Source organism: Trematomus bernacchii, unplaced genomic scaffold (genome assembly GCF_902827165.1).
Source record: "Trematomus bernacchii unplaced genomic scaffold, fTreBer1.1, whole genome shotgun sequence".
In the NCBI taxonomy this organism is placed as follows: domain Eukaryota; kingdom Metazoa; phylum Chordata; class Actinopteri; order Perciformes; family Nototheniidae; genus Trematomus; species Trematomus bernacchii.
In genome coordinates this window covers 7,743,485-7,865,380 of record NW_022987608.1, presented here as the reverse complement: position 1 = coordinate 7,865,380, position 121,896 = coordinate 7,743,485, and the positions used below count along the sequence as shown (strand labels likewise).

General features: G+C 40.6%; 2 protein-coding genes across 5 annotated transcripts; one reads left to right on the top strand and one right to left on the bottom strand.

Moving 5' to 3' along the window:
• Positions 1-16,226: 16,226 nt before the first annotated feature.
• On the top strand, positions 16,227-22,236 carry rergla (RERG/RAS-like a). Its single transcript, XM_034131468.1, has 5 exons — positions 16,227-16,419; positions 19,361-19,417; positions 20,834-20,907; positions 21,373-21,521; positions 21,611-22,236. Exons 1-5 carry the CDS (start codon positions 16,368-16,370, stop codon positions 21,888-21,890), a joined length of 612 nt encoding a protein of 203 aa, XP_033987359.1. The 5' UTR covers positions 16,227-16,367; the 3' UTR covers positions 21,891-22,236.
• A 6,773-nt stretch (positions 22,237-29,009) lies between these two features.
• arhgef39 (Rho guanine nucleotide exchange factor (GEF) 39) lies at positions 29,010-74,406 on the bottom strand. 4 transcript variants are annotated; one of them, XR_004555950.1, is made up of 13 exons: positions 74,298-74,406; positions 72,021-72,192; positions 70,080-70,174; positions 64,928-65,048; positions 62,500-62,618; positions 53,123-53,193; positions 48,103-48,231; positions 40,392-40,621; positions 35,112-35,200; positions 31,597-31,724; positions 31,111-31,158; positions 30,611-30,708; positions 29,010-30,432 (listed from the first exon to the last, which is right to left on the bottom strand). XR_004555950.1 is itself a non-coding variant. In XM_034131211.1 (12 exons), exons 2-12 carry the CDS (start codon positions 72,168-72,170, stop codon positions 30,396-30,398), a joined length of 1,269 nt encoding a protein of 422 aa, XP_033987102.1. In that variant the 5' UTR covers positions 72,171-72,192; positions 74,298-74,406; the 3' UTR covers positions 29,010-30,395. The 4 variants fall into 4 exon arrangements, 1 of the variants encoding a protein (XP_033987102.1); XR_004555948.1 differs by lacking the exon at positions 31,111-31,158 and having other exon boundaries at positions 29,010-30,435; XR_004555949.1 differs by lacking the exon at positions 31,111-31,158.
• Between the last annotated feature and the right edge of the window lie 47,490 nt (positions 74,407-121,896).

The following is a 121,896-nucleotide window of genomic DNA, read 5'->3' as shown; positions in this document are numbered from 1 at the left end:
ATTAGTCCGTACTTTGGGGGTCTGTGAGCGGGCAGAGGGAGGTGATTTTCACGGTCTCCGCCCTGGAGGTCTGAAATACACAGAGTCCCACTGTTAGGGGAACATGCTGGAGGTAATTAGTCCGTACTTTGGGGGTCTGTGAGCGGGCAGAGGGAGGTGATTTTCACGGTCTCCGCCCTGGAGGTCTGAAATACACAGAGTCCCACTGTTAGGGGAACATGCTGGAGGTAATTAGTCCGTACTTTGGGGGTCTGTGAGCGGGCAGAGAGAGGTGATTTCCCCCTGGTCTCTCCTGGAGGTGCAGAGTCCCACTGTTGGGGACTGCTGCTGGAGGTCTCTAGTCCGTCCTTGGGGGCTCTGTGAGCGGGCTAGAAAGGTGACCTCTCTGGGTGATTTAGTCAGTTTATGGAGCTTAGCCCACAAATCCTGGATGATCCAGGCCGAATTTGGGTGCTCATATGCGGACATATAAGCACCATAAAAACCACCCCCCTTGTAGAGTCACCAGGGGCACGAGAATACCCTCCACAGAAGGGGTGGTGGTGCCGTGAAGAAGGCCGAATATGGATGCTGATGGGCGGACATATAAGCACCATAAAAACCACCCCCCTTGTAGAGTCACCAGGGGCACGAGAATACCCTCCACAGAAGGGGTGGTGGTGCCGTGAAGAAGGCCGAATTTGGGTGCTCATAGGCGGCCTGCTGCAGAGTCATTTTCAGGCTCCTCTCCACAATTGTCCCCCTAAAATGATTTTAAATCAATATTTTTGCATTTAAATGCATTTATTCTATCATTTATATGGTTCCCCAACACAATGCACATAGTCTGGAGCTCACTGGGGTCCTGCATATAATTTAATCAGGCGTTTTAACACTTTTTCCCACGAAAATGATTTTTAATCACTATCATGGGGCTATGAAAATAAAATTCCGGGTAATGCAGAGCACAAGTGCACCTTTTACTATTTAAATGTATTTGTATTATATATTTTTGGGCTAGAAAGGTGACCTCTCTGGGTGATTTAGTCAGTTTATGGAGCTTAGCCCAAATATCCTGGATGATCCAGGCCGAATTTGGGTGCTCATAGGCGGCCTGCCAGGCGCCCCCACCCGTGGAAAGCAAAAAAAAGTGAAGAAAACGGATAATTATATCTTAAAATAATCAAAAATGAAGTTTTGAAAAATTGTCAAAAAATGACTGAGTGCCAACAGGAGAAGGGGCCAACGGTCTGGCGGTTTTCCCCTTCTCCGATGGTTGGTGCAACGGAGAAGGGGAAAAGGTCCCTGGGCTTCATCTCCCCTTCCCTGTCAAAAAGATCCGTTCATACTTTTCAAACTACCGTCTGCACGAAATCAGAAACCCAGTTTTTGGGTGCACTCAGAAAAAAACGGCTGTTGCAAATCTTGGAAGAATGTATCCGCTCACCAAGCACTCTGAGTGGGCCTAATTTTGTGGCACAAGGACCCCCCAGCCTGGTTCTCCAAATACTTTAAGTTCGACATGGAGGAATGTAGGTCACTTGGCAGGTGACTCTACCCGATTTTGAGACACTATTTTGGGGCCTAATTTTTACATTTTCCTGGTTCTCCAAATACTTTAAGTTGGTCATTTTTGAGCCATGGAGGAATGGAGGGCACTCTCCAGGTGACTGTATCCGATTTTGAGACACTATTTTGGGGCCTAATTTTTACATTTTCCTGGTTCTCCAAATACTTTAAGTTGGTCATTTTTGAGCCATGGAGGAATGGAGGGCACTCTCCAGGTGACTCTACCCGATTTTGAGACACTATTTTGGGGCCTAATTTTTACATTTTCCTGGTTCTCCAAATACTTTAAGTTGGTCATTTTTGAGCCATGGAGGAATGTAGGTCACTTGGCAGGTGACTCTACCCGATTTTGAGGCACAATTTTGGGGCATAATTTTTACATTTTCCTGGTTCTCAAAATAGTTTAAGTACGACATTTTGAGCCATGGAGGAATGCAAGGGCAGTCGACAGGGGACTCTACCCGATTTTGAGGCACTATTTTGGGGTATAATTTTTACATTTTCCTGGTTCTCAAAATAGTTTAAATACGACATTTTGAGCCATGGAGGAATGCAAGGGCAGTCGACAGGGGACTCTACCCGATTTTGAGGCACTATTTTGGGGTATAATTTTTACATTTTCCTGGTTCTCAAAATAGTTTAACCTGTTCCATTCTGAGCCTGTTTTTCAGGTCTCAGGCTCGAAAATGACATTCCCAGAACAAATGACCATATCTTCCCTTCTAAAAGGGTTAAATTAATAATTTTTTCTCAAAGTAATGATAAACCTGTGAGTTGGATGTAGAAGTGTCAGAATCAATATAAATGTTTTTTATTTTAAAGAAAATTCAGATTTTACATAGTAAAAAACTGTAAATTATAGTGTCCGTCCAAAAATTATTTTTTACAGATAGTGAAAACTACCCTTGGATGATGGGTTAGTAGACTAAAAGCTTTAGGAATCCAAAGTACAACATATAATAAGTACCCTGTATCAAGATTGATGCAAAACAAGTGAAATTTGACCTTTTTAGAGAGATTTAGCCAAAAACCTGGGCCATCTGGGGTCATTTGGGTGGATTTTGACCTATCTCTGGCCCCCCTTGCTCGATCTGGTTGGTTGACATACCCTTGTGACCGTTAGAGCCAATAGAATCGAAGGAGGATACTTACATAGACACACATTGTAAAGAAAAAATGTTGCCGCTTCGCGTGTGGAAAGCGAAACTAAACTGGAGGAATGTCTCCTTCTGGAGTTTGGAAACTAAAACGCAGTTGTATTGCTTATGGATTATCAGAAATAATTTCAAAGAAGGCACAGACACATAGGATGAACCTATGGATTAACTGCAGCATCGTTTTTTTATCGTTTTAATGCCATTGAAGACCACTTTTGACCAAGGTAAGATATATTTACGTGTTTAGCTTCTTAGCTCCACATGTGATGATGTACGCTTTCGTTGATAGCGTCGCGAATGTTTATCACTGAGTGTTGAGGTGGGCACCGTTAGATTCAGTGTCTCCAGGACACCAACAAATAGTGTTTGGTTGTGCATCTAGGATAAGTAATAAGGGAGTTCTGAGTGAGTTTATGTGTCTTTGTCGGTCCCGTTTTTTCGATCGAGGCTAATTCAGAGGCTGAGTGCTAGCATTGTGGGTTTTTTTTGAAAAAAAAAAATTAAAAAGATCAGTTAGCTGAGTTTCTTCCGTTACATGGATATAACACATTCATAGTTTTATTCAATATTAAGATTCCTTAGACGTTGTTTCCTGCAAATGACGCGTTTATCCGCCCGGTACCGGGGGGAAGGCGTGAAACAGGTTAAGTACGACATTTTGAGCCATGGAGGAATGCAAGGGCAGTCGACAGGGGACTCTACCCGATTTTGAGGCACTATTTTGGGGTATAATTTTTACATTTTCCTGGTTCTCAAAATAGTTTAAGTACGACATTTTGAGCCATGGAGGAATGCAAGGGCAGTCGACAGGGGACTCTACCCGATTTTGAGGCACTATTTTGGGGTATAATTTTTACATTTTGACCCCTTTGCCCGGTTCTCACCAAAGTTGAGTTGGATGATTTCGACCATGTCAGAATGTCAGGGGAGTCCGCGGGGGACTCCTGCGGGGTCATAAGGCACTATTTTGGGGTACAATTTTTCCATTTTGACCCCTTTTGCCCGCTTCTCACCAAAGTTGAGTTGGATGATTTCGACCATGTCAGAATGTCAGGGGAGTCCGCGGGGGACTCCTGCGGGGTCATGAGGCACTATTTCCGGGTACTTTTTTTTCATTTTCACCCAAATTTCCCTGGATGAAATATTTTTTTAGTTTTTTTTGTTTTTAGCCCAGTTTTGGCCACAGCGTTGCCTGGAGGATAGGACCGAGATATGACAGACTCTCTGGCCGCCTCACAAGTCACTATTGTCGGACACTTTCTTTGCTTTACCCCGGTTCTATCACTCTTTTCCTCCTTTGACCATACAACCCGTTTCCTGCTGGGGTGGTGCCTGGTTCCGGGGTACCCCAAACCCTCTCATGGTCGGGGCACCATGTATTGATGCATCGGACCCAATGTTGCCATCACCAGCCCCCGCGTTGGTGCGGAGGTGGGACCATCTGACCCGGTGGTAACCCAATACCTCCCTTGGTCCATGCACCATGAATTGATGCATCGGACCCAGTGTCGCAACCACCGATCACGCTAACGCATATAAACGGAGAACTATAACATCATTTTGATCAAATTCATTATGTGTGTTTCAGTAAGGAGGTCATCTGAATGCCCGGTGTGCAGACTCTTCTATCTGGCATTGAACAAACACCTTAAGCACAAGCATGCAGTGCGGAACTTGGAGGAGAGGGGAATCCTCCTGAAAATAGCCAGTGGAAGGATAAATGTTCGGACCAAACCCTGTCCCATCGCTGGGTGTTCGTACGCTGGGAAGAGACTGGACCGTCATGTAAAACATGACCACCCTGAGTTGTCCCGACATGAGGCACAGCAGGTCATGGCAAGGCTGAAGCATAGTGTGGCACTGCAGTTGCTCCATGACCTCCGTGAGACTAACCCCATCATTGGAATGGCTACATCATTGGATATAGACAATGAGGAGGAATACCCCGGGCACCCTCCACCCTTCTCCCCACATACCGAGTGTGACAACGAGGACTGCAGGCAGGTGATGCTGGAAAATGTGGCATTGAGGGCTCAGAAGGATGCCCTCAATGATGAGGTGAAGACCCTGCGCTCCAGGCTGAAAAAGGAGCTAAAACCCAGGAAGCAGAGTGCTGCTGTTCTTGAGGAAGAGGACGAATGTATACGATTTAAGGGCCTGGCAATCCCAAGTACCTCCGGCAACATCATAACATTAAGCTCGGTGGCGTTGAGGTCACGAATACCACCTGAGGAGAAACACAGCAGAGGTCACTTCCTGTCTTCAAAACATCACATCAGGAGAAGCTTCATCTGGCTTATCATTGAATCTTCATTCCACCGCTGCTTATTGCATCATTTCTGTATAAAAAACCATAGTTACCATCATCCTTCAACTTCCAGCTGGCCTCCAGTACAGGCTGCAGGTGTCCTGACTCGTCCCCCCTGGTGTCCACAGAGACCTGCAGGTCCTCTGGATGGCTGGGAGTGTACTCATACACTTTCAGCCAGCCCTTGTCCAGACAGTCAACTGCTGAACACACACGCTGAATGTCAGAGAGCTGAGAAGTCTAACAACACATCTGATTTTTCATGCATGATCCATCATTTTCTTTAACAGCGAGAAGTATCCCGAACAAAGTTAGTTTGGGGTAAAATTTAGAAAATTCCAATGTTTACATTTTAAGATTTTGAGAAATTGAGGTGCTTGTAATTTCTTTTCATTGCAAATTGTACTTCTATTGCACTACAATTCAATGAGAAATATTGTACTTTTTGTTTGACTATATTTATTTTACAGCTCAAATAACAAGTTACTTATATATACTTTATATAGGTTTCGTCATAAATTAAACAAGCCAACTAATTAATTATCGTTAAAATTATTTCCAATAAAAAAAAATGTGGGGTGTTATTTTATTTCTTTACAATTATCTGAATTCTGTACTTCTACATTTTATACTTTAAGTACATATTGCTGATTCTACTTAATTTTACTTACATTTTCAATGGAGGGATTTTACTTACGTATGTTTACAGTGTAGTATTAGTACTTTTACAGATGTGAATACTTCTACAACTTGCTGACAACATATGTCTGAACATTAGGTTACAGAATAGAAAAGAGCAATCAGCTTTCTCCCTTTGTGATAGTAAAATGAAAGTAACAAGAATAATACAATGATGGAATATAGAAGAATTGAATATACTCACAAATGGTGACTTTACACTCCAAACCCTGCGTCAGGAAAAAAAGAGTAAAGTATATTGAAATCAGTTTTTATCAATCTTGTAAATAGAAACTCTTTACAGATAAGGCCCTTAACAAAATTAAACATCAACATAGACCAGGTTAATATGTAATGATTTATTAATAATTAAACAGGCTATGCAGTTGTTGTTCTAACTATGTGTCGCTGTGAACGTTTCTGTGAAAGGAACAGAGCTGATTTTTAGTTTTTTTCAATCTTGGCATCAATATGCTGTCATATAGCCATGGCCATTGCTTTTTCAAAATGTGTTTTTGTCACCACAGTTTTACAATATATGCAATGACTCAATAGGTTGACAGTTGAACTTTAAGTGGTGTAATTTCCAGATGTTGTTACTTCATGTTACCATAACAATATATATATGAAATCTGACATTATTATCCAAGCATGCAATGTCTTTTAAGTAACACGAAATAGTCATAATACTGGGAACCAACAGTGATGATACAAAAAGGAAAATGGTTCAAAAACACATTAAAATAACTTCTTATTGCACATTTAACTTTAACTTCTTATGTTTGTAGGCCTATACATATTTCATTCAATGTATTGTATTGGGCTTTTTTCTTAACCTTTTTATGTTTATATATATTTTGTTATTTTATCTTTTAATTACACATTTCACTTTTACTTCTTATGTTTGTATAAATATTGTATTACATTTTTGTATCTTGTATTTAATTTGAACATGGAGGAACTATCACCTAACCCACGTTTTCTTTTAAATAAATAAATACATACTTTTGATTCTGATTAATTAATTCTGCTTATGGGAAATTGTTGTTTATTTATTTAAACCCTTTAAGTCTGCTGGTGGTCAGGATATCACCTGTGTAACTGAAGCTAACCTTGCTAGCTGCTAACAGTGAGCCGTGCTATCTTACCTGTTGAGAGCAGATGAAAGGCCCTGCTACACTCCACGCAGCGACACACAGAGACATACACCCTAACACCAGAACTAGTCGAATAATCATTTTGAAGAAGGAATATCATCAGTCCATGTCCCTGTCATTAGAAACATTTGAGACAAAGTTTGAAAACGTCTAAACAAAGGCGAGAACTCAACGTCACTGACGACGCTGAGGAAATGAATGAGAAACTTCCTGCTCTCTATGTAAATCACTTGTTCCGTTTACAGTAAGTTACAGTATGCTGCCTTCATGTCGCATGGGAATTTAGTGTACTGTTCAATTGATATTGCCTGCTTTTATATTTATTAGATAATTACATTACATCGCAGACAGAAGTCAAATTCAGCAAATATGCGTGTAATGTAATGCCATTCGGACTTCAGAGTTCACTTTATAAAATATTAAAATTATAAATGTGTTCGTATTTATCAACAGAGTTTTACATTACTTAAAAACAGGTGCACCATGAAAGTGTGTAGGGAGTTACATTTCCCTTCCTTTTCAGGGCTGCACATAGACACCATAAATAGTATCCATTAAAAATAACATCGGCATATATTCTATGTATATTCTGGCAGGAAGAAGATCAACAAAGAAGGTAGCATCTGCCAGGAAGTTTTTAACAACATGATTTTCCTGTGGAGTTTGAATGCAACATGAATAATAACACAGATCTCTTCCTTGGCCCTTTCTCATGTCTTCAAATGTTCCTCCTCGACTCCCCTCCTCAACTCCTATCCTCGAGACTTACGGGCCGTCTCCACGGCAGCGTTAAAAAATCTTGAAACGCTTCTGCCCATTCACTTTGAATGGGGTGACGTCACTTTTTTTCGCTTTCGCCGAAATGCATTGTGGGCAGGCGAGCGGAGATTCTCAGGATTTTCAAGATCCAAAGTTGAACAATGTTCAACTTTTGAGGCTGAGGTGGAAGCGTCAGCCAATCAAATCCCGTGTACGCAAATCTGACAGTTCAAGCTCTAGCCAATCAAACGACGTGTATGCTGGGAGAGAAATACCGCAGGTCATTTCCTCATATTCCAAAAAATGGAGGAGAAATTAGTGGTAGCGAATCAATCACCCGGTGCTTTATGACCAGACCTATCGGGATATAAACCGGAGGAGCCAGGCATGGAGGGAGGTGGCAGAGACAGTGGTAGGTTTTCGCCTGTTTTGGGGAGTTTATATCCAGTTTACTTCGGGCTTTTTTGCTTCGTATGTCGCGGGCGGGAGATTCATGTGATTGGTTGCTCGCAAAAAATCCTCAAGCTTCAGATACGCCCACCTCCAAGATTTTTTTAACGCTGCCGTGGAGACGGCCCGTTAGTCCCGCCCACAGGAGATGCGAGCGGAGGAGCCGAGGAGGGGAACCGAGGAGAGAGGAGGGGAAGCAGCAGGCGGTTAGAGAAATGAGAACTCCTCTCCTCTGAGCGGTCATTTTAAAGAGACGTCCATTAATGATGACAGGAGGCACAGCAGCACTATGTCTGATGGACAGATGTGTTCATGACGACTTATATATTTACTTTTAATTCATTCACAGTGCGGTATAATGAGACAATAACAGGCTACAGATGCGGACATACACACAGACACACAGACACACACACACACATATATGTATATATTTATATAAATATATACAATTTCAGAATCAAACAGAGCACTCTCATAATAACGTAACACTATCAGAGACTGGATATATCCCCCCCCCCTCTCTGGTCGCTACAATGAGGGAAATAAATGACGGGCCAAAAGTTGTATTTACAAGTATTACAAGTAAGCAGAGGACACCAAACCAACTGAGACCTGTCTGTCCGCTGCATCTACGCACACACTGTACCACACGCACCTACAGCTCTAATACCCCTTTCACACCAACGGTGTTTCAGGGCCGGTTCGGTGCTGGTGCTTGAAAAGCACCGGGTTTTCCTGTTCACACCGCAGCGGAGCAGCGTCATAGCTCCGGAATCCGGTTCGTTTCGAGCACCAAAAAGTTGTCCGTCTAGAAGCAAGAACCGCATACGTCACGCTTACGTCGGAGGGGGGCGAGATTAACCTGAGCTAACACTTAAGGCGAGTACGGCAAATAAAAGTTGTAACAAGCAGTAGTGCTGAGCAAAGTGACTAGAACGCAACCACACACTTGTTAAAAAAAACACACTTTATAAAGTCAGGCAACACTAACCAGGCTTCGTGTGATTCTGTTTATTTGTTCGCTGTTATTGATCATTGTGGAGAGCAGGCAGACGTTTTGTTTGTTATTATAGCAGCTATCGGATGGAATCAATACATGGGCTGCACAGGTTGTCATGTCCGACTATCACAAGTAGAATCATAATGAAAAATACGTCGGTAAAAAGTGCCTGTAGAAAACTGCTTAGCAAGTAGTCAGTTTAGCTTCGGTTGCTATGCTAACATCACCCATGTTATACCAGAGAAACTTTCATAACAGCGTTGTGATGCCAAACAGCGTCAATTCAGACTGACACCAAACAGCGTCAATTCAGACTGACACACATTCACTTAAGGGGAACTGGGGATATGTATCAGCTGCTTGTGTGACAGTCAGACAGTGAATACTTTAGAGCCGTGTGAGCTAACCCGGAGCTAACGGGAGAATACACTCCCGTTGAAGAGCCGCCGGCCAGCACTGCAGCGGTCGGTAAATGCCGCTGAAACACATTAATAAACAATGAACCACGGCACTCTGGAGAAAAGTATAAGGTTGGAGAAGTCGTTATTTAATTTAATCTGGCTTCGTATGATTAAAAGCAACGCAGTCCCCGGCCCGTTGTTGTTGTGAGGTGAGCTCCGGCGTTGGGGAGAAAACTCAGCGACGTAAACTGTGACGTCATGACGCAGCAGCGGCAGCACCAGTCGGGCTCTGAGCGGTGTGAAAAGAGCCGGCGCTAAACCGAAGAACCGGTTCTGAACCAGAAAAGCTCTAGCACGGAGCTTGAACCGGAGTTGCGTTGGTGTGAAAGGGGCATAATACCCCTTTCACACCAACGGTGTTTCAGGACCGGTTCGGTGCTGGTGCTTGAAAAGCACCGGGTTTTCCTGTTCACACCGCAGCGGAGCAGCGTCATAGCTCCGGAATCCGGTTCGTTTCGAGCACCAAAAAGTTGTCCGTCTAGAAGCAAGAACCGCATACGTCACGCTTACGTCGGAGGGGGGCGAGATTAACCTGAGCTAACACTTAAGGCGAGTACGGCAAATAAAAGTTGTAACAAGCAGTAGTGCTGAGCAAAGTGACTAGAACGCAACCACACACTTGTTAAAAAAAACACACTTTATAAAGTCAGGCAACACTAACCAGGCTTCGTGTGATTCTGTTTATTTGTTCGCTGTTATTGATCATTGTGGAGAGCAGGCAGACGTTTTGTTTGTTATTATAGCAGCTATCGAATGGAATCAATACATGGGCTGCACAGGTTGTCATGTCCGACTATCACAAGTAGAATCATAATGAAAAATACGTCGGTAAAACTAAAGCACTAAAGCATATAATCAGGCTACAGCCGTTGTGTATTTTTTATGTGAAACACTAAATGGTTTTAGAAAAATATCGACTTTGTTTGTAGATATCTACTAAACTAAAGCAAATAAAGAGAGTAGGCCTGTTATACTGAGTGATATGATATATATTATACACACTGCTCTGCTTTCTGCACGGACCTCACAGCTGTTCTCACTGTAAACATCGCGTCGCGATGAAAGCAGTTAATAAAATAATATCCAGGGGATGCATGCAGAGCTGTCATTGGCTGAGATAAGTCCGGCCGTGCGTCTCGACTCTTTGAAACATCACTGTTGCCGGAAATGCATCCACGAAGGAGCCGTGGAGGACTGTGGAGGACCCATCAGTGTATCCTCGGTTATAGCTCCTCCAGAGAGCCTCCTCGATGCTCGGTCCTCGATGTGCATTTCGAGAAATGAGATGTCCTTCAACATGGCGCGCTAAAATTCATTTCCGGGTCACTACCGGAGGACCGAGGAGTCGAGGAGTCGAGGATGGGACATTTGATGACATGAGAAAGGGCCCTTGTGTCGGCTCAGGCAGCTTCAACATGACACATAACAGCAGATTGAGTTTTTCTCAAGAAATGAGGCCATCATATATTTCACCACCTACACCATGAACAGCATCTCCCACACTATTTGTTTTTTTAATTTCCACTTTCTGAATAAAACACAAACAAATAAAGTCAGGCAGTAGGCAGTGGTGTAAAGTAACTAAGTATACGTACTGAAGTACTGTACTTAGCTCAATTTTGAGGTAGCCTATACTTGTACTGTACTTGAGTATTTTAATTGGTAGCTACTTTGTACTTCTACTCCAATACATTCAGAGGTGAATTGTGTACTTTTTTTGATTTGTGTAATGTCTGCATAATGAGTTCTTTAATTTACTTTAAGTATACTTGTAGGCTATGCTAATACTTTTGTACTTTTACTTCAGTAACTTTTGGATTGCATGACTTTTACTTGTAAGCGAGTAGTCCTACACTCTAGTACTTCTACTTTTACTTAAGTACAAGATCTGAGTACTTCTCCCACCTCTGCCTAGTTGTGTAGATGTCAACTTAAAGTGTGGGCCTATACAACAGTGTATTGTTATTATATGGCACATTATAAACATTTTGACTTCCACACATTCACTACCAGACGGCACCACACGACTGCAGCATCAGAACACTGTGTGTGTGTACAGCTGCAGTCTGTGCATAGGACTCACTGAACAGTGGGATCATGTGCACTTATCTATCATTATTTCATTTAAATCAACAAGGTGAATTCTTAATGCAGAGTCAAAGGAGTATCTTACATTTCTTGTCTGGTGCTATGTAGGAACGGTCTGTGACTGAAAAGGCAGTTCACCCCATGAACAAACAAAAACAAACATGTTCCTCTAACCGACATTTATCAATTTAGATTTATTATATTTGTGTTAGTTGCAGAGGTTAAGAATATCCGCTGTATAGATGTCTGACTTCTCTCAAATATGATGGAGATATATGGTGCCTGGCCTGTGGTGCTCAAACCTCCAAAAATACATTTGAAAAGGTCAACATGAGTTCCAGAAATCATGTTTAAATTATTCAAAACTATCCACAAATTAGCATTTTCATGTTGGAGCCATTAACACTTACACTTGACTGCTCGAACTTATCCCACGTTATTTTCCCTTGAATCCATTTAAGACGTGGAAAAACATCTTAACATCAAAAGTAAAGTTACAATTACAATCTTTAGAGTGGTTTGCAAGGGCCCACAGGTATGAAATAAGATTGATAATAAAACTATAAAAATGTCAGTTCTTCAAAAAGAGCTTATGGCAGTGTTGTTTTTAAAATATGCCGGAGTTAAAATATACTTAACTTAAATTGTCATACACTGAAATGCAATTAATTTGAACCATTATTCTTTCTTTGTTGTATATTTAACATATCTTACCTTTTATTTATTTTAAATGCTCAGACGTATTAAACAAATGTTGTGGGATCATTTAGTTAGGGTAGATTAGTTTAAGATTTAAGGTATTCTGTAAGTGTTTTTTCATCTTATAATCACGATCTCCAATTCTAGATGTGTTAGTAACATATATTTTTCTGTCTAGTGTCTTGTACCTTATTCTCAAGCTTTGGATATTTTGTTGGGGTGTCCCATTATGTCTTATTATTGTACTTAATTGAAATGAGATTCTCAAAGACTTAGAATAAGCAACCATTTGGGCACAATCACTTTCATTTTAACTACTAAATAAAGTGGATTTTACAATCTGAAGTAATGATTTGGTTCCAACTTGTCTCATCATCTTACTTCTCGGGTGTCTTGACCTTTTAGACAAAACTATGTAAATAAGCCCCATCTTTTCATCTTCTGGAACAAACCTTAAGTATCCTCTTTGAAATATTCTGTCAGCTTCACTAAATCAATGAAGCAGCAGTCCCTCATTTCTCATCCCTGGCAGTTTAATGTGCCCCCCCCCCCCAGCATTCAGAGACAGTGTGGTTGGATCAGCGGGGCCCCTCCATGGGGCCGGGCTGCCTTCAGTGAGTCCAGGTGTGTGTAAGGCAGAGATTAGACCTGCCACAGATAAGATAAAGCTTTATACTGGGCTGACTGACAGGATCCTTCAGCACAAGTCATTGGACTGGAAATGCTGGATAATGAATTGCCACACTACCACTATACCCTGGTGTCCACATGGGATCAAAACATTTCGAAATAAATCTGTGTGTATTTGTATGTGGGTGTCTTTGCTCTGATCGGATCAAATTAGGGTGTCCTTATGTAAGGACACCCTAATCCTGTTTTACCCTTACATAAAAACATATACAGTACATTTGTACATAATGTACTAAAACATATGATTAGATCCAGTTTGAAAACTCTCATACTGTCTTTCCAAATGTTACTCCACCTCCCGATGGCCAACTGTATTTGAAGAAGCAGTGAAAAAGTGAGTTTTCCATAATGCTTCCCCCTTTAAATAAGCCAGAATTCAACAAAAACGCCTATTATTAAATAGACTATGAAGGAGGGTCCATTTGACAAGAGATCAATTAGCTACATTTTTCTGTTTTAGCCGAATAAAATAAGAGATTTTATTGTAGAGCATAAAATACTTGTGTCTGGGGGTCAGAAATAAACAACTCACAGTTATCAATCTAAATATAGTTTGTAACAAACCGTTAGAGTGAAAGCTGTCCCCAAGGTGGATCATTCACATCAACATGGACACTGTTTTCTGAAAGAAATGTTTCTATTTAAAATCGAATTTTCAATGTTTTAAGCACAACAGACTTTCTTCTATTTACTTACATTGTATTCTTTGGAAAACCTTGACACATGAAACCAAAAATAGCCTATCTGAATGGAAAGATACAGCTAGCGGTGTGAGAAAATGTTTTTTTTTGGGGGGGAATTTGAGTAAACTAACACTATAAAAGTGAGGAAGAGAGGGATTAAGATACTTCGGAGGTATTTGCTTTATGTTTAGTTAACAGAGCAAATCTGTCTTCATTCCCCTCTCGACCTTTTGATTCCTCACACAGAGGGCTAATGTCACCGTAATTATGTGCTTTCTCCTGGTGCATAATCAGCCGCTTTTCATCATTATTTACTCTCACTCTGTGACTACTGTTTTTAAGATATCTACAGGATTTCCAGACCTTTCCTTTAATAGCATAGAAGTCAGCTGCCATCCATCAGGGTTGACCCACATCTGCAGCCCTGGGCCTCCGTCTGTCCTCCCTGCAGTCAGCTAATGGAGAGGAATGGACCGCTGCCACAGTCTTCACGTTACCTTAAACACTAAACTAGAGCATGGCTATCACATTGATAACAAACAGTGTAAGGGGTGAACAAACTAAACAAGACTTTGGTGATGCTGTCCAGCCCTAAAACCACCATACAACTGCACATGAGACTTTGTATACACGAAGAAAGTGGATTCAACTTAAACGTCTGTGTATTTCAATGTTTCTGTGGCTGCACTGTATACAAGCAATCTACAAATCATGCACATGCAACATTTTGGGAAACCAATCATGCTAAATGCTACAGGCCAACCCTTCAATATTACATCACCCGCCTCCACGATAAACAATGATCTTCATAATCTGATAGTGTCAAGGGAAACAGGGAGGACAATAGATAGAAATAACCTCATATCTCACTGCTTATGTGCTCCCTTTAAACTAAAAATGTCATAGCAAAATCCTGCCATAAATGTTACAAACAAAGTTATTAATGGAAAAACTGACCAAGTGCAGAGGGTTTGGCCCCTTACATGGCCCTTAGGAGCAGCGAGCATATCTTTTACATTGACCAGAACACATTATTTTGACAGACTGTGTCATATCTCTTTTAGCCAGATGTAAATTCGACTTATTTATGTCACGATACTGATGCTTTACATTCCGTGATAAGGTGTGTAATAGTCAGTACACATGGCAGTGATAATGTCATCATTCGTCCTCCGTATCAGCCCACCTCAGAGTCATCATCACACTTGCTTTTATTAGCAATAACCTGCGAAATGTGTTTGTGTGGGAGCTGCTGGCTGAAGTCTTCCTTCGTTTTATACCACTGATTCATCATTTCTCTTGCATTTTCAAACCTCCAAATAGAGAGTGATTGTTGTTTTGTTTTTAATAGTGTAAAATTGCAGATATACAATATATTCGGAAACATTCTCCATTCACGTGTTGAAGAAGTGAAGTGATCTGTAAAGCCTCACACTGCAAATGGAAATGGTATTCTTTTCATAGCATGCACTATGAATGGTATGCTCTATTCCCTGCTGTGGTTATTTCTAAAGGGAACCAAATGCTTCTGGAAATCCTTTCCTCTTTAAGAAGTAGAGGGATCCTGGCAGCTCAGCCTGTGTTTACAGTTCAAACATGTTGCCTTTATCAGCATATTATATAAGATCAGGATTTACAGATTTCTAAAATAGGGCTACCAGAGGAGCCTCAGAAATAAGCAATTATGAAGCTGGTTTATATTTAATCCAGAGTCACTAAATCACACCTGGACAGGAAAATGATCAACTTGACATTTTGTAAATGTAACACTTCAGGAAAGATCGAGGAGATTTGTTTTTGCAGGGGAACGAACAAGATTGTTTGCTAATTGAAATGTATTAAATGACTTTGAATAGTTAACCAGTGATGAGCACACATTTGAATGTCAGTCATGTGCAACTTGAGAGACATGCTGCCAAGAAAAAAGGTGACCCACCAAACTAAACTTCTATACAAATTTACATTGTATAGGCGATACCCTTATCAAAAAAGTTACTTTTTATATAAGGGGGGACCCTTATCAATTTTTTTTTTATAAAAAGGGGTAGTATAGTTTGACAGTACAATGTACATGTCATTTTCAAACACTATTGCTCATGAGTCATCTTCGTGGCAGACTAAAAACCCAATTTGTCACGTTAAAACTGACACACACACACATACATAGAACACAAAAGATTCATCTCAATTCAAACTAATGCGCAAGCACTTACAATGGCATAGCTTTAATAAGGGGAATGTGGATTTCTGCTGTTCCTTTTTGGTATCTTCATAGTTCTTAAAACTTATTTTAGGTCTCTTTGGATAAAATAATCAGTTGAGTGAAATGGGTTTTAGGGTAATTTGTTAAAAATAATCCCTGGATCTTTTGGAGGCTTGACTACCACAAGGTACATTGAAAAAAAGAGAAATATGCTGTAAATTAAAAAATGAAATGAGGCTATGACAATTAATTCTAGATGGAGGACACGCCCCCCGCTCTCCTCCGGTGTCACGCCGCTGTGGGAGGGCCGCCTCCCGGCCAGCCTGTAGCGGATGACGCGGGGCAGCACCGGGGCTCCAGGCAGCCCATCAGCTCTGCGGACCCCGGCTCTGACACACAGGTTCCCCTCCTCAGCTCTCCAAAGCATGCCATCTGAGCGATAGGCTGCTTCTGTACGGGAGAAGTCTTGTTTCTACCGCCGACATGAGTGAGATCAAGGTTGCTGTGCTGGGCAGTGAAGGGGTCGGGAAATCAGGTAGGAGAGCCGGGCAGCAGGTCACTGTGTTACCGTTTAACTGGTGACGCGGGGGAACTCGTGACGTTCTATAAAATACATATACACATTTCGATCGCTTCTTCTGTCGTTTACATTAATCTTTTGGTATATTTGGCTGGATAGGAACACTTTGATGCACATTCAGTACCAGTGTGTGAGGTTGTGTTTGCGATGCCGATATCCGGACGCGTACAGCGAGGACTACAAAATGACAATGAGGTGACTGGGGATGTCTGTTCAAACCATTGCACGTTTGAATAAATCATTTAAACCAGTTATTTTTGCCAGACTTATTACTGAATATCGTTCTTACTGTGATACCAAGTCCATCTGAGACCCGTGTACACCTTCAGACAGCCTCCAAGTGAAGCACACGTTGTTTACTCACAGTTTGAAAGCAGCGTGGAGAAGTCTTCAGCTGTGGAGCTGTGATCTAGTGATGGGAATTCCGGCTCTTCTTGGTGAGCCGGATCATTTGGCTCGGCTCACCAAGAAGAGCCGGCTCTTTCGGCTCCCAAACGGCTCTTCAGTTTACCACATATTATACCTTTTATAATTCAATCAAATGTAGCCCTGTTTTGACTAATGATTTATATGTGTACACATATCACTTAAATTATTCAATACATCCTTTGTACTGAAGTATTCAAAAGTAAAAATTACATGTTTAATATCAATTATTTGCTGTGGCCAATTGTTTTCATTGCATTTACAGACCCTTGTATCTATCTGATACCACCCAATGAATGCACAGACTTGCTTGTAGAACCACGCTACACAAAGCAGATAGCAACACCTATAAAAACTTAAGCATAGACATTTTAAAAAAGGGGCTACTGTATCGACATTTTAAAATTATATTTAAAGAAAAGGCCCTGACAAAACAGCAGGGCTCTATTTCAGTATTAACTATAGAAAAAAAGACAGCAACAGCTGACATCAAATCTTTGCTGAGCCCAAGGATAATCATAAATAAATAACATAGTGAAAATAAATATATTGCAATGCTCAGTACAGCAGCATCCAACCGTCTCTAATCATAAAAAAACATAATACAAATAAATGTATTGCAATGCTCAAAACAGCAGCATCCAACAGTCTCTAATCCTTGGATATTACATGCCACTGCATGCATGCACAGAGCAGCTGTAGCGCGGAGATCATCATATCATTCTGTCTTGTATTACTTAACAAAAAATAACAAAAACAAAAAAACGGCTCGTTCGCGGGCGCGAGCCGGCTCCCGTCGTTCACTTAAAAGAGCCGGCTCTTTGAGCCGGCTCGTTCGCGACCGACACATCACTACTGTGATCCGCCCAGTTTAACTTGTGACACGACTTCTGTTCTGTGGCTATCAACCAGCAATCATGTTTAATATTAAAGACTACACACATGTATCCCTTATCAAAACGGTATTCTGCACTTTGCAGCACTTATCCAGATAAGATGTGACTGTTTACTCGTTTTGCAAAGATAGCAGCAGAAATGTCATTGCTGCATGTGTAGGGATATTTAGACTGTAAAATGCTGCTTGGTCATTCATTTTGGTCTCCGCAAACAATATTATGAATCCTCTATTCAAACATATAATTCAGTGTCCATCGACATGAAAATAACTAAAAAGTTCATGCTGGACTCAAACCCGAGTCCCAACAGCTAAAATCACTCTAGTACTGCGCGTTGTGAGTGAGCCACGAATCATTACGAGATATACGTTCATCACAGCTACATTTTTACACATTAACATTGTTAAAAGATTCAGAAAAATGCAAGCCAACCATCATTTATAATGCGAGCGAATTTATGTACACTTAAGCCATATAATATACATATTATAGTAGGCATTTGCTTTTAAATAGTATAGCCTGCTGACTGAGGTCTGTATCAAGTCTCATTAAGACCCACCGAGATCAGATATCCTAGTTGATCAGCCTGCGAGCCCACATTATGTTGTGATAAGTGGTCATTTTACATATAAATGTATTCCAGTGCACACATTAAGTTATATATAAATATAAAATATGCTAATCATGCCATGTGTTTCGTTATGTAGTATAATCATCACCGACAGATGGAAAGACAACAATAACAAGGAATTCATATTAATATTACCAAGTTACACAGAAATAGATACATCATATAAGACAAAATAACACAAAGATAAAAGCAAAAACGTTAAGATAGAAACGAAAACATGTTCACAGCAGAGTAAAAATTATGAATATATGTGTTTGTAGTTCTCAACGTATGTGAGTATCCTCGTCATTCGGTTTGTGTCGCTGTATCGATGCATAACGAAAGTTAACCAAGTAAACAGTCACATCTTATCTGGATAAGTGCTGCAAAGTGCAGAATACCGTTTTGATAAGGGAGACATGTGTGTAGTCTTTAATATTAAACATGATTGCTGGTTGATAGCCACAGAACAGAAGTCGTATCACAAGTTAAACTGGGCGGATCACAGCTCAGCTGAAGACTTCTCCACGCTGCTTTCAAACTGTGAGTAAACAACGTGTGCTTCACTTGGAGGCTGTCTGAAGGACATTAAGAACGATATTCAGTAATAAGTCTGGCAAAAATAACTGGTTTAAATGATTTATTCAAGCGTGCAATGTTTTGAACACACACATCCCCAGTCACCTCATTGTCATTTTGTAGTCCTCGCTGTACGCGTCCGGATATCGGCATCGCAAACACAACCTCACACACTGGTACTGAATGTGCATCAAAGTGTTCCTATCCAGCCAAATATACCAAAAGATTAATGTAAACGACAGAAGAAGCGATCGAAATGTGTATATGTATTTTATAGAACGTCACGAGTTCCCCCGCGTCACCAGTTAAACGGTAACAACTGCACCTCGGAGGTAAACAAGGGCTCGCTTCTGACTCACCTGTCTGTCTGTCTGTCTGTCTGCAGCTCTCATCGTCCGGTTCCTCACCAGACGATTTATTGGGGAGTACGCCTCATCTTCAGGTAATGAGACTGTCGTGCGAACACTAATGGGAAACTGACTTTCACTGTTACATCGTTACTCTATTAAACATGATTCAAATCTCTGTACACTTTCTACTCATTACACCTGTAAAACCCCCAACAATTATATATCTGACACATGGCATATGAGTGAGACATACAGTAGGATACTTTTTTATACATGATACACTAAGTATTTGACACTAAAAGATGTTTCATCTTTGCGATCTCCAGTATGTCAAATGCAGTTCTGTGCATGGGTTTCAACAAAGTTTGGCTGTGCACAGACTAATGTAGTTAAATGGAAGCAGATTGCTGTGTGTTCAGCCTCTTTTTAACAATTCTGCAGAGCTACAACGATCAGTAGTCAGACAAATAGTATTTTGTAGTATCATGCAAAACAATTGGTTCGTTGCAGCCCAATCAACCAGTCATTTAACTTCCATACATTCTACGTCATATTGCTGTTTCAATTACCACACCTCAAACACCATTTTTTTGACAAAAATAAAAATGAATATTACGGAGAGGGATGGGGCAAAAACTGGACATCAGTGGCCTGTCAATGTCACTATAGGTCAGATACAAATTGCCTCTATGTCTGAAGCAAAACTTTGATTATATTCTGAAACTATCACGCTTTAGTCAAAGTGCACAATTGGATCAGCCCTACTATAACTAAACCTTTACCAAACATTGGCATCAAATGTTAAGATTCATAATATTGTCTCCAATTCATTGATCAGATATTTCAAGGTTTAAATCCTGTTTATTTCACTAAATGTATTCTGTAACTTTCTTCTATTGTCATATGCCAACATTCAGTATGGCTGTTTATATCCCTATCAGAAGCCCTATTCATTTGGAATGTCTGTTATCAGTTTGCTGGTTTCTAGTTTCTATAAACTGTTTATCTTTCTATCCAAGTCCTCTTATCTCATATACTTGTATCGTCTTGTAATGTATGGTGAAGCCAGCTGACAAGCCTTTACCTACAGATGGCACATATTCTGTCAAATTTAAGAGCATGGCTGAATATTTGACAGATTCTTATTGTTAGTCAGAATGTGGTCTGAACAGCCATTCTGTTTGATACAATTCTGCAAAAGGCCACCTGACAGCAGGGAGAATGACTCACATTAGTCTCTGATAGTGGCTCAATAGCCTATTGTTTCCCTGAGAATAATCGAGTTTCATATGAGCTTGTTTACTTCTGCACTCTCAATGAGTGAAGCAAGGACACTGCCTGAGGTGTGAAAGGAACACGTGCACACACAGAGAGAGAAATGTGTCCCAGTATTGGTGACAAATACAGTTTTAGAAGTATGAATCCACTGTTTTCAGATACAATTTGAACTCATAATTATTCTCTTTTTGATGATTTTCGTCTTGTTTTCCTGCTGCTGTCTTCCACAGAGTGCATATACAGAAAGCGTCTATCAGTGGATGGGAAACAGATCAATCTCCAGCTCTATGACCCCTGCTCTCAGGTGAAGTTACAGATGGAGCACATATAACAAAATGCACTATTATTGTATTTTTTCACCAACAAATAGGTGGCACAGGGGCAGGGTCCTAGTCGGCATATCAACCAGTCGCACTTATCATCTTGTAAACCAATTGATCGCTACTGTTCATTTGCAAAATCAGAATCACAAACATGGACTCCACACAACACAATGGAGATAAACACAGTAGGGAATATGCAAAACAAAGCAACCCATACCAAAGTAACAAGGCTAAATCTATATTATTATATTACTATTATATTATATTACGTGCAAAATTAGCAAACATTAAATATAACTCAAACAGCTTAAACCAAAGCAACCCAAAATATAACTGTAATAAATCAAAAAGAGGGTGACACGCTGCAGCCTTACACTTGCACATATCATTTTTAACTACAAAATGTATATATTTTATGTGATGTCTTTAAACAATCTGTTTTTCAGGCATATGAGGGAAGGTCTACTGTAAACGAGCAGATCCAATGGGCTCATGGTTTCATCGTGGTCTACGATATCAGCGACCGCTCCTCCTTCCTCACCGCCAAAGCCATAGTACACCTCATCAGAGAGCTACGCCTGGGAACTGGCAAAAGGTATGGCTAAGATCACTGTACGATAATAATGGCCACCATGCAAAACAACCCGGTGAAAGTCAATTATTGTTGTGCTTTCTGACCCACAGGAACGTGGACTCGCTCATATTTCTGGTGGGCAACAAGCAGGACCTGTGCCACATGAGAGAGGTGCGGCGTGAGGAAGCTCAGTGTCTCGCTGCCGAGTGTCGCTGCCAGTTCTACGAGCTGTCAGCCGCTGAGCACCACCAGGAAGTGGCGCTCATATTCTTCAAGATGGTGCAAAATGCTAACGTGGGCAGCAAGGCTAAGGAGCGCAGGAGACGCCCCAGCGGCTCCATGGCCAAACTCATCAACAACGTCTTCGGAAAGAGGAGGAAATCAGTGTGACGGGGCAAATACATGGACAGCTGTCAGTCAAGGCTGGATCAGTTTCTTGGCTTGGCTTTGTGTTTCCAATTGTGTTGGGTGAGATGTTAATTAAACTGATGTCTATACGTGTTATTGTGAGTAGAAGACATCATGCTCAGTGAGTCTGCTTGCTGTTAAACTCAACTGATTCATGATTTTGTGTTTTCCTTTCCTGTAGTATGTTATATAGGTTTCTGTGCATGTAAATGGTCCACAAAGGCTGATATCCCAACGTTTCTCACCCACAAAATCCCCCCTCCCCCTGCCGGAAACGCTCCATTGGACTCCTTTGTTTACTTCCATAACATAGTGACACTACTACGTAACACTAGCGCTTCTATTGGCTATCGCTCCAATACATTGTACGTGAAAGCGCGGGACATTTCTAAGCAGTTGATCACAACAGAGCCGGCAAGCTAACCAATCAAAGCAGACTGGATCTGACCTTAGGAAATGTTTGAAAAGTTGTTGACTTTTAATCAATGATAAACAAATTACTTAAAAACTGTTCTGTCCTACTTCACAGCCAGCACTCCAAAATATGATGTTCCAATACAACAGTGGTCATTTGTCCATTAGAGCCTTTTCTGCTTTTTTGACAGACCTTTAGAACAACCTGCGATTTGCAACCAAAAGCAGCCGTAAACTCACGTAATCTGGGTTTACTTAATCTGGTTAACTTTGCTGAGAAAAACATCCAGGTCAGATAAATGTATGTTCCAGATTTGAGGTTGCGCTGGGTTTCATTCACCAGATAACTTGGTGAACCTGATAGCTGGAACAGGCCCCAGGTCATGAAGGACCCTCAATGAAAATGTGTTAAAGTGCCTGAGAGAGAGAAGGCAAGCCACTCCTGCTGCAGCCTCCAGAGTTACAGAGAGGCAGGTACCAGTCAATACAAGAACTACAGAAAACTGATGTCTATATGGCACTCCATTCATGCAACCACTTCTATTGTGTTTTTGGAAAAGACAATTGAATGCTATTTTCTTTCCTAAGCAGGACAATTCTACACAGCCAATGGTTGAGGCTCATTTCAACCAAATAATAAAAGCAAACAAACATATGTTTTCATTTATCTCCAGTGTTATTTTTGGGTTTTATATGTCCAGATTTTCATATATGCCTTTAGGGATTACTAAACACCTTTTTTGGAACACAATGGAGGTCAATGTAGCTCACTGTGAACATTTTTTTGTAAGAAATAGCACATTTTGCAGGTTTACTAAACGGCAGGACCGTCAGTATTATTATTTCCCGCTGGAGATGAAAACAAACTGATTTACTCCTTTTTAAAGAGTCCTGAAATCCACATTGGTATTCTTCTCCAAATAGTTTAAGGGTGAATAAATAAACTAAAAGAAAATCATTTGCAGGAGTTAATTATAAGATGTACTTTATCAGTAATCCAGTGACTTAATATACATTTCAATTTCTGCACATAATGTACACTAATCGTTTGCATTTATTCTCATGGGTCTGTGCTTCAAGGTGAAACGTTTGTCGAATTGATAAAATCGTCAGAGAAAAAAAACATTGACTATGAGCCATAAATGAATGAATGTGTAAATCCTCTGTTGAACTTAAGAAGTATTAAATGTTATTTATCCATTTACAATAACTAGGTTTTAGAAGCTGCAGTTCTCGGTTGCTTCTTTGGTCAACATCAATGACTGAATTGTATTGCAGGTCTTTACATGCTGAACATATCTAAATCCTGGCTGGATCTATCAGAAGGTCAGAGGGCTCGGATCTGTTTGATGTAGCTCGCAGCATGATGGCTAACATGTGGCTCTGGTTGGGGCTTGTTGAGCGGTGAAACAGTAGAGACCACCAGTGGGCCGCCTCAGGCTGATCCCTCTGTAATATGACATGGGAGTTATCATCAGCGCAGTGCATGGAGGCTCCTAATCCGTTCCATCCATTACAAATCCCTCCAACTTGATCTCACATTACTCTGCAGATCAGCCTGACTGGCAGCTCAATGAAAAGCACCTTTATCGCACATGGATTCATTGTTCACCTCTGTGGCTGAACATGAAATCCTCGGTGTGATTGAAATAGTATGACAACATGAGGGTGTCTGCAAAGTCTTAACACATCTCAATGTGTGGTTTCTAAAAATATGTAATATACGTGTGGGAAGAGAGAAAAAAGTAGTAGTTTTAGTAGAACTGACAAACTAAATATAATTCTGAATTAATTTAGTTGCTGTTATTTGTCATTAATCTTCAATTGGGTCAGTGAAAACAATACAGGTGTTTCCATCCCCCTTCGAAACAAAGAAGTGAAATCTATGGATGTATTAGGTACGGTGGCCGACAGGTGCCAACGCGCTACAACAGCCCAAAACATTTCTGTTAGAGGAAACCCGCTGCAGTTTCAAAAACAAAGCAAATAAAAAACACAAAAGCAAATGAAAAAACATCTTCACCAACTTGACAACACATGCGCAGCGTTCACTATTAGCGCTGCATAAACGAAACTTTGCAAATACAAAACGCTGCAAGGACCAACAGTGACAGTTAGCCAACTTTATATATTTTTATATATATTATTCCAACATCAAAGGCGCTCTGGTCCTAGCTGTGTGCATCACTTTTAAGTAACCCATTGTTCCATTGTGTTTTGATCTATAAAACATAATATATACAAGTGAAATGTTAAATGTCATTCAATTGTCCCTCCAGGCTCCCTTACAGTCAAGATGGTGGCGAATAATACCAATCGGTGAATTAACATGCATGTTTTGAATATTAAACAACAGACAAAACGCAACATGACAAAAGGAGGACAGTCGGCTAGGGTAACAGTAATTCTAGTAATCAACGAATTCTATTTATTTAATTTTCCAATATCTACAGTCAAAAACAAGATTTCATTGATCGATATGTACAGCGCAAGAACATAGACCTACAGCTGAAGATCCAACTTCAGAAGTCTAAAAAGGTGCAGATATAAAAGCTTGTCTTTATCCAGACAGGTAAATATATAACCAGCCTTCTCCTCATCACCTACAGTCCAGATATCTCAGTATTTCTTAAAACACCTGAACCCTGTGACCTCTGCCCAGCTGCCCCTCAGAGCCTCCACACAGTCGCTCTCTGACAGCAGAGATAAGAGCTCCATTCAGAGCGGTATGGGGGGGGGGCACACTGCCAGCATTCCTGCAGACACCTGCGAGGGGCCGGCATGTCAAGAATGTACCAGAGGACATGGGATGGAGAGACCTGCAGGAGGGCGGGGGGGCAGACTTAAGTTTATAATTGATACGCTAATAAAGCCAAGGAGAGGAGCATGTAGACCAGGGGTGTCAAACTCAAATATACAGTGGGCCAAAATTAAAAAATGGGTACTAGTCGAGGGCCGGACTGGTTCAATGTTTATTGCAAAACTTATTGAAATGAACTTATTAAACCTGGAACTAACAAAGCTTAAATGATTGCCTATAAAAACAACATTAAACATTAAATAATCAGTTGCATTCATTTCTTATGGCTCTATCTGCAGCTTCTCCGGAGTCATTTCTTATGATTACATTTTTCCACAGGCCAACAACAGCTTCAAAAAAACAATTTCCCTCAAAGAAAAAAACAAACATGCCCTGCTGTCGCAAGAAAGAAAGTGCAGAAGGAAACATCCATTGAAACTCAGTGTGCTGCTCTGTGATGCTAGTTCATTCCAGATACTTGGCATCTCATCTTGGATGCAAGTTCATCAATGTTTGGGTCAGGCTCTGAGCGGAGGAAACCCTCAGGATTGAGTGAAGGTGTGCGTGCAATTTTCCCGGCGGGCCAGATCTAATAGTAATTTAAAATTACCCTGTGGGCCGAAAATAAATCCACTAAGGGCCTGATTTGGCCCCCGGGCCTTGAGTTTGACACATGTGATGTAGACCCAAATATCATGTTCTGTTAAAGGTTCATATTTGTATTTTGTGCATGTGACAGGTCTCCATGCTTTAATGTTTAAAAAGCTCTTTATTGTTCTCAAACTGCCTGTGCTGCAGCACCTCTTTTCACCCTCTGTCTGAAAAGTATTTGGACTTTTATTTTGCCATTTATCCTCATTTATCTTTCAGGAAAATGTGTCTAACCTAAAGGTTTGCTCCTACCCGTTTCTTCCTCTCACTGCTTGTGATGTCAAGGGTTCCAACAGCTGTTAACATTTTAAGAACATTGTTATTTGTTAGAGAGTTCTCCTTTGAAGCTTATGCATTTCTCTCATCTGTAATGTTTGTAACCATGTTGTAAAGACTAAATAATATTAATGACGAGGAGAAGAAGTTAATAATGATATGCAACATTGTTCTAAGCATGGTGGGGTTATGAAAGCAGATCACATGTCTACACTGAGAAATAATCCTGTGTGCATTCGGATGCTTTGAACTCACACACACATGGAGCCGCTTTATGATTTGCTCATCTGAAGCCTTTGAAGTCAGGAAGTGCAGCTTCATTACTTGTATTCAATTAGGCATCATTAGAATTCAAAAGGCTCCTGTGATACCCGGCTCTGATGATGAGGAAGAGAGCATCCCCTGATCCTCTCTGTGGAGTCAGTACGCACATCAAACAACCTGTGTGTAATCGCAGGAAACTGAATCAACTTCTGCCTTATTTTTTTTCAACCTCCCAGTGTTCAGAGTTCCTCCAGCACCACAGACTCCGAGGGCCACAGATTGTAAAGGGCCCCCTGCTCTGGGATCAGACTGTCAAAAGTCAGGACGTCATCATTTTCTAAAGTCTGGCACCCATCAGACTGACAGAGATCAGTCTCAGATCCAGAATAGCTTTTTTAACCCCCCGGGAAAATGTGGTTTTGTACTCCCCTTCTGAATAAAATAAAATAAAAGATAAATTAATATAAAATTGAATAAAAAAAGTTTATAAAATTCAAGTAGGCATACGCAATAAAAATATAAAATAATAATATTTATATAAACATAAAATATAACGCCCAATTTAAGATACATTGAAATGAAGAAAAAATATTAAATTAAATATTAAATTAAAACAACAAATTGTTTCGTGACAGACGCTTCATTTTAGATTAAAATAGAAGATAAATGAATAGAAAAATATTTGTATGAAAATAAGAATTTCAAGCAGAAATGTGCAATAAAAAGATTTTAAAAATAGTTTTGTATAACAGGAAGTTCAAGTAAAGTAAAAATATATATATATTAAATATAATTATTCACATAATACGTTATTATATTGTTGTTGTTGGAGGTGGTGGTGCTAACTTCAAGTTCTTTAAATACTAGTGGGCTATTTTTTATAAATAACATGTTATATATTTAAAAGGCTCAGACAAGACACACGGATACAGATAAAGACTGCAAACAAAACTCGCCCCCCACAGCGTCACGAGGCGGTGTGTTCAGGGACCCTATTGCAGAGATAAAAAAAGGGTATTAATCATATTGAGAATAAATAGAAGCTGCAATCACCTCCCACACCCCCCACCTGTTTATGTAATACCTTACATAATAATGGTCATTTAAAGTCGACAGGAGGGCTATTTTGGGTCTTTCAAAGGACTGGCATGCATCACTAAGTGCGTCCAATAGATGTAAAAACACAAGGGCGTCTAATCTGTGATGATGAAACTAAAGAGAGCCAGGTCTGTAGCTAATGACATGAATAACACGTCACAGGCAGGACTGCAAACACATTTTAGTAATAAAAGAGGATATATTTTTGAAATAGGTCAGTAGAGAAACAAATATGATGCTATTACAGACACGTTTGAAGATGCTATTTAGTCACGCTGCTTGTAGAAAATGACGCAGTAACACATTTACGTTATTACTTTAAAACCTATTTCTAGCAGATTTTGCCAGCCAGAAAATAAGACATGCGTGCTTCTTTAAAAAACAAAATGTCAGACATGGTTGACTTCTCGGTTCTGAGCAGGCGGTCTTCACCTTGTACCCAGAGAGATGTATTCCAGACATGTCTGGTCTCAGCAGGGCTCACAGGCTCCACATGATGCAGTGGCACTGAATAATGTGCCTGCTTTAACACAGAGAGGAAGCACTGAGGATACACCTGAATATCTGAGCAAGCAGGACCAAGAATGTACGAACACACACGATGTAATGATGAAAATGTCAGACACACACCTGTTGAAGGAAAGTCAGATGTCACAGGGACAGCAGCTTTGTCTCCATCTAGTGTTATAAAGCGGTACTGCAGTATGAAGACACCCATCAGTGTGAACAGTTTTACAGAATATGGGTCATCCAGGAATCTTTCTTTAAACGTTATTCTTCTCTATTCTCTGCAGTCGGCACTCTCTAAGTCTTAAAATAAAAATAAGTCTTGTATATAGCATGTGATAATGATATACTTTTCGATTTGTGAATCCCTTTTAAAACATGTTGACCTTATCTTCTGTCATCACGTTTCCTTGTTCCCTCTGGATTGTTACTCAGGGTCGGTCTCCCTTATTTTTCGAGTACATTTGATCAAATATTATCTTTCTTTCTTCTATATTTGAGTGCACTTGTTTCCTAATTTGTTATATTTATCCTGTGTTTCCCCCCCCAAGTTTTAAAAATAGTTGTATGTCTTGGTTTTACTTGGAGGGTACACATTTTGTCACTACCCTTCAGCTCAGCATGGAAACAGTATTGGGACAAACAAAAGAAGGGAATTTAGTGTTAATAAACCATTGATTTGATTAATTCAACCTGAAGAACACTGATAGTTATCTTGGCCCAGGTATTGACTGCTTCACTTTTGTTGTTGGATATAAACAGAGGAATTATTACAGCGGATAGAAAACTGTATTAGTTGTTATTGGTATCTATTGTTTAGGGATTGACTCAAAAAGTGTACAAATACCTTTTAAGACTTAATTTCTGATGAAGTTCTAAGAACCAAGTTGTCATACTTGGCAGGAAAAGATGACTTGCAGTGTTGGTTGTCCTTTGGGTCTGTCAATAAGACGTGCAAGTTGGAAAAACGTGTAGCAAAATGTAAAATAAAACACCCTTAAGAACCAGTCAAATGAATAATGTTGCTAAACCGCTGTTCTGTGTCGCCATCTAGTGGTTATTTGGTCAATCCAAGAGACAAAAACAATATGACTTGTTTTAGAGTTTTATTGGGAAGTTCAAAGGATTTCTTCATTCATGATCTGTAACCAGTGTAACAGCTTTCAAAAGTGTCAAAGAAATAGTGTGAACAAAATATATGAAGAGCTTTGCAGTAGAGATGCAAATATATGTTGATTCGTTTATAAAGGATATGATAAAATAAAATATATAAAAGGATAAATGTAAATAAAGGACATCATGATAATAGCATATAGAATCTGTTAGCCAGGTTTTCTCGCCTGCACACAGACACATAAATCAGTCATCTTTAGAAAACAGTGGAGCTGATTAAAAGGCACTGATTCCATTTGAAAATAATTATAATAATCCCCGCATGCAAACAAACAATCAAAAAAGACACCAGTGATTCTACATTTGAACAAGGTCATTAATCAATAGTGTGATCATTAATCATTTAGGATCTGTATTAAGATGGACAAAAACATTCCCAGTCTTAATCATGGATGTTAAAATGGCCACTATTAAATAAAAGAGAATAAGATATTATAAAATAATCATGTACACTAAATTAAAAATAATGAATCACATGTTATTGTGAGTTTTTATATTATCAGAATCTTTGGTATCTTATTTTTACAGTTTTACCTTTTCCAAATATCTAATTTTTCAAATGTTCTCACCAACACTTTCTGGCTCAAAAGTGAGAGGGCATTGAATATATAATATTAAAACTGTCCTGACAAGAGACATGATATGTAAGAGTAACAATAAAAAGGAAAAGAAAAAATTATATGTGAGAAATAAAAATGGATTGATTGTTTATCTTAAAAAGTTGGTCATCCATTTTACTTGATTGATTTTATAATGTTTATATTAATTTTTTTATATTGTCAGTTTCCCACGTATGAACTGTTTATTTTTTCCTCGATCTAAATCAAATAAAAATAATAAATACACATTTTCATCCTAAAGTCTGTATCTAGTGTAAAATGCCGACAGACTGAGATAATGGGGGAGTGGTGCATTCAGGGACTGCCCGGAAACATGTCATCCAGAAGAGAAATCATGACTAGTTATCTGCAGTGTGGGGGTTTTGACATTGTACTTTTAGACAAGCAGCAGCAACACAACGCTCCCAGTTAAACATTCATGATATTTGGTCTTTAAAGCAGCTTAGGATTGATATGATAAGTATATAATAAAAAGTGTATATTGCACAGGATGAGCAGAAGCGGACGCTGCTGTTAGTAATAATCAGAATCTCCTGACCTGCACAGTAAAAGCACAGTTTGAACGTAATGTTAACAACACAGACATATAGCTTTGTGTGCGTTATGTTTGGCATTAAATCAGTCTGCAGTGAAACTCTCAGACAGCCTGAGTGGGACCCACCCTCATCTGAGACTGAAGACCCCTCAGAGGATCACACAGCTGGAAGGGGACGCCTCTTCACTGCTGGAGTGGACACAGAATAACATGTTTCAAATCCTATTTACTCAAACCATTTCAATGCCAGACAGTCACCATTTTGAAATGTAATAGTTCAATATCTGCTCATATGTCTCATGTAAGTCTTAAAAGTCTCATTTAGCAGGAACCATGGACCAAAAGACAACTGAAAACCCCCCACCTGTGCTCTGGAGCGTCAGCCGGCTTCAGCCTCTTGGGGGCACTGCCCTCCGACTCAGACGGGGGTCTCTGACTCTGCTCACTGGTCTCAGAGCCCACCTGAGGAGAGGGACAGAGGTAAACCTCAATATGATGGAAACTGCTTGAGAATTAAAGTCTCAGAGAAAACTTGGTTTTAAATCTAAATATTTCTCTGGAAAATTAAAATATTTATGAATGAATAAGAAGACACAAAAAGTTGAAAATAACTCTGTTTAGTTATTGGTTAAGAGTCAAACACACAAAAAACGAATCTATATCAAGACTATAAAAGCCCAAATAGGCAAATGTTTGCTGTTGTAATACATGTTTGGACCACAAGAGGCTGAAATGCACAACTACCCCCAATGCTCTAAATGTGGCATTCATGTTTTACATTCTCCATGTACTCTGATAACAGAAACATATATTCAGTTTTTTAATATGTGGTAGTACTGTGATGTTTTTATTATACTTACGTACTCTTATATACCTACAGGGGCCATTTTTGGACGAGGTATCTGTGTCATTCTGTGTGTAGGTGACAACATTTAAGGTTGAGTTAGAAACATGGATGTTGTCAGAGCAAGTGCTGGAACTAAGGGTGTAGGAACTGGGAAGGGGCCATTGTGTGTGTGTGTGTGTGTGTGTGTGTGTGTGTGTGTGTGTGTGTGTGTGTGTGTGTGTGTGTGTGTGTGTGTGGAGACACTGTATATATATATATATATATATATATAATATATATATATATATATATATATATATATATTGCAACCAATTCCATTTAACTTCAAATTCCCCTCGCCGGCAGCCACAGTGCGCCTGGCTAAAATGCTGGTCACATCCATATGTAAACAAACACGCATGTAAACGGCAATTTATCGAGGTCAGAAAAGTTATCGAGTTCATTTTTATTTATTGCACAATAAATCAATTAATTGCTTATGTGTGTGTGTGTGTGACTCCCACCATGTTTTCTCTTCCTGCCGGGGGTGCTGCTGCTGCTGGGCGTGTTGTGGCTGTCGGCGGCTGATCGGAGGGGTCTCCGGCACAATTCATCCCTCTGATGGACCACTGTCTCCTTAGACTGCAGCTTCCTGTACAGAGAATACACTCAATTTATCAGTTTCGACAAAACTAGTAATGAAACATACATTTCAAGGGAAAAACATATTTATACGTGTGCAGTAAGGCTTCTAAATTACCTCAAATATACAGTAACATATCACATTTCTCTCCTGACAGGCCTTGTTGCAACTACTCTTTTTTGCCATCTATCTATCTATTTACTTATCTGTCTATCTGTCTGTCTGTCTGTCTGTCTGTCTGTCTGTCTGTCTGTCTGTCTGTCTGTCTGTCTGTCTGTCTGTCTGTCTGTCTGTCTGTCTGTCTGTCTGTCTGTCTGTCTGTCTGTCTGTCTGTCTGTCTGTCTGTCTGTCTGTCTGTCTGTCTGTCTGTCTGTCTGTCTGTCTGTCTATCTATCTATCTATTTACTTATCTGTCTTAGACCTGCATTCTTCCTAATGGCTAGCAGGGGTCGGCTCAACTGCTTGTAAAAAGAAGTCACAATGTATAGAAGTCTGAGAAAATTACCCAACTTCTCACTTAATCTATTTCCTCAGTAAACATTTCCCTAGTGATTGTATGTTCTTATTTGCTAGATTCTTCAATACAACATGACGTTCACTTAGTAAACAATGGAGAATTTAGGGTAAAATAGACGATAAAGCAGGGTAGAGTTAGGGGTGTGGCTACCCTGTGATTGACAAATTGCTACAGTAGCAACCTTTCAGAGGCGTATCAATCTGTATCCATTGAAATGGGTACAAGCTTGTTTTTGGGTGCTTTGGTTTTTTATCTTTGAACTTAACCCGTTCACACCTTTTTCAGTTCATAAAATACTTTTTGGTTGGACTGAGAGACAGAAGGAGTTGGTGTTTTTTTTTGGCAACTTTGCTTATTTGCAAGCCAAAGTAAGCATGCCAACAAATATCCCCCAAAAAATGCTCATCCTAACAACAGAGGAACAAATATAGACGTCCTATTGCTGTTATGATTATATCAATATAATCCATGATGCTGTTAGTTATTAGCTGTTATCACCCTGTGACACAAATACCAATAATATACTTAGTTTGAGATTGTGTTAAAGGTTTCCTCGCTTGATCTGTGATTCACAATAGCCCATAACATAAACTCCAAAACTCCAAAATAAAGAAAGTTCTTCAACACAATTTGCAGAATCAATTCACATACATGTGAACATGTTCCACATCTGACCAGAGGACACATTTGTTACCAGAACTTTTCAAGAAACAATACCTTTAGAATCAGAATACCTAATGAACGATACTGGCTTCAACATGAACCATGGAACTTTTTAAAACTCTAACGTGATTTTGATGCATTTCCACTTAGTTAATAATGATAATATGTAAATTATTTCCAGCCATACTGCATATATCATAAATGTATCTCGTGATGTCAGCTTGAGAAGGGGGAGGGGGTCAGAGTTGTGCAGATAAAAAGGCAAAGCAGTTCAACTGAGTCTTTAGCCTCCATGCATCCCTCGTGGACAGCCCCCAGCCTCACCTACTATCACCGAGCATCGATCTGCACGCTAATTAAGTCCCTTGGCTATGACCTTTTCTTAGTGTGTGTCAATAACATTTTATTAACAAAAGGAAAAACTCTGCACTAACTACAATCAGTCAAACTTTCTTTGGGTAACTGCAGTTTTGTGAAGAAGAGAAAACAATGTCTACCAATGTGATATGACTCCAGCCCAGATGATGATAAATGTTTTATAATCATTGAGAGCAACATTCGATAGATACAGAGATGTCAGTCCAGGCAGTGTGTAGTTAAATCAATAATTTAGCGACGTGTAGACCCCCCCCTCTCAACCCTGCTCCCCTCCCCAGTGGTGTGAGCGCTGCTGACCCCCGGTCCTCTCGGCCTGTCCTCTCCTCAGTCCTAATTACGCTCCCTGGAGTTTAGAGCCGTCAGCCTGCAGCCCCGGCCCCCCCCCCCGTCTGCTGGGTGGTCCGAGCTCTTTGACAGCCCCCTCTGACAAAGTGATAAACTAATTAGCCTGGCCGGGCATGCTGGGGTCGGGGCCTTCAGCATAGCTGCCCCCCCCCCCTACACAACGCAGGGGCTGACCCGGACCCTCCTTAGGGAAACCTGGGGCCAGGCGGGCTGAGGAGGGGAGGGGGGGGGGAGACACTGAAGTCGGGCTGATCAATGATGAGAGGCTGCCTGAGAGACAGGCCCGAGGTGCAGCTCCAGCCTGCGTCAAAGTTTTACTGAGAGACAACCACTGTCCACACACTGCATACTGAGACCCCCACCATTATTTATGGAACTTCTGAGCTGCATGCTCTTCATCAGGGAACAGCATATCTACAACCACGAACACACAACCTGCACTTTATTTGATTCAAAATACTCATAAGGGCAACAAAGTGGATTCATCCGCAACTGAAAATAGTCCCTAACAGATGCACCTTTCCTACTGTTTGACCTACTTTTGCTAAAAACTACAATGCCTGAATCAGGGGTGTCCAGACTTTTTTCACCGAGGGCAGCATACAGAAAAATATACAAAGGTCTTGGCCACTAGAGGTGAGGTATATTGCCTCATAAGTTAAGTTATAAGTTATCAAAATCAATCAAATGTAGGTAAATTATGCTTGATACTTGAATATGCTTTAAGAAAACAAAGTGCCTACATCACAGCTCTCCATAGGGTTTCATTCTTTTAGTTACTAAAAGTGTTCCTTAAACACTCATTCCTTAAAACAGAAGCCTCAGATTGCTTATAATAAGGGGAAATATAAAGGGTTAATTACTTTTATAATTTGCTGCTCCATTTCAAAATGGACAATGGGCTGCAGTTGGCCCTTTCATTTGGAAACCCCCTTGCCATAACAAAATACAGGTTTGTGTGCATGTAAATTGTCTGCAAAGGCTAACATCCTAAAGTTCCCTCCAGAAGGAGTTTCTCTCCCACCCACTCCCATTGTTTAGGGGGGATGTAGGCATTTCAATTATTTTTCTATACTTTGGGGAAATCACTGATACAAAAAAAAGAGGGCATGACTGAAAGGTATATCTGTCATATGGTATATATCTTTGTTGCACTGAATTGAGGTTTTAAACTTAATTTGTTTGTTTTATTTTGATTTTTTATTCATGTGCAATGTCTTTTTTACATGCTGCTGTAACAACACAAGTGCCCAATTCATTCAAGAATATCTAATCTAATCTAATTATGACATTTGACAGGCTCAGAGTCACAATGAGGGTGACTTTTAGACCATAGGAGTGAGGTTTAGGGTCGGGGTTATAGTTCAATTATAGGTGTGTGTGTGTGTGTGTGTGTGTGTGTGTGTGTGTGTGTGTGTGTGTGTGTGTGTGTGTGTGTGTGTGCGTGTGCGTGTGCATGTGCATGTGTGTGTGTGTGTGTAGTAGGAACATACCTGATGGCTGAGCTCAGGCTCTGGTACCAGTCATTGAGATCCTCCTGGTTGCAGGACATCAGCAGAAGACTGGCTTTGGGGAAGGTTAACTGGAAGAAGAGGAGGAACAGGAGGGTAGTTAGGATGTTTGTTGGCAGTACAGGTGTGAATGATGAGGTGTTATGGTTTTATGGTGGGTGTTCGGATATAGTGTAATGTCAGCTTTTGGTTGTATTTGAGTAGAAACACCATCTATAAGTCATCCAAGGCCTCTCTACTGGAGTGCTTAAAACTGCAGTAACATAGTAAAAACAGAAGAGGGCAGGACAAATCAAGCAAAAACCTTCTCCCTGCCAACAAAGTGCTGCTTTAATCACCTTTAAACACTGAAATCTGTAGGTAAAGAAAAAAGGGACAAAGTCTAGTACAGTAACAGAATCTGCCACATTTATAATGTCTACTCCATTGTGTCCTGCAGGCAGCTGGACAGAGACATACTCTCAGGTTTACAGAGAGACAGCTTCTTCCTTTGAGTCAACAGTAATTACCAACTTGCCTCAGATTGTACAAGTCAAACAAACCAAAAGGAGTTGTCTGAAGCCCAGACAAAAGGGGCTTTTAGCCACGCGTAATTACACTGGGAAAGCTATTAAATACAGGGGATCAAAATCAGGCCTTCACCATATTAAATGACCTTTCACATTTACCTGCAGCTGCCGCCTGTACACAGGAAGCTAGCTTGTTGAGAAGTGACATATCGATCATATGCGTTTGTATTTGGACAGAACTCGGTATAGATCATCAAACATAATGATGATTTCTATACAGGGAGGGGGGAGGGGAGCTTCTCATTATACATTAAATAGATTAAGATTTCAAATGTAATATCATCAAAAGTATTATCTAATTACAGAGTTCAGTGAATGGGGCCGAAATGAGTGCCGCATGACATTAGGCACTCGCCACTTGGGGGGACTGCGGTTTGATTTATGCACAAATAGATTCCACTTCTATTGCGATGCGGTAATTAGGGATTTGTCAGGAAATCTGACCCTGTTAGGTAGAAATTACTTTGTATAATAAGAACGGCGGAGCCTCGTCGGCGCACATAATTTAGCTTGATTATTTATACATCAAAGAGAATCTGTCAGGGATGTGGGAAAAATACTCAAGCGGCAAGGGGATATTAGCGGGAGGAAGACGGCAGACGGGGAGAGAGGCGAGGAAGGTCCACAGATGGAGGGAGAGGAGAACATAAAGAGGGAAACGTGGGGCGAGACAAATAAAAAGGTAGCTCTCTACAAACAATGTGTGACCAAGAGAAATACAAAAAAACCCACTGGAAATTTTAATAAAAGCTATTTTTTCCACCCAAACTTTGCATATAGATTGCCATGGCATTTACAGCTGTCAAATGTAATTTGGCTTTAATTCTTCATGGCCCTGGATGAGGAGGGCCCTGGAGTGCTGACAGCCCTTTTCTTTGAGCTCAGGTAGGGGCCCGGGATCAATAATGTGTCCTTATGAGAAATTACGTGTAATGCTATTGAGTATGCATTTGGGCCTCGGTGGGATAAGGGGCTAATGAAATGCCATTTCTGCCATTAGATAACGTGTAGCGGGGGGCCGGCGGAGAGCGGCGACAGGCTTGAGGAAGATGTATTTACTGGAGGGCCGGAAGAGATGGATCTGCAGCCTAATCTGATCCAGCAACTGAGAGATTCTGTTACAGCAAGCAGCCATCACACACACACACACACACACACACACACACACACACACACACACACACACACACACACACACACACACACACACACACACACACACACACACACACACACACACACACACACACACACACACACACACACACACACACACACACACACACACACACACACACACACACACACACACACACACACACACACACGACTAATCTCCCCCATCTGCAGCCTTTTCATTAGTCCCTTAAAGGATGCTTTTAATTCACACTGCCTTCATCAAATGAAGTCACACAAGCTGGATGGACACTCTTATGGGGATAACTGGAATTCACCCTCTCATGTGTGTTTTATGCAACACATTATCAAATAAATTCTGTACTTAAACTCATTTCTTTCCTCTGAAACATCTTTTAAATCAAAGCCTTTTTCGCTGCTTCGTTTAATGAAACAAATAACTCTTAATATCTTACATTCTGCTTTATTCTAGGATTTAATACCTGTGTTATTCCTTATTAGCTTGTTTTTGTTTTGAATCTTTTTGAATCAAATGTTATAATGTGTTTCTTTTGCTTGTCTTAGTGTTTTTGAATTGCCTCGTGGTGGAGACGTGCTATATAAATATAACTAGCCTGACCTTACTGTATGGTTGTCGATCCCAACCATTGATTGATCTGGCAGGTGAACCGGCTAAAGTGGCGCTAACTAGCTCAGAGCTGTAGCACTGAACGCTGTCAATCATCAGAAACTGGCCTTTAATGTCTGATCAGATGTTAAAACTGTATTTTATCAAGAGCTTAAACTGTGTGTTGATTAAGTGATTAGTCATTTAAAAAAAAAAACTTCTCAATCCAAAATGTAATGCTTGCATAAACCTAGGCAAATTATGAATGAAGACATTAAACTGTAAAATAAATAATGGATATGTTATGTATTATACACTTAACTGTTGATGGTGGTGGTCGAATCAAACAGATGAATCAATAAATAATCGTTTACACCTGAAATTAATTACACCTCAATTCTACTACTGGGTGATTCTATACAGTATTTACAATAAGACAAATGTGGGGTCTTGTGTTAAATGCATTTCTTTACATATTTCTCAAATTATTGTACATTTCATTCAGACTGACATTACCTGATGATCTCCATATTAAGTGAAATTCAGAAGGTGAATTGTGATGCCATCAATTCTTAAGGGATTGAGATAACAAACCAGTGCCAAAAAACAATTTATGGATGTAACAATAGTTTGTTGACGTTATCTGATTATTATTATTTTAAAACCACTTAGATTCACAACTTATCACATCTGTATTTAATTAATTATTTGGATGATTGCCAGAAAATGAATGGGGTTTAATTTGTTAATTAATACAGTTGTCAAGCTAATTTGTCAAATATCTAGTCTTATCTCAAACGTGAGGATTTGCAGCTTTTCTCAGTTTTAAACTGAATAAATGTAGGTTAGACAAAACACGAAATGGTGTAGATGTCAGCTGAGGTTGTCAGAATTTGACATGGATATTTTCAATTTTTTCCATTTGATAGACTTAATGATTTTCAAGTTATTGAATTTATTAATAAGCAAATAATCATTTAGTGCAGTCATATTTGAAATGACTGACAAACAGCTTAAACAACCAGACAATTGTTAAAAATATGAAACATTTTCTGGTTACAGGTTCTTTAAATGTGCTACAATTCATTATTTGGTATCCCCTAATGTCCATGTCTTCTTGCTTAATACATGAACAAATCAGCTATTGGCTTATTGGATGATTTATTAGGTCATTTCAGACCTCTTGTATACTACTTGTGCTATGTGAATCAAGCTTTAATGTCAAAAAGCATCAACATGCTGCCATTATTTTGGGCAGACAGCAGTGTGAACAGACAGTAGAGTAATGAAACCTCTGCATAGCCACTGTGCATCACAGGAAAACACATTAGCAGCACAACATAAAGAGCTCTTTGAGAGAGAGTGTATCTGCCGAAATGAATATTGATACCACGCAGCATTGGCACTAAACACTCGACTGCATAAACACTTTCGTTACTCACTCGATGACGCGTGACTCGTTCCTTTGAATGTTTCATGACAGCAACTACATCATTTAGACACAATTTGTCAGCCGGCAGCTGTACTGAGACCTGGTACGCTGATCAGACTGAGAGGAGAGGCGCCTTAAAAGTTCAGATTCTGGGATACTTTAACAACAACCGTTTGAGGTGATTAGGAAGAAGAGGAGGCGAGGGAACACAAGTCTTCTCTGACATGCACAACTAAATGACATTTTCATTCAATAAGGCTGGAAAACACTCCTCTGTTTGGCAGATTGTAGAACAGCTACTGTCATGGCCATAACTAAGACAAATCAGAGCATCACAAGTGGAAATTAAATAATGCTTCTGTTAAGGACTCACTCATGTGTATATTCATATCAATGAACAGATGGCTTCCCACCTGCTGCCCAACACTCACTCTGAGAATATTCAACTTTTCAACACTTTTATGTTTACACAGGAAATCCAAAATCCTGCATCAACTATTGTTAATGGTCTTAGTGCGGGAAACATTCGAAGAGTAGGATCTGTACAAATCACTTTGGGATATATATTGGGAACATGTACAAAAGGCTCAGTGATAGCCAATGATTTTGTAACTGTGGCATGGTAATCTGAATCTAAATAAAACATGCATTTTGAGAATAAAGGGAAATACCTGATGAACTAACGACACTAACATATCCTTGTAGATTTAACTACTGATTTTCTTTTATATTGGATAGTCTTTATTGTTCGGAGACTTAGTTCTTAGGTTGAGGTTTTATTTTAATAGAATAAGTACTGAAAGATGTACATTGAAAGAGTTATTGGTGACTTAAGTAGCAATACATGCAGGACAAATGACATGGTCCTCATTTCGTTTGTACAATATATTCTACCTTTAAAGGACACCTATTATGCAAAATCTACTTGTTCATGTCTCTTCTACATCAACATGTGTCCCCTCTGTGTAAAGAGACTCTGAAAGTTTCAGGAGAAAAGATTCGCTCACTTTTTGTCCTGATCCATTTCTATAAAAACCTGTCTGAAAATGAGCTGATCAGATTTTGGCCACTTTATGATGTCATAGCGATTTTTTGGCTTGTGTAACCATTAGCCAATCACCAACCAAGGTAACCCCCCCCCCCCCCCCACACCTTATCACCTGTATCTCCTCCTAGAGCACCATTGTGTTCTTTAACCAAATATCTCTCAGAGGGGCGTGGGGAGGGGCTCCTTATTTTCATCTAAAGTAACAGACAGAGAATCAGCACTTTTGAAACAGGGCTGAAACAGAGGGGTTTATGGGATGCTGCAATGATCTGTTTGGTGTCAAACACTTCAGAGACATGTTTTGTATATATCTGAGACCCATAATATATTGATGAAAAACAGTATAATAGGAGACCTTTAAGTTAGAAATTGCTTCCTGTTGTGTACAGTTTTAGGTTCTTCAGTCTCAACAAAATCTGCTACAATGCTCTAGAAACCCCCCGATATGTCTGGAAACATGAATACTCACGCTGAGCAGGCCTCCCTGGCTTCTGGTGTGGCCGAACACCTTCTCCACGGTGCACTCCTGCAGGGGGAAGGCGTGCCTGCCGGCGAACTTGTCCCTGTTGGCGAGTTGCATCGGGCCGCAGCGCGTGGCCTGGAGCAGCATGTCGGAGAACAGGAAGAACATCTTGGGCTTGGCGACCGCACCTTTCTGAGGAACCACCTTCAGCCAGCCCTCACGGATGAACCACCTCCCTGTGAGAGAGGAGGAAACGGAAAGAGTCTGAGACACTGTGGTTTATGTCCATTGGCCTAAGAGTTTCCAAACCACCTTCTAGGGTTAGGATTCATTGTGTCAAACCAATCACGGAAGCTGTTGTTGCCTTGCTAACTTCCTTCTTACTACACTTCCTTAGTAGATAGTGCAAGCAAGAAACATTGAAAAAGGCAAGGGAAAATTGTTGAATATGTTGGCTTGTTTTACATTTAGTCAATCCCTTCATTTTTCTTTTACCTTAGCACAATTGTTTTTGTTTTGCCAATCATAACGTTGTGTAGAAATCCATTGCCACAGTCGTATATCTACCAAGCATCCAAACAACTTCTATGTCCATCCATCTATTCATCGTCAATATCAACAATGCTATCCATCCAACTTATCCATATACCGTACAAAAACACTAATTCAAGATTGTCCCTTTTAACAACGTTTAATGTTAGTTTGAGACCATTGGTTGTTTTGTCATTTGACATTACTAAGTGTTTCATAGCATTACTAGAACAGACATGCATTGGAACTGAACTAGTACTTCCTTTACACAAACGGTATCAATGGTGCAGCACAATCCTATTGTCAAGGCTGAAACCCCGCTGCCTTTTGTAGAGTGCAAAGGGCATTATGTTACAATAGTCATTCTTTGCCACTGTCATATAGGAAACCCTTGTACGACAAGCTCCAGTGAACAAGCTGAAAAGCGACATTTGACCCATTCATTGAAGCCTGTTGTCACACAAGTTAATCCCTGCTCTCCACCTCTCACACACTGCAGACTACAGCTGTATATCCACACACGATATGGTTTCTACCACAAAACGCCATTGTATGAAATATATAGATGTTTCAGTTCCAATTCTCTTATATGGTGTGTCTTGAGTAGTTTGTTAAAGCTATTAAAATTCAATACCATAAAATATGTGACCCTCCTAAATACAAATTATTTGATTAGGTCAAAAAAAATGAAGGACCAATAATGCTTGAGTTGGGTTCAGAATGTAAAATGCTATAGAACCCTAAAAATAGTCAACCAATGCTTCTTAAAGGTCCCCTATTATACTGTTTTTCATCAATATATTATAGGTCTCAGATATGTACAAAACATGTCTCTGAAGTGTTTGGCTCCAAACACCAAACAGATCATTGTAGCATCCCATAATCCCCTCTGTTTCAGCCCTGTTTCAAAAGTGCTGATTCTGTGTCTGTTACTTTAGATGAAAATAAGGAGCCACTCCCCACGCCCCTCTGATGCCCCTTTCACACCAACACGGTTCCAGGTGCCAGGTGCCAGTTCAGAGCTAGAGCCTGAAAAGCACCGGTTTTTCCTGTTCACACCGCAGCGGAGCCGCCTCTAAGCTTTTCAAGCACCAAAAAATTGTCGGTCTAGAAGCAAGAACCGCTTACGTCGCGCTTACGTCGGAGGCGGGGGCAGGGGCAGGATCAACCTGAGCAATAACAGTTTATGGAGAGTACGGCAAATGAAAGTTGTAACAAGCAGTAGCGCTGACCAAAGTGACTAGAACGCAACCACACACTTATTTAAAAAAAAACACGCTTTATAAAGTCAGGCAACACTAACCAGGCTTCGTGTGATTCTGTTTATTTGTACCTTACTTTGACCATCCTTTCGCTGTCATTGATCATTGTGGAGGGCAGGCAGACGTTTTGTTAGTTATTATAGCAGCTATCGGATGGAATCAATACATGGGCTGCAGGTTGTCATGTCCTACTATCACAAGTAGAATCATAATGAAAAATACGCCGGTAAAATGTGCCGGCTTATGCCACAATAGGATAGCAACAAGTAGTCAAGAGTCAGTTTACATTACATGTTACTTGTTAGACGCTTTTATCCAAAGCGACTTACATACTCAATACTGTGGACAATCCCCACAGGAGCAATTTGGGGTGAAGTGTCTCAGGGACACAACGACATGCTGACTGCAGTGGGGTTTGAACCTGTGCTCCCTTGATCCGAACACCAACGCTCTATCCACTGCGCCACACGCCTCCTAGTTTAGCTTCGGTTGCTATGCTAACTAGGGATGCTCCGATCGCCAATTTTGGGGCCCCAAAATTGGCGATCGGAGCATCCCTAGTTAGCATAGCAACCGAAGCTAAACTAGGAGGCGTGTGGCGGCTTTAAATCTTCCATTTAAAGTGATGTTTAAAACTCAGTTAATGGGGCTCATTCACTGGAGCTTCCACAAACAACAATCAACTTAATTATTACATTCAAATTATGTATATTATTCAAGTTTACATTCACTTTGGATAATACCACGGGAGAAATGAGCAAGCGCTCTCTTTTCCTCTCTCTCCCCCTCTCTCTCTCTCTCTCCCCCCCTCTCTCCCTCTCCTGACAGCCCGTCAGTATCGTCTCATGCAGCTCGCTGATCCAGTAATGTCTGAGGCCGACAGTGAAGAATAAACATATTTATAACTAGTTTAGCTTGTTCCAGAGGTAGATAAAATAGCTAAGTGTGTTAGGTCTAACTCTTGTGTGTTTCGCTCCGCTCACCGGTCCGTCACAGCGGGTGGAGCTGCAGGATTTCTGCTTCACACACACGTTGCATACCGCTATTTTACTGTCTTTTTCGAACACCTTAAAATAATGCCAGACCGGTGAAGCCATTTTGGCGAGCTTGTTTTGCCGCGTACAGAGAAAAGTGTCATGTATTTTACGTCATGCGATCGGCCCTCGCGATCGGCATGTTTAGAGAGCACCGATCGATCGGTAGAGAGTGAGTATCGGCAGATCTCGATCGGCATCCCTAATGCTAACATCACCCATTTTATACCAGAGAAACTTTCACAACAGCGTTGTGATGCCAAACAGCGGGCAGCACTGCAGCGGTCGGTAAATGCCGCTGAACACATTAATAAACAATGAACCACGGCACTCTGGAGAAAAGTACAAGGGTTGAGAAGTCGTTATTTAATTTAATCTGGCTTCGTATGATTAAAAGCAACACGATCATCGACCCAACGCTGTTGGGGAGAAAATCAGCGACGTAAACGGTGACGTCATGACGCAGCAGCGGCAGCACCAGTCGGGCTCTGGGCGGTGTGAACAAAACGGGGGCTGAAAAGAAAAACCGGTTCCGATCCAGAAAAGCTCTAGCACGGAGCTAGAACGGGAACCGCGTTGGTGTGAAAGGGGCATGAGAGATATTTGGTTAAAAAGAACACAATGGTGCTCTAGGAGGAGATTCAGGTGATAAGGTGGGGGGGGGGGGGGTTACCTTGGTTGGTTATTGGCTAATGGTTACACAAGCCAAAAAATCGTTATGACATCATAAAGTGGCTCAAATCTGATTTTCAGACAGGTTTTTATAGAAATGGATCAGGACAAAAAGTGAGAGAATCTTTTTTCCTGAAACTTTCAGAATCTCTTCACACAGAGGGGACACATGTTTATGTATAAAAGACATGGAAAAGTGGATTTTGCATAATAGGTGACCTTTAAACCAACATCCCAATGTCAATGTAACAACTACAACAACTAAGAATACAAATAATTAGACTAAACTAAGCCATGCTGTATTTAAAAGATAAATGAGAAAGAAATATAATCTAGGGAGTACTAAGTAGTAGGTAGACATGTTGGGGTGTGGTTTGCGAGGAAAGCTCTCATCTCTCTCACCATGATTGGCAGCAGAATGATGATAGCTAATAAGTAAGAGGCTGACATTTGGATAGATAAGATGGAAATTCAGCCTGGGTCCAGTGTGTTTTTGTAATTGCCCCAGCCAGTAGCCTGTGATTGCAGCTAGCCTGAGTGGTCGGAGCTGTGCCTCTGGGGCTCAGAGAGGACATTTTCAGCTACAGACGAGCCCACTGAGATTAAGTGCCGGGCCAGACGGGGGTCAAATTGCTTTTAAAATGCCATGGGTCTCAAACGGAAGAGTCAAGAAACACGCCATGACTCTCTCAGGTGTTAAGCGGAGATTGGAGAAGTGGTTGTGATCGTTATATGAATTGTATAACTAAAACCCTGCTTGAGATTTATACAAGCCTTTATACAAGCCTTTCAAGAAACATGTAGGGAAGTAGGGATTTAAATGTGTCTTAAAAGAACCACCACTGGATAAAAGACAACTGTAGTAAGAAGTGTCCTCAGGAAACAGATCCTTTGCACCCTAACTGACCTGTTACTGGAGATGCCCATGCAACAAATATGTGTTCTGGCCATGTTACTGCATAAAAATGGGCCCTATTGTGCTTTTTGGGGTTTTCCCTTTCTTGTAGTGTTTTATATAGTTTTTTGTGAATGGTCTGCAAAAGCTAAAATCTCGGAGTTCACCTCAGGGGGTGCTTATCTTCTACACAATCCCCCCCAAAATAAAGCACTTTTTGAACATTAAAGCATGTAAATATGTCACAGTAGAGGCACACATACAAGTATGAACCTAAAAATGAACAGAATAGGGCCCCTTTAATTGAATACAATGCTTTGAGATTGCAGGTGCCTGGAAAAGGACTCTTGTATGCCATTGCATGACATTCTACACCTGAGAAGCTAATTAACATGCAAACTTAACTTTTCCCCAGTTAATGTTTGTGTGGTTCAAAAAGGAAAAGTGCAGGACGTGTTCACTGTTTCTAAGTTAGATAGAGAGTACAATTGATGTGTTTGTGTTTTACAGAGCAGGTAGAGTAACATACATAGCATCATTCTGTGATAGCAGAACATTTTACCACATTGAATTCATGCATGGGCAGTAATGTGTTACATGTTTGCTCAAGCAACATATTGCTGCCAGTGTCCAGTGTTCTGAGACGGATTGTCAGTACACATCAAGTATAGCGATTTAATAAACATGCTTGGTTCTCCCTCTGCTACTATTACTTTTAAAACGATATCCGACTAGGAAACAAGTTCTTAAAGTTTTCACCTAGATAGCCAGTCATGTGGTTACAGTTGAAGGGGTGAGGTTTGTACTATAGGAGTAACAATCAAGACTCATATGTAGAAACAACGGTAAAACAGATGAATAAATGAAATTACCGGCTTGTTTTTAACAAATGAACACAAACCAAATTCAGCACAATCTGTTCCCTAACCTTTAAAGTCGTATCAGATATTCCCTATCAGACCCCCTAAGAGACGAAGTTGACAGTCATGTTTGGAAATGCTCTTTGGTTCTCTTCAGACCCCCTGCTCACATCTGACCATCCGCAGAGCTTTGAGGCTGCAGCAGGTTCAAAGAGCAGGAAGTGCCAACACTCCTCTGTATGTCCAGGCCTTTCAGCTTCCCTTGTCAAAGAGCACCTCTGCTCTACTACAAAGACTTTGGGGCTGGCCCAGGTGCGGGGGCAGGAAATACAAAAAAAAAGATCTACAAAGGGTGCTGTTCCCCCTGATGTGTCCGAGGCCAGAGGATGAACAGAGGCAAGCGCTGCGGCAGAATGAGGGTCAGGTTGGGCATCGCTGAGTTTGGAGAGTCAACAGGCTTCTTTCACTTTGTTGATGACTGCACTATACTGGAGGCAGGGACGAGGTGCGGTGCAAATGAGACTTTTTAGGTTATTGATGATTCAAACTAACAGGGGAACTCAGGAGTAGAGAAACAGACAAAAGCAGCAACAAATGATTATTTTCATTTTCTATCAAACCATCTATTGTAAGGGTGTTAAAATGACCTAACGTAGCATTGAGACAAAGGCCATATACAACCCAAACTGAATTTAGCTAAATGTATATGTTGCCTTGCCAATTCACACGTTCCTATTTATTAAACTTGTACCCACATTAAGAAACTACTTAAGAAATATCAGCCTGACATTTATATTGCATTTGCAGTCAGTTGAACAGGAAGCAGTATTATAAAATGTTCTTGCCAAACTCGCTTGATGAATGAGCTAAATGTATATTAGTTCCATCTTTTTTGTATTAATTGATAAAAGCTGAAACTGACTCACCAATGTTCAAAAGTTTAACATTTAAATTGGATTTGTGCAGTTTTTGAAATATATTGCAATTCAGATATGATTTCCTTTGAAATCTTATTCATAATTTAAATGTTTTTAAATGATCTGTATCAAAAAAGGATTTATTAATAAGTCTGTAGAATACAGATTGTAGGTCGGGACTTCACCGCAGCTCTGAAAAACTTCGCATATTTTTCACATTTTGCCTTTACCAAATATTGCGCATTCCTTATTTGGATACAACACTAGTTCAAATTGTGATTTGGATATAATTAAGTGCAGACCAAGTTTAAAAATATAACAATGATGATCATAGAAATCAAGACATAAAATATCATAACTTTAGGTCGAACAGTCAGGAACGCAAAGAGACAAATCGGGAGAAAAAATCCATGTAAAACAAGATAGAAAATGTGAGACGTCTTTGTTTTAAATTGAAGGAATAGGCAGGCAGACACAAATCTGCGGCCTCCCAGGGAAACAGGCTGACTGTCTGCTGTATCGATGTCCCATTGATTCAGGCTTTGTGTCTCACAATCGCCCCCCCTCATCTCCTACAGAGCTACTTAATATGTTTGAGGGGCTCCGGCGCTTCTCATCTGTAAAAGGCAGAGCGCTTTTTCTTTTACCCACATTAGAGGTGGTGTTGATGGTGGTGGTGGTGGGGGGGGGGGGGGGGAAGGAGAATGGGTCGGTGTGGGGCGGGGTGGTGCTGCTCTGAAGTCTGCCTGGTGGGACCGGAGCTTTATTAGCTGGAAAGGAAGCCGGCGGAGTTGCGAGGGGCCTGAGAACTTGGATGAGAGGAAGCTTTTGAAACTTCCCATATCGGCATTAGAGAGATGAGCTGCTATTCAGCGCTCGCTCCCAGCCGGCACGTCCGGAAGTACACACTTTGAAAAAAACAAAACTTCGCATATCCAAGTAAGAAAACACACACACACACACTGGTGGATTTGTGTGCACATGCATTCGTTCATATCTAACAAACACACACACACACACACACACACACACACACACACACACACACACACACACACACACACACTATGGCTTCCTTTTTATGTGCTGGTCGGCAAGATGAGGCTGGGCTCTAATTGGTCCTGGGGGAGATTGGCAGGGCGAGCGGAGCAACGAGGAGGCCAGACAAACAACGGGAGGGGGAGTGGCAGGAAGAAGAAGGGCCACCGCTCCACAAGTAGAGAGGGAACCACAATGAGGGGGGATATAAATGAGCAGGGAAGTAGGCAGGATGAAGGAGGAAAGCACATTTACTCGCTTACAGTTAGCAGTAATGCACTTTTAATAAAGTGGTGGGATGCGCTACATACTTTAGTTTCCTGCAGGAAGTCGGATGAAATTAATTGATTAAACACAATGTCTCAATACTTAGCTAATTTCCCTTTAGTTGATTTCTCCCTTCCCCATCCACCCCTGTGAGTCCCAAAGGACATAGAGCAATAGATGCAGAAGGAGGGGAGATGGAGGTGTTGGGGGATGAAAGGAATATGTGATCAGAGGCTCTAACCTGCAGCCAACACCTTGGTCTTTCGCCCCTTCAGCAGTTTCTGCACCCGGCAGAGCTGCAGGTGGTTCTCATGGCGCCGGGTGTTGTCCTGGATGCGCTGGGACACGTCGCATATCGCAGTCACAGCACCTAGAGGAAGCACAAACACTTCTATTACCATACAAGTGAGGACATTCATCTGAGAGTCAGAATATAATAACTCTCTCCAAATACAGATATTCCTGTCTGCTTACATTTAAACTATTGAAATACATTTTCTGGAAAACTAAGTGTATCACAATAGTTTTTCATACGGCAAGAAAAAAAACTGGTTTAAAGAAAGATGTATGTCTCCCCCAAGAAAAAAAACTGCCACCATTTATTCACGCTGGCCAGCCATTGTTTGGATACTGGCTTTTATCTTAAAAAATATATAGTAATTTGAGTCCTACATTTACTTAAAGGGGCATTATTCTGCTTTTTGGGTTTTACCTTCTTTGAAATGTGTTATAACCAGGGGTGCACATAACTGGTACGCAGGTACGCATGCGCGGCAACAATCTGAAATGCGTACCGTCACTTGTGTCACAAAGCGCATTTGCGTACCGACGTACTTGTGAAGCTTTTCCAGAAGGCGGTTAGATCACCGGACGACAGAGTCGGTCTCCGTGAGCACAGACAGGGCTGCTGTTAACGTCGGTCTGTACAACGGAATTGTGCCAAAACTACGCCAACCGGCTGCGGAGGGAGACTCCCCCCCTTCACTGGAGAACTGCGCTAAAACAGCTGATCACAACGTTCATGTTCTGTGGTCACGAAGTACTCCACTAGCCCCCCCCCCCCCCCGTCGACTTTCCTGAAGTACTCCACTTGGACTTCTTTGTTTACTTCTGTAACATAGTGACATCACTTTGTAACACTTGCCCTACACATTGTACGTGATAGGCTAAGGGGCGGGACTCTTAGCAGTTGACCAATCCCAACAGAGCCTGCCAGCTAACCAATCAGAGCAGACTGGGCTCTGGTTTCAGACAGAGGGTGAAAAGAGGTGCTGCAGCACAGGCAGTATGAGGAAAATAAAGAGCTTGTTGAACATTAGAACATGTTGAGAAGTCACGGAGGCAGAACATACAAATATGAACCTTAAAATGAGCATAATATGTCCTCTTTAATTTACTAAGAAATATATGTCAATACACCAAAGTGTAAAGCCTCCCACTAAATGCTACAGACACACAGATCTGTCAACCAGTTGAAATCTTTGTAGTAGGGACTCTTTCAGCATGGCAGCCTGTTTGAGTTTGATTTCATCTGCAAGAAATTAAAGAGAATGCAGCTGTGCAAATTAAAACATTCAAAGAGTGCTGATTGGGCCTCATGGTGCCGAGGGGCTCCGGCGGGGTTATGCACTGTGTTTGAATGTGTGCATAGGGGACGCCTAACCCTGGTCATATTAATTAAGAGGGATGCTGGTCTCCACCACAGCCGCCCTTGTAGCCCATAATCCATTGCTTCTTCGCAAATCAGCTGAGCTGTCAGAATGTAATTGTTGGCAAACAACAAGCAGCCCCACATCATTGAACAAAAGCCAATGCACCTTGGTTTAATGTACTTCGCTTCCTCCTGGTTTTCAATACTGATTGTTTTTTTTTTTAATGTTAATACAACTGTTAATGGAATAAGAGTCGACAGTCTCAAACTTTTTTTTGCACAAAGCTTTAAAATCTAACCAGAACAAATAAGCAAATCAGCAGAATAGACAGACGCATCCAATTACTGTGTGCCAGCCATAATAATGGCTGTAAACATTTAGAACTACATCATTAACGCGTCCAAAATAACAACAAACAGATGGATTCTCATTTCAGGCTCAACTTTTCCTCCTTTTGTTTCCGAGCAATGAAACTCAGCGGATGAACTTGATCCTCAGGGTGACTCGTCTACACTAAAATAATCACGGCCTAATTGGCTCGCTTAACTTCACAACAGTTACAATGTAAACCAAACAAGGCATCCGTGTAGACTTTTTTTCCCTTTGTTGTACGTGTTTGGAATATTTTCCATTGCCTGCTTTAGAAAAACAACAACTCCTAATTACAGCATTCTTGGGTTGAGCTCTGGCCGAGGCATTAATAATACATCTGGCGCATTAGACTTTCTGAAGTGTCCTTCTTACGGCTCTTTATTGCATTTATTCACTATTTAGACACTGGTTGACCACTGCAGGAGGACGGTTCACTTTTATTGTTAAAGAGAGTTAAGAGTTGCATCAGGTCGTGGTGGAGAGTATTAAAGCGAGGCTGATGGAAAACTCCTGAAGCAATGCAATTACAACAATTAAATCCTGCCTGAATGCACCGTGAGGGGAAGAAGGGGGCTTGGGGGGAAGGAAACACAGAGGAAGAGCAAACTGACACAGAGCAGCACAACAATAGAAAACAACAACAACGAAGCCTCTTGTGATTCTATCTGCTAGTTTGCTTAATCATATACAATGTGATTTGTCTGGAATTTCTTTTTTTAAATAATTCCCTTTACAATACAACCGGGCTGAGTATAGGATGTTTCACACACACACACACACACACACACACACACACACACACACACACACACACACACACACACACACACACACACACACACACACACACACACACACACACACACACACACACACACACACACACACACACACACACACACACACACACACACACACACACACACACACACACACACACACACACACACACACACACACACACACACACACACACACACACACACACACACACACACACACACACACACACACACACACACACACACACACACACACACACTTGCAGCAGAGTTTAAAAAAAGGATCTCTAATGAGAAGAGGAAGAGGCGATGTTGGAGCACATTTAGATATGTACCTTCATCTTAGAGTCAGGGGCTGTTTTAATTTGTAAGCAAAGGCAGCACACCAGCAATGAGATTTTAATTGATACACATAAATAATTCCTTGTGTACATTCGCACTTGAGTCAGATTCGCTGTTTATTTGACGATTGAAATTAGTCATTATCGGGCTCCGTGTTGATGCTGAAGATTTTATTTATTAATATAGCTCCCGCTTAATATCCTCTGATCCGCTCCCAATTAATTATGTCAAAATCCACATCAAAACTAGAACTTACACGCATATTGAGCTCTGCCTCGCTTTCATTCCTCTGCTAGCCAAGCGCTGCTGTGACAATAACAACAAATGAGGAATGAAAGGGAAAGAGAGCACTTTTTCTTTGTTCCTCAAATGAAGATAATGAGGGCTGTCTCTCCCTGTGACGGAGTCTGACTGCTGAGATGAAAGTCGCCGCAGGTTGGGTTTGTTTTCCAGCTGTTGGAGGAATGGCCTAACATTCTATAATTGTGCAGCTTTACTTAACTCCAAATTGTTTGTCACAGGAAGGAAGAGATTGCACTGTGAGTGAGCCAAAAGGCTTTGTGGCTAGTGATGCAAAACACATCTTCCCACACTCATCACTTGTTGTTAGGTAACAAACCCCAACAATCCTGACAGATTGCAAGAGGAAGAGGTGACAACAACATCAACCGCATCTTCACTTGTGTGCAAATGTGAGCAAGGAGTCTATTTGCTCCCCTCTTGAGGTGCATTCACTGCATAACGTGATTTAGCTCTTTGCTTCAAGTTTCAGATTTGTATTGTGTGTCTCTGCTGTGACATGTTTCCATGCTTTAATGTTCAAAAAGCTCTTTATTTTTCTCATACTACCTGTGCTGCAGACCCTCTTTTTGCCCTCTGACTGAAACCAGAGCCTAGTCAGCTGTGATTGGCATCTCTGTTGCGGTTTGTCAACAGCCTAGAGATGTCCCGCCCCTCAGCTTATTATGTACAGTGTGTTGGAGTGCTAGCCAAAAGAAACGTGAGTGTTACGCAGTGATGTCACGATGTTACGGAGGTAGAAAAAGGACTCCAATGGAGGCGAGGCAGGAAGGGTGGGAGTGTGTTGTAGAGAAACTTTGGGATTTTAGCCTTTGCAGACCATTTACATGTACACAACAGGGTTCATACACTTTTTCACCAATGATTTTCAATGACTTTTCCATGACTTCTCCATGACCTTTACCTAATTTTCCATGACCAAAACAATTACTCTTTCTCAGCGGTACCACATGGAACAGGAAAATAAGGTCTGCATATGAAACATGTTGTGCCTATCTAAAACAAATCAAATAGTAGGCTTACTAGCTTCTACACGCTAAAGCAACTCAAATCTCTCACCAGCAAAATACCTCAACAGTTAAATGCCATTTTACATTTCATTACTATACGATACAGTATTTATTATCATTATAGTATTACTATTTTGGCGATTAGATAAAATATAAATTATATTTGATGCAACTTTAGTTACATTTCCATGACTTTTCCAAAACTTTGGGAAAAATATTGTTTTCCATAACTTTTCCAGGGCCTGGAATTAGCATTTTGAATTTCCATGACTTTTCCAGGTTTTTAATGACCGTAAGAACCCTGACACAAACCTATATTACACACTACAGGAAAGGGGAAATCCCAAATAGCATAATATGGCCCCTTTAAGTTTTCAGGTAAGGTTCAAGGCTTTTAATGGCCATACGTACATAGCTACAGTGTAGTTATGACGACGAAAATCTTAGGTCACAGGCTCCACCAACAGTGCAACACAATAAAAACTGAAAAAATAGTGCAAGAAAAAAATGAAAAGTTTTGTTTCTATAGCTACGTTTGCTTCTAGCTTGCGGCACTTCATACAGCTGTCATCTGATTGGTTGCTTGTCAAAATGTCAGCGGTAAAACAGGTCAAAGTTGAAATAATTTGAACGTCAATAGTAGCTCCCTCCATAGAAACACAATGGCAATGTCAGCACGAAGCCGTTTTACCGTTTGTCATTTGAATGCAGCTTTGAAGCATGAATCTGAAGATAATTTCCCCTTGAAATACAGAAAATGTATCACGAAGGCAGCAGCATGATCAGAAGAAAAAGAAACCTACTTGAAAGCTGCTGAAACTCTGGGTTGTCTGGACTTGTGTTGGCAGTCAGGTCCTGTAGGAAGTGTTTATACCTGTTAGAAAAATAGAAAACAAACAAGGTCACTGTACGCTCAACATCTACACATATCACTGGAAAAAGTGACGTGCTCGTGTATATGGATGAAGGAGAATAAATGTAGTGCTTTAAAAAAATCTCCAGGAAAAACACACGGGCTGATTTAAACTCCTGAGTGATACAGATGGAGAGAGCAGGTTTTGCTTTGCGGAAGTGTTGATGCTGACAACATCTGACAGAAACAGCTGTAACACATCTGCAGTGGATTTACTTGAGCCATCTTCAGACACATTGCTTCGAAGAAAACTAAAGTAACACAACAGATTTTTTTTGCATCTGAAGTAACAGTTTAAGCTTCCTTAGAAATCTTTATCCTTTTAACCAGGATGATGTGACCTTGAAGTGCATTGACAATCGCCATTGATTTCCACTGTGTCTGTCTGCCTGTGCAGCACCTCTCTCTGTGCAGTCTGGGCTTGTTTGAGAGACATAGTGGTGCCACTGAGAGAGGCTATTAGTGATACTGAAAGACTGTACACCACTGCTACTGGTCCATGTGGTGGCATGAGTGGGGTGAGATGTGTTGGAGAGTGTGATATGGACTGTGTGTAGAGAATATAACAAGACAATGACCATTTTTTAAGCTGCACTAGGACATTTTCTTGCTTGACTGAATGCTTATGATTTCACTGCTTAGTCATTTTGTCTGTAACTCAGCCGATTTCTTAGTTTTAGGATAATCAACTTCCCAGGACAAGTACTTACTCAACACCATTATTTCAATTTCATTAGGTCATAAAAGTTTAAATGAGATGAATCCAGAGTTGTCCCTTCATTTGATTGAGCCTAATCGGACGTGACACTGCTGTGATGCAGCAGCTATGAGGCATGGTTTTAGGAAAAAGCAAAGGAGCATGCTTTCGGCCCAATGATGTGCAAGATTGACAGAAGAGCCAGGGAGCATCTCAGGCCATTTTGGCTTTATGTGCCACCAAGCAAGGAATGAATGGAGTCGCCTCCACTGTGTATTAGGGATGGGAATTTGAAAGCAAATGTATATTCGAATATTCGACCCCCCAAAAAACGGTTAACCGATTAACCGAAATGTACATATCCTATAAAAAAAAAAAAAATGTGGGAAATTGTTTTCCAAAAAAAAAAAAGAATAATAATAATTTTGAAAAATAAATACATGTTCAAATAAGTATAGAAACCAAGTCGAATTTGTCAAATTGATTGAACTGGTGACCACAGTTTGAACAGTTGACAGTTATAGGCCTACAGCTTTCATGCTTAAAACATAACTTGGTTTTTAAATGAAAGAGGGATCATACACGAACAACATAACGGGTTAGGGTAACGTAACCCTATTACAACAGAGATCAACAACCTATAACAGGGCCTATGCACAGAATGCAGCTATTCAATACTCATTCTTGTTTAAGAATATGAGCATGTCTACTCAGGGGAGAGGCGGGTGCGGAGGCGATTCACATTCAGGCCAGCTGTAGAGAAGACCCTCTCAGCTGGAATTTGGGCATAAGATGAGGTTTGAGTCTGCGTGATCTGCGTGTAGGGAGGGGCAGCAGCCATATCATTAGCTAGAACTAGCTAGATCTGATGGATTTGGACATAAACGCGAGTGAAGTATAACCGGACGCGAGAGAGAGAGATCAGCACCTGCAGCTCTGCCCGTTGTGAGGGACTGGTGAGCGGAGCAAAACACACCTTTAGACATTTAGCTATGGCACTGTCGTATACATTGAATTATTCCATTTGATAATATGTAATCAACTTAGGCACCCCTGCCAAAAAAACAAAAACAAATTATAATAAAAATATTCATAACTCATATTCGAATACCTGAATAATTTCGAATATTTGATTAATCGTTCCCATCCCTACTGTGTATCCTTTAAACATCAATGCTCCAGACCAATAGATACAAGAAGTGGTTGGTCAGAAACCCAACCCGACTTTAAAAAAAACCTCTACAGAAGCCAGTTTTCTAAATCTGCCTGTCCATAGACCAAGATATCTGTGGTTCAACCCTTGCAACAGGACCTGCCCTGAGAGGAAGACTGAAGTGGTGTTTAACATCACTAAAACAGCAGGAGACGATTCAATTCAGAAACAGACAACCGAAGCGAGGAGAAAGAGAAACACAGCGCACCGAAAAATACCTCCAAATCAAACGTTTGGCAACACTTGTTGATGGGATGCGCAGTACTAGTAGAGAGAACCAAATATGTGAAGCACTTTTTTGTTAATGTATGATTTGCTGCATATAAGGAATAAAACAAAAATCCTCTGTCGTACCATATTGAAGTATCATTATTTTGCATCGTGTTGAATCACATCGTATCGCCCCGTATCGCATAATGTTGAATCAAATTGTATCGAACTGTATCGCAACAGGGGTGAATCGTATCGTATCGCATCGCCTGGTGTTTCAAAGGTATCGTTAATGTATCGTATCGTTGGCAACGTATCGAGATGCGCATCGGCATCGGCCTCAGTGATGGAGATGCACATCCCTAGCGGCCAGACAAAGATCAAGGAGGAAATTCATATCCGACACCTGAGATGACAAAGTCGCTATTCTCCCCACCTTTTCGCGAGGCAGAGGTTTCATATCTTGCTCCTGTGTTAACTAACCCAGTAGCTCCTTGAAAACTGAGAAACACCATCCACTCAAGATAGCCTTGGGGTATCACTAACAACTTGAACTGAAACTAACCTGGTCAGGTGTGTTTGTGAAGCATTACCAATCATTTCTAGAGCGGAAGTACAGAACAGCAGGTTAGCAGAGCGGTGGGTATGTGGGAGGTGGAGGGCATGTAGTCGATTACTCATTGGAAGGGAAACGAAAGCCAAACAAGATCCAATTAAGCCTCCTCCAATTAAGAGACGCTTAAAGAGAGAAATAATTTCACTCCTTTCCCTTCTTGTCTCCTCTTGTACTAACAAATACATTACAGGCATTATTAGCGATGGATGCCCTCGTTCCTATTAAGGAGTGGAGACGAAAATCTAATTAAAGCAACAAAAAGGGAACACTCTAATGAGCATTATCACGGCACATTTCAAATAATGTAAACGGAACTCTCTCGTTTAGCTGCCCTGTCCCGCTCATTAGCAGCAAAGCAAAGAGAAGATAATGAGACAATAGCGTAATCTGAACCATATTTATGACAGTTCAGATATTCTAATGAAGAATGCAGCTTTAGAGAAGCATGCGCTGGCGGAGGGATGTGTTTGCGGCTGCTAATTCCTTTATAATATGCAGATGATATGCAAAGGCTTTTCTCTCACTCTCTCCTGGCACACATGTCAGGTCATTTGGGCATTTGCACACACGTCAGTAAAGGAAAAGAGACGGAGGAAATATCTGTCTAATTATTTTTACTTCCCGTACATGCATTAAGGATTCAAATGTGTAATTAAGAGACAAGATGCGCTGGCAGGCTTCTGCATGGGTTACTGAACATGGCATGGGCTTGTGGGTAATTACTCAACTTTAATAGCTTAAAAGGAAAGGAATGCACATCCGTGGTAAATGCAGGAGACTAGAGATACTCCACTGTCCAAAATTGAGCAATTAAAATGTAATATGAAGTGATTGTTGAGAGCATCTTATCTTTCACTGTAAGGGAATTTACTCAAAGAGAAAAGGATGTAGACATTAGGAAACACTTTTCAGTCAAACTTCAGAAGGACAAGAGCTTTTATTACCGATTGCTGCTGCATAAGACAACCTAAATCGGTGAGAAAATTAGAGTCGGGCAGTTTTAAGTTAATACGGGAAATAATTAGGGCTGCCTCATGAACTTTGATGATTACTATCATCAGTAAAGAATCCTGTCAGTCGAGGCATCAGACTTGTTTTTCTTCACTTTATCATTAGTCGCTTTTGAGAGAAATTTAGCAAAATGTCCCTTCCACAATATGCCTCCCACCCTTTTCTTACACTGAACCAACGCAGCAGGACTACTTTTTACAAACAGTCTTGACTAAAATCTGGTTTCTGGTAAGTGGGCTGAGTGATATTCTCTGTTGGGAAATGTTCAGCACTCGTAAAGCCTTTTTTTTAAAGGCTCAAACCTATGATTCAGTGTCATCCTTTTGAAATCAGTCTTTCAATAGTGCTTTATGGACAAAGGAAGCATCTTTGAACACAGTATCTACTTCGTATATAATCTACTTTAAGTGTATTTAGTGTAAGTCAGGGTTCATACACTTTTTCCCCAATGACTTTTCCATGAACTTTGCCTAATTTTCCATGACCAAAGAAATTACTCTTTCTCAGCGGTACCACTGAAAATGGTTTATTTTAACATGGAACAGGAAAATAAGGTCTGCATATGAAACATATTGTGCCTATCCAAAACAAATCAAATAGGCTTACTAGCTTCTACAGGCTAACCCCTAGATTCCACCGGGTCCGTCTGCGCCGCGGTTTTGGTCCGGCCTCCTCCGGCGTCATACCCTACCAGGCGCGTTTCAGAAGCATTTCAGAAGCGAAGCGTCTTGCCTGCCGGCTCGCAGTTTTTGTTGATTTGGGCATATTTCCTGGACAGGCTACTTTGTACAGACAAAGTTAATAATAACTGTAATATTCCAGTTATAAACGACATGAATCAAAGACGTGTTGCTGTATTTTAGTGGTAAAAAAATGCATTCATCATCATAATTATTCTATATATATATAATTTACACAGTGCCTGTAAACCGGAGGAGAACGCTGGCATTTCTCCTCCTACTTGAAAGACTACGGAGGGATAGGGTCTGCAAAATTAGTTTGTGTGTGTGTATATATATATATATATATGCTATATATGCTCTGAACGTTCCACTTCCTGCCTGCCCGACCTTACGTTACGGCTGCGCCGCGTCAAAAATAGGATTCGTCCTAATTTTAGAGGAGCCCTGCACCGAGCCGCTTCTGGGACGCTTCTGAGCCGTAACGCGCCGCATGTGGTGGAATAGCACCCATTGACTAGAGTGGCCGCGATCGCCGCGAGCACCGCGGCGCAGCCGTAACGCGCCCGTAACGCGCCCGTAACGCGCCGCAGACGGACCCGGTGGAATCTAGGGGTAAAGCAACTCAAATCTTTCACCGGCAAAATACCACGTCAGTTAAATGCCATTTTACGTTTCATCATTACTATACGATACAGTATTTATTATCGTTATAGTATTACTATTTCTGCGATTAGATCAAATATAAATTATATTTGATGCAACTTTAGTTACATTTCCATGACTTTTCCGAAACTTTGGGAAACATATTGTTTTCCATAACTTTTCCAGGGCCTGGAATTAGCATTTTGAATTTCCATGACTTTTCCAGGTTTTTAATGACCGTAAGAACCCAGGTAAGTATGCTGCTTTCACATGACAGGTAATTAAAGGTACCAAAACGAACTGGTATACTTGACATGTTTTAACTTAAAACAGAGTTGGCAGACAAAACAATTATTCGATTAATTAATTGCATTTCAACTTTCAAACACTGGAACAATTTGACATGTTTTTATTTTTAGTTTATATTTCTTTGATTCGGGAAAGTAGCATGGAACAAAGTTGGTGAGACTGATGCCTATGAGGTAAAGTTGATCTGTTCTCCGCTTGTCATCATAACTTTATAAGAGCCAACGTTTATATATTTCATTTAAATTTGTTCTAAGTAGTTCAATATTCGGACAAAAAAATAATAGTGTACCAGACTGATTGTGATAGAGCATGTCAAACCCAGGGGTTTTTCTAGAAAAATATAGTATGAGGACGCTAATGTCACTTCCGGACAAAATTACGGCCCCGCCCACTTCCCGGTAAAGAAAATGCATAGAGCGCAGCGGAAAATTATAGTTTTGGTATGAGGGCGCACGCCGGAAGAAAGAGGGCGCAGCCCTGATAATCCCAATATTAAACCTTATCTTGAGCTATGAAATACTGTTTCTACATTCAGGGTGATTTAAATCAATGGATGATTCACAACAGAACAATGTGTCACACCATAATTGAGACACTGCTTCTTTGCAAGCCTCACTTCAAACTTGGCAATGAACTACTGGGTGAATTAACAGACAAAGTAACGCAAATGATTGAAAAGGAAACACAACCTGAAGATGAACCATTGAGAGGAACTACTCAAGAAAAAAACTCCATGCTATATTCAGAATTCTTTCAAAAGAAATTAATCAATGTTCTGACCTTGTGTAGGAGAACCTCATTGTGTTCAGCTGTTTGGAGGGGATGGAACTACCCGAGCACATAAAGTAGTCCATTTTAAATCCCATCTTGACAATTGAAAGACAAAATCAAGCATGGCCAGCGCAGCTCCACACAACGCTCGGCAAGTATGACAATGACCCCGAGACCTTTACATAGAGCCTACTCACTCTCTACAGTGAGACGACCATTGGGCCGTTCCCTTGTTATACTAAATGGTGCTCAGCTTAGAGCAAATACATCCCAAGGCCTCCAAGTGCTGCCATCTTTATGAGAGCTGCATCTCTATTATCGACACAACACGGCCAACACAGGCGTTAAGGGCTGCTATTCACCGCAACAATCAACTCGAGACCCCATCGCTGTCATAATTGTGATCTCAGCGGGGAGGAGGCCGATCACTGCTCCAGCCGGCTCTAGTGAATGCCACTTAATAAAGGCAATGATTTTATTCCTCCCCCAGCAGCAACATAAGTATCCACACTCTGGGCTCCTGCTCGCCATCCATCATCCTTGAATGGCGATAAGTGACAACAATTTCCTGCTATTCCCGTCCACGGAGCCGGAGCAAGGTGAGGCGCCAGACGCAGATGATTATCTAGCCTTGCCACTTAAAATCATCCGACAATTAGACACTTCCCTCGAGTCTCCTGAGTTTCACCGAGAACGACAGACAAATCAATGATGATGATGGGTAGTGCAGGGAGGAAAAGGCGGAGGGAGAGCAGGAGAGAATGAGGCCGACTGATTATGTGTCAGAGTCAAATACAACAGTGGTCAGCATACTCATTGGAGAGTACTGTCATTTCCCCTATTGGTTTTATAACAAGCAAACAGGCCTCCCACACTGGTAGAGAAAATATTGAAAGATATTTTCAAATGCATTAAGACTTGAATATAGCAGACGTAGGGCTGTCACAAAATGTGATAATCATGGCCAAAATACATAGGATAACAATATTATCGCGATGGGGCCGACACCGTACAAATTTAAGTACACTTCAAATTGTGCTACAGGTGATTTTTGTTAAAGGGACATTATGAGTCCTGTATATACCAGCTAAGGAAAATACTCATACATAGGTAATCTTTGGTTATTTTCCTTTGAAATATAATATTGTTGACAATATAGTTCCTTTATTGTTTCTTTCAAATTGTACTGTCCTATATTTTAAAATCGATTTTAATTCAAAATCTTTGACTTACTTATCCCCAATGGAGATTAATTTTCCCTTGGGGATTAATTAAAGGGTCATCTTTTTCTTCTTCATTTGTGTGTAGTATAGAGGGGGCTAAAACTGTGTTTCATTGCATAAACTCTGTCAGTGATGGAGAAAATGTCTCAGAATTGTCTCAGAATACTCGACTGATTTAAATGTGGCATAGTGGCCATCACGCTGATGGCAAATCATTTGTATATCATCAGCATGGACAGTTTCATTCATCAGGATACACATCACTGTGTCTAAAATTGATGTGCACCAAGGCTCCAGAAAAAACACATTTTTATCACATGTGCTTCCAGGATCAGCACATTGTAGCGACCAGGAAGTCTAATTCTGGCATCTCTGATCCTATCACTGTTACAGAGACACATTCATTGCCAAATAAGTTGCTCTATTTCCAGTTGCAGCCCTTCACAACTAACAGTGGTCTGATGAAATTACCCAAAAAGGAACAGTGGAGTTGATCAAGTTAAAATACCAGCCTGCAGTTTTAGTTGACCAATGATTTGACAACACACCTGAAGTGTACAACTACATAAAATCCCTTCTGATAAGGGTTTACAGAAAAACAGAGAACATTTTATAAGGACTGGAAACAAGCATTCGACAGTCCCTCATTCTCCCAGAAGCGTGGGAGCAGTGAGAAAAGGAATGGACAGTGATTGATTGTCGGGGAGAAAGTAAACATAAATTAAATACACAGCTAAGTGTCCAGTTGTTAAAGTGAAGGGGGATCTCAGAGAAAACGTCCCTCTTGCATGATGTAACATTTAGAGTGCTCAACTGTACATCTGTCGACATGTGAACACGAGAAGAGCCTAATTAAGATACAAACAAGCAGCTTGACAATCCATTGTCAGATATCCGCTGCATTGGTACGCACGTTTCAGCCCATTTCTCCCCGTTCCACTAATTAACAAGCAAAATCAAGACCGCATGAAATTACAGCCAACGGAAACTTATGCTTAACAAAAGAGATTTTTGACAGTTTGTAAACAGTTGGAGTACTTAAATGGCTACTACATCAAATAATAATAATTGCGTCTGTCACAAAGACTATAGATTGTGCGGTGCGGCGGGTGACTAGTGATAGGAAAACAAGTAACAGAAGTCAAGCATGGAATCTGTGACCCATCTCCTCTGTGCTCTCCACGGTGGAACAACAACACGATAACTCCTCCGCAAACACTTAAATGGTGTTTAAGTAAAACAAAGAGATATTTTATATCACTTCAGCATCAATTACAATGAGATAATTGAAAACGTGCTGTAAACATTTCCCTTTAGCTATATTAAAGTTCACAAGTTCTTACACTGTAAGAGATCAAGTTGTTGATTTAAAAGACATTACACCATGGGAACACTGATGAATATGATGTTATATTCATGTATCATAACATAGGAGGCTAGGATAGAATTCGCACGCACTTTGTTTTATATTATATTTTATATATTGTTTCATCGACTCAGTTGTCTTAATCCGAGGGGAATTTCTTGTTGATTGTTTTTAACTTGTGATGTGTCATTATGTAAAGCACTTTGAGCTGCATGTGTTGTCTGAAAAGTGCTATATAAATAAAGCTTTATTATTATACTTATTTCTTATACTGACGTGTGTGCGTGTGCGTGTGTGTGTGTGTGTGTAGCGACATCAGTCATGTTGAAGTGGTTGATAACATGAATCTTTAAAGAGGCCCTATCGTGATTTTTGAGGTTTTCCCTTTCCCGTGTGTTGTATAGGTTTTAGTGCATGTAAATGGTCTGCAAAGGCTAAAATCCCAAAGTTCACATTTCTCTCCCACACACTCATTGGACTACTTCATTCGGGTCGTCTAATTCAAAGAAAAAAACAAAAATCTTACTGATCAATCCTCAGAACCGGAAGTTGAAGTAACTCCTCCAGTGTTTGGTTTTTGAACTCTTCTCGGGCTTCCTGCAGTTTCTTAAAGCGTCTGAAGGCCTTGTTTTTCTTCAGCTGGATCTAAAACAAAAAAAAGTTGTGAAGTTATTCTCCGATAGGTACAAAGTAATGACATTTTCTAGGGATTTCTTGAGCTGTTCCATATTTTGGGATTAGATGGAAACACATTTCTGATTAGCACATATCACTAAAACCACCTATCCAAGAGAAATCACATCTAAACAAGGCTTAAAGGTCACCTATTATGCAAAATCCACTTTTTCATGTCTTTTATACATCAACATGTGTCCCCTCTGTGTAAAGAGATTCTGAAAGTTTCAGGAAAAAAGATTAGCTAACTTTTTGTCCATTTATATAAAAACCTGTCTGAAATGAACTGATCAGATTTTGGCCACTTTATGATGTCATAACGATTTTTTGGCTTGTGTAACCATTAGCCCATCACCAACCAAGGTAACCCCCCCCTACCTTATCCCCTGAATCTCCTCCTAGAGCACCATTGTGTTCTTTTTAACCAAATACCAAAACCAATGCATGATCTGTTTGGTATTTCGAGCAAAACACTTCACAGACATGTTTGTATATATCTGAGACCTATAATATATTGATGACAAACGGTATAATAGGGGACCTTTAAAATAACATTTTTAAGACTGCACTTCATGTAACTACACCTTTTTCATGAGCATTTAATCAGAAACACAGCATCCCATCTGTACTTTCTGCATGTTTTTGGCTCACAGCATCTGCATGCAGCTTGTTGACGAGTAATGTCACATGTCACAGCCAGTGACGACCCCTGCATCTCATGTCACTTTCTGGATGCGTTCTCTCCCTGACAAGACCCCACAATCGTCTCGTTGTCACTCAATATTCTAGATTTCCAGCTGAGGAATGAGGAGGTGAAGGGAGGCTGTGGGCATTATTAAATATGCATTTATACATCATGTCAGCACGAGTGTATGTCAACATTTGCACGACAAAAGCCTTATCTTGTCATCCCCGTAAATCATCAAAATAAACATGGCTGCTGAATTTAAATAGACCTGAGGATAGCTAATTCATAACTCGGGAAACATCAGTGTATGCCACTTGACTTTAGATGCCATCTGTGGTACGCAGACAGGTGAAGAAGAAGAAGAAGAAGATACACTTTATTGGTGTGTAGGTAGAGTGATGTGGACAATGTGAGAGGAATCCCTTATCAGGTTGAGGAGGTGTAGTAGTGACAGAGGGAAGTCAGGGTGTAAATCTATTTGGATTTAGTGTTGAAGGTTTCCAACTTCGAGTATAAAAACAAATGTTACAGCACTGGATTAGACACACACAGCATCAATCACATTAGATTTCTTTAGCCCATTATTTTATTACAGGCCTAACATGGTCAGACTGATGTGGGTCATAGATTAATCTTCTTAAGACACTGAGTGGTTTCTACTAGAAGCTTGCTCATTGGTCACCTGAGTAAACGAGCACACCTGTCACTACAACACGCTTCCCTGTTCAGTCAATCACAATGGATGTCGATCTGCAGCAGGATCAATGCAAACTTACAGGGCTTGGTACGTAATCGATGCAATTAGTCAACGTTCCGCTGACACATCATGTCTCATAATTAAGACAATATTATCTTTTCAGCTTTGATGCGAAGCTACTGTAGCAAGACGTCAGCATGGCTAATCCACAAACAAAGCAGAAAGTTGTACTGTACCAGGATTGATTTTATGGAAAGCTGTGTTGAAATGTGCTGGGGTAAAGTTTAAAGGAATATTACAACAGTTTGGGAAATATGCTTGTTTTTCTTCTGAGATTAAGATGTGTGACATCAATCAATCGTGTCTTGTGAAAAGTATGTAGATCGAGTCAGGACGTGCTAGCATAAGAACTGGAAGCACGGGAAACTTTGTATGGAGTTTAAAAGTACACCTACTGACACCTTGTAAGCTCACTGACAATCAATTCAGCAGGCGTTACATGCGGAAACGATTTCTCGACAAACAATAAATGCATCCGCCCATTACTTCTAAAGTAAAGTCCATAAAGACTAAAGTTACTACACCCATAAGTTGTTCGCCAAGAAATAGTTCCAGCATGCGATTTCTAGTAAAACTATTTAGAGTTCATAATAGAACCATATAACCAATTTATTTGGAAAGTAGATTGCAAACTAGTTCAGCAATGCTATACATGAAAGTGTTGCCATTGCATCAGCTATGGAGTTGATAGTCAGCAACAAAGAATCAAGTGAACGCTGTGAATTTGAAATATTAACTACGAATCATTGGTCAGTATGCCAACAGAGATAAATCTAATCGAATGTAATGTGTGAGAGAGCAGTGTGTTTACATGTGGAAGTACTGTGTTCCTACCGTGAGCGCTTTTCTGGCTTTGTAGATGTTGTCCGCATACGTGTTGTAGTGGGAAAGGTGGGGACAGAATTGCTCAAAACCGCGGCCAAAGTAGCTGTTCTCCAAATGGACCAGCAGAGATCTGAAAAAAATAAATAAAAGTTTACACATAATCAAATAGAAAATCTGTTGAACGACTCCAAAAAATTGAAATATAAACAGCTGAGATTTGTATTATAAATCAATATTTGTTTTAAGTGCTTCTGGAGATAAAAGGTTTACATCAGCTATTAAAGCATCTGGAAACATAGCATCTACTTCATAAAGGAACCACAAGTCCTATAGTTTATTTTACCGAAAGTGTTGTCAGCATTGGTCAGAAACATTAGATTTCTTTACTCCTCAAAGTCCAGTAGGATTAAATAAAAAAACTTCATACATTTGTACAACATGCTGACCATGGCATGCAAACAGGCAGCCCTCATTACTGAATCAGAAAACATGCCTATTTTAACCCAGGACATGGCAGAGGTAAGTATCTCAATATGTGCGGCATATTTTTGTGCATCACAGATCTTTGCCGCGTTAATTTTCAAAGTGCCCCCCAGTGAGCACTTAGCCTGCAGTCAAACCGCATTGGACTTTGAGTTAGTGCACATTACTGTCTGACAATGCACTGCTGCTCCGCATCAGTGGGAAAAAGGGAGCTCAAATAAGGCAAGATCACATCTGAGGCGTCGTTTTCGGCGAAGACACACTTGTTTAGAAAGAGTGCGGAGGTTGAGCAAAGTTCAGAGGATTGCTTCCCCGGGAAGTTTAGCGGGCGAGGCTCCGCGGTTTTCATTTGAAGGCCTCTCCCTGTGGGTGTCGTATTTACTCGGGACCAAGACGGTGGGTCTACCTTCAGGGCCACTTTGTAGTGAGAACACGCCACGCTGAACTCAGGAACAAAACAACTGGATCAAGGCGGAGGCATGGCAGTCGTTCAGCCTTGTCAGTCCCATTACAGTAACACGGACGCAATTGGTTGGGGGTGTTGACACTTGTGAAGGAGCTTGTTATCCAAACTTAGAGGAAGTACCACACACACAAACACACATACACACACACACACAATCCTACCCTCTAATGATGTTCCCAGAGACTTCTATTCGTACATGCAGAAAGAAGGAGCACTTTGCCGTTGAAGTTGATTTAAATAGATTTTAATGAAGTTGTGCGCCAAGGTAGCCTCTGTTCATAATCAGGAGATGCAGGAGCAGCCGAGAGAGTTCTAACGAGGGCAAAGGGCGGCAAAAACTGTGTTTCCGTTTTTTTTTCTCCCTCTCACTGCCAGAGGCTATTATGATAAATATGAAATTATGGATTACATTTTTTATGCTTTTTTTCCGCAGCAATTAAATTGTCTGGCCATCAGCAGCAGGACGGAGATAGCATTAGCATTCTACGCGTGTCGCTTTAATCCACATTAATTCCGAGCGGTGGCGACATCTGGGGCGGATGCAACCTCGACCAAACAATTCAGGACAAGGCGCCTTGGTTTGGGGGACGTCTTCAACAGGGGAATACTAATTGTTAGGACACAGTGTCACATAAACGGCTACTTAATGAAATAACGGTTGCTATGTGTCACTGAGAAGAAACAAAGCAGTATAAAAGCGTTTTGTTGCTTCGCTTTAAATGTAAGATGAGATTCTTGAGACATATTGACTCATGTCACTCTTATGTCGTCTCAACACGACCCTATTTTCATTGTGACCCCCCCTCCTCCCCTTTTCACATCTATTGCCGATTGTTTTTCCTCCTTACTGGATCCACTGACAGCTATTTCAAGTAGCTTACTTCTATTTGTCCTGTTAGCAGCTGGGGATAATTGGATTGCTCTCCATAAACAGTCAGAAGCAGAATGAATGGCGTGGCATATCAAGATATTCACAGCTCCTTTTCTTATGAAACTCAACAAAGCTTAATGAAGGCAGAATTCATTACTACGATTCCCACCACACGCCAAATGGAGTTAAGTAAATAAAGAGAGGAACATCAGATGAATACACCTCCACTGTGCGCACACTGACACACTTGTGTTACTATCAGAGAACCATTAGGCTGTGCAGGGCTGACGCTCTCACTCTGCCATTCGAGTGGTTTCTTGCTGCTGAGGATCAACAGCTCATCTGAGGAATCAGTGCCCAGCTGCTAAAATCATCTTGCGAATATATTTCTCTCATGGAGACGTCGATTCCCTTCACATCCGCAATATATTTCCCATTCAGCTGGAGTTTAAAGTGAGCTCTATCATAATGTGACCTGCTTGTTAAGCTTTGTTGGTGCACTGATTCTGATAACATTTCTTAGGGTTTTGATTTGTTTTACAACAGAATTAAGTTGTAAGAGAGTAGGTAATCGTAGCTGTATTATGTTTTATTTGTCTTTCCTGTACCATCCAACGTAAAATAAAAATATTTTACATCCAACAGGGCTTTGATTACTGGGTTTATGTGTTTAAACCAAACTCATTTTGTTGTCACACAAGCCATAAAAAAAGGTTGAAGTTAAACGGCATTTGAAACACGAGCGGTTAAAGGTGGGGTAGGTAAGTTTGAGAAACCGGCTCGAGATACACTTTTTGTTATATTCCATGGAATGCTCTTAACATCCCGATAGCAATGAATATTTTAAGTGCTTTGACAAAAAATCCATAAAAAAAATGTCATCTGTGGAAGCCGTAATACTGTAAAAAGCACGACCAATCATTTTAGCTGGCCCGGCTAAAATAACTGGATGGCCTACCTGCCTGTCAGCCTTCCATCTGTGCACAAACTTATCTCGTGCCCTCATTGGTCATGTGCACGTTCGTGTGTGTTGGAGGAGGGGCTCTGGAAGGAAGTGGCAGATTTTCTCCGGTTGTGTATTTTCAAATTCTAGCGCACTCGAGCCGGTTTCTCAAACTTACCAACCCCACCTTTAAACAAGAATTATTCGGAACAAATAAAATATTCAAATAAGAAACTGTTAAAACAATATACAAATTGTTTCCAACCAGACATATGTACAATACTGTTTTGGCACATTTGGGTACGCACAAGAATATATGTTGGTAGCAGGGCTGCACAATTTGGAAGAAATACGATTATTTTTGACTGATATTGCAATTGCAATATGATCCAAAATATTGGAAATCAGTTTTACATCATTATTCTCATTCTCATTGATATGATAAGGTGTGATTCTCTTCAGGAGGATCTATACCAAACATAGATTTCTGTGGAAGTCTGCAGTAAACATCTTGTAGGTCGGGATGTCTCTGCAGCACCACAAGGTTATTATTTAAAAAATAATATGAACACAAATATTACGCCTACTGTGATTAGAATATTGCACTAACCCATTTTGTGATAAAATGTCAATGAATTGTGTTGCCTAGTTGTACGGTTTGATTCCCAGCCCTTCGTTTTAAAGAGACAGTGCGCTTCCTGGCTGACACGATAGCAACATGCTACTTGGATACTGTTTATTGCATTAAGACTTACAGTATGTTATACTTGACGTGTCATGTTTTGACAGAGGATTGAGGAAGTCCCCCACATCCATCCATCTTTGATAGCTAATTATCACCAAGGTTATTATCCCTGGCTCTACCGTACATATATTCAATGTATACTAAATGTCACAGTGAAGAAAGTGGAAGAATATGGGAAAATCCATAATCAATCACTGAGCAGTGGTAAATCAGTCTAGCACTAACACACTGTCTCTCCATGGACCGCTTTTTAAATGGGTGCTTGCCATTATGTTTCAACCATTGATTCAATAAGGGGCTCATAATGAAGATGTATGGGAACTGCAGAACCATTTATCCAATACATCAGACTGTGTAATTTATGCTTCAATCTTCATTGTAGCACTCTCAACAAGAAAGCCTGTCAGTCTGCAGAGGATGGGAGCCTGAGGGAACGGCACCGCTCATTATTTAGTCTGGAAATGGAACTCCCAATCAAAGGTATCCCAACCACTCGCTCCACTGTTTGTTAAACTGTGTATTCTGATAGGGAATTGCATGTTTGTCAGTTAAGCTGTTCTCAGACAATAGAAAGCAAATACGATGGGTTCCTCAAATTTGGAGGCCGACTGACCGTAATTGTGAAGCCTGGTACCAGCAGCAGTCAATAGGGGTGATTATTAAAGGGGCCCTTTTATGCTTTTAGGGGTATTCAACTTCCTGTAATGTGTTGTGCTTTTGTGCATGTAAATGGTCTGCAAAGGCTAAATCCCAAAGTGCCATCTGGAGGGAGTTTCTCCAATAAATGGTGTGTATCTATTCGTAAAATGCCTCAGAATCTTTTTTGGGAGATGGCAAGACTAAAATCCAACAAACACATTTACTAACTTCAAACATAAACCTTTTATTTATATATCCAAGTCTTTCAAGTGTTCTTGGAGATTTCTTTTTTACTGCACCTTGAGAGAAAGATCAATGTAAATTATGTGAGGTCATTTTAACAATTCAAACATTAGACTTTATACATATTTTGATATAAAAAGGACCTTTTTCTTGTTGGGAATCATTTAAGTAAGCCTCGGGTGACATCATTCACAAATGAACCGCTTTGAAGTCTGTATGAATTTTAAGGTGGTGCCTTTATGTGATTGGAGTGTAGACAAGAGGCAAATGTGTTTAAGACCAGTCTAAGAGTTTGATAGATGGTACTGAAATTGTTACATTTAAGTTTTCCTTTCAATCAACCTTCAGTATTGAAAGACAGCAGTTCCAGCTTCCAGCAGTCTCTTTGTGTTTTCCAGTATTATTTCTCCAAAAATAACTTCAAAGTGAAGAGATGGGCTTCTCTCAGCTCTGTCTCCTTGCTCTCTAAGAAGTTCATAAGCAAATCAGGTAGGCAACGAGAAGCCATGAACTGCCTATAAGAACAATAATGCTCTTCACTTGTGATACCACCTGGAGTGATTATACCTGATATGCATTTAATGCATCCACCGGGGAAAGAGAACATCTCAGCGCTGCAACACAATATCATTGACTCCTACTAATGGCGAAGATAAGGAATATGCTTTGGTAAACTAAGAGCTTATCTAGATGGCGTTTCTTAAGAAAGAATTGCTAATCCTCGTGCCAATATCCCACAGATATTGTGTAAATTATTCAGAGGATACTTACTGGTTTACAGAATGAATGGCTTTAATTGAACTGAAGATGCTTTCTCTAATGTCCTGCCTCAGGGTTCCTTTGGCCTTCAAGATCTCCACAAAGAACTGTGGAAAAAAACAAGAGAGCAGAGATACAATTATGTTATTTATCTGAGTGGATATGCCTTTGATTTTTTTTTTAATGAGGTGCAGACATCTCACTCTCCAAACTAAGCAAACAGATGAACAAAACACATACTAACTTAGAGGTTGGTTTGCCTTAAAGCTAAACCCATTATATGTTACCATTACACGGGACTCATCTGCATGGCTCATATGAAGCACAGTACAGAGGGATGTTGTTGTACATTAAGGCTCACAATACAGTGACAGCTGTGCCGGTCTCAAGTCATTTGAAGTGAAAATGGGATTAGCAAATTGAATGTGCATTAGGCCTAAAATGACTCCTAATTGGAGTGAACGGGTGGAGGGTGATTAATTGTGTAGAAATGAGGTCGCAGTGGTGGGAGGGGAAGTCTGTTCTCTCCACAGGGAGGACCACTTCCACCAATGCTACCTTTACTCTGTTAATGTGTTGTACAGAAAGTGCACTTCCACGTGTTTAATGTTGCGGTGGCCTCTGAGAATGTTAAGACATTTGTTTTTGTCTTTATTCGCTGTATATACTTTACTGTATATTTTCAGTGTGGAAAAAATATTTGGGTTGGTATACCCTAATTATGGAAATACATATTTTCGTTTAGCGAGAGTGCTCAGGGCAGTACAAATGACATATATTCAAATGTAAAAACTATTTATTAAAGGTAGGGTAGGTAAGTTTGAGAAACCGGCTCGAGATACACTTTTTGTTATATTCCATGGAATGCTCTTAACATCCCGATAGCAATGAATATCTTAATCTTTGACAAAAAAATCCATAAAAAAATGTAATCTGTGGAAGCCGTAATACTGTAAAAAGCACGACCAATCATTTTAGCCGGCCCGGCTAAAGTAACTGTATGGCCTACCTGCCTGTCAGCCTTCCATCTGTGCACAAACTTATCGTGCCCTCATTGGTCATGTGCGCGTTCGTGTGTGTTGGAGGAGGGGCTCTATAAGGAAGTGGCAGATTTTCTCCGGTTGTGTATTTTCAAATTCTAGCGATCTCGAGCCGGTTTCTCAAACTTACCTACCCTACCTTTAAATAGTCCTTTGTAACTAATCCATATTTTTTCCAATTTCCTCTTTAATTCTTGGGTTGTACCGTGCGTCATTATTGGTAGTTGCTTTGGATAAAAGTAAATAATGGTAATGTATTCATTTATATATTTCATCTTGCATGGAAAAACCTCCCTATCCTCAAACCCTGCTTAGTCTGCTGCCAACACATTCCTGCCCGCGATAAGGGGCAGAAAATAGTTGGATAAAAGTAAGATAATAGGTAATTTGGCTAAACTGGCCAAATTTTAGAAGAGGTAAACCTTGGTCAGATGTAACAGCAGTCGTAGCATGCTAATATATTTCTACATTTTACAAAAGAAGGAGTCATAGATTCATAGTAAGACTGCAGTGAGGGGATTCCTTTTATGATGCTTTGTCTGCCTCCATGACAACATGTCCAAAAGAGTGTTGATGCAGATGTTACTTCACAAAGATTTGATCTCAGACTTCCTAAACTCAACTAGGTACCTTTTTGTAGCCATCATAAATGTGATTTGTTTATCTTATAACATAGAAGGTAATGGAAATATCATGTGGAAGAGGACAGGAGATCTAAGGGAGGGACAGAAAAGGAAAAAGAAGAGAGGATCCAAGGAGAGAAGAGGTCAGGCAAATAGCTTACAAACTCAGGAAGGAATTGGACCTAATCATTTATAAATCAAACTTAAATAAACCCATCATTGCTAAACGAGATGTTGGGTTTCTGTCACTGATACTTTAGATCAGGTGGCTCTGAGGGATCAGTACGTACGGTGGTGACCAGCTCCAGCTGCTGGCAGTAGCGTTGTTCCGTCTGCACCAACTCTTTGGCTGTTCGGCTGCGTTTGCGCTCCCAGCGGTCCCTCTGCTCCTGGATATCTGTTCCCCCGGGGGGGCCGACTGGACCAGGGGAGAAACTCATGGTGGTAGTGACGAGGAGGACACTGTAAAGACAGAGACACATTGATTTTCTCACAAGTAGTCAGTTTACAGGTGATAGCCAATCGGTTTAGAGACTGCATTTCGGCCAATGTGTTCCCCTTCCTCTGCCCGCTGATACCTGCAGTCAAACAAAGCACGCTCTAACATGATTGGTCAATACTATTTGGACTAAACAAACTACAAGTAGAGCGCTTTTAATACCAAAAAGATGTCCCTTCATATAGATACAAGAACAGGGGAGAGTAACAGTTCAAAATGAAAACCTTTTGTTATTTAATAAAATCCACACCCTAACCAGCAGGTAACTTATAGATATGATCATTTGGACATTGAAACAGTCTTTCTCTTTTCCTATTTGATGCTGTTTGACACTGCACACTAGTTGACTAAGCCAAACAATGTATGCCCTGCTTTACAAAAATAACTCACGTTAACATCATTAACATAGAAAAAACGGATGACTTGATAAAACATAGACATAAATGTTCATTTTAACCAGCTGTGGTAACCCCCCCCAGCCGACTTACAGCAGTGTAGAAGCAGTGTAGAAGCTTCTACCCCCCCATCCCCCATCCCCCCCTCATTAGTGTCATCTCCTCTGTATTAGCAGAGCGAGGAGTGGGCAGAGAGCAGAGCTTTAACAGCAATTAACCCCTGTTCTGTCCCAGAGGAGGATACACTGTAAACAAGAGGGCCTGATCAATGCTACCCAGGGTGCACCTCTCCCACGGGGAGACACTCACATGGTGAGCCTCGCTGTGACTGGAGGACGAGCGAAACTACAGAACCATCCAACAACACGTCTCTCCAGTTAACTATGAAGCTGTAGCCAGAGTCCAGAACTGCAAACGCCTCAGTGTAGAAATCATGTCCTCACTGTGACTCCATAGACTGACACAAGGACACTCAGCAGACACATCCTTATAAATGTGCATTTCAGCATTAAGAGCTTGTTAATAGTAATGCAGCACTGTATATAGTGTGATATGTGTTATATATTGATATACAATGTGCACATTTTTACTTTAACTTCTTATGTTTATGTGTTTATTATTATGTTTTATTTTCTTTGCTTTTGAATGTTTCTAATGTGTTCTATGCTCTTAAAGGTGGGTTAGGTAATTTTGGAGAAACCAGCTCGAGTGCGCTAGAATAACTTCTTATGTTTATATACATATTTTGTATCTACTTTATGTTATCTTATTGGACATTTTACTGTAGCTTCTTTGTTAATATAAACAAAATTCATTGCAGCTTTTAGCTACAACTTCTTATGTTTACAATATGAATATTTGTATTCCCATTTTTTTTTCTTTTATCTCGCATTTTATTACGGTATTAAAATGGATCAACTGTTTCTTTTTTTTCACTTTAAAATCCAGCACTGTCCCAGTGTCCCAAAATGTCCCAATTCCCCCCCCCCAGGATAAATAAAGTATCCTGTTCTGGTTGATTTCAATGAATTCTCTTTTGATTGTTATTTTATTTCGCACTGGTAAGACATCTTATACACTTTCTATTTTAACTTTTGTTGTTGTTGTGTTTTTGTAATTAACCTTGCTTAGATTAGGGATTTTTTTGGACAACTGTGGATCAATGTAATTGTTTTTCCCTTCAAAGTTTAATTAAATCTAGCCAATAGACTTCACTCTGACATTCAGGTGAGAAGATCAACATGTTTTAAATGGATTATATGCGTTGTGTTGTCTTTTGTCGTAGCCTTTTTTTAATAACATTACTTCCGGAAAATCACCCCACAAATAAAATAGGCTACTTAAACAAACACTAGAAAGTTATTCTACTACCACTTGTTGCCAGTTATTGCATCTTTAAAAGAGGAATATACGGCTTGAAACATGCAAAGTAAAAAGATACAACACATTTGTTTCCTTTTTTGCAACGTCGATATCACTTTTTGACGAAAGTATGTTATCGCTTGAATCTGGGAAGAAGCATTATGAGCAACCAATGTATCACGTAAAACAAAACAATAACGTTATTTGTTACACTGAGGCTGCTTCGTGTTAGGAACAAACTGCTGTATATAACATTAAATGTCTTTACATGGTTTATATTATATACCGTATGTTAAAAAGTACGGCCTTACCTTGAGGTAACGTCTCCACTTTCAACCAGGGCGCTCTTTTTGGTTCGAGCTTCTCTTTTCCGGGTTGCGATGTTGACGTGAGCTCTGATTGGCTGCTCCACATCGGGACAATGACAGGAAATACCTCCCAGCAGCTCCACTCTGAACTTCCTTTCCTTTTTTTATTCAAGACAAATATGAACTTCACACCAGGAGAACACGGCCATTCTACCGAATTGATGCAAAGTCAGGTTGGAATAGTTTTGAAATTGTGTATGTTTTTTTCCCAAAACTTTGTCCATATACATTTTGTACCATATCTAAATTACACATATCTAGTAAAAGAACCGTACATTTTTATATCGTATTTTCAGACTGTATTGGAATGTTCTTCCTCTACCAAGAATTGTCACTACCGAAACATAGTAGGCTACATACACTGTAGTAAAAAAGTATTATATTAACCTTTTAAGATTGTTTTACCTTCCCTTATCTAAATAGTATTTTAACAAATATTTCTTGAGGGTTTTCACAATTAAATCAATGCAATTTAATTTGTAACCAAATTTCAAAGATCAATTTATACAATTCATAAAAATCACAATGCAATTTTTCTTTGTAAAATGCATAATACTGATCATATTGATTCCAGAGTTGATGATTGTTGAAATTGAACATACATTAAACCAATTAGTATCATATAATTTTAGTTGATAAGTCAATATACTTAAAGGTAGGGTAGGTAAGTTTGAGAAACCGGCTCGAGATACACATTTTGTTATATTCCATGGAATGCTCTTAACATCCCGATAGCAATGAATATCTTAAGTGCTTTGACAAAAAATCCATGAAAAAATGTCATCTGTGGAAGCCGTAATACTGTAAAAAGTACGACCAATCATCTGAGCCGGCCCGGCTAAAATAACTGGATGGCCTACCTGCCTGTTAGCCTTCCATCTGTGCACAAACTTATCTCGTGCCCTCATTGGTCATGTGCGCGTTCGTGTGTGTTGGAGGAAGGGCTCTATAAGGAAGTGGCAGATTTTCTCCGGTTGTGTATTTTCAAATTCTAGCGATCTCGAGCCGGTTTCTCAAACTTACCTACCCTACCTTTAATATTTTACAAAACATCCAGTGTTTCGGTAGTGACCACAGTTTTCCAAAGGGAGTCTTCTTATAGATTTCAAATTTTCCAATAAATAACCGAAATAACCCTACAAAAGAAATAAATGTTTTTCTATTCCATTACCAAGCTCCACTATGAATTATAACATTCTCACATATAATGAGTAACGGATAATTGGATCTATTTTTAACAAGAATTTAAAGATTTGTGGACAAAAAAATATTGAAGTTTTTGTGTAGAAGTAGTCTATGTAAAGTACAATTTAAAAAAAAAAAGTATCTTTACGTCTTTCAAACATAAACACATAAATAAATGCTTTAAGAATAAATACAAATGGTATATTACCTACCGGAAAATAACATCGTCAGTCATAACTAAACATAGCTTAAAAGTATTAAGTAATATGATTGCTTTGTGTAACTGTTTGGTTTTATCTGTTTTTCTTCACCCTTCTCAGGACAAATTATTCTCAAACTTTCATTGGATTTCCCTTTGTAAGTGTGTACAGTTATCTTTCTATTTAAAGATACATGTGAACTGGCAACAAGTGGTACTGTAGATGGTGAATTGGCTGATATGAGAGTGGCTCGTGAAGAAAGCGCAGCTCAGCAGTTTGCTGCTCATTATGAGATAAAAGTGATGCCCTCAGTAATCAGGCCATGACGCAGGAGGCTATAGAATGAAATCCATGAGGAGGACTTTCAAGGTAGAGAAATAGGATGCATTTTCCTCGAGCTGTAGTTCATATTGCCTGCAGTTCCACAGAGCAGCGAGAACACTGACATCTAGTGCCGGTAGAGGCCAAGTCCTGCTGTAAGTCAGTGGATATCCTGGTATGTCAGGAGTCGTACGTTGTTTCCAGCTACGTATTACAACAATATTGTTAAACCAGTTGATCAGTACATTTTAAAGCTGGTAACTTAATTAAATTCACATCTAGTTTTAGTTCGACTGGTAATTACAAAAACATCTGTCTCTTTTTTTCTGGCTAAGGAACAATCAGGGGTTTACCTTTGTTATATAACGTTCTACTTTTCAAAGTTTTTTATAAATGTGTTTCTTCTCTTTAACTTATTATAAGACTAGAAGTACAAAGTGTAAAGTACGACACGAATACATGATCCAAATATCCACAAATAGCCCGCTACTGTACTTAAGTACGATTGTATTTTTTTCTATTTTCAGCAACTTTACTACTCCAGCACTATTCAGAATAAACAATTTTACCATTTCCACTAATACAATTCTGGTTACTATACAAATTATAATTAACAAACAAATGAAGCAATAAGTAAATAATTTAAATCATCCTCGCATTCAAACGATTTAAGATTCAAGGCTTTATTGTCATGTGCACATTAGCTAAAGTGTAGATAATGGCAATGAACAACTTAAGTCACAGGCTCCTCCAACAGTGCAACATGAATATAATAAGACATAAAACAAATGAAACAGATAAAATAGAGCAAGAGAATGTTTTGAGATGTGCTGAAACAAGTAATGCTTTTACATGAATGCATCATGGTCATGCAACATATATAATTTTTAACCGTGCATAATGAACACTTTTTAGTTTTGACAATTCATTTTGATGTTTAAACCTCCATAATTTATTTCAGGACTTTCTGGGACCCAGGATTTCCCATGTAAAAATGCAATTTGATCTGCCTTTCATCTTCATTCAGATGAGAGTATGTTGAGTCAGATGTCATGACTTATGATTGTAGTTTGTATTTGTTGTTATGTTAAAAAGCACTTCCCTTTCAGGTGTTGCTCTTGCTCAGGTGATTTGTTTCCACATGTGCCTTTTCTGTAGGGGGCTTAAAGCAGAAGTGAAGTCCTCCCTGCAGCTCTCTGCACAACAGGAACAGGACGTCCATGTTCTGCAGGTAATGTGGCCGAATGTAAAGAGAGTAAGGCAAAACTCTGCATATTGCTGAACAGATTAAATGCATTTTTAATGAGAGGATTATTAAAATGCATGATATTGGTAGGCTCACTCTTTATTGTTTTCAATTTGATTGTGTTTCCAGTACATTTGGTATTATAATAATTGGCCCCAAAACAGACCGGTGCAAATTAGGTCTCTTTTGCCTTCAGGCTATGAAGGCATGAACGGTACAGGAGACCACAGACAAAGGGTCCATTTTTTTTTTTAACCTGAGGATAGAAAGAAGAAAAAGTAAAAGCGTCAATAATCTACACAAGTGGAGGATCTCTCCCAAGGTTCTGGAGCCCTTCGGTGTATTATTCATACGAGCTATTGCCAGAGGACTCATAATTGACCTCTGCACTTTGTAGAAAAAACTTCATGAGATGAAAGAATGTGATGTTTTGTAATTCAACTTTTGAGTCCCCCTTTCCCCAATCCAATTTTATTGAATTGCAACTCATGAATTATTCAATGCATAGGAGGCAAGGCTACCTTTGCTGGAAGATGTTATATGAAACAAGGTTGCAAGACCAAGAGATTTCAAATGAGTCGGCTCTCAAAGAAAAATAAAACCCAACAACAAATAAAACTTACGTCAAAATAAATAGGAGCACTGTTGGACAGAAATCTCTTAAGTGAATACAGGGAAGATATTACTGTCAAATAACATTTTTTTCGCAGTATGCTGGCACTTGATGTGAAAAAATCTCTTAAGTGTTTATTGATGTGGAATCCCATTATCTACCTCTGCTGAAGGAGGGCAAAGGCTTCATTTATGTTTTAATGCTTTAGTGCCAGCTCTTCACTTAACTGCAGAGTTGTAATTAACAATGTTTTTGTCAAATGGTAATCATTGCATCAAGTGTTGATACTTGAGCAATTCCTCTGGGTTTCTGACAAGTACATCATTGTATCAGTTAGTCTTAAGTAATACAAACTGTAGTGTCGGGGGATTTTCTGCAATTGTACAAGAACTCTAAGTCTCAGTTGTCATGAGAAGACTCAGAAAGTATCTGAATAACTGTAAGTAAAGTCTTATCTCCCACAAACCATTTAGAGATTTAGTCGACCCATTTGTGAATCTGGTGTTAAAGAATAAAGCATTCTTTTTGAACACACAAACATGTAAAGAGAACAAATATAAAGTACATGTTCTTTTGGCGTTGTTCATAAGCAATTAGCAGTAATTGCCTATTGTCTACCATTGGTTAACACTCTCAATCAGCCTCTAGAACTTTGCACTCCACACCCCACTGCTGCTTTGTGTTTTGTACAACGGTGAGCTCATTAAAGGAAAATGACCATTTGGCCTTGGGAGAGGGGGAAAAAGAAAATCACATGGAAACAAACAGCTGTACAAAATTGAGTGACACTCGAGAAGTGGAGGGCCATCAAAACAGCCATGTGTTTGCAAAACCCAGCGGTTTTCATAGATAATGATAAACTGTCATGCCAATTACTGAAAGCACTGGATGGCAGGATTTTTTTATGTGTGTCAATGAGGTCTGCTTATAATTGACGGTCAGGGACGCTAACTCACTCAAAAGCTCTCGCTCAAGCATCAAACGGTAAAATGGGCCTGTATTGAATTGTCAGACAGACAAGGTCTAGGGGCTAGGGAAAAGGCTCCAGGATATCACAGCACACTATTGGGCCATGTTTGTACTCTGTTCCTTTTAAATCAGTATCAAAAAACTGCACCAAAGTGCTGAAATTTGGTCCAAGAGCTGAAAAAAAACATCAACAGATTCTGAAAGACCTTACAGGATGTTACATAGCTGCAACCTACTAATGTCTTATAATTGTATTGCATTGGAGCTCAACCGGTGGGACTCATGGGACCTTATTTCGGAAAAATTATGTATTGAAGTCAATGGAGAGAGAAAGATTATCTTTCGATCCCGTTTGAATTGTGCCACGAATTACACATATGATGTTTGTCAATTTAAAAGATAATTTTACAAGTAAAAAAAATAAAATAAAAAGTAACACTTTTTTGTGTGTGAACCGCTCAATGACCTACATCTCCCGTCTCGCACCACACACCAAGACGGCCGTCACGTTGGCACATTTCACTTCTTTCTCTCAGAATGAGGCGAAAAGTATTAAAAGAGGTGAAAATCACTGCAAGTCTGGGCATGTTGAGAGCTGTACATACACATAAGGGGAGTTAGTCGGTTCCGAAAGAGCCAGCATGCGGGACCGGGATTCTGGGATTTGTGGTCTTTCTAGTTGCATATTTTTCATAGTCTTATATTTCAACAGTTTTACGACAAACTGTGACTTTTTTTATATGGAAATTATTATTTAAGATTGACAAACATCATATGTGTAATTCGTGGCACAATTCAAACGGGATCGAAAGATAATCTTTCTCTCTCCATTGACTTCAATACAAACTTTTTCCGAAATAAGGTCCCATGAGTCCCACCGGAAGGGGAGGGACTTCGCCTCTCTATAGTAACTCAATGAGAGGGTAATGTCAAATGGCAGTACAATTGACCAATCATATCTTCCCTCTAAATGGGTGGGCTTTATTTTCGCGGACTTTATGACAAGTTCCGCCCGCTGTGAAGTGGTGCAGTGACGCGTCATAAAACCCGGAAGTAAGCTGCGCTCGGGTTCCCTCGACACAAAAGCAATGGGATTTCTCCATGAAGATGTGACTAGCAGTTTGAAAGGATGTACTTGAATTATTATTATATATTATCATTATGTCAGTGGTCTAAAATGGTCATACAACGGTGCCGACAATATTATCGTTTATCTCAATAATTTCCGGGAAAATGTATCCAACAAAATTAATTATCGTGAGAGGCCTATACATGAAACACACACACACAAACAAATCTACAGACTTACTCCAAACTGCCAAATATATTAATTAACACACTCTCACTCTCATATACTCTTTGACTCTATTTTGGCCTAGTAGAACAATAAGCAGCAGACTTTTACTTTTTTTATCATTTCTACTGGATCTTAGATCTGCGCATGCGCAATACGGGTCAGGGATTGACCAACCGGCTCCCACTGCTCTGCTGTCTGTTAACGTTAGGTGCGTTCACACCGGAGTACTTTGGTGTACTTTTCCCACAATAGTTCATCAGAACTACGATATATTTGCGTTCACACCAAAAAGCCCCAGGAACTGAAGTAGCTCAAATGAGTTCGTCCGACCCGCTTTTCAGTCCCTGCTACAGAGCAGGGTCTGTTGTGGGAGAAAATAGTTCGTACGTCTGATTGGCTGTGCGGAATGCAAACCACGCCCGTTTGACTCTGATTTTTTTTTTGGAAGCGGACATTGTATTTGCTCGTTTACCCGAAGAGATTACTTTTGTGAAAGCAGTAGTGATGGGAATTCCGGCTCTTCTTGGTGAGCCGGATCATTTGGCTCGGCTCACCAAGAAGAGCCGGCTCTTTCGGCTCCCAAACGGCTCTTCAGTTTACCACATATTATACCTTTTATAATTCAATCAAATGTAGCCCTGTTTTGACTAATGATTTATATGTGTACACATATCACTTAAATTATTCAATACATCCTTTGTACTGAAGTATTCAAAAGTAAAAATTACATGTTTAATATAAATTATTTGCTGCATGTGGCCAATTGTTTTCATTGCATTTACAGACCCTTGTATCTCTCTGATACCACCCAATGAATGCACAGACTTGCTTGTAGAACCACGCTACACAAAGCAGATAGCAACACCTATAAAAACTTAAGCATAGACATTTAAAAAAAGGGGCTACTGTATCGACATTTTAAAATTATATTTAAAGAAAAGGCCCTGACAAAACAGCAGGGCTCTATTTCAGTATTAACTATAGAAAAAAAGACAGCAACAGCTGACATCAAATCTTTGCTGAGCCCAAGGATAATCATAAATAAATAACATAGTGAAAATAAATATATTGCAATGCTCAGTACAGCAGCATCCAACCGTCTCTAATCATAAAAAAACATAATACAAATAAATGTATTGCAATGCTCAAAACAGCAGCATCCAACAGTCTCTAATCCTTGGATATTACATGCCACTGCATGCATGCACGGAGCAGCTGTAGCGCGGAGATCATCATATCATTCTGTCTTGTATTACTTAACAAAAAATAACAAAAACAAAAAAACGGCTCGTTCGCGGGCGCGAGCCGGCTCCCGTCGTTCACTTAAAAGAGCCGGCTCTTTGAGCCGGCTCGTTCGCGACCGACACATCACTAGAAAGCAGTTATTGTAGCAACACTAAATAAATCATCGGAGCGGTGGAATTGATGAGGATGTCTCGGCGCTTCTGGCAATTTACTTGGAGGACGCGAAGTGCGGCATTCAGAAGCTTCTACTGCATGCAGTTTCAGTGGATCAGCAAAGTTAGCAGACCTGGCAAAGTCATGTCGTGACGACTACGAAGGTAAAATAAAATACATGCACTGCACTGTTTTAATCTGCACAATACTGGTCTTAGATGTACTTTTATTTGCTCAGTAGATCGAGCTAGCTATGCTAGAACTTGCTAACGTTAGGTCCAAGCAGGCTAACAACATCTAGCTAGCTAGCTAGCTATTCTCAGCCGTGCCCGCTATGAACACGTATTGACTTGTGAATAAGTGTGCAATGTTCTGTAATTTGCTTCACTAACTCATGGCACTAATCGTGTGTTTCAGGCGAGGTGTTTCTCTCAGGATTAGAAACTAGTTTTCCCCTCCGGGATAAAACGATAATATAACGTTAGCAATTAGCATGCTAGCTGGACATAATGCTACCTCTGTGGCTAATGCATAGAGGTAAACAATAGATTGTAGTTGCTATAATTTCAAGTAATTTGCAACATTCATTCTACATGTTAATGGTAAAAGCTTAAACGGTTGATTACCTGCATGCCACAAAGACTGATGTTCTAATATTTTTGCACATTTAAGTAGAAATGTAATTGAAATTATATTTACTGCCTAAACATTGTTCCTTGTATTATCCTAAATAGTTTGACCTTGTTTCCTCAGAAGGCTTCTCAGACTACATGGAGGATCCCTCAGAGAAACACAGTTTCCACGTTCAGTTCCCCCCCGCTGAGAGTAGGCAGCTCCACACCCTGTGCCCGATCAGCGGACACCATCAGGACTACCATCCTGACCGCTGCTGCCATACTGCAGCAAACAGGAGGGAACGGAGGTGAAAACACACTTTATACATTTAGATATGTGGAGCACAAAGAAAAGCATTGCTAAAAAACATTTAGCAGCTAAACTGTGGATAACAAGTAAACCACATTGGTTTGTTATTCAATATTCAAAAGCTTTTTGAATCATTACATGTCACTTGTTAGACGCTTTTATCCAAAGCTTACATACTCAATACTGTGGGCAATCCCCACAGGAGCACTTTGGGGTGAAGTGTCTCAGGGACACAACGACATGCTGACTGCAGTGGGGTTTGAACCTGTGCTCCCCTGATCCGAACACCAATGCACTTATCCACTGCGCCACACGCCTCCCTATCATGTCCTGAGAGCCCTCCATCCCCCAATTGCTAGTGCCTTCACCATTTAAAATGTTAATAGTCAAATCAAAGGTGTTCCCCGTGTTCCTCCTGTTGTGTGCCTGCAGAGACAGATTTGGACAATGTTGTCTCGTTGTTGCGATTAAACTGATCTTGTATCTTGCATATTTCACCTTAGGAAAGTGGGCACGCGATGACAGCTTCCTTGACACCATCATGGCGATGGACCGCCGTGCCATGGTCAGCAAGGAGAATGAGGATCTGCGTGCCAAGGAGATGCACGACGAACGGCTGCTGCATTCACACAAGGCCCAGGAATCGAGGTGGAGCAACAAAATACCTTTCTGGCTGGGCTTCTGGCAGTGCTAAGCGAGCTGATTAAATCCAACAGGCCTTCAATACAAAAATTAAGAAAAACTTGTCGTTGATAAACTGTACAATGACTTGTTGGGAGGCGTGTGGTGCAGTGGTCTGGTGCGTTGGTGTTCGGATCAGGGGAGCACAGGTTCAAACCCCACTGCAGTCAGGATGTCGTTGTGTCCCTGGGCAAGACACTTCACCCCAAATTGCCTACACCTGTGACAGTTAATTTTGTATTATTGTGATTATATATATATGCCACTGTTATTAATACTGACACCTAACTTTGGACTAAGGTGTGTCTGCTGCTGAGCCTACCTATTGTTATTATATATATATATATATATATATATATATATATATATATATATATATATATATATATATTGCCACTGTTATTATATTGTTTTGATACTACTGACACTTATTGATCTGCTGCTGATAAATAAAAGAGAACCTACATACACGGCACTAGCATCATGACTGTCTTTGTTTAAACCAGCAGCAGTGCAGCGGTACACAGACTAACCTGTGTGTGTGTAACGTAGTTCTTCAGGTGAGCATGCTTAACATGTATGTTAACATGTATGTATACAAAAGTTTTTAAAGAGCTTTCAACCTCATCCCATTGTCTTTAACACACATTTAACATAATATACTCATTAATATACAAATATACAGTATGAGTACTGTTTTGATACTGACATTTAATCTTTGCACTAAGGTGTGTCTGCACTATTGTAATTGTGTCTGTTGACTGGTAAATAAAAGAGAACCAAATGCACTGTACAAAATATCAGCTTTATTGTCAATTTACAATTTCCATGCTGTTCAGATGCCTAATACAGAGGAGTTGAAAAGAGCCCTTGGACATTCGGAAATCTTCGATCCACTGCACACGTTGGCACCACCTCCCACCAGGCCGACGTTCTATTGTTCACCCAGAGTTCCGTAGTATTCGCATATCTGGAACACATACAAAGACACAAATTAGCCCTACATAACTCCATAAATCCTACATTAGATAGTATTAATGTGATTTAATGAACGTACCATTGCTGTTCTTTGGGCGTGATAACGGCCATCATCCTCGGCTGTACAACGGCGAAACATGTCCATCGTGTGTGATTTCGTCGTCTAATCCTTTTGTTAAGGCTTCTTAACCGCCTTCGCCTCCGACTCAGCATGTCTATTGCATTTGAATGGTCGATCTGTATTTGTATTTGTGGCTGAGTTATTGGCTTAAATAACTCCGTTACGGTGTCTGAGGTCGGAAGGTAAACAGAAGCATACAGCGGAAGCGGAATTTCGGCGAATTGCAACTTTAAGGTGCATACCGCCACCTACTGTACTCGCCGTGAAGTTGTTTGCAGCCTGCCAGGAAAACCTAAGCAGAAGAAGAAGAAGTGACGTCAGAGGCTCATTTGCCTAATCCACCCCCAGGAACTCATTTTGGTGTGAACGCGATCTGCTTTAGTTCGTCAGAACCAGTGTTGTAGTCAAGTCACCAATTCACGAGTCCAAGTCACTCTCGAGTCACCACTCTTCGAGTCCGAGTCCAAGTCCGAGTCACCAAGGGAGAGTCGTAGTCGAGTCCGAGTCCAAGTCCGAGTCACCCAAGGAATGTCCGAGTCGAGTCCGAGTCCGAGTCATCATTACCTGTGTTCGAGTCCGAGTCCAAGTCCGAGTCACCTAAGAAGAGTCCAAGTCAAGTCCGAGTCACAAGTCTTCATGTATTAATCTTCATGGATATATGTGTTGAAATGTAGCTGCTCCTCTACATTGCTTTTATCCTGTCATGTTATACTAATCTGTCTATTGAACTGCTGTGAAGCCAGTTTGGCTACAATTCTTGTAATAGGTGCTATACAAATATAAAGCTTATTACTAATATTAATATTATTATTATATATAAATAAACTATGTTTAAAATGAGTTACCTTTTAGAGAAGTGATTATATTTGTATGCCAATATTTTTCTATGGTAAAGTTTTCGTTTTGCACTTTTATTTTGATAGTAATAAGATCGGGACTCTTATTTTGAAGGAACTTTTACCGGTTAAATCGGTTTACTGATAAAGATTTAGCCCCAGAAAGCACATGGCTACTTAGCATGCAAAATGACGTCATTCTGCATGTTAAGTAGCCATATGCTTTCGTGTTATCGGCTGAATCTTTATGTATTGATTAGATCACGTTACTCTGATGATAGTGTTCAAGACAGCCTATATGTCTGAACTCGATGTTTAGAGTAATGTGTTACGGAGCCTTCTCTTCAATATTGTTTCTACATAGAGCATTTTGCGCTGCTCTTTTCCAATGTGGAAGCAGAATGTGTGAAAGCATACAGCACGATGAGGGGTGTGTCTCTAGACATCTTTAGACTGGAATAGCGGGGCCCAGTACGTGAACTCGCCTCGTAGCCGGTGCACACGCCAGGATAGAGGACATCAGACTCCATAGAAAACTTGCTCGAGTCCGAGTCCGAGTCCAAGTCGGAGCGTCAATGTACAAGTCGAGTCCGAGTCATCATGGGGGGAAAAATTCACGAGTCCGAGTCCGAGTCCAAGTCAGCGTACGCGATAATTCACGAGTCCGAGTCCGAGTCCAAGTCATCGTGCGCGAGAATTCACGAGTCCAAGTCCGAGTCGCGTCAATCAGTGCGGGAGTCCGAGTCGAGTCACGAGTCCCGAAAATCGGCACTCGAGTCCGACTCGAGTCCGAGTCCAGGACTCGAGTACTCCATCTCTGGTCAGAACTAAAAGAACTCTCATGAACTAAAGTTCTCAGGAACTACTGTGGGAAAAGTACTTGGTGTGAACGCGCCTGTTGTTAAGAGTGGTGGGGGCGGGGAGGGAGCGGATCGACAGCTTGAGCAGCTGTCAACTCAACATTGTAAATAACCAACCAAAAACGATCGCCGGTTCATTTTGTTTTTGGCGTGAGAATAATTTGGGCAGCGTGAGAGCGTGAGATTGAGAGTGAAAGCGTGTGTCACACGCCAGATGCGTGAGAGTTGGCAACCCTGTACTAAAGGATCCTATCATGGTTTCCTCTTAAGAGCTATTCAAAGAGCTGCCGAGAGACACTTTACCTGAAGGAGTGAGAGAACTCCTAAGCCAATAGAATGGGCAGCGCTGAATTGTTTTGTGCTATGGTGGACATCAATGTTCAAAATGAATAAACTCTACAGAGACTTAAGACACAAGAAAATTCCCTGAAACGATCTCACCCTTATGGTGAGTTTACACCGGACGTGAAGCGAAACGTCGCCCAACATTACTCGTGCCAGTCTTACTGCATCATCCATGGTCGAACAGTGGCCTGGATTCTCTGGATAAACCATATAATTCACAGAGACAGTTTTCAGTGGAACTAAGTTCTGATAAATAAATGGTTTATTTGTAAACTGTTGAAATCACAGCTACACAGGTAATGTTATGAATGTGTTTTTGGGGTGTTTTGCTTCAATCCACTCAACATAAGCTCTTGCTAATGTTTCGTACGTGTGGTGCCAAGACCAAAGTCAGAGCGATTATCATTTTGTAGAGTTTCAGCAAAACGTTATGTATACAAATGTTGCAAATCTGACCTTAAACCACACTTACAGTAATGCAAGCTTGCCACATGAAATGAAAAGGAATCCAAACAGCGTTGTCAAGGAATCTTGTCAGGTCACCGCTGACTGCTTGTTTGCATCATGAAGCGCACCTCTCCCACCCCTTGCCTAATGATTTCTCTCAGCCTCAGAGTATCTCCCCGAAGCTTAATCCCCCAACAGGCACAGTGCTTTTAAACTCAGCAGAAAACCTATTTACCCGCAAATTAAAGCACTGCACTGGTGTGGCGCAGGAATCTGCACTCGCTGAAAAAACAGGGCAATTACTTGGAAAGAGTGAGTCGGGGGAATAGGCCTCATCCAGAGAGAAGGTGCGCTGTGTACTCAAACTCCGTCTTTAAATACCAGCGGGGAGGAGAGACGTTTTATAAGGAGAGGGGTGGGGCACACTCTCAAAACTTCTTCTCTGAAACTAAATCAAAAGTGCAGCTAACACAAAAAAAACGGTCCTAGAGTGAGAAGAGAAAAAGCCTTGCAGGTTCATTACATCATGGAGAATATTTGTATTTGTGTGTGTGTGTGTGTGTGTGTGTGTGTGTGTGTGTGTGTGTGTGTGTGTGTGTGTGTGGCGAAACAGGAGATAGTCTGAGAGATGGCCGCTCTCTCGTGGGGATTGCTTTGTTGTCTTTGTTTGGTAGATCGACAGACTCATGGGAGAAAAAAGGGGGTTTGACTGGGTGTTTGTGTCTGCTAGTGTGTGTGTAAGTTGGAAGAAGTGCTCACTAGGAAGTTTTTTCACTACAGCCCCAAACCCCAACCGCACCTATCCTCCTTTCGTCGTCGCACCTTTTCAAGGAAGCTTCCAAGAGACAGGATGCACGAAACTGCTTCCGATGTGTCTTCCCTTTGGAGCTGTTTGCCCGTGGGGAACTCTCAAACATGGAGTCGTCAACATGGGATACCAGTCGCTGAGGGAATGGCAGAACCCGCTGTACTGGCTGCTTGAAAGAAGAAGCTGCGTTTGATAATGTTACTTTGGGTGTGTGCATGCATCTCATTTTCACTTCCTCCATAGCTTCAGGGCCATATTAGCCAATGAAAAGGCAATGAGGAGCCTGGATGTACCTTGCTGGAAGTATCTGTAAATACAGGTATACCTTGTATTACATGTATTTACATTTATCAGATCGGGCAAAAAGCTATCCTCAGTAAATCTGGTTGACTTCAACCTCTCCTGTCAGAAAACAACTATTTTCTTATTGTGTCTTACGCAAAACTACGAATGTCCAACAAAAGGTATTGGTGCACCTTCGCAACCAACAAAACTACTTTTTAGGAAAAGATTGATGTTCCAGTTAAAGAAGCGTTATCTTTGTTACGTAGTTACATCACAATATATATATATATATAATTCCACATGCACCATTGGTTCCAAATGGGATGCAAACAAGAGTCCTTGAGTAAAGTACTGTTTTAGGTTGACCCAGCCGGACCTTTGTCCTTGACACTTTTTATACAGTGTAACCTGACTTCCTTAAAGGCCTCACTGCGATTACATGAATTATATTGCATTACTTTACGTTGGTACAAACGGTGAATGAGAAAAGCCTGTTTCAAGACAGGCAATGATAGAAGGAGACACCTCTACCGTTTAGATAAGGCATAGTTTTTACAAGACAATAGTATAACAAACAACCTCAACATTTCTTAAAAGAGTTCAAGTTGTTGTGAACAAATGTTTTTGTTTCTATGGTGTTCATTTGCTAAGCCGTGGTGAAGGTATACTTCCTGGTAGTTTTTCGGCACTGACGAAAAACCCTAACAGACAGGATTATCCATTTCGTTGCCTAACTAAGACTGTTGGACCCAAACATTTGCACATTTTTCAATGAGAAACCCTCTTACATGTATACATTTCTTAAGGTGATGTGTAGATGGAGAATTCTTGTTTCTCTAATGCCTTCCCTTGATTACAGGCAGTTTTTCGCTAAAAGCTAGCTGTGGCCATACTGATTATTTACTCCCAAACACCTCTCTAGATCCTTGCCTATACAAGTGAACTCACAGTGCAGCGCTAAAAGCCTCCAGAGCACTTTTGTGTTCTTGTCATTTTACTAATCTCCATGTTCACTCACTGTTGTATTCAGTAACATAAAGAAGGATGAACTGCTTGCATCACTGGCCTTTCCTTCCCAATCACTGCTTTTGCATGGACTGAAATTACATATCTGCTAACCTGACTGCCCCCTTTCACGCAGCTTTTGACTGTAATAAATTGCCTCCTGAATTGCAGCTTCATAAATGGCTCTTAAAAGGAGATCAGGTGTTAGTCTGATGATGGTTTAATTGTAACTTGCAGAATGTATTAGCCGTGACCTACAGGCTTTTTGTGGCAGCTTCTATTCAATATGTATGTGCGTTCAGACACCTTGGGTTTAGAAAGGTTAATTAACCTCTGGTGGTAGACCTTTCCTTTGCACTTAACTTGGTCTACGTCCTGATAGTGCCATTAACCCGCGCCCTAGCCTCTTAACCTCCTCTATCATTACCCACGTAAAACCCATTAAAACTTCCTATTGACTTTTATACAACTTCTACATTTTATGTACGGCTTTGAAATATTTCCCTAAACATTAGCATTATATAAGGAAGTAACTGTATGTTTTAAAAAATATAAATAACTGTGCGTGTGTCATCATTGCAAGTTGTGTTCCTGGAGGCACCTGTAACTAACACAGAAGATGTTTTGAATACTTTGCCAGGTGTTTGTATGTGTGTAATGAAACTGTACAGGTGTGAATCTGTTGTGATCACAAGATTTTGTGAAGTCTAGTTTTTTCTTTGTTTTTAAAAATAAACACACATGATAAGTGTTATTCATTGAGCCCACAATGCAGGGGTTGTGATTAGATTAGCCCCCAGCAGTATATTTTTCCTATTGTCAGTGCAAAATGACAAGTTATCACCAACCCCCAAAAAGATATGTGACTGAGACATCTGTTGTTCATTAATGTGAAAATGATCTTTGCCACTCTAAACTCCACGGCAGGTAGCTGGACACTAAACGGTGTTGTATTTCTCTTTCCAATTTGCCTTCCCGTCTCCCTTTTTGCATATGTCAGAAACAATGGAGCACAATTAACAGGGACTCTGCTGTTTGCTCGGTTGCCACAGCAACAGCATTGATTAACACTTCAGCAGTCGCCAAATTAACGAAGTAAAAGCTCCCATAAACAGCTACTTAGAGCAGCAGTGCATCACTTGTCATGTGCAGGTGTTAAAGCAGGAACGGTATCCTGAGATCAGCCTCTTCACAGGTAGATTGGGACACAATGGCTGGTGTTGACTAACTTTCCTGACTATAATGATAGACAAAAACCCATGCACGCTTTTAATTTGACATAATTGTACAAATAGTACACTGATTAAGGAGAATTTCTGCTTTCTTCAATGGTAGCATGTTCCCCATTGATATACTCTTGTCTTTCTGTCAGTAAACATTTCCATAGATGCAGTCTTGAAGCTCCACCAATCAATGTTTGCATTTACACTGAAAGGAGTCCCCTGTAGAGACAAACTGAAAGAGAATTCTACATGGAGCTTTTTAGCCTCTTCTCAACCAAGTTTCCTGCTGCTTTAAGTGAAAAAGCCAGTGAACATATATATGGAGGAGCACTTCACAGCTAAAGACGCATAATGCAGCTGTAATGACCCAGATACTCAATATGATAATGTGTTAAAAGCTTCCAAGCAACAAGGCTGTGGCACAGGTTTAAGTCAAAGTCAAACAGGCAGTGGAGCTGAGTCAGAACATTTCATGTCCTTGAGGCCTGAAATGTTCTAACTATGATGGTAATAGATTTTCATCCAGAATGTTTTCAGGTTAGTTTGGACCCAATATCACACAGTACATCTAAATACTAAATACATTCATTGCACTACAGCCATATGACAGGTTGCTCGTCATTGACACTTTGACTCATCATAGCACAGGTGCAACTAATGATTGTTAGCCAGTGCCATGACCTACCATACCTTGGGATAATTATCAAAACCGGTTTAATGCCCCTCAAATGTTGTCGGTCGAGTCAACATCAGTTAAGGCTGGAGATTACAAGTTTTAAAATGAAAACCTGGGGTTTGGGGTTAGAATTGAATGAGCTCACCCCTGTAGTCTCTGCTTGAAGTCAAATGCTATAGCAGGAACAGGAAGTGTGTAGGATTTGGCATCATTTCAGTGTGATTCCAACCAACCTAATAACCATCGGCTTAGCCCTCCCTTTACAAGCCTGTGGTCACAAGGCCACTGATTGCATAACCTCGGTATCGTCTAAGAAAACATTCAGAAACGTCACCTCTCTCAGAGGTCATCCTAACCATAAAACTTTTAGCGAAGTTTTACAATCGTGTCGGAGAACTATGGCCAGCTTTTGGTAACGTAAAAACACGATGTAGTGCCAGTGTTTGGTTTGTTTGTTCTGAACTGCTGTCGAAACATGGTTGGTATAGGTATTGAAAACACTTGAGAAACATGAATATCATACTCCGTTTTTGCTAAATACTACATTGGCCCTTTAAATAAAAGTACAAAAGGCTCATTCAAATGTTAATGGAGAACATTTAAAAGATTTGATACCACCACCGACAGATTGTCATTCGAATGACCGACCAGAGAATGAAACTGTTTGTGGTTACAAGTCAATTTTACTTTACCCACACTGAAGCAAACAAGAGGCCATGTTTGGTATTTTCTCTTCTCTAATCCCAATTAAAATCCTTGAGGAGGGGAGGAACATATCAAAAGAAAAGCTGTCCCGGAGATGGGTGTAGGCCGAGGGGAGGAGAGAGGGGGGGAGCACAGTGAGGAGGGGGTAATTATTTTGAAGGGTATTAAGTCATCAGATTTACTTTTATCTTGATTGCATTGTGGAAGTCGTGCATAATTAATGGAGGGAGCTTATTAGGAAAAGATGATTAGGCAAATTACACAGGTGTCTGATGCATTTTTCATGATGAATTTTGCCAGGACAATCCTAGATTTCCATCTGTTCTGCTCCTATCAGAATGTCACTTCAGGGGAAATGAATACGACACAATAAAAACGCAAATTGCTGGCTGGCAAAAAGAGAAAATAAAAATAAGACTTAAGGGCGTGTGCTGAAATAAACATAAACAGGGAATAGTAATTTTTAAAGACATTTTCATCCTCAGCAAGCTTTTTTGCAATTGGGACATAATAAGCTGGTTCATTTTAATGGACACTGGGAATTTCATTTTACGATAAAAAAAAGACTTTGTCCTTCACCATTATGTGTGCGAGCTCATTCATTCGCCACTATATGTAGGCCATTACTGCAGCTATAATTAAGACTCACCTTTCATTGGTACCTTAATAGTGGAAGGTTTAAAAAGCTCAGTATTATTCCCCCTGCATGGTTTATCACTCCCTAAGCATAGTCTCTGCTCTCTTTCTATTTCTATTAAATGCAGATACTGATGCTTAGACTTTCAACTGAGTCGTCTTTCAAATATCTTTTTTAAAAGCAGCCACAAAACGAATGGCTCTGACCTAAAGTTCAGCTTTTAATTACACTTTGACACGTTCCGAGTCGTTTTTTCTACATTTTCATAAACAAGATTTTGTTGCAACGAAGCAAATTAGACATTTAGCAAAGCACTTTCTCTGGAAGCAAGTTTAATCACTTCAATCATGTTTCCAATTAAACTGTACGTGGTGATCATGGCAACCAGAGAAAAGTGAGAAACTTATAACACAGAGCGTCTCTGCAGGCAAACAGCGTTCTTCCTTTCCAATGATCATCAGCTCCTGCATTATTGAAAGGAAAACTCGTCTTGGCTCAGTGTGACCGCCATGTTTCGTCTTGGTGTGGTCCTCTCGCCTTTATTGGGGCTCCCCAAGGACTACTTCAAGGCCCCCTCAGATCATTAGGCTCTCAGGCGGTTGGGTTTTCACCTCTCACACCTGTGAACCTCCTTCATAAATTCCCTTTTCCGACAAGCAAATCAGCTATGCTGTTTGTGTTGCTTTCATCTCAGCCTTTCCTCTTGCTGTTGGTTGTTGAGATGCTCATTTTTATTATGACTGAACAGAACACAGTTAGTTTTATTTTTCCTAATGTTGGTGAGGTCTCCAACCAAATGTATCGCACATTCGAACCAACTTTCCATTACCACCATGTGATTATTAGTAGCTGGTTTGTCAAGGTTTTCCGTGTAAGTTGACAGGTTGACATTCTCTATATATATTTGTTCTAACCTTTTTATTAGGTTTTCTGCAGACATACTGAATTCAACACAGCAGTAACAGTACAAGGCAAGTTGTCTGTAGTTGAGAAAAACTAATAAATACAAATATTTACCCTCCCGTCCCCCAATGTTGGTCCTGGTCACAATATTCAATGAAAGCAAATAACTCCCAAAAACAACAATAATATACTAAATACAAATAGAATTGTAATGGACCATACGTATGTTAATGGTACGTAGAGAAGGAAAAGGCAATATGTTCAATTTTTAAATCAGGGTAACATGCCTATCGCTCACACAGATTTTCTATTCAATTAGTTGAATTATAGATGTGGAATATTATACAATACATTCAATTGTAGATGACTCGTATGGTAGTCTCACACACATGCATTTCATTTAGCTGAATTTTTATTCAACAAGAAACATGCAGGTATATTTGCTTAAAATAAGACAAACCATTGTAAGTTATCATGCATTAGTTTCAAATGGGTTAAACCTGCTTTTTGTCCAATATTTAATGGCCAAGGTACAATAGAACTTATTATGGACCGCACACAGTTTAGAAAGAGGGAATTAGGCTTTTGATGGCTCTGTCACTTACAGTCTCACCTCCTTGTATTCCTTCAGTTCATGTAGTGTATTAGAATATCATGGTCTCAGTTTAGTTGTGTTAGTTGGGATTATTGAAGCATCTGGAAGAGGCGGCGACAAACTGTCAGGACTCTTTGGCCTGCCAGGTGGCATCGTGGTCGTCCTGGATTTCCCCTGAGTCACATTGGATAATGTTGCAGTGAGGGTGATGATGAGGAGGCCGACAGATCAAGAGAAGTTTGAAGGATGGCTGAGTGGACAGACGTGTGACCTGAGAGGAGAAATTGGATTTGGCTCCTGTCTCTTGGCGCTGGCAGAGGGTGGCGACAAGCTCGGTAAACTACCCCCTCTTACACACACACACACACACACACACACACACATTCATGCACCTCCCCTCCACGCCATTTCCATTACATTTTCCGCAAAGCATGAAATTAAAGCTATTTATAACCTGGCTGATAATTACATTATACTTATTCCATCACGATTAGGTTTCTGGTTTTTATGATACAATGTCACAGTTTTAATTAAACCGTCTCTGGCAGCCTGCTTGGCCAGCCACGCTGTTTATTCACTTCTCACGTGCTCCGATAGCAACTCCGGACCGACATGTCCACCTGATGACACCCTTTACTGTAGCCGCTGATTGACAGCACCGTCGCCAGCGCACCGCTTGTGATTACACTGGTAATCTGAACAATTTGGCTTGGACATATCCCTATTTGATTGTGAGCCTTAAGGGTGGGTATGATGAAGTTTGACATAGATGGATCATGTCACCTTTAAAAATGTCTCAGTGTCTGTTTAATGGCTAATTACATTATCAAAGCAAAACCCAGACTGGTGGAAGTCCTCCGTCACCTTGGAGGAATTAATGATTGAATTATGAATAAAAAAAATCCCCCGAGGGGAGTAAAAGAAAGTTGAGATCTAATGTTAAGAGTGATACTTTGGAAAGAAAATGAATGTGAAAATGTACCCTGTAGGTATTGTGCACAGAGACCTAAGTTACGGGTAAGAAAGGAGAAGTTGGTGAATTATTTACCAGTTTTATACGCTCAATAATAAATAGCCGATAAATAAAATATACAAGCTTGTCTTGATTAAGGTGTGTGTATTCCCCTCCCCTGACGCAGACAGGCCTTTGATTCACATATCTGTGTTTGTGCAGTCCTCCTTCCTCCTCATATTCAACATTTCCACTTTGTGTAACACACTTGAAAAGGCATTGGCTCTTGGCTGGAGGGATGTTGTATAGAAAGGAGCCAGAGGAACGCCTTGCCTATGGCATCGACGCAGGGCATAGTTAGAAGCCAGGACCACCCTGGATGCTCATTCATGTTTCATTGTGAAGGGAGAGACTATGAGTGTAAATGTGTCCCACTTGAGTGAATTGTGGTTTGGCAACAGAAAATCGTGGAGACCATTAATTAATACCTTGTGGATATTTTTTCTTTTTTTCCCTCTGTTGATCGATTAAATCATGCAAAACACTCCTAATTATAAGACTCCCAACAGGATGATTTGTGTCTCGGCGCTGACTGCAAATGTCATGGAAGAGTGTTTGTGGCACCAGCATTGACTCTTAACTCTGCTGGAGACAGATGGGATTGAATTTTGTATTCAGCTCCTCTTCTAAATAAGCCGCCAGCCAGGCCATATAAACTCGTGTTGGCCCATTTATAAGTGTGCTGATATTGGCCTTTCAATAAAACTCATGTAGTGGACAGTCAGTGTGGCCAAATGGAACTGATATGATAGCGGATAGGACATGACCTCAGAGGTGTCAGTCTTTAAAAGCTGTAATAAAACATGCGTCACTGTTAATTTAAGAACACAAATCCACAGTGAGCTAAAAGCATCGTTTGGAGGTTTTGCTGTTTTGGAGCAAACACTGAAGCAACCCTGTCCCCTTGCAGTTCTGTTTATAATGCATACTACAAACGTGTGCACTTCTATTGAAATGCAAGCCAGATTACAGTACATGTTTCATCAACTTAATTATGGGAGACAAGTTTGCTAGGAGATGCTAAACCTAACCCTAACCCTAAATCCTGCAACTTTAAAACCAAACAGGAAATACAATTCATTTATAGCAAAAACGAATTATTATATTTATAGAAAATGGTTGTTAACTGTTTTAAGAGACTATTTTGGTTTGGATTTAGATTTTTGTGAGTAACCATAGGGTCGAAAGGCAGGTCATGAGATACTTATTCACTTAACAAACTGAATATTTCTTCCAGAAATCAGCCAGATAGGTCAAGAAGGTTTACATGACCTAACCCTGATTCAAATAATATGAAAGTTGAAGTATAGGCATACATTAACAGTAACCATGGTTGAGCAGTAGCATGAATGGTGTCCTCATTAAATTCTCAGAGCAAATTGAGCCATTGTTAATGGGCTTTTTTCTCTCTTTTGTTACTCAGGTGAATAGAGCTGGCAGTATTTGCACAGACTGTCTCACAGTCAAACGTTGTTACCTTATGTTAACATTTGGCATTAAAGAAGGTCTGAGGTATTTCTAATTTATAGCAACTATATGTGTGACTCAGGAGTGAGTATATTTAAAAAGGAAAAGGACAAAGAAGGGTTTCCTCAAAAAGGAAGATGCATTTTAACACTGTAGTTAAGCAAGACAGTTTGGTTCTTTTATTTACAAAGCAAATGTTCTCTTGGTTTACTATTTACCATTGTAATTACAGCAAAACGACTGAAAATTCACCCACAATATTCCAATTGGGACTAAATCTTAGACTCAGGGAGATGGGAGACTGCTGTTAATGTTGGTTTCTTTGAAAAATGATCCTACCAAGAACGTAGAACGTATTTTAACCCAATCCATAATCTAGCCCATCCCCTCAAAAAGTTGTTTTTCTGCCCAAACCGACTTCCATTCTTCAATGTCAGGATGGTTTTCTTCTTGTCATCAGCCTTGCCTTTCCTCTGATCCATGGGTTCATACATTACCACACTTTAGTCTCATTGCATTTCGTCATCATTGCCACATTTTTCTTCAATAACTTTTAAAGAAAAGCCATGTAGTCTTTTCTGTAAAACGCCTACATAGAAGTGTTTAGAAAAACCTAGAAAACCTGTTGTGTGATTTTCTTGCAGCAATATAGCCGGTCAATCACTAAAATTCCCATGTCAAAGTGTCCTTTGGAAAGATACAGAAACCCACATTGTCATGGCAATCAGAGTTTATGTGTGTGTGTGAATAGGTACATGTATTTTATCTGTCCGTCCATTCAGTTAATTCCAGGACTGATTTATCAATAAATGCTGTTTTCAATTATCCCTTTTGCTTATGTTTGCCAAAATTATTTTAACCAAAACCCCCCTTTGAAATGGGACAGCAAGAAATAAGTCAACGAAAAGCAGCGATCATGCAGTTTGAGTGGGACAAGATGTTGCCTCCTGTACTTTCAAAGTGTATCTAAAGTCCTTTGTTCTTGAACTTCAGGATGCTTTCATGCCCTCAGTTGTTATATATACAGTAGAGAGTCTGCGTCTGCTCATAAATATGCTGGTCACACCTCCAGTTGAGGAGACAGCAAACTAAAGGGTAAATGTAAAGTGTAAATAGTACACATGGCCTTTAAAACATGGTAAGGTGAGAGCGGTGGTGCTCCTCAAGACCAGGACACTAAAGGTTGCACACCTCTCTGTTGGCAGAGCCCTCATAGTTCTGACAGTCCCTCAACACGCCACTCTCCCAGTGGCAAAGCAAAACACCACAAACAGTTTTGGGAAGTGCTACGTCTGACCTTTTCTTATCCGTTTATATACGTGTGTGTGTTGGTGATGTTGATTGTTGACTGTGGGTCATAAGTACAACTTTAAGGGGTGAATGGCCCTCTGAGGTGAGGCTTTGTTGGCAATGTTTTCTTGTGTAGACACTGGGGGTTAATTACCAACAATAGCTGCCTGACCTTCTCAAGAGTCTTCACGTGTGGAATGCTGGAGATGTTTGCAAAGCACCAGGCAGGACTGTGGGTGGTAGATCCATGTTTCATCACCTCCTGCAGCCAGTATCAACTGGGTTTGAGATGTTATGATCCATACCCCCTGCCATAGTGGGGAGCACTGAAAACATGTGCCATTATTTGCCTCCTGCTTTATTTAGTTTTTTGCTGACAGCCGTCTATATGACCCTTGGTCTGAATGAATTACTCAAACCGCGTGAATGACGCAAACTAGTGTCACTCACATTGCCAGGTGTGAATAGAATCAATATGCGTCTTGCATTTCATTTATATGTAATTCATGAGCTGTCAAATGTGTATCCAGCTTTCGTGAAAAACAAAAGTCATTATGCTAATGCCCTTGCACTGACAATGCTTCGATGTTGATATTAAGCATATATAATGGTAATAGAGCCAAGTCTGCTCTGATTGGTTAGCTCTTTTGTGATCGGTCAACCGCTTAGAGATGTCCCGCCCCTTCTCAAATCACGTCAAATGTGTTGGAGCGCTAGCCAATAGAAGTGTGTGATGTCATTATATTACTGAAGTAAGCAAAGGAGTACAATTGAGGTGTTAGTGGGTGAATATGTGAACATTCTGACCAGTGGTGCTAGAGTTAAAATCAGGGAATCAATAAGATTCATCCTCTGCGCATGAATATACATGTTTGGAATTTCATGGCAATCTGTCCAATAGTTGTTGAGGTATTTTAATCTGAGCCAAAGTGGCCACCATTGCCATCCCTATAGCCCTGTTGCTTCTCATTATATCTTTTTACCTGCTGTTAAATAAAACAGCACATCCAATCACTAGGGTCTAATAGCTCAATCTGAGAACTGCCAGCGCTCCTATTTCTAAAGGCTGTACCTATACTTTCATTAGTGCATATACAGCCAACTTTTGCCACTGTGGCCCTCTAATGTACTATATGCCATTCACCTTTCATTTGGAGCCCACGCTCCATAGGAGACAATAGAGCAATTCTGCGGCAGGAACAGGTAATCTTTATGGAAGGCCTGGAAACAATGGGAACCAGGGGGAGTTCACATTGTAATAAGTGGAATTAACTCTGTTGTAATCCCATTGAGTTCAATCAAAGCGAGCAAGTAGTACTTTTAGAATAAAGGGAAAAATAAGGAGCCAAAGGAAATGAATGACTTTTAGTGCGGAAACTGTAGAAATGGATGCAAGGGACAGCTTCAACAAATGAACCATTTCAGGCACTCAGGAGGCATTTGAACCTGGGTGAAATGCTCACAGAGAAGAGGGAATTTAATCAGCCTGGCTCACTTAAGGTCTCTCGTCATATAACAGTGTGACTCGAAGATTTTGCATCGAGAAAATTAAACCAGACTGGAAAGGAGAAATGTCAGGGTTTTGTGGAACCACTTCTTTATAAATCCTTTCTGGTTTTAAAGTGATCTATGAAAGTATCTACTCTAAAAGACAGCCAATAAATATTGTATTTGCTCTCCAAATCCAAAAGCCACAGAAATGTTTAATCAATGAGGAAAGCTTTCATATTTCCTGAAAATTGGTTGGAACTGTTTTCATATGAGCGGGTAACAAGTCTGTCTGGAACAAGCTTTCTACAACATCATTAAAGCGTCATATGAGACAGTCTTATTCTGAGGTTCTCAGTTTTCCAAGAGCTGCAGAAATCCAAATCCAGTTATGGATTTAGTGTTTATTAAAATTAGATGCTTCCAGGATATTTGAATATGTGACCAGACTCTCAGTCATATAAAGCATTCCCATAAGGAGAGGGGTCAATAGACAATCGTTGTACAGGGAAATACAATGTAACATGTGATATTGACTGGAGGGTCTGCTGTTGGAAATTTGGAGACATGAATATAATGTAAAATCAAAGTGTTCAACAGCATTTGTTTTCTTTGAGGGCAGAATGATCCCAAAATCAATACAATCCAAAGGACTGATCAGAGGGTTGTTTTAGAAGCTAATATATTGAGGATGTATCAACTACATTGGTTTGGATATTAAACTAGTCAGGAACGTTGAATTATTATGGGAGTTTTTGACCTTGTTCCTCTTTTTTTTGGCAAGCTTCTGAATATCTTTTTTTTTTTTAAATCAGAACTTATAACACAGCATACCATTTTTTGTCAACCACGATCCTGTCCAACTGAATATCAGCTTCAAAACTACTGCTAATATTACAAATTGTTCTTACTTATTTATCTACACATGTCACCGTTGCTACCCTTATTATTAAAGGGGCCCTATTATATAGAAACTTTGGGTATTTTAGCCTTTGCAGACCATTTACATGCACCAAACCCTATATAACACACAACAGGAAATGAAAAAAAACTGAAAAACGTAATAGGACCCCTTTAAAGGCTGCTTTCTGGCAATGACATTAAATATTGGTTCAAGTTCAATCATTTTAGGGCAATATAAAAAGAAACAAGTTGTAGTCGTTTACCAGGAACCAAGAAACAGTTACTATACAGCTAAGAGCATTTATTACAACAGTGATGTACAGTAGATGCCACAAAGAGCTGTGCTAATCAGAGTTTGAAACTCTCTGTAGCCATGCTATAATATAAGTTATCTTGGATAATGATCAGATGATATTATGCTGGTTCATCAAAAGTTATGGCTTGTAGCAGAGTGTCCCCAGTGTTTCCAGTAAGAGCAGCTAAACGCTGGAGAAGGACAGAGACTGTAGAACAAGGTTACAAGGCCATGGGCGACAGCATTGCAGCAGGGACACAGAGCAGATAGTATTGATAATATGGGAAATGTGATCGCCTTTAGTCTGCGCTTTTTAATGTGGGGAAGAGAGGACGGGGGAGATAGAGAAATAAGAGGTAAGACAAGTGGAGTGTGTAAGGGATCCTCTTAGCGTCTCGCTGTATTCTCCTACAGTCTGCTTTTGTAATCAGTGAAGCAGCGACAGCCATCCTGTCTTACTGCTGCTTGGCTGCCACTCCACAGCCTATTGATGGGGATATGGGACGGCCCAGACCAGCATCTGCCACTGGAGTCAGGCCGTCTGTCCGGTGCACATCCAAAAATTGGACACACGAATATGAGAAGAGGAACTGGGGGAGAGGCCTTAGTTTGAGTATCATATGATAGAAGTATTTTACTTTAAGTGAAGAACTGGAAAGTTGAACCAGGTTTGAAGACAGACAGATCAATGGCCCTTATATCCGAGCACAGATGTATTGGGACAAATAATGTATACTCTGCTGGTCTGCCTCAAACTAATGGAGTCAGTAGCCTTCATTTCTCGTGGGACAATGTGTCTCTACAAAACTACCTATCTATATATTCAATATTTGTTGAGATACTTGAGATGCCATTTTTATAGCAATTATGCTAGCATGGCTAAACACATGACAGATGCATGCTTAATGATCTGGGGCTGTACTTAGAGGACAAAAGTACCTTCTCTCTTTCAGACACTTTTGTTTTTGAGACTAATTCACTTAGTAATTCACTTGAGCGCCAAAACTACCTTAGTCTGGGTAATACCTATGTTTCTGACTACAGTGTATCTGTTAAGAAAGCCACACATCTTCCGGCGCAGACTGAAAACTCATCTCTTTCGACTCCACTTCGAGCGATAGAATTACTAACAAAGAATGACTAACAAAGCACTTATATACTAATAAAGGACTGGCTTATCTAAAGCCTGTTGAGTAGCACTTGAAATGTGTTGGCTCTATGAAACCTGATGTACTTATATGATTCTGTTTTCTTCAAGTTTGTATCTTCTTGGTCGAATGCACTTATTGTAAGTCGCTTTGGATAAAAGCGTCAGCTAAATGCAATGTAATGTTGATATTCGAGCGTCAATATGTGACGCGCAGGAACATTTGTGTCATTACATTTTGGGAATTTGGATGTTCGTGCTAAGTGTCTATTTAAAAAAGTAAAAATAAATGAATAAAAAACATTAGTTGCCTTTAACAAACGTAGATACGCCATACTTTAAAAAAGTATAGCATGCTTTGTCATGTCCATTGCGGGACCCCTGGTTCCACACGCCCAGTTAGGTTCTGTTTCAACATGGCTGCACTAAAGCTTAAGTAATGAGGCCCAATTTGGCTCAATTAGGTGGTGTTTGTGTTGATGGTTATTGAGTGTGTGTGTCGTTCGACTCGCTGGTCATTCCACTGGGACTCCCTGAGGCCACAGTGTGGATAATTAGAGTTCATCTGAGAGGGTTAACCCACCTCAGTGGGCGCAAGAGAGCAAGACAGCTCGCTGCTGCACCTCGCTTTTGATGTCTGGCCAGCTTTCTCCCCACTATCTACCTGAATGTCAACCAATTGGGACAGTGCAAGGGCTTGACATTATGTCTGCGGGTTATCATTATATGTATTTTTTTTCACCTGATCGATTGGCTCTGGTCTGCAGTGGTGCTTCTGGGGGTAACTGTCACTGCTAGTTAGGAATTGACCAGTGGGTATCATTAAGAGCAAGAGTGCCTGCTTGAGGGAGGCTTTGTTGTGGGTAGGGGTTGTGAAGAAGCCAAGCCTTTCTCTTTTAGCCTCCTGGACTTAGTTGACCTTTCACTTAGGGAGCAGCTGGAGCTGAGAGATATTTAATTGAATGGAGTCTTCAGATGTGTTTTGGAGGGAGCAGAGGAGATACCGCCTTCTCAAGACCAAGCAAGAGTGGGGAGACGGAGAGCGCGGGGAGGGAGAGTTTGCTTGACCTTCAAAGCCTAATTGATAGGCTTTTCATAGACCTTGTTTGAGATGTGCGTGGTCCCTGTTGTTCAGTAGACCCTTACAACTCCTGCAGAAGTACAAAGTCAACCGCAGGTAGGGAGCCCCCAGTGGCCTGCTGCAATCAATAGCCGCCAGCTCGGCTAACGAGAGCTGCAGTCACTCTCCAGCTTTCACAGGCCCCATTAACAAGCAGCGCCAAGCCTAATTCCACAGCCTGCACTCATTAATGTGGAGAAACACGGGGCAAAAACAAAATTATGAAGCAGCCTGGAGAAGAACTGATGCTCGCATTCTGCACAAGTCAGAAAAGAACAGCAAAATGATGCATTTGGTGCTTGATTGAATAGGAGAATATTGAGTTAACAAACAAGGGGATACATCAAAAACAAACGTAGCCTTGCAGTGCTCACTGCTTCACCCAGTATTTCTCCCTCCATGTCTTTCTTTCTCTCCGTCTCCCTGCTTATTTGCGCTCGCTGAATTTTGATAAAACGGGGCGAAGGGCAACACAGGAGGCTAAAACAGATTAATGACAATTCAATTTCCTTCACGCCACGGAGCTGTAGGTAAAAGGCTGAAGCTTAATGTCTGCTGGCGACAGGGGCAGTGCAGGAAGAGGAGGAAGCTCTGGCCTTATTGTCTTTGAAAAGTGATTTAATTAGAGCTCCTTCCACCCTCTTCCTCCATCACCCCCCTCTCTGTGTGGAGCCGGCAGAAGCACGAGGCTCCGGCGGAGGCAGCGGCCTTGGATGCGCGGAAAGATTTCTGAGGGATCATGTACGGAGATCAACTGATAAGCAGCTAATTTTGTGTACTTATGGGAGCAAACGATCGCGCAGCCACCCCCCAATTCCCCCTCCCCTCCCGGAATTCCTCTGGCTGAGAGGATGAAAGCAGGGAGCGGAGCCAAGATCTGAGGCTGTTTCGACCATTAATGCTGATCTCCAAAATTAAAGATTTATACCACTTGATAGAGCTCAGTAGCAGCAGCACACACACAGGATAAAGAAGGACGGGGATGGGGGGGTGAGGGGGGAGCGTTCTCCTTTAAGGCTTTCTTTAAAGTATTTGAATGGGAAACGGGGGCGGGCGGGGGAACACAATCATGAAGAACCACTTTTCAGCTAATTGGAATCTCTTGAATAAGTTACCAGTGAAAGATGTTTAATTTGGGAAATGAGTGATCTTCCCGACATTTTGATGGGAAATTAAAGACGATAGGACTCATCAAGTCGGATCTAAAACAGACCGCTGATTGATTCCACATACCTCAAGGCTCCGACGCACGCAGATGACCCACTAAACAAAGTTTATTTAATAATGCATATAAGCTGATATCCCCACATGAAGAAATGGTAAAAGGTTAAGTCCGATGTTATTTAATCTTGTCCACATTCTCACACCAGAACAGGCAATGAGTCTGTGTATAAAAGACTGATAATTCTTATCCCTCAGTGCTATAGAGCTGCAATAGAAGCTTATCCAAACCTGCCATTGCAAGCTAGGGCAACAACATGCTGCCTCCATGTAAATATTAGCCATCCCACATTGCCAAAACAATTTATCCAATCCATAACAATAGAAGGATCAGATGCGTAGTATAAAACCAAACCATATTTAGCTTTGTGTTTACTCAAATATATATGCCTTCAGTAGGAACCAATGTGACAGACAAGGAAGGAAAGACTAAAGCATTTATGTCATTTTCACAATGAAAATAAAATAATGCTTGCTTTTTTCCATTTTTCAGCATCTTACGTCCTGTAGAATGAAATTCACTGTTTCCATGCCGTTTCCCTCACATCACTTTACAGTGTCTATGACAAATTCACTTATATCTGCTAGCTAACTTTTATTATTTTTATTTCCCATTTTTCAAGTCTGTCACTCTTTTCTTCCTCTGGGGTTAGCCAACCTTTGTGACATGATTATGCATATCAAACAAATGTAACACAGGGAAAAACAATCTAAATTACCCATGAAGCAATACTTTGAGCCTACCACTCATTGTTTTATTCATATCCTTTTTTATCCTGTTTTCTTCAAAATATCGGCGCTCACTATCATGGGACATCATCTGTGCAGACCCAGTGGATCCATGACAAACATGAATCAACAGCATCTTATTAAGGACGACCTTGATGCTCCATATTTAGTTCAGCCTGCCAATCAAAAGCCAGTCCCCACCCATGTTTGCTCATTAAGCATTAGACTGTAGAAAATGTGAAAACACCTCTTCACATTTGCTCCAGGAAACCATCAAACGTTTGTCTATCCAATAAGGTGGGGCTAAACCCGGCTAGAGGGCGGGGTTGCACTGCCTGCTGGACAATAGTGGGGGGGCTCATGGGAGCCCATGGAAATGGAGCAGAGGGACGTCAGTGTTCTTTGTGAGAGGCGATCCTTCAATGTTTAATCAAAGTGCCGATCTGGCACGTTGTTAGTTTTCAGTGCGCTCGCCTCTCTCTGCCTTGCTTTACACTTATGTCCTTCAGAAAGATCAAAACGGCAGGATAATATGATCTGTTGCCAAGTTTGATAATGAGCGTCTAAATGAGTTTGGCCCATTAAATGTACCTCTGGATAATGAATAAACCATTCACCTAACAACCCTGATGTGATCTCTAATTAGGTTATGTGAGGGGGGGAAATTCCACTGCTGCTCGGTTCACACGAGTATCTCAGAGCTAACACTATGTTGTATGTATACTGTATGAAAAATACACTAAAGGAAAACCTGTTCATTAATGAAAAAATGTAATGTAATGTGCATGTAAATGGTGTATAAAGGCTAAAATACCGAAATGAACGCAAATTGGAGTTTCATAGTGACATCCCATATGTCACACTCGCACTACTAGGCTAGCACTCCAACACAATACGTGATAGGCTAAGGGGCGGGACATCTCTCAGCGGTTGACCAATCACAACAGAGTCAGCCAGCTAACCAATCAGAGCAGACTGGGCTCTGGTTTTAGACATAGGGTGAAAAGAGATGCTGCAGCACAGGCAGTATGAGAAAAATAAAGAGCTTTTTGAACATTAAAGCATGTGATTATAAAATGTCATAACATTTTATAATATGCATAATATGTCCTCTTTAAGATTATGGTAGTTACATTCTGCATGTATTAGTCTCATGGTGTCAGGTAAATAAGGAAAAATACCTGAACAAAATTCCTGCAGGTGAGTCTAGAATAAAAACGTGTGTGTGTGTGTGTGTGTGTGTGTGTGTGTGTGTGTGTGTGTGTGTGGTTATACTGATGTCAGGGGGAATTTGCAGGTAAACAGAGTGAATTCTTATTGCTGTCCTAATCGCTGGGCTGATCTGAGAGATGGGTAATTTATTTCAATTGCTTTTTGACATTTGGAGAACAGCTTCTGCAATGATTGTGCCTTAGCTCTCTGGCCAGTAATTATTCAATTACACAAGCTAATGGACACCCTGTTTTGTCTTTTATAGGTTGAATTATTGGGTAATTGTGCTGCCTCTAAAAAAGACACTTCACCCTTGCTATTGAAAGTCCATGCTCGTTCTGTTCACTGGGTACTTTACAGGCCCACAACAATGGAGGCTACAAAGTTTCATCATGTTGATGATTGCTGCTGATTGATGTAAGTGTTTTTTACATGAACAATGAGTGTATTGTTATACTCCCCCAGCGTTCCAGCTGTTGTTTGGCAATTCCTGAATACATGAAGCACCATTGAAACACAATGTCAACAGGAGGCTGCAACATGGGTGTCTCATAAAACTTTTCAAAATGGGCTAAAACTCTGAAATGCCAGAAGTGGGAACATTTTGGTTTAAAAAGCATTGACATATCTGAGCCCTAGAGAGTAAGTACAAAACATAGACGCATGCTATGTTAGCCAAAACAGTTTGGTTATAGGTTTGTTTGCATAAGGTTGCAGATAAGGGAGAAAACGTTCACAGAAATCATTCATGCCAGTATGAGATGGGAACCTAAGCCATGATGTAGACTACAACACAGGAGGCTGTTAGAGAGCATGTTTTTTAGGTCAGTTTGGACGACACACTAGATGAATGCAGTTCCATTCAGGTCGAATGTACTCCAAGCAGTTATGCCATTTCTGTCCAGGAGCTTGAAGTTGAGGAGGACAATGGCCCTACCACAACCATCGGATGTCATCTAAACACCTGTCATTAATCTGTTCCCATTTTTGTGATACCAAATAACACAAGGGCAATGTTGTGGGGTGAAAGTCAATGGCCCCATTTTACCTCTTACTCCCCTACTTCCGGCACCATAGTCCAAATGACAGCTTTAATAGCAGCCAAATGATTTGACCTACAGACACACCAGAATTTGAAGAAAATCAAACAGGTAACGGTACGTCCACACAGCAGCGTTAAAAAAAATCTTCCAACGCTTCTGCCCATTCACTTTGAATGGGGTGACGTCACTTTGCCTCACTTTTCGCCGAACTGCAGTGTGGGAAGCAGAGCGGAGCTTTCCAGGCATCTCAGGCTTCAAAAGTTGAGCAATGTTCAACTTTTGAAGCTTCTGAAGCTTTCGGTGGAAGCGTCAGCCAATCAAATAATATGCCAGTACAAGCTCTAGCCAATCAAACCGCTGCTTGTGTCTCAGGGGCGGGAGATTCATGTGATTTGTTGTTGGTCGAGCTTCAGACACGCCCGCCGGCAAGCTTTTTCCAAAGCTGCTGTGTGGACGGGCCGTAAGGAGAAAGAGCTTCTTTATATTTTAGGGTTAGGGTTAGCGTGTCATTACATGAACCTGCTAGCTCATGCTATACAGTTTTGACTTGTCTTGATGTTAACAGCCATGTTCCCCACATCTATACTTACCACCACCCTTTTCCATTTCTAATCCTAGTCCTTTTGTAAGACATAGACTTTATACAACTTTTCGGGTTAATTGTATGTGTTTCCATGATCATTAAATGAAAGCTGGCTCAGTATTTAGGCCTCTTTTGGTTGGTGACATTGCATCTTAAAACCAGGGCTGTTTTCCCGCAGCAGCTAAATGCTACATAGCTGCTCCCCCATTTCCTCCCTGCCACCTTTTGTCTCCCACACAGTTTTAATGACTTGGAGAAGAAAGTTTTCCTCCTGCACACAACTCTTGAAAATAATAAATCACAGGATTTCTGTGCACGTTAATTGACATTTGACAACACGATTTGCATAATGATTCAAAACAGCCTCAAGGGAGCTGCTTAAGAGGAGGGAAACATTATGGATTTGCTAATTAGTCATCGTCAATTCTTCTGTGTTGCTGCCGTCATTAGTCTTGGTGAACTAACTTGATCAGACAACCATAGCTTTATGACAGTCGTCACCAGTATTCAATCATGATTATTGCTGCTTTTCCTGGGAGTCTAAAACTACCATGTTGTAATATGGCTGACAAAACTTCCTGATGAAGTTTTAAATCAGAATGTATATCCTAATCAAATGAGATCTCGTCAGGTTTATTTTAATAGCCACTCATAAAAGAGAATAACTCAAAGGCTCGACGGAGACAAGCTACATCTGACACAAGAGCAATGAGATGTTAAATGTATCTTTCCGTCTAAGTAAGACGGAAAGCAGGGCCAGGTGGCATGAAAGTAGTCATCGGGAGTGTTTGATGTAGGGCCTAAACTTTGTACACTGTTTTTTGTCCCATTTTAAGTAGAATACTTTGAGTTAAAATATGGTTTTATTGGACATTCAGAGTGGGAGATAGTTGTAATTAGAAACTTGTAGAGTAAGTTTCAGACATCGCTTGATGTGAAGATGTTTCCCGTTTAGCTCCATTCACATGACAAGCGGCTAAAACAGCTCTATGCTAACGTTGATGTGGTGTTACTATGGAAAGAGAGGTGCGGCCCAACTAGGCGAAAGCGCCATCCTTGGCGCCGTGCACTTATTGGGCGTTGTGCTCAAGGTTCAAATTATTCAAATGTCCCGCTACCCTTTTGACGCGCAACCAATCAGATGACAGCTGAATGAAGTAGTACAAGCTAGCAGACGAGTTTACCCTATAAACTAAACAAGCTGTTTTCAGCGCATGTCTCTGCGCCCAAAGCTACCTTAACAAAAATAGCATTTGTTGTTAAGGTAGCTTTATTGTTTTAGTTCAATATTGCAGCTGTTACCACTGTATCTGTTTTAGTATTTCCTAAGGTATGAGTGAGCCACCAAGAAATTAACGTTCCAAATTAATAAGTTCTACTGTTCTCCATGGATTCAATTTTGGCGTTTCTTTATTGATCTGGAAGTCTGTGTTGTGCCAGAACGGGTTACGTGTATTTGAAGAGAAGGGGGTAGAAGAAGCAAAAGGCTGTATTTATATAATAGTATTTTCACAACCCCTGATTTTTCATTTTCAAACTTGTAGTCTTGCCCGCCAACCAACATCGAAACACTTTGATGTGTAAACTGTTTAACTTTGGTGTGTTTATTTTCTAAAATGGATGGAGTTTGCTCAGTTGTAAGGATAGGTCATATGGGACATTGGTCTAACTGTAAACAAACATGTTAACCCTGAGTTAATTTAGTGAGAATATGTTCTTGCCACTCTAGTTCTTCTATAAGAATAAGTTGAAACATTAAAACAGACAAGGGGTGTTCCACACTCTGCATTACCTGCACTGAAGGTGTATTTGTGGATTTATTGCTGCCAGGTTTAAATGAATATATGCAGGACGGAGTCCAGAACAAATTTCCTTACGGGGACAATAAAGTATATCGTATCGTATCGTAAATCTCCTCTCATTTGTTGATTGCAGCATTGTTCCAGGTTTACTTAGATATTTGTGCAACTGAAGATCATAGGCCTTCACCCAAACAAAGTGAGGCACCCTTGTAGCTGTGTATGGCATTTAGCTACAGGCACCTTGTTAGAGATAAGTGCTGCAATGAAATCATTAAACCTAATTGGCCCTGACATCTCTGTTCCACCATCATATATTTGTTTGTTATTTCCACTCTATTGCTGGTGAGGGCTGAGAGGAGTTTGCAGTCTTGAAGCTCTCTGCTTTGAATGCCATTATGTGTTTGTTTTAGTTGTGTGTGTGTGAGAGGAGAGGTGCTCCAAACTGTCATCCGCCTAACTCTAACAAGATAAAAGCTGTGACAAAAAGGTTCCAGTTTTACGGTTCAAGCCATCATTAAAAGAGAATTTTCACCAGGTTAGCCAATGCCTCAAAACACAACAGGACATTGATTCAGCAAAGCATGCCAAATATCTGAAATTGCGTCATTCCTCCATTTATTTTACTACTTGAAAATGTCTTCTGGTTTTTCCTGTTATTTTTCTTCTTGGTGTACCAGTAGGTGTTTAATAAAATGTCAAGTAAATGCCAAATAATACCCGAGCAGATCTTTGAGCAGCTGCTACATCTTTAAATATTACGAATTAAGCCACTTTGACGAAATAATCTTGACTCGAGGGGGGATAAGCCTACCACAAAGTACTGTCAGGGGTGCAACTTTTTGTGTCACCACAGTTTTTCAATTAAATCTACAAAGAATAAAGATGGAAATTAGCCAAGGCAGAGTCTTTCCGATTTACCTAGAGTTTGGCTAAATGGGAACTAATGTCAGGCTGATTTGAAGTAGCTGTCTCTGAGAGAATTGAAGGAGCTGACATGTGGCCTTCATCCTGATGTACCTTGACAGTATATGTGCCCTTAATATCATAACAGTTCTGCACAAGGAGATGTATACTCAATAGATGTAGACTCAAAATCAGAACAAAGAAGTTAACTGTGGACACCGTGCTTTTGTTAATTCAAATATAGAGATTAGCAAACACCAGGATCGTCTGCAGGTGCTTGGTGTAGCCCACTCATTGAAAACGCTTACCTTAACTAGGCCCATTTGGATGCTGCCAGCTAAGACAATGAAGCCCAGGAAGAAGATTGTACCAACATGGAACTCTTTTCAACTTTGACTACCTTTGACTGCATGTATCTCCAGCAGCTGACGCTTCAACTGATGCATGCTCTTGTCTGATAGAAGGCTCAGCTGAGACTATGGTAAGAGTTACAGCTTTACGATTAGCCTGTTAGCCTAGCCTAGCAAACTAAACTACGCAGGCGTGGCTTCAGCCAATTGGTCGTAAGGGTCAATAGGGGAGATCAGGGTTACAATGGTGGAAGTGAAAGCTCTCTCCATACTCCAAAAGTAATCCCTGCTGTGCTTCTGTTTTACTTATACTTCCTGAGGGATCCACTATAACAATAAGCAGCAATAAGCTAGCGGACAAATAGCAGCCATGCAAAGTTATTGTAAAGTTAAGATTATGGTTAAATGCAATCAGTTTTGACTATAGGCAGGATACAAGATGCCATTTGTAGTATACACTATCAATTTAAAGACTGTATGACCATTTTTCTGGTGAGGACAGTCTCTATTCACAAGCTGTAATGTATGTGGAGACATGTTTTGGTTTTCCATTTGCCATTACACTGATGTTTTTTCTGTGCTCAATTTGTTATTACATATCCAATCTTCTCATTGGTTTCCTGCATCTTTTCTTCAGAGCTATGGGATAACAGGAATCCCTTCGATTTGGATCTTCAAGCTATTCCATAGAGAGAAATTAGTTGAGGAACCTATTGAGAAAGTTGTTTAAACATGGGTAGGAGGCTATTTATACTCCAGCTGCATGGAGGCCAATGTCATTTGGTGGGGTTAAGGAAACATAACCATTGGAAGGAGCTACTGCTTGAGAAGCTGTGAAATAATTTCCTGTCAAGGGCATAAAACGTTTCTCAATTGAGGTAAACATTTCTACTTTCAAAAGCAATTTATTTTCTAACAACCGCTGAAAGCAGACAACATATCTTATGTTCCCTTTCCTTGAATTTTCATTTATGCCCCCCCCCCCCCCTCCACGTTTCACAAGTGAGTGTTTACCGCCCGCTTTCAGCCACGAGTAGAGCTGGGGTCTGGAGACTGGCAGTGAGAAATTGCCTGGTTTCTGAGTGGATTTGGATTAGGGTCAATGCAATGTGTTATTTTGGGGGAAAATACCTTCATGGCTTTCCATTGATTTTCTTCCCTCTTTTTTCACATCAATTAAGACAACATAGCTGGAATGTAGTCTTTTTCATATATGGAACTGTATGCTGCTGGTGTCAGGCTGCTACATATCTGTTATGTTGCATTGTGGAAGTTTAGGCTTTATTTACAGTGTAGAATATACTGTACATTACGAAAGCATTTTGTGACATTCTGTTGTGTTATTATTGTTTAAAAAGACGTAATGATTATTTAAAAATGTATAAATTGATAGGAAGTGGAGGTCTAATGCAGTAAAACACACTTTTGATCAATTACCATAAGACATAATATTGATGTGATGGTGACTATTAAGTCAATATACATGAACTGGTCATTTTTTGTACAATAAACATGTGTTGCTTCCTAGGGTAGATGTATACATTTGATACAAAATTGATTTAAAATTTGTCGATATGTGTTTTTTCACTTACAGTACACATCAAAGCCCCTCTTAGGTTCCCCTTTATGTTTGCTGATGCACTCTTAGGTCATTCCTCTCATTGAAAACCTTTCTGCCCATATCTTTATATTTATCAATTTGTTTTTTTGTTAGAAGGAGGTTCTGCAGCGCCACTAGCGTCACAATCCTACCCTGCCGTCTCCACTTTCCACAGCGGCTTAAATTTGAAAAAATCCCACTTTAACACATTAGACTTCCCATTTCACCCAGATAATTACACAATTATCCTGCTTCACTCAAAAAAATCCATCCGGGGGTAATTGGTGTGTTGGGAAGGGGTGGGGGGGGAGTCACCCAGAATACACCGCGGCGAGGGTCTGGGGGAACGAATCCAGATAAGTCAAGCAGAAAAAGGGAGGGAAAAAGCTGCACTTATTCGATTTTAATCTCGCCACTTTGCAAGCATTTAAATAGCCTTCATCAGACTCCTGGCTTGCAGCCCTGCCTGCCACTAACCTGTTATCAATGCTGAAAATGCCCATTTTAAATGTCAGTGTGAGCACAGAATGGAGACACAGTAACAGGTGCTCGGCCCGAGGTGAACTGCAGTAATGCCCCCATTATTGGTTTCTCATAGAGCGGTTACATGTTGCATTGTCGCTGCTCGGGACACAGCATTCTCCGGGGTAAAAAGCGTAGCTAAATTATTGGCCCAGAAACACGCAAAAGCACACAATGGCCAGCAGAATAGGGTCTACCCGGGCTACATCTGTCGCCAATGAAATAACCTTGATAAAAGTAATTGAATTTTACTCTGATAAGATTAACTTGTGGTAATTGTGAGTTGTAGGAACCTTGGGTCCACACAAAAGAAACACGCTGGATGACAGTTGGGAATAATAACAGCTTCCCTCCCAAGAACATATGCAGAGGAAACCGTGAAGGAATCAAGTCTTAAATCAGGATCTCAGTGGCCAACGCTCCTACCCAAACAGCTTTGGATGTCCTGATTACCATGCACACTCCCACAGTCCTTTTAAATGTGCTGATATGGGCTTTAAACAAGATTCAACACTTTAAACCCCAGCAGACTTAATTAAGGGTGGGACCTAGCAGCACATGCAGAGACGAGCAAGGAGAGAGGATTGGATCTTGGGAGGAAGGAGGAGGTATGGAAATGGTGGTGTGGGGGTTTGATGCAGAATAATATGTTGGTTCATTTATACCCACCAGTCCACACTGACCAACACCCCTTTTTCCACGGCTGCACACAGACACCGTTTCATACACATGCAACAAAACAGCGACGTGCCTTAAACTCCCCATTACTTTGCCAAAACTGCCTAAAATATCAAACAATGCACAGCCGTGGGGGGGCGCCGCGTGTACCGCTTAAGCAGCCCAGTCTCATTTCCATACAGCTTTTACATGTTTCCAAAAGATATGCATAATTACAGGGTTTGTATATAATTGCTCCAACACATTGCCGGGAAAACGCCAGGTTGTTCTTTTTTTAACGTTGGCTCTAAGAAAACAGTCGCAGCTTCTTTCTCCCTCGTTTCTCCGTTCTGAACAATTAAAACAATGCGGCTGTCTTGGAAAGGAGTTCTGCTCTCATTATCGCCTTCTCTTCTTCCCCCGTCAGAACATTTGCCGCTTAAAAAGAGGCCCAGGCACCTTGGCATTGAAACACACTGTTTCTTTTTCTTGTCTGCTTTTCCTCTCCTTTCCTTCCTCCTTCTTCTTCTTTCAGTGGCGCTCACGCTGAACACAACGGGCTGGGAAAAAGGGGAAATGTAAATAAGATGGGCTCATTGTGTTCCCCTGCAAAACGGAGCATCCAAGGTGTCGTAAGCAATCAAAGCAACTTTACATAAAGCGAGTTTTACTGTTTAATTGTTCCACCTGATATGGAGCGAAAACACGCAATTTCGGAATGTGAAGGGAAAATATCTGGAGTTGTCAAAGACTTCCTTTTTGCAAGGCTTTTAGTTCATAGCAGTGATGATCAGTGTGTTCCTGACACAACATATGATTGTAGGATGTGTGTTTGTGTCTCGGGGAAATGTCTTGTCTTGCTGTCATGTTGCTGAGTGCTTTTTTGCTAAAGCCCACTAATAACCTGCAATAGTGAGTGTTGCTAGTGCCTTAATGGGCAAACAGCCTTCATCCTTTCAGTCTCTATCATAGCGGAGACATGGCTATTATCCAAATTCTTTGGCTCAACATGAATTGTGTTGAGAAAAGAGGCTTGTCCCTCACTGGATTGATGAAAGCTTCGCCATAGCTCTATTATGGGAAGCTCTATTTGAAAGCAGCACCTTCAATGTTTTTTTTCGCAGGCCGCGCGATTTGAGATTATCAACACACAGAAAAACAGCAATGTCAGTGGTGTGATTGACAGCTCCCCAAGTGGTTACTCAGAGCTCCTCACTCAACACTCAGTCTGTCATCCAATTCAAATGTTAGGCATATCTACATCAGGGAGGGACACGCTTCTGCTGGCGTCATCCGGTTGTACAACAAAAGAATCAGCCGACTCGCACAAAAGCTGTCAAACACTTTCCGTCCTATTGATCAACACAAGAGAACGGCAGACCCCACGCACCGTCGGACCTCTGTAGAGGTTTGGTGATAGTCCTTTTTTTCCAGCGGAGTTAATTCTCTTCGAAGGCTTAGAGTGGGATTAATTTTTCTTAAATGTCATGGTCAGAGGGTATGTGGCCCAAATTGGTCTCTGCTGACAGTCAGCAGACAGTGATTGCGGTTGACTGCGATGATGTATCAATGCAGCTGCAAGACTTCTTCATCCCAGAACAATATACACCACTCGGGGGAGAAGGAGGCGGGGGGTGGGGGCAGGAAAAAAAAATACATCCCTTTACAAGATAAAATTACTTTTTCCTCCAGAAAGTCAGAAAAATGATAGGAATAATACACCATTCATGGTATCGGACAGCGGGGAAGGGAGGAAGCTAGGCATGTTTTATATGCTTTTCTCATACTCATATACCTCGCTGCTGACCAGTGCAGAAAACCCAGGTATCCTAATGTTTAAAAAATAACACCATTATTGGTACCTATTGAATCCGGTTGCAAGCAATGCAACTTGTAACAGATAAGGACCTGATGGAATCTGTCTTTGCTCTATCTGAGCCAAAATGGTCTCTGTATGAGTCAAATGGAGGAGCAACATTGACAATTCAAATGGAACAGCGCTTTGCAGGCAATTCACCCTGTAATCTACATGCTTCCCTCACCAGCTGGCCCCAGCTAGATTGCGTTTTTATACACAAAAGGCATTCTTTTTCTGAGGGCCAGGGTGTACACGCACAATCTAATAAAGTCCGGAGATTTACAAGTGCATCTATAATAACTTAATTATACATTAATAGGAATAACATTGATTTCAGAATAGGTTGTTCAATGCCAGGTAAATCCCTAACAGAGAGACCGTTACATTAAAAGAATACTTTATGCCTGTGATCCTTTTTGCATGACCAATTACACTGGAAACCATGCTTTACCATGCAACAATAATACCCTCGCTTTTTTTTGCCCTGCTAAGCTTTTTTTAATTGGAACAGATAGCAAATCCCATACATCTCCACCTGGCTGTATATGTCAATATGCCTCCCCCCAGTTATAAATCAGTTACACCCACAACACGCTACATTAAACATATAATAAATGTACAAGCAGTGCACCCTTAACACATATAATTTGTTTTTCTGTGGTTGCCGTAGGGATAACACCAACCTCTGACCTCTCCAGCCTTGAGGAGGTCCCCCGATAGCCTCGCTCCTTCATGAATCTTTTAGGCCAGGAGAGTCTGCGGTTCAAAGTTCCTGTGAACCCGAGAAATAATAAGCTCCCTGATTAGTGGGTCTAAAAATACCCCTGGCCGAAAAAGGCCCCGGGTCGGCCCCGCTCGCTCCTGTACAATTTACATGCTGGGAGGCAGCTGATGAGCACCTTCTCTAGCTGGAGGGGATGAACACATCGCACCTGACAAATAGTCTGCTGATGGCTGATCAGGCAGTGAGTTTCCAAACATCCACAGAACTCACTGGCTGGTTGTTTACTGTAGGTCAGTCTCTATGTGGCGAAGGAAACCTTATCGGATAGCAACAACAGCAACATCTTGAAGGTCCAGACGCTTGAATGGCCTCAAGATGTCGCTGTAGTTTAATTTCGGTATGTCTATGTAACCGTTGTCGACTAGCGGTGTCTGCGGTGTGTTGTAGAAGGAGAAGACCCGAGTCAGCATATCGTTGGAGCCAATATACGTTTATTCTCTCCCGTGAAACACGTTAACAAACATGGAAGAGGAAAATGTGAGGGACACAATATATAAGGGGGAAGACCCCACAAAAATAATCGTATGCACTGAAAAAATGCTGCTCCAAATACAAGTTAAACAATAATGAAAACAAGGTTTTTTCACTTGAAATAAGTACACAAATCTGGCAATAGAACAAGTGGAATTTTGCTTGGTAAGATTCCTTGAAGATGGGACATTTAGATCAATCTGATTATTTTGAACTATATTTGACCAGAATCAGGAATTGTTGTCTTACAAAAATAAGTGTATTCTAATAAAATAAATTACAAAGAAATATTTGACTCTGTAACACCAAACACTACTGCATATTTACAATTGGTACATCTAGTCCAAGAGGGATCCAATCAAGATAATGAACCACATCTACAGAAAGCAGGAAGCACCTGGTTAGAAATGAGTGAGAAATTGATGCCATTTTAGAGCCTGAGGAGGTTGATTAAAAATCATTTGTAGTTCTCAACCAAATTTGGTGTCATTGTTGTCTTTGAAAACAACTCATTCAAATGTATTCTTATTTACCGCCCCTTTGACAACAGAATCATATCAATTGATGTTCTTTTGATAGGGGAACAACTGTTACAAAACAGAAGTCCCAACATTTACAGATGTGCAACTGCTATGTGAATATTGGTTAAGTCAATGACAAAAACTGCTTTGATATTATCCTCATCATTAAAATATAATTGGTAGTCGTACCATTATTAACATAAATACTAACTAAGAAGCAGAAGAACATGGCTGCAAACACATTACTGACATGTTACCCCCTCCCTATCTCCTTGTTATGGTGATTAGTGAACGTGTATGTCTTCCTGTATGCGGCTTAGAATTATGCAGATGCTGCAAATTAATTACATTTTTGAATTCAGTTTTAGTTGTGTTTGCGTCTACGAAGAAAACCAACCCTGCCTTTAGCGAACAATGCGTTTTTACAACTTCATTGGGTGTCCTGAAATAGATATGTTATATGTTTGTACATGTTTGGTGCTGTTGAGCATACAATTAGTAATTTTGTTCTGTAATAACTTTATAAAATGAGTCATTCATTAACTTGTTTAGATCCATACTTTGCAAGCTGGATAACTAGCATTTGTTATTCACGGGGAAATAATATATTCTCTGTGCTTTGTGTATTACACATAATTTATGGCTTATTTCCCTGCATTGCATGCTACAGCCATAATGAATTTGGGTTGGAGGGTTTGGTTTTGTTCCAGTGAAACATGTTGTCAACTTATAAATGGCTCTGACAATGTTCCAGTGTGTAGCCCCGGGCAGGTGCTGCTGTAAATGATTTAGCAGTGCTGGACTTAAACAACATCCTATCCCTGTTCCCACTGCATATCGTACATACTTACAAAGAAAAGGGCATAAGGTGTTATCACACGGAAAAACAAAACTTTACAATTTCGTGTACTGAATTGTCCAACAATGCATTTTGCAATTGAAATCCTGGAGGTAAATATAAAGGTAAAATTGTGCAAAAGCTTGGATGACAGCTAAGAGAACAAGAGATAAACTCCCTCTGGGCGTGAACTTTGGGATATAAGCCTTTGCAGACCATTTACATGCACACAAATCTATACAACACACTACAGGAAAGGAAAACCCCAAAAAGCAAAGTAGGGCCTTTTTAAGAGGAATCAAAGTGCTGGTTAGATGATTAATGGGGTAGGAAATAGGTTTTTGTGAAATATTGGAGAGCCTCAACAGTTATTTAAATGAAACAAACAAACAGACCCTGCTTAAATGTATAGAGTAGCAAGCCACGAAAGGTTGGGCAACACTTGTTCTATTAATTATGCGTCAGATTTTTTAAAGGATGTGTTTGTTATGTTACACTTAGTTTGAAAAAAGATCTAGGTGTCAGATAAATATCGAAAAGTGGAAGTATAAAGTAGCATAAAATAGAAATACACCAGTAAGGTAGTCCTAAAATTGTGCTAAGCATGTTATTTTATAAAATATATATCACAGCGCTGAGTATCATATTGTTGTGGGTTTGACAGGAAAGACAGACGGCACCAAGCTTGAGATACATACTGCGGAAAATGACAATATAAATGTATTATAGCTCTTTTTTTTGTCAAATTATATTTATTAACACCCAGTAGAAAATGCTCTGGCACATGCTTTGTATCCTGCTCTCAGCTTTGACCCCCATGTTGCTCACCCCCCCTCGTCCCCTCTTCATCCCGCCCGCGTTCCCGTCTCCGGTCCTGGGGACAGATTAATGGGAGGCAAATTTGGACCGTCTCACAAAAGGGACAACATTCTGCAGTTAGTATTCACAGGAGGAGATATTCAGGAGCTGTTTGTGCTCTCCTGCTTCCTTACAAGCACACATGCAAAGAACCCCCAGCACACACACCAACGCACACACACACACACAACTCTCTTTCCTCCTATTTTATATTTAACTTCAACCTGTCAATTAAAGAGTGAGAGGGCAACTAAGAAAAAAGAAAGAGGGAAAGAGGAAGACAGCAAGAAGCACAGAACTAATTAGGCAACTGTGTAATTTTAATTAGCTGTTTTGATAATTAAACTAATTAGTTCCCCTGTGTTTCCACAACGTGCAGCCGACTGGAGTTTCATTTTATTTATTTATATCAAGGCTTCAGAGATCCACTCCGTTGGTTAATTAGTCACTTTTGCATCAGAAAGCTTTATTGATAGCCTTAATTTGCAGTTGAAATGAGAAATCTGCTGTCAATAATTCGGATAATTGCCCGCTGTTTGATTGCAGAGAACAAAAGTAAGCGGCCCCGGCTCGACACATCCGCAAATCCCCGGGGTCGTTTCCTGAATGCTTAGGCTCCGTGATCTACATATCAGCAAATAAGCTCCCTCCTGCCTGCTTCTCCGTTTTGACCTCACTAACTAGAGGAGAATCCAGTTAAATAAGGCATAGATTGACCCACCACACCCCTCTCCCAGCCCTGTTCCCAAAACACCTCCTTAAAACACCACCCACAGCCCAGCCTGTGATGCTTCCTCTTCTGCTTGCTAACTTTAAGTGTCCTGCATGTGCGGTAATTGGAAAAGAAGGCAGGGGTGGGGGTTGGTTGGGGGGGGGGGGGGGGGGGGGGGGGTAGAAGGAAAGTTACTGCTTGCTTTGTAGCTAATTAGTGTCCTTGGAATTAAATGAGCAGCTCGTTGTGCACCTCCAGCTCCTGCGGCCCATGTTTGTGAATTGAATAATTGATTCTCCTCCACTAATCAGAGAGCGACATAATGAGCCAGTTTAATTAAATGGGGATCTAACCTGGCGAACACTGGGAAAATATTTGCTCGTTTACGGTTAATCAGGAATAACACAGAGAGTGGGGGAGGGATGTGTAGGATGGGAACAAATATTGGTTTGTGTGTGTGTGGGGGCTGGGTAAGCTCAGTGGCACCTAAACAGGGGAAATGAATGTGTTGGCAGGATGTTGGTCAGTGCCAGCGGTAACCCTGCTGTCATTGAACTTCTAAATCATTTTCGTAAAGCTGATTGTTGGTAATGATGTTCTGCTCATGCTCTTGTTTCCACAGAGCAGACAACATTACAGTTTCCCTTCTGGGTTTCGCCTCAGACCTTGGAATTAAAGAGGCCCATTCTCCCTTTCCCTTTGTGTGTTTTAATGCATGTGAATGGTCTGCAAAGGTTAAAATCCCAAAGTTCACGACAGAAGGAGTTTCTCTCCCACACATATACTATGAACAAGTTCCTGGCTTTGTAGCTAGCTGCATGGTTTATAAATCAGACTAGTCCATATTTGTTCTTGAAAGCGAAATGTTCTTAAAGGGAATGAGTTAACTAAATTCAAAGCAAAGTGTGGGTGTTTCTCAATCGCGAGTACGCTTGCTTGGTAGCACATGTCTGCCGAGCATCTTGCTTCAGAAGCGAGTCAAGAATACTTCCTGGCATTCGGAAAACGAAGTGTGGAACACGCTAGCAAGTGTGCAGGTGTGCGTCATATGAGAGGCCCCGCCTTACATCTTGCGTCACAGATTTGGGGAAATTGGTCCGTGCGCAAAGCATTGTGGGGATTTTAAGACCGCGGAGTCTACTCATGTGCAGCCTCGATATTTCTCCAAACGGAGTACGCCGGGCTCGGTAGATTTCCAAGTATGCTGGAGATTGGAACAGTACTTCGGCGGCACTCTGTGATGTAGTATGCTTGAAATAGTGGCTCTGGAGCAGCTTTACTCGCGATTGAGAAACACCCCGAGAGTGAATCCAAAACTACTATTGCACAGGTGCATACGAGCTAGGCTAGGCTAGGATAGGTTAACTTCAGGGAGCCGCTGTCATCATTCAGACTAGCTTACTTTCTCTCGTTCAGACTGTCGTACTGACTCTAAGAATTTTGTTCTATCTCTCGTTCTTACTCGTTACATGTTCAGACTATAGTAGCTACTGACTGTTTTTCAGTGTTTCATTGAGACATTTGTTTTTAACTCTCGTTCTGAACCTCATTCTGACTATCGTTCTAAACCTCAATCCATCTATCGTTCATAGAGCCAAACCATTTTAAGTGCTACTCAACTGGCTTTAGATAAGCCAGTCCTTTGTTAGTATGTAAGTGCTTAGTTACAAGTCACTGGCGGTTCTACCCTAAATGTAGGCAATGAATTTATTAATAATATTTTTTTAAATGTTGATTATAAATGCTGGTGACATTTCTCCATAGTTCGTGTGAACGTTTTACTCAACAGTTTAGAATTAACTCCCCCCCCCTAAATAAAGAAAACAAATGGTTGCACCCGCCACGGGAAAATCGTATCAGGTTCGTCGTCTTGCTCATTGACGTCTACTAGCGCTGTTGCACCCTACTAGAAAAAGTCCACGGAGTCGGTCGGAGTGACAGTTGGCTGGGAGCATTTCCCCTTCCACTAGTTTTGTTTTTACTAAGGACGAGAGCTTGAAACAAAATATTAATAAAACACTGCCGTTTGAATCGATAGCGTTTAACAGACGGTCGCTGTTTGGGACGTTACGTTACAAAATACTACACAGACAGCGCTCGCTGGGAGATCAATCACTTTATTTGCTAAACTATGCGGTAGGCTTATATTAAATCCACGTAAATTACACATCACAGCAATGAGGCCAGATAAATTAAACCAGGATACATCCTTTACCGTCAAAGTGGATCTAAACACAGCTGCCTGTGTGCGTTTGATAAATACTTTCTGATATTATATTTATTATATGCTACTTATTAGCTACATGGCCCTAACGTGTAAAGTTATACAAGCATTTGTACTAGTGCTTTTTACAAGTAGACTCTTGCAGGCCAGAGTAGCTGGAGTGATTACAACGAACAAAAAAAGGCATACCTGAGAAGTGATCAGGATGAACAGAAAGAGGAAAAGGAAAAGAGAGTACACTGAAGAGACCAGGAGGGTCAGAGCAGGAGGTAGCCAGGAGGAGATGAAGACATTAGTGAAGAAGAAGAAATGTATGTGAGGAATAAAGAGTAAGTGTCAGAAAGAGGGACAGAGGCAGGGATCAGGAGGCAGATGAGACTCCAGCTGGACCACATGGTGTGTTCTTATTCTCCTTGCATACATATTCCATTACAGCAGCGCAATGTAGCGGCTCTTAGTATTGACAAATATTTATTGAAATGTGTTGCTGCGCAGGTCACCTTTAGCTCTCTTGGATGGGTGATGTCATTTGTGTACTTAATTATAACTAAGTACTTTTACTGTACTTATAGTAAACAGAATTTTAGGGTATCATGAGTATTTTCTGCTGTTTTATACTATATTTGAGTTTGTTTGTCTGAACACCTTGTTTCTCTTGTGCATTAAGAACACTT

Bases quoted from the DNA above. Each gene is read 5' to 3' on its own strand.
- rergla (XM_034131468.1), top strand. From the start codon at position 16,368: ATGAGTGAGATCAAGGTTGCTGTGCTGGGCAGTGAAGGGGTCGGGAAA. The intron at 20,908-21,372 runs GTGAAGTTACAG...TCTGTTTTTCAG, and splicing joins TCTATGACCCCTGCTCTCAG to GCATATGAGGGAAGGTCTAC. The intron at 21,522-21,610 runs GTATGGCTAAGA...TCTGACCCACAG, and splicing joins CGCCTGGGAACTGGCAAAAG to GAACGTGGACTCGCTCATAT.
- arhgef39 (XM_034131211.1), bottom strand. From the start codon at position 72,170: ATGAGTTTCTCCCCTGGTCCAGTCGGCCCCCCCGGGGGAACAGATATC. The intron at 40,622-48,102 runs GTTAGAGCCTCT...CCTCTCTCACAG, and splicing joins GACCAAGGTGTTGGCTGCAG to GGAGGTGGTTCATCCGTGAG. The intron at 31,725-35,111 runs GTATGTTCCTAC...TTCTCTGTACAG, and splicing joins AGCCTGAGCTCAGCCATCAG to GAAGCTGCAGTCTAAGGAGA.